The sequence below is a fragment of the Ovis canadensis genome, chromosome 5 (genome assembly GCF_042477335.2).
Source record: "Ovis canadensis isolate MfBH-ARS-UI-01 breed Bighorn chromosome 5, ARS-UI_OviCan_v2, whole genome shotgun sequence".
NCBI classification, from domain to species: Eukaryota; Metazoa; Chordata; class Mammalia; order Artiodactyla; family Bovidae; genus Ovis; species Ovis canadensis.
Genome location: NC_091249.1, coordinates 80,889,115 through 81,033,293, shown reverse-complemented (window position 1 = coordinate 81,033,293; position 144,179 = coordinate 80,889,115). Strand labels below are relative to the sequence as shown.

At 41.6% G+C, this 144,179-nt stretch overlaps 2 protein-coding genes across 9 annotated transcripts; one reads left to right on the top strand and one right to left on the bottom strand.

Moving 5' to 3' along the window:
- Window positions 1-35,566: 35,566 nt before the first annotated feature.
- Window positions 35,567-68,712, top strand: LOC138440454 (T-cell immunoglobulin and mucin domain-containing protein 4-like). Of its 7 annotated transcripts, XR_011257035.1 has the most exons (11): window positions 35,567-35,815; window positions 40,007-40,348; window positions 42,767-43,066; window positions 44,674-44,760; window positions 59,505-59,551; window positions 61,144-61,237; window positions 62,609-62,648; window positions 63,632-63,651; window positions 64,126-64,408; window positions 66,976-67,064; window positions 68,438-68,712. XR_011257035.1 is itself a non-coding variant. In XM_069590001.1 (9 exons), the coding sequence occupies exons 1-9, from the start codon at window positions 35,758-35,760 to the stop codon at window positions 68,446-68,448; spliced, it is 999 nt and encodes a 332-aa protein (XP_069446102.1). In that variant the 5' UTR covers window positions 35,567-35,757; the 3' UTR covers window positions 68,449-68,712. The 7 variants fall into 7 exon arrangements, 4 of the variants coding, with proteins under 4 accessions (XP_069446102.1, XP_069446101.1, XP_069446105.1 ...); XR_011257034.1 differs by lacking the exon at window positions 66,976-67,064; XR_011257036.1 differs by lacking the exon at window positions 66,976-67,064 and having other exon boundaries at window positions 35,585-35,815; window positions 40,163-40,348.
- A 15,006-nt stretch (window positions 68,713-83,718) lies between these two features.
- Window positions 83,719-93,900, bottom strand: LOC138440453 (hepatitis A virus cellular receptor 1-like). Of its 2 annotated transcripts, none has more exons than XM_069589998.1 (4): window positions 93,408-93,900; window positions 89,075-89,132; window positions 86,806-87,138; window positions 83,719-84,000 (listed from the first exon to the last, which is right to left on the bottom strand). In XM_069589998.1, the coding sequence occupies exons 2-4, from the start codon at window positions 89,118-89,120 to the stop codon at window positions 83,981-83,983; spliced, it is 399 nt and encodes a 132-aa protein (XP_069446099.1). In that variant the 5' UTR covers window positions 89,121-89,132; window positions 93,408-93,900; the 3' UTR covers window positions 83,719-83,980. The 2 variants fall into 2 exon arrangements, with proteins under 2 accessions (XP_069446099.1, XP_069446100.1); XM_069589999.1 differs by having other exon boundaries at window positions 89,075-89,270; window positions 93,408-93,793.
- Between the last annotated feature and the right edge of the window lie 50,279 nt (window positions 93,901-144,179).

Sequence of the window (144,179 nt, the reverse complement as noted above, 5' to 3'; positions counted from 1 at the left end):
CTTTTTGAGAGAAGTGTATATAAGTTTCCCAGCATCCAGGTTACACAATGCTTTTTCATGACAGTTAGTGAATAGAATAGAATAGACTGAAATAATGTTCCCTAGAACCTTCTTGCATGTGCTGGAGCTGGGATGAGAGTGGAAGAGTGTCTCAAAATTAGAAACTACCCCTCTTTATGACTGACTGGAGTGTAGGAGTTTGTGTGAATTCCACTGGACTCAGACTAGTAATTTGCAACCTTGATTGCACATCAGAATCACCTGGGAAGCCATGCCCTGATCAAACAAATTAGGATCTCAGCAGGTGGAGCCCAGGTAGCATTAGTCTTTTCAGTCTCCCCAGATGATTTCAATGTGTAGTTGAGGTTGACTGGAAAAGGGAAATGACAGCATATTTTCTTACTGTGTGTGTCAAGCATTCTAGAAAAGCCTGAAAGATACAAACTAAACAGGAGTGCATTAACACTGGTCCTGTCCCGGACAGGCGAGCCATCAAGAGGGGAAAGGGCAGGGCACCTTGCAACAGCAGATGTGTCCTCCATGTGTCTTCATGGCAATGGCGATGCTGGTGCAGCCGTGGAATCAAGAGTCTGGATGCTGCCATGCTTTTGTAAGGCTTCTCAGGAAGCTGGCCCACAGCTGTCTCCTTTGACCATCCCTGGGCCTCCGAAGAACTGAATGTTTTCTTCCACTAGTTGTAAAAACAAGCAAAGAAAGTCCCCTTTGGCCTGTGAGGAAGTGCTCCAAGGTAACCTTCTGTGTTTTGTGCTGTCGACTGCTGAGATGGGGCGTGCTCTGTCTGGCAGTTTCTGCACCTGCTGGAGCCTAAAAATACTTGGGTGATGAATGATTCACATATTTCTCAATAGACTTTATTTTTTAAAGCAGTTTCAAGGTCGCAGCAAAACTGAGCGGGAAGTCCAGGGAGTTCCCATATGTCTGCCTCCCTCTCCTCAAAATACACAGCCTCCCCACCATCTGCATCTATCCCAAGCCTTGTACGTTTGGTACAGTTGATGAACCAATATTGACACATCATTATCAACTGAAGTCCATAGTTTACAATGGGGTTCACTTTGTGAGATGCCTTCTACAGGACAAGTGTATCATTACATGTATCCACCTTTACAATATCATGCAGAATAGTTTTACTGCCCTAAAAATCCTCTAGGCTCCACCCATTCATTTGTTCCTACCACAAATCTGTGATAATTACTAACCTTTTAATTGTCTCTATTGTTTTGTCTTTACAAGATTTTGTGTAGTTGGAATTACAGAGTATAAAGCCTTTTCAGATTGACTTATTTCACTTAACAATATGCATTTCAGTTTCCTTTGTTTCTTTTTGTGGCTTCACAGCACATTTCTTTTTATTGTGAATAATATTTTATAGTTTAAATATACCGCAGTTTGTTCTTTGACCTATTGAAGGATATTTTGGTGGCTTCCAATTTTGGAAAGCGGCTATAAACATTCATTTCTGGTTAATGAGCATGTTTGATGGACTGTATGTAAGTGTTTAGTTTTGTAAGAAATTACAAAAGTGTCTTCCAAAATCACTAAATAGCAAAATAGCATTTTTTATTCCTGTGAACAATGAATGAGAGCTCCTGCTGCTTCACATCCTTGACAGCAATTGGTGGTGGATTATAATGATTCTAATAGGTTTGGCCCCCTGATATGAAGAGCCTACTCATAGGAAAAGACCCTGATGCTGGGATAGACTGAAGGCAGGAAGAGAAGGGAGCAACAGAGGATGAGATGGTTGGATGGCATCACCGACTCACTGAACATGAGTTTGAGCAAGCTCTGGGAGCTGGTGAAGGACAGGGAGGTGTGGCATGCTGCAGTCCACGTGGTCACAAAACGTCGGACATGACTTGGCGACTGCATAATAACAATAGGTGTGCAGTGGTGTCTTGTTGTTTGTGTTTTATTTGTTTGTTTATTAGCTGTCCTGGGTCTTCATTGCTGTGTGCAGGCTTTCCCTACTTGCAGCGAGTGGGGGCTATGCCCTAGCTGCAGTTCATGAACTTCTCATTGTGGTGACTTCTTGTTGCAGAGCATGGCCTCTACAGCACGCAGACTTCAGTAGTTGCAGACATGAGTTTAGTTGCCCCATGGCTTGTGGAATCTTTCTGGACCAAACCTGTGTCAGGGATCAAACCTGTGTCTCGACACTGGCAGATGGATTCTTAACCACTGGAGCCCCAGGGATGTCCTCTCATTGTTTTAATTAGCATTCCCAATAACGCATGATATTAAACATGTTTTTCTATGTTTATTTGCCTTCTTTTTATCTTCTTCAGTGACATGTCTATTTTGATCTTTTGACCATTTTTTAATGAGGTTGTTCATTTCCTTATTGTTGAGTTTTAAGCATTCTTATATATTTTGCATTAGAGAGATAGAGATGTGTGTACTCAGTCATGTTTGATTCTTTGCAACCCCATGGACTATATAGCCTGCTAGGCTTCTCTGTCTATGGAATTTTCCAGGCAATAATAATTGAGTGGGGTGCCATGGCATACTCCAAGGGATCTTCTTGACCCAGAGATTGAAACCAAAGTCTCTTGTATCTTGGAAATTGGCAGGTGGAATCTTTACCACTGGCACTGCCTGGGAAGCCCAATATTTTACATTATAGTCCTTTATCAGATATGTTTTTTGCAAGTGTTTTCTCCTAATCTCTGGCTTGTCTTCTCATTCTCTTGACAGTGTCTTTCACAGAGTAGAAGTCTTTAATTTTAATGAAGTCCAGCTTACCATTTTTTCATTCATGGGTCATGTCTTTGGTGTTGTACCTAAAAAGCCATTGTCATATACAAGATCATCTAGATTTTCTCCTATGTTATAATCTAGGCTTCACATTTGGGAATATGATCCATGTCAGGTGTAGGGTCTGTATCTAGATTCTTTTTTTTTTTTTAATGTAGAGATCCTGTTATTCCAGCACCATTTATTGAAAAAACAGTCATTTGTCCATTGAATTCCCTTTGCTCCTTTGTCAAAGATAATTTGACTTTATTTGTGTTGTTCTCTTTCTTGGCTCTCTATTCTGTCCCAGTGATGTATTTTTCTATACTCTGGCCAGCAGCATACTGTCTTGATTCCTGTAGCTTTATAATAAATCTTGAAGTTGGGTAAGTTCAATCTTCTGACTTTGTTCTTCAATATTGTGATGTCATAATAAAGGGCAGAAATGGTATAGACCTAACAGTAGCAGAGATATTAAGAAGAGATGGCAACAGTACACAGAACTATATGAAAAAGATCTTCATGACCCAGATAATCATGATGGTATGATCACTCATCAGAGACAGACATCCTGGAATGTGAAGTCAAGGGGACCTTAGGAAGCATCACTATGAACAAAGCTAGTGGAAGTGATGGAATTCCAGTTGAGCTATTTCATATCTTAAAAGATGATACTGTGAAAGTGCTACACTCAGTATGCCAGCAAATTTGGAAGGCTCAACAGTGGCCACAGGACTGGAAAAGGTCAGTTTTCATTTCAATCCCAAAGAAAGGCAATGCCAAAGATTTCTCAAACTACCACACAACTGTACTTACTTCACACGCTAACAAAGTAATGCTCAAAATTGTCCAAGCTAGGCTTCAACAGGAGATGAACCATGAACGTACAGATGTTCAGACTGGATTTAGAAAAGCCAGAAGTACCAGAGATCAAATTGCCAGCATCCACTGGATCATGGAAAAAGTAAGAGAGTTTCAGAAAATCATCTATTTCTGTTTTACTGACTCTGTCAAAGCCTTTGACTGTGTAGATCACAACAAACTGTGGAAAATTCTTCAAGAGATGGAAATATCAGAACACCTGACCTGCATCTTGAGAAACCTATATGCAGGTCAGGAGGCAACAGTTAGAACCGGGCATGGAACAACAGACTGGTTCCAAATCAGGAAAGGAGTACATCAAGGCTGTATATTGTCACTCTGCTTATTTAACTTATATGCAGAGTACATCATGAGAAATGCTGGACTGGATAAAGCACAAGGTGGAATCAAGATTGCTGGGAGAAGCAATCCCACTTCTGGGCATACACACCGAGGAAACCAGAATTGAAAGAGACACATGTACCCCAATGTTCATTGCAGCACTGTTTATAATAGCCAGGACATGGAAACAACCTAGATGTCCATCAGCAGATGAATGGATAAGAAAGCTGTGGTACATATACACAATGGAGTATTACTCAGCGGTTAAAAAGAATTCATTTGAATCAGTTCTGATGAGATGGATGAAACTGGAGCCGATTATACAGAGTGACGTAAGCCAGAAAGAAAAACACCAATACAGTATACTAACACATATATATGGAATTTAGGAAGATGGCAATGACGACCCTGTATGCAAGACAGGGAAAGAGACACAGATGTGTATAACGGACTTTTGGACTCAGAGGGAGAGGGAGAGGGTGGGATGATTTGGGAGAATGGCATTCTAACATGTATACTATCATGTAAGAATTGAATTGCCAGTCTATGTCTGACGCAGGATGCAGCATGCTTGGGGCTGGTGCATGGGGATGACCCAGAAAGATGTTATGGGGAGGGAGGTGGGAGGTGGGTTCATGTTTGGGAATGCATGTAAGAATTAAAGATTTTTAAATGTAAAAAATAAAAAACTAAAAATAAAAAAAATAAAAAAGAAAAAAAAAAGAAAAAAAAAAAAAGATTGCTGGGAGAAATATCAGAAACCTCAGATATGCAGATGATACCACTCTTATGGCAGAAAGCAAAGAACTAAAGAGCCTCTTGATGAAAGTGAAAGAGGAGAGTGAAAAACTTGTCTTAAAACTCAACATTCAAAAAAACTAAGATCATGGCATCCAGTCCTATCACTTCATGGCAAATAGATGGGGAAACAGTGGAAACAGTGTCAGACTTTATTTTTGAGGGCTTCAATATCACTGCAGATGGTGACTGCAACTATGAAGTTAAGAGACACTTACTCCTTGGAAGAAAAGTTATGACCAAACTAGACAGCATACTAAAAAGCAGAGACATTACTTTGCCAACAAAGGTCCATCTAGTCAAGACTATGGTTTTTCCAGTAGTCATGTATGGATGTGAGAGATGGACTATAAAGAAAGCTGAGCACTGAAGAATTGATACTTTTGAACTGTGGTGTTGGAGAAGACTCTTGAGAGTCCCTTGGACTGCAAGGAGATCAACCAGTCCATCCTAAAGAAAATCAGTACTAAGTATTCATTGGAAGGACTAATGCTGAAGCTGAAACTCCAATACTTTGGCCACCTGATGTGATGAACTAACTCATTTGAAAAGACCCTGATGCTGGGAAAGATTGAAGGCAGGAGGAGAAGGGGATGACAGAGAATGAGATGGTTGGATGGCATCACTGACTCAATGGACACGCATTTGAGTGAGCTCCAGGAGTTGGTGATGGACAGGGAAGCCTGGAGTGCTGCAGTCCATGGGATCACAAAGAGTCAGACACGACTGAGCAACTGAACTGAACTGATTCTGAGTCTTTTACAGTTCCATATACACTTTGGATTCAGTTTGTTATTATCAATAAAATAACTTTCTGGGATTTTTATTGAAATTACACTGAGTCTAAAGCAAGTTGAGAGGAACTGACATCTTAACAGTATTGGGCTTCCTGATCCATGAACATGGAACAGATCTCTATTTATATAATTCCTTGATTTCTTTTCAGAGTATTGTAGCCTTCCTCATGTTGATCTTATACATATTTTTTTAGGTTTATGCCTAAGTATTTTTGTGTTTGTTAATATAAGTGATGGTGTATTTTTTATTTCAATTCTTAATTTTTCATTGCAGTTATATAGGAAAGCAACAGACTTTGGACATTAATATTGTATCCTATAACCTTGATTTAATTGCTTATTAGTTTCAGGAATTATTTGATCACTTCTTTGGAATTTTCTATATGGGCTATCATATTATATGTGAACAGAGAGAGATTTGTTTTTCTTCTGAATCTGTATACCCTTTATTTTCTCTTTTCGTCTTTCTGCATTAGCGTGAATATCCAGTATGATGTTGAAAAGAAGAGCAGATAACCCTACCTTGTTTCTTATCTTAATGGAAAATCACCTTGTTCAGGTTTTGAACAAAAGCCATGACTATGAGAACTTTAGAAGATATCTTCACATGTGCACAATCCAGTCTCATGTGTATCTCTAGCCTTCTGCTTTTTATTGGAATCATCCCCTCTGCCTGTGAGCATGACCAGTGCTCTTAACAATTTTCCCTTGACCATTTGATGCTTTAACCCCCCTTCCTCTTTCCTTTATATCTGAGCCAACTTTTCTGTTCCAAATGTCCACTTTCCTGCCTCCCATTTACTTTTAAGCTAATGCACATGGCTTCTGGCTCTACTCCTCCAATGAAGCCATCAAGCAAAAGTTCAGTGTAGTGCAATGGTTATTTCTCAGTTCTTACCATTTCTGACCTCTTTGTAGCATTTGACCCCACTGACCAAGCCATGCTTCTCACAAGTCTCTCGTCCCTTCTGCTGTCAAGAAGTGGTGCCATTTATCCTGATTTTCTTCCTACCTTTATGCATTTGTTGTTACTACCTTTGGCTGGATCCCCGTTTCTCTAATTCACAAAATGTTAGAATCCCCAGAACTCAATCCACTGCTTGCTTCTTTCTTGTTATTTTCTCCCTCTTTACTGGAGATCTCTGAATCTCTATTACAGTCATCTCTCTCTCCTGAGCTTTAGGCCCACTTGTGAACTGCTAACTGGGCTTTTCCAGCTCTATTGGGCTTATCTGTGTGTGTCTATTTCTAGGTCTTCTATTTTTTAATTGAGATAATTTAACATATCATTATATTAACTCCAGGTTTATAAGATAATGACTTAATATTTCTATGTATTGCAAAATGGCATACATAGTTAGAAAAGATTTTTTTCTTGTGATGAGAACTTTTAGGATCTACTCTCTTAACAGTTTTCAAATATGCTGTACAATATTATTAACTGTAGCCACCATGCTTTACTTTATATCCCCATAGCTTAATTATTTTGTAACTGGAAGTTTGTGTTGCACCTTTTTCACTTTTACCCATTTCTTCTGTCCCCTAACCCCCATGTCTGGTAACCACCAATCTTCTCTTCACCAGCTTTCCTGTTGTTTAATTTGACATATAAGTGAGATCATACTTTGTCTTTCTCTGTCTGACTTATTTCACTTATCATAATACCTCTAAGTTCTATCCCTATTGTTCTAAATGACAAGATTTATTTATTTTTTATGGTTGAATAGTATTCCGGTGTGTTTCTGTGTGTGTGTGTGTGTGTGGTGTAAATCACATAGATAGATAGATCACTTATTTTTTGGCTGACTTTATTTATCTAATATTTATTTATTTGGTTGTGCCTTGTCTTAGTTGTGGCATATGGAATCTTTGATCTTCATTGCAGCATGAAGGTTCTTTTAGTTGTGGAATGAGAACTCAAAGTTGCTGCATGTGGCATCTAGTTCCTGGACCAGGGATCTAGTTCCTGGACCAGAGATCTCCTCCTGCCTTGGGAGCATGGAATCTTAGCCACTGGATCATATCTTTTTATCCATTCTTCCACAGATAGACTCTTAGGTTGTTCTATACTTTAGCTATTGAAAATAATGCTGCAGTGAACACCAGACTGCATATATCTTTTCAAATTGGTATTTTCATTTTCTTCAAATAATTTCCCAGAGTGGAATTGCTGGATCATATGGTGGTTTTATTATTTTTAATTTTTTTGAGGAACCTTCATAGTGTTTTCCATAGTGGCTACACCAATTTATATTCCCACCAATGGTACTCAAGATTTTCCTTTTCTCCACATGCTCCCCAAGACTTTTTATTTCTTCTCTTCTCCATAATAATGTGTGATGAGATGTCTCACTGTGGTTTTGGTTTGCATTACTCTGATAATCAGTAATGTTAATCCTCTTCGCTCTACTTGTTGGCCATTTGGGTGTTTTTGAAAAAAATGTCTGTCAAGATCCTCTGCCATTTAAAAATGTGTTTTTTTTTTTGCTATTGAGATTTATGCAGCCTTTGTCTATTTTGGATATTAACCCCTTATCAGATATCTGAGGCCTCTGTTTGGTCCCAGTGGTCTGTGTTTCTATCACTGTCAACATTGCACAATCTTGATCACTGTAGCTTTGTAGTTAATCCTGAGATTGGATAGACTGATTCCACCCACTTTGTTCTACTTTTCCAAAATTGTTTCAACTATTCTAGTTGAGCATTACTTTCCTAGCGTGTGAGATGAGTGCAATTGTGCGGTAGTTTGAGCATTCTTTGGCATTGCCTTTCTTTGGGATTGGAATGAAAACTGACCTTTTCCAGTCCTGTGAGCACTGCTGAGTTTTCCAAATTTGCTGGCATATTGAGTGCAGTACTTTCACAGCATCATCTTTCAGGATTTGAAATAGCTCAACTGGAATTCCATCTCCTCCCCTAGCTTTTTTCGTAGTGATGTTTTCTAAGGCCCACTTGACTTCACATTCCAGGATGTCTGGCTCTAGGTGAGTGAGTTATTCTTAGTATTTTCTTACTATCATTTTGGTGGCCGTGGGGTCTATAGTGACATCCCTGGTTTCATTTGCGTTATTGGTAATTTGTCTTTTCTGTTATTTATTTATTTATTTTGGTTAGTCTTACTAGAAGTTTATCAATTTTGTTGACCTTTCAAAAAAACAACTCTTTGTTTCCTTGATTTCCTATATTGTTTTTCTGTTTTAAATTTCATTGATTTCAACTCCTATCTTTATTATTTTCTTCCATCTCTTGGCATGGTTTCTATCTGCTTTCTTTGGGTTTCTTTTCTCAGCTTTTTCTAAAGTTCTTCAGGTTAGATTACTAATCTGAGTATTTTTCCTCTTTTCTAATGTATGCATAAAATTCCTATAAATTTCCATCTCCATGTAGCTTTAGCTGTGTTCCACAAATTCTGATATAATTTTTATTCAGCTCAATATATTTTTAAATATCTTTAATCCATGAATTATTTAGAAATGTGTTGTTTAATTTCTGTGATTTTCCTGTTATTTTTGGCTTAGGGTATTGTCTGTCTTGATATATGTTTTGTGGTAACTTGATGAGAATGTGTATTCTGCTAGTTATGTGTTTTATAAATGTTGATTACATCCTCTTGGATGATAGTGTTGTTGAATTCTGCTATATCCTTAATGATTTTATGTCTAGATATCCTTTCAGTTATTGAGAGGAGATGTTGAAGTTTCCAACTAGAATTATGAAATTTTCTTTTTCTTTTTTTTTCATTCAGTTTTTGCTTCACATATTTTACAGCTGTTATTTGTTACAGTTTTTATGTCTTGCTGGGCTGGTCATCTCATCTTTATATAGTGCCCTTTTTGTGTGTCTGATAATATTCTTTGATCAAAAGTCTACTTATATAATGGTAATATAAGCATTTGTGCTTTCTCTCTTGATTAACATTTAGATTGGTGTTTGCTTGATACATATCTTTATTCATTTGCCAGAGCTGTCATAACAAAATGCCATAGGCTGGGTGGCTTAAAAGATATAAATTTATTTATTTTTTCACAATTCTGGAGTCTAGAAGTCTAGGACAAGACATCACCAGCTTTGTTTTTTCTGAGGTCTCTACTGATTATAGATGGCTGCCAAATCTCACTGCATCTTCACTCCACCTTCCCTTTTGTGTCCTAATTCCTCCTTTTGGGATATCAGCTATATTGGGTGAGGGTCAATCCTAAAGATCTGCTTAACTTAGTTTTCTTCTTTAATGGCCTTATCTACAAATACTGTTACTTTCTGAGATTCTGGGGATTAAAACATCCACATTAACTTGGGTAGTAACACAATGCAGCAAATGACAGTATATTTTTCCTATCCTTTTATTTTCAACCTGCTTATATTTGTATATTTGAAGTATAGACAGCATATAAAAAGAAAATCTTCCTTTTTGGCTGGGCGGGGGCATCTGTCTTGGGTGGTATCATGTGGGATCTTTTCATTTTGGCACATGGACTCTCTAATCATGGCACATGGGCTTAGAGGCGTGGTGCTCAGGCTTAGCTGTTCTTTGGCATGTGGTATCCTAGCTCCCTGACCAGGGATCTAACCCATGTCCCTTGCATTGCAAGGCAGATTCTTAACCCCTAGACCACCAGGGATGTCTCCAAACTGGTCTTGCTTTTTAAATCTATTCTCTTCTCATCTTTCTTTTTAACACTATGTATTTAGGCCATTTTTACTGTTGTTATTGATATGGTGAAGCCTAAATCTCCCATTTTGTATTTGTTTTCCTTCTCTTCTGTTTTTTTCTATTTTCTTTTTTTGCCTTCTTGTGGATTACTTGAACATGGTCTAGGATTGATTTGCCTATAGCATTTTTGAGTGTATCTCTTTGTATAAAGTTTTGCTGGTTTCTGTATGTATTGCATTATGCGTGCATAACTTATGGCAGTCTACTGTTGTCATTATTTTATCAATTTGAGTGAAGTATAGAAACCTGAACTTCCTTAACCTTCTATTTCTAATATGGTTGTCTGAACTATTTCCTTTACATTAACTAAGAATCTCAACAGATAGTGTTATAAATTTGATTCAATAAACTGTAAAACAACAGAATATTCATCAATATCTTTGGTTAACATCTTTCTTCTCTCTGATTTTCCTTCATTTATTAGTTCATTTTTTGCTTAGATAACTTCCTAAGTCATTCTTTTAAAGTAGATCTGCTAACAACAGATTTTCTTTCATTTTAGAGTGTATTTCTTTACCCCTTTGTTCCTGTAAGTATTTTTGCCAGATACCGAATTCATGTTTGACAGTTGTTTTTTTATCACTTCAAAATGTCTCACTGTTTTTGGTTTCCATGGTATGAGATGTGAAATTCACTGTCAATAAAATTTGTGTTTCCCCATCAATAAACATCACATCTCTCTAGCTGCTTTCAAGATCTTTTCTTCATAATTTTAGAAATTTGAGTCGATTTTTCTTGGTGTGGAATTATTTTCACTATTTCCCTCCTTTGAGGCTTTCTCAGTTGCTGGAATCTGCAAGATTATGTTTTCGCCCAGCTGGACCATTGCTTTTATTTTTTTGGCTGCTATGGGTCTTTGTTGCAGACTTTCTCGAGCTGTGGCCCTCAGTCTCTAGGAGGGCACACAGGCCTAGTAATTGCAGCAGACAGGCTTCTCTAGTTGCAGCAAGTGGGCCTAGTTCCCTAGGCACATGGGATACTAGTTCCTGGACTAGGGATAGAACCCTTGCACTGGAAGACAGATTCTTAACTGCTGGACCACCAGGGAAGTCACTGGGTCCTTACTTCAGTCCATTATTTCAGTTCCACTCTTTCTGTCCTATCCTTTTGAAATTCCACAGAAGGGATTGTTGTGATCAGTCAAGTCACTGAGACTCTGTTATTGTTCCATCTATTTTCTCTGTGTTACTTGGACTGGGTAAATTAATCTGTTCTCAAGTTCTCTGCTTCTGTCCTCTATTATCTCCACTCTGATATTGAGTTCATCCGTATGGCTTTTATTTCAGCTATTTTATTTGTCATATTTTTCAATCCCATGGTTGTCATTTGGTTCAATTATGTAATTTCCATTTATTTGTTCTTAATTCTAGACATTTTTAGGGACAGGGATACTTCTTTAAATGATGGCATTTACTTATCTTATTATTCAGTATTTCAGTACACATCTCTAAAATATTAAAAAAAATTTGTGTGCAGTTACCACTATTGCACTTAAAATATTAGTGGTAACACTCTAATATCAGCCTATATTTCTTTAATTATTTCTCCCAAATATCTGTTTATGATTGAGTGGTTCAAATCAGTATTCAAATAAGACCCTCAGATTGCATTTTGTTTAATCTTTTAAGTTTCTTGTCATCGAGAGCAGTGACTCTCCCTTTTTTTTATGCCCCTGATCTGTTGAAAAACTAGATGAGTTGTTCTGTAAAATGTCCTACCTTGTGGGCTCTTCAGATTGTTTCATTCTGTTTAAATTGTAAGTTAGAGCTAAATGCTTGATTAGATCCAATTTCAATATTTTTGTTAAAAGTATTTCAAAAGTGGTGTTATTAAAATATTATATCTAATAACTAAAAATTTGAAGGCATTGACTATCCAGTAAATAAGGCTTATTTGTTATTTAAATAAGTTGTAACATATCCTTACAGTGTGCAACTAATCCTGAAGATAATAAAAATAGGAAGTAAAGGATGACTTAAAATTAAAATTTGAGACGATGAAACATGTTCATAGTGCAGTAAATTTAAAAAGCTGGTCACTAGAGCATAGGTGGTGATTATGGCTGGCAGGATCTGCATCGCAGCACTATCAGCTAGTGGTGGGATCATTAGCTATTTGTCCTGTATTACTTTGTAGGAAATAAAGCAGACAGACATAATGAATCATACATTACTTTATAATTATCCTAATATTAAACCAATGCAAATTATGTTTAAACAGCATCCCCAGAAACAGAATGGTATAAAGAGAGTGTAAACCTTGGCTTCCTGCAGGTTCCTCAGCTCCTGCAGAACAGCTTCTTCAAATGCAGAATGTCTGGCTGGCTTTAGAGTGTTCTAACATTAGGAGCCCAGAAACCTGGGGAAGGAGACAAAAGATGAATGAGAAATGACATGTACACAACACGTAACTGCTCCTTTTAACCCAGAGATTTAGGGAGCCTTCAGCACGCTAATGCCCGCCTCTCCCCACCATGATTGAGACACACTGGGCTGTCACAGCACCCTAGGCACAGTTCAGACTGTGTCACTTGGGCACCCTCCTCATGCCTACGGTAAGGGGCATGCATGGCCAACCAAGACACAGCTGTGAAAGGAGGACCTGACTTCTGGAGCCTTGCCATTTGCCCTCTGGGCTTTTCCTTGTGTGGCAATCCCGCCTTTCCAACTTCTTATTTCCAAAGAGCTTCCGCCTCACCATCCACTCATTGGTTCTTTGTCATTGCTGTTGTTCAGTCACTAAGTTGTGTCCAACTCTTTGCGACCCTATGAACTGCTGCCTGCCAGCCTCCTCTGTCCTCCACTATTTCCCTTTGCTCACATTCATGTCCATTGAGTTGGTGATGACATCCAACCATCTCATCTTCTGTCACCCTCTTCTCCTCCTGCCCTCAATCTTTCCCCACATCAGGGTCTTTTCCAACAAATCAGCTCTTTGCATTAGGTGGTCAAACTATTGGAGCTTCAGTTTCAGCATCAGTTCTTCCAATGAATACTCAGGGTTGATTTCCTTTGGGATTGACTGATTTTATTTCCTTGCCATCTAAGAGATTCCCAAGAGTCTTCTCCAGCACTACAATTTGAAAAGTATCAATTCTTTGATGCTCAGCCTTCTTTATGATCCAACTCTCACATCTATACATGACTACAGCAAAAACCTTGGCTTTGATGGCAGAGTGATATCTCTGCTTTTTTTTTTTAATTTTTATTTTTACTTTATTTTACTTTACAATACTATATTGGTTTTGCCATACATTGACATGAATCTACCACGGGTGTACATGCGTTCCCAAACATGAACCCCCCTCCCACCTCCCTCCCCACAACATCCCTCTGGGTCATCCCCATGCACCAGCCCCAAGCATGCTGTATCCTGCATCGGACATTTTAATATGATCTCTAGGTTTGTCATAGTTTTCCTTCCAAGCAGCAAGTGTCTTTTAATTTCATGGCTGCAGTCACTGTTCACAGTGATTTTGGAGCCCAGGAAAATAAAATCTGCCACCGTTTCCACTTTATCCCTATCTAGTTACCATAAAGTAGTGGGACCAGATGACATGATCTTAGTTTTTTGAATGTTGGTTTTTAAACCAGCTTTTTCACTCTCCTCTTTCACCCTCAACAAAGCTCTCTTTAATTACTATTCACTTTCTGCCATTAGAGTGGTATCATTTGCATATCTGAGGTTGTTGATATTTCTCCTGGCAATCTTGATTCTAGCTGTTTCATCCAGCCCAACATTTCACATAATGTATTCTGCATTGAGGTTAAATAAGCAGGGTGACAATATACAACCTTGAGGTACTCCTTTCCCAATTTGGAACTAGTCATTTGTTCCATGTCTGGTTCTGTTGCTTCTTGATCTGCTGTTTTTCAAGAGACAGGTAAGGTGGTGTGGTACTCTCATCTCTCTAAAGATTTTCCACAGTCTGTTGTGAACCACACAGTCAGAGGCGGCTTTAGTGGAGTCAGTGAAGCAGAAGTAGATGTTTTTCTGGAATTCCCTTGATTTCTCCATGATCCATGGAAAGTTGGCAGTTTGATCTCTGATTCCTCTGCCTCTTCTGCCTCTTTGAAACCCAGCTTGTACATCTGGAAGTCCTCAGTTCATATACTGCTAAAGCCTAGCTTGAAGGATTTTGAACATGACCTTAATAGCATGTGAAAAGACTGCAGCTGTATGGTAGTTTGAACATTCTTTGGCATTGCCTTTCTTTGAGATTGGAATGAAAACTGACCTTTTCTAGTCCTGTGGCCATTACTGAGTTTTCCAAATTTTCTGGCATATTGAGTGCAGACTGCACACTTTAACAGCATCATTTTTTAGTATTTAGCTAAATCCTCAAATAGCTCAGATAGAGTTCCATCATCTCCACTAGCTTTTCTCATAGTGATGCTTCCTAAGGCTCACTTGACTTCACTCTCTGGATGTCTGGCTCTAGGTAAGTGATCACATCATTGTGGTTATCTGGGTCATTAAGACCTTTCTTGCATAGTTTTTCTTTATATTATGGCCACCTCTTTTTAATATCTTCTGCTTCTATTAGGTCCTTACCACTTCTTTCCTTTATTGTGCCCATCTGTGGCTCAGCTGGTAAAGAATCCACCTGCAATGCAGGAGACCTGGGTTAGATCCCTGGGTTGGGAAGATCCCTTGGAGAGGGGAATGGCTACCCACTCCAGTATTCTGGCCTGGGGAATTCCATAGACTGTATAGTCCATGGCGTGGCAAAGAGTTGGACATGACTGAGTGACTTTCACTTCACTGCACTTAGCTTGAAATATTCCCTTGATATCTCCAGTTTACTTGGAGAGATCACCAGTCTTTCTAAAAATATTGTTGTTTCCCTCTAGTTCTTTGCATTGTTCATTTGAAAAGACTGTGCCATGTGGCTACCCTCCCCCATGCCCATGGTAAAGGGCACCCAAGGCCAGTCATGACACAGCTGTGAAAGGAGGACCTGACTTCTGGCACCTTGCCTTCTGCCATTTGAGTCCTTCTCCTTGTGTGGCCATCCCACCTTTCCCATTTCTTGTTTCTGAAGGACTTCCTCCTCAAGATCCCCTCATTGGTTCTAACTGTATATTTATTTGGAGCATTGATTTGAGGTGGAATGCAGAAGTAACCAAGTGTCCAGGCTATAACCAGACAGTAAAGTCTAGCTCTATCACTTGTTGGCATGTGTCTTAAGGCAAGTAATTAATTCTCAGACTCAGTTTCTCCAAAGTATCATCAGAAATGGAAAATGTGGACTTAAAAGCTTTCTAAATATTTAATATGCTAGTTTCCAATGGTAGGATTTGGAGCTGGAACTGATTAATTTTTTTCTCCTCTCCTTTCTCCTCTCTACTCTCCAAGAATTTAACAGAGAACTGTATTAGAGTAATTTAGAAGGTATATGTTTTCTTTAAACTGCTAGGTAAAGTTTAACACAGCTAAAAGAAATCAAAGAATAAATAGCAATTCTTTTTGTCTTTGCTTACACATAATCCCCAATTTATCCGAGGGATAAATTGCTGAATAAATAAATAAATAGTCATTAGCTGAATGAATTCCAAAGCTATTTCTTTGTACTTTGTTTCATTAAAAAAAAAAAAAAGCCTTTAAGAAATATTTCTTACAAGTCTATAGAGCTTTAAATTTTAAAATATATTTTCACATACTTTATTAGATAGTGATTTTTTTAAGTTTGCTGTTTGCTTTATTGTGGTAAAATTTACATACAATAAGATTCACCAATTTTAAGCATTGGTAATATTGGCAAAATGCGTACTATTATGTAAACACCACAAAATGCAGACATGCCCAGCACTCTAGCAAGTTCCCTTGTCCCTCTGTGCAGACAATCCCCACCCCCTCCCCTTACTTCCATCCTCAACTAAGCCACTACTGATCTAATAATCTTCTGTCTCTGCTGTCACACGATTTTGCAATCTGGTTTTTCACCCAGCATAATATTTTTGAGATTCAAGTTGCACATATTGGTAATTTGTTCTCTTTTATTTTATTGCTGATTAGAATTTTAGAATATGTGAACAGTCCAGTTTTTGGCTACTGAGAATAATGGTACAGACATTGATGTATTCATGGACATGTTTGTGGACATGTCTGTGGACATGTTTTCATTTCTGTTGGGTAAATACATAAGAGTGAAATTGCTGAACCTCACAGCAAGTGTATGTTCAACTTATTACTAACTGTTCATGGGAGAATGTTTTGATATCATGAAAACTCTGAACCAGAGGAAAGCAGCTCTTCCAATTTTACAGAAAAGGAAACTGAGGCATAAAAAAAAAAAAAAAACCTGGTGATTTACTCAGACTTTTCCACTCAGAATTGTGACATGCTAAGACTGGGCCATTTGAAAGATATACCCATTTGAATGCAGAGTTCCAAAGAATAGCAAGGAGAGATAAGAAAGCCTTCCTCAGTGATCAATCTAAAGAAATAGAGGAAAGAAATAGAATGGATAAGACTAGAGATCTCTTCAAGAAAATTAGAGATACCAAGGGAACATTTCATGCAAAGATGGGCACAATAAAGGACAGAAATGGTATGGACCTAACAGAAGCAGAAGATATTAAGAAGAGGTGGCAAGAATATACAGAAGAACTATATGAAAAATATCTTCATGACCCAGATAATCACGATGGTGTGATTACTCACCCAGAGCCAGACATCTTGGAATGTGAAGTCAAGAGGGCCTTAGGAAGCATCACTATGAACAAAGTTAGTGGAGGTGATGGAATTCCAGTTGAGCTATTTCAAATCCTAAAAAACAATGCTGTTAAAGTGCTGCACTCAATATGCCAGCAAATTTGGAAAACTCAACAGTGGCCACAGGACTGGAAAAGGTCAGTTTTCATTCCAATCCCAAAGAAAGGTAATGCCAAAGAATGTTTAAACTATGGTACAATTGCACTCATCTCACATGCTAGCAAAGTAATGCTCAACATTTTCCAAACCAGGCTTGAAGAGTACGTGAACCATGAACTTCCAGATGTTCAAGTTGGATTTAGAAAAGCCAGAATAACCAGAGATCAACTTGCCAACATCTGCTGGATCATCAAAAAAGCATGAGAATTCCAGAAAAACATTTATTTCTGCTTTATTGACTATGCCAAAGCCTTTGACTGTGTGGATCACAACAAACTGTGGAAAATTCTTCAAGAGTTGGGAATACCAGACTACCTTACCTGCCTTTTCTGAGAAATCTGTATGCAGGTCAAGAAGCAACAGTTAGAACTGAAGATGGAACAACAGACTGGTTCCAAATCAGGAAAGGAGTACATCGAGGCTGTATATTGTCACCCTGCTTATTTAACTTATATGCAGAGTACATCATGAGAAATGCCAGGCTGGATGAAGCACAAGGTGGAATCAACACTGCCAGGAGGAAATATCAATAACCTCAGATATGCAGATGATACCACTCTTGTGGCAGAAAGTAAAGAAGAACTAAGGAGTCTCTTGATGAAAGTGAAACAGGAGAGTGAAAAAGTTTTCTTAAAACTCAATACTCAGAAAACTAAGATCATAGCATCTGGTCCCATCACTTCATTGCAAACAGATGGGGAAATAGTGACAGACTTTATTTTCTTTGGCTCCAGAATCACTGTAGATGGTGACTGCAGCCATGAAATTAAAAGATGCTATCAACCTAGACAGCATATTAAAAAGAAGAGACATTACTTTGCCAACAAAGGTCCATCTAGTCAAAGCTATGGTTTTTCCAGTAGTCATGTATGGATGTGAGAGTTGGACTATAAAGAAAGCTGAGCACCAAAGAATTGATGCTTTTGAACTGTGATATTGGAGAAGACTCTTGAGAGTGTCTTAGACTGCAAAGAGATCCAAGCAGTCCATCCTAAAGGAAATCAGTTCTGAATATTCATTGGAAGGACCCATGCTGAAGTTGAAGTTCCAATACTTTGACTATCTGATGAGAAGAACTGACTCATTGGAAGAGACCCTGATGCTGGGAAAAATTGAAGGCAGGAGAAGAAGGAGGCGACAGAGGATGAGATGGTTGGATGGCATCACTGACTCAATGGACATGAGTTTGAATAAGCATCAGGAGTTGGTGATGGACAGGGAAGCCTAGCCTGCTGCAGGGTCCATGAGGTCGCAAAGAGTTGTACATGACTGAGCAACTGAACTGAACTGAAGACTGGGCCATGTATTTCTATATTAATTTGTCTTCAGTTGATTGTCTGTTTTCTTTAAAATCTTTTGCTAATGTAAGAATATAAGGTAAATGTTATAGAAAATTTTAAAATATAGATTTATAAAGGAATAAGGACCACAAATCACCTGTTTCCTCTGTTCACAGAAGGGCATTGTTAATATCTTTTATATGACATTGCCTGGGAAATCTCATGGACAGAGGAGCCTGGCAGGATACAGTCTATGGGGTTGCAAAGAGTTGGACATGACTGAGCAACTAATACTTTATATGACTTCAGGCTTGTGTCTGGGTGTGTGTTTTTCTTCTTACAAAATGATTGTGCACAATCATTTGTATCTTTAATGTCATACTTAATCACAAATCATTTTTCTCACTTCTTTCAAGGAAATCTTTTTACCTCAATAAGGGTACACCTGTAACATCCTTTTAAATTGTTGCTGAATCTCTATATAGATGATTCAGCCTAACTCTTCCTATCTATGGCACACGAAACTCACCTCATTTTCAGTTTTGTGATATTATTAGCTACAGTCTTGTATTTGTTTTTAATAATTTATTTGTATCACCACCTTTTTCTAAACCATACTTTTGTGTTTTGAAATGGTCATTGGATTGAAGAGTTGGTGTTCTTCAAAAGTGTAACTTTGGTTTCTTTCCAAGTTACCCTGGGGATGTTGTTAAGGAGTTTAGGTCTGCTATTTCAGATGGAGGAATGGAAAGATGGCGCTTATTTAATTGAAAATATATTTATCTGTTACTCAAGACACTCCAGTGATGGGTTTTGTACTTATCACAAATATTTTTTTTGTTTGAATATGAATAAAAAGTTTTGCCTCACAAAAGAGGAACTTTGAGTAAAAACTTGGCAGCCAAGTTCTGAAAGAACAAGCTTCCTTTAGCAATGCAACTCCAGAAGTTTCACTTCTTCCTCTTCCTCTTCTCTTCCCAAACTAGAAAACTCTTAGAATATAAGGACCCTGTTGAAAAGACCTTCAGTGTTAGAGTGAGGGTAGAGCTGACGACAGGGAAGGAGCCAGTTCAGTAACTAGTCACAATGACAGTGATAAAAATAATCCAGTTCCTCTCCCAAAGCATCCATTCTCAATTGTCTCTGTGAGGTCATATGCACTAAGCTTATTCCCCTTGAGTTCCCACAAGGACTGACTCCTCTCAAAGCCTCTTTGCTAAAAATTCAATAGAACTGGAAAGCCAATGGAAGAGATTAATTTGCACTTGGAATTTTTTTTTTACTCCGACTTTTTCATTTTCTAAAAGGAATATCTTCAGAGACTTGAGGTAGAAGGAAGTTTAGATAACATTTAGTACAGTCTCCTCATTTTATAGATGAGGAAGTAGGTGGAGAATATGTTATTTAGGTTCCATTATGATCTTTGTTTTCTTTTTTGCTCTTAAAAGTATTTTAGTTTTTCAGTTCTTGTATTATATCTCTCTTCTTGAATGTTGTTGCCCTAGTAACTCTGACTCACAATGACTGACTTGGGTGTTTTTTTTTTTAAATTTTAAAATCTTTAATTCTTACAGGCATTCCCAAACATGAATCCCCCTCCAACCTACCTCCCCATAACATCTCTGTGGGTCATCCCCATGCACCAGTTCCAAGCATGCTGTATCCTGAGTCAGACATAGACTGGCGATTCAATTCTTACATGATAGTATACATGTTAGAATGCCACTCTCCCAAATCATCCCACCCTCTCCCTCTCCCTCTGAGTCCAAAAGTCCGTTATACACAGCTGTGTCTTTTTTCCTGTCTTGCATATAGGGTCGTCATTGCCATCTTTCTAAATTCCATATATATGTGTTAGTATACTGTATTGGTGTTTCTCTTTCTGGCTTACTTCACTCTGTATAATCGGCTCCAGTTTCATCCATCTCATCAGAACTGATTCAAATGAATTCTTTTTAATGGCTGAGTAATACTCCATTGTGTATATGTACCACAGCTTTCTTATCCATTCATCTGCTGATGGGCATCTAGGTTGTTTCTATGTCCCGGCTATTATAAACAGTGCTGCGATGAACATTGGGGTACATGTGTCTCTTTCAATTCTGGTTTCCTCGGTGTGTATGCCCAGCAGTGGGATTGCTGGGTCATAAGGTAGTTCTATTTGCAATTTTTTAAGGAATCTCCACACTGTTCTCCATAGTGGCTGTACTAGTTTGCATTCCCACCAACAGTGTAAGAGGGTTCCCTTTTCTCCACACCCTCTCCAGCATTTATTGCTTGCAGATTTTTGGATCGCAGCCATTCTGACTGGTGTGAAGTGGTACCTCATTGTGGTTTTGATTTGCATTTCTCTAATAATGAGTGATGTTGAGCATCTTTTCATGTGTTTGTTAGCCATTTGTATGTCTTCTTTGGAGAAATGTCTATTTAGTTCTTTGGCCCATTTTTTGATTGGGTCGTTTATTTTTCTGGAATTGAGCTGCATAAGTTGCTTGTATATTTTTGAGATTAGTTGTTTGTCAGTTGCTTCATTTGCTATTATTTTCTCCCATTCAGAAGGCTGTCTTTTCACCTTGCTTATATTTTCCTTTGTTGTGCAGAAGCTTTTAATTTTAATTAGATCCCATTTGTTTATTTTTGCTTTTATTTCCAGAATTCTGGGAGGTGGATCATAGAGGATCCTGCTGTGATTTATGTCTGAGAGTGTTTTGCCTATGTTCTCCTCTAGGAGTTTTATAGTTTCTGGTCTTACATTTAGATCTTTAATCCATTTTGAGTTTATTCTTGTGTGTGGTGTTAGAAAGTGATCTAGTTTCATTCTTTTACAAGTGGTTGACCAGTTTTCCCAGCACCACTTGTTAAAGAGATTGTCTTTACTCCATTGTATATTCTTGCCTCCTTTGTCAAAGATAAGGTGTCCATATGTGTGTGGATTTATCTCTGGGCTTTCTATTTTGTTCCATTGATCTATATGTCTGTCTTTGTGCCAGTACCATACTGTCTTGATGACTGTGGCTTTGTAGTAGAGCCTGAAGTCAGGCAAGTTGATTCCTCCAGTTCCATTCTTCTTTCTCAAGATTGCTTTGGCAATTCGAGGTTTTTTGTATTTCCATACAAATCTTGAAATTATTTGTTCTAGTTCTGTGAAAAATATGGCTGGTAGCTTGATAGGGATTGCATTGAATTTGTAAATTGCTTTGGGTAGTATACTCATTTTCACTATATTGATTCTTCCGATCCATGAACATGGTATATTTCTCCATCTATTAGTGTCCTCTTTGATTTCTTTCATCAGTGTTTTATAGTTTTCTATATATAGGTCTTTAGTTTCTTTAGGTAGATATATTCCTAAGTATTTTATTCTTTTCTTTGCAATGGTGAATGGAATTGTTTCCTTAATTTCTTTTTCTACTTTCTCATTATTCGTGTATAGGAATGCAAGGGATTTCTGTGTGTTGATTTTATATCCTGCAACTTTACTATATTCATTGATGAGCTCTAGTAATTTTCTGGTGGAGTCTTTAGGGTTTTCCATGTAGAGGATCATGTCATCTGCAAACAGTGAGAGTTTTACTTCTTCTTTTCCAATTTCGATTCCTTTTATTTCTTTTTCTGTTCTGATTGCTGTGGCCAAAACTTCCAGAACTATGTTGAATAGTAGTGGTGAAAGTGGACATCCTTGTCTTGTTCCTGACTTTAGGGGAAATGCTTTCAATTTTTCACCATTGAGGATAATGTTTTCTGTGGGTTTGTCATATATAGCTTTTATTATGTTGAGGTATGTTCCTTCGGTTTTTCTAATAGAAAAGCATTTTCATTCTCAAGAGATGATGTTCAAACCCATCATACATTTTCATAACATTTTTAAAGAAATGTAATCCATTTTAATTGAATGCAAAATATAAGGTAGCTAAGATGCCAACAGCAATCGCTCTCTCAGCAATAACTGTCAAGAAAATATAAGATAGAAATCATGTTATCTATAAGAAACATACGGTATGTAGTAAGTAACCTAAGCAAGGAGACACAAAACCTTTATGAAGAAAAAGTTTAAAGTATGTTATAGAACAGAGGAAAACCTGATGTACTAAGTTCATAGACTGAATGACAACGTTTGTAAAGATATCATTTCTTTCTTAATCCATCAGACTTAGCATTTGTAAAAATATCAGCTTCCTTAATCAATCAGGTCATGAAAAAAGCTAATTTAATAGAAACATAACAGGATCTTTTTTCCTCCAATATTATTGAGAGATAACATATAATATTATATCTAGATATTTATATATGTATTGTAAAATGATTACCACAGTAAGTTTAGCTAACATTCATCATCTTACACTGTTGCAATTTACCCTTGTGATGAGAACTTTTAAAGGTTTACTCTGTCATAGAAACTTCCACATATATGATATGGTATTGTTAACTTTTGTCACCATGTTGTACACTATATCCTTGGAACTTATTTATCTTATAACTGAAAGTTTTGACCTTCTGACCACTTTTACAGATTTTGCCTACCTTCTGTCATAACAGGATCTTTTAAAGCACTCAACAATTGAATCTAGAATTTTCATAAAATTATAAAATGTAAAATAGAGAACCAAAGGAAGTGGAAGAGTTTAGAGTCACCCTTCTTAATATTAAGCCCTGATGAAAGCTGTTATAATCAATAATGTACAAGAACAACAAGAGTCCCCAGTGCACCAGAGTAAACAGCATAGAACACACACACATTCACAAACTTTATCTGTCTAATATTTTACATAGCATATGTTAGAGATGGCATCACCAATGAGTGAAGAAAGAACAGACTTTTAGCAAAAAGTAGTAAGAAATCTAGCTTCAGTTCACCTAAGTTCAGTCACTCAGTCATGTCCAACTCTTTGCAACCCCATGGACTGCAGCATACCAGGCTTCCCTGCCCATCACCAACTCCTGAAACTTGCTCAAATTCATGTCCATTGAGTCGGTGATGCCATCCAATCGTCTTATCCTCTGTCATCCCCTTCTTCTCCTGCATTCAATCTTTCCCAACATCAGGATCTGCTCCAATATGTCAGTTCTTTTCATCAGGTGGCCAAAGTATTGGAGCTTCAGCTTCAGCATCAGTCCTTCCAATGAATATACAGGGCTGATTTCTTTTAGAATTGACTAAATCTAGCTTACTATATATGAAAAATGGACTTTAATCCCTACCTCATACCATATATATGATGAAATCCAGAGGAATTAAAGACAAATTTCAAAAGTAAAACTATAAACTTAATAGAAAAAAACAGGCAAATATTGTAGTAACTTTGGAAAAGGAACTCTCAAATAAGACCTTCAAAGCAGAAGTCTTGAGGATAAAGTTTGGTGGATTTTAATACATTGTTATTAAGTATTTTGGTTCATTGAAGTAGGCAATGGACAATGCTGGCAGAGGAAGATGATGTAGTAGAAGAAATTACTTGCAAATTTCAGATATGACATTACAAACACACACACTCAGATTGAGAGACAGAAAGGAAACAATTTAAAAAATGGGCAAAGATAAGAGAAGTTAGTTCACTGAAAGGGAAACACAAGCAGAGGCCAGTAGGTGAGGAGACTATTAAACTCAATAGTAGGCAGAGAAATCCAAATGGAACAAATACCTTTGTCAGCTTGGCAAGAATTATGGAGGGATCATATTGTTAACAAGGTAATAGAGAAACAACTTTCATACACAGCTGGTATAAGTGAAACTATGAGTCATTATGGAGAAAGCTTCATCAGTACATGTTGAAATTAAGTGTGTGACTGCTGCTGCTGCTGCTGCTACTGCTGCTGCTGCTGCTGCTGCTACTGCTGTTGCTGCTGCTGCTACTGCTGCTGCTGCTGCTAAGTCGCTTCTGTCGTGTCTGACCCTGTGTGACCCCATAGACAGGAGCCCATGAGTCTATAATTTAACAATTCTTTGTCTGGATACCTACCTCTAAGAAGCTATTTCTCAAGTCCATGTCATGCCATATATGAGTTTGTTTATTGAAATTTTTTTTGTGAGGCAGGGAGTTGGACGTAAACTATGTGTTCGGTCATTAAGAAAATTGATGGCGCTAATATGGAATATACTATAATGATATACAGCAGTTAGAAACAGTGAGAAAAATGGACATATGATAACATAGCTAAGAATATCAGACTGAGTAAACAAAGAAGCTGAATGAGATCTATGGCAAAATATTTTGTGGGTTTAAAACATAATATACAAAGAAATACTATATATCTTTCAAGGATACTTATATATCCAATGACATTTACACAATGCATTAAAGAAAAATTGGGATCCATGTGGAGATAAAAGGGAAGAGCTGACTCATTGGCTAAGACCCTGATGCTGGGAAAGATTGAAGGCAGGAGGAGGAGTGGGCAATGAAGGATGAATGATTGGATAGCATCACTGCCTCAATGGAGATGAGTTTGAGCAAACTCTGGGAGAAGCCTGGTGTGCTACAATCCATGGGATCACAAAGAGTCATACACGACTTAGCTACTGAACAATAACAGACCTGAGATGATATTATGCCTTAAACTGTACTATGAAATCAGTTCTGTGCCTGTGGGAAACATACACACATTTACTCACACAGAGAACATTTATTCATTCAACAACACTTATTGAGCATCTATTTGAAGACAAAAAAAAAATCACCAAATCTCACCACATAAAATTAACCATGTTTAATATTTTGTATACCTGTGCTTTTTTCTCCACCTCCTTCTCCTATTTCTGAATTATTGACTAACAAAAATTATACTATTCTGCTGAAACACATTCTTTCCTATTGAATGATATCATTCCCAATGCTAAAAAACTAGCTTTATTCCCATCCTGGAAAATGACCCATTCTCTTGACCACCATTATCTGCCTTTCTACTTCTGGTATCAATACAACATTTTCAAATAACTTACTTTCACATTCACTTCTCAAGTTAAAACAGTTGCCACTTCTTCCAAACTTCCATGAAAGCTGTTTTTTCAGAAGTTGCCAAATTTTTTAATTTTAATAAAGTGATATTTTCCCTGTTTAAATAAATAAACATAGTTTATATATACCCGGATATGTAACATGATGTCAGGATCTAGGTACTAGGGCTACTGGAAGATTTTAGTACAGTCCTTGTGTTTTCGGAGATCGCACTCTGGTTGAAAAGTAGACGTGGAAATGGATACTTCTATGTGATGTTCTAATTAGAGAAATCAAATGTGACCAGGTGCTACCGGAACTCACCTGGTAACTTTGGATTCAGGAGGACATTTTGGAGCTTCTCTCAGTCTGAGTGTTGAAGGTGAACCCCTTAAATAACATTAAAAAATTCTAGACAAGTAGCTTTCAAACTTAGTTGCACATCTGGCTTAAAAAATATTAATACCTAGGCCCTATGCAAGACCAGTGAAATCACAATGTCTGGGATAGAACCTGGGCATGTATTGGATGTTCCCCTTGAGATTCGAAGGTACAGCCAGATCTGAGAACCACAGATCTAGGTTGATAGACAAACATGGGTGAGGTTAAAGGGTGCAGAATGGTAAGCCATGTGGATAGTAGGTGTCAGAGCCTCCAATCCTGGACTTTATTTCAACCCCTCCTGTTGCTGTTTCCACATGACTGCAGTGTTTTTAGGACACATGACATGTTGCAGTGAAGCAGTTTAGTGGTTTAGAACAATACAATGCTGTCTGTGTTTCTGTTTGCTTTCATGGAGGGTCGTAGTGGAGGGGTTCATGCTTGATGTCATCCTCACCCTGGGACCGAGGCTTGTGGAGCTTCCACTGTTTGGAGCCAGTTCCTCTGTCGGGGAGGGAGAATAGTGAATTGCACACCGGTTCTCATTCTTCTACCTGCATGTGACTCATGACGCTTCTGCCCACAGGCACAGGCCAGATCAAGCCTGGTGGCCGTATCTGACATCATGGGGGTGGGGAAGCTCTTTCACCATGAGCCTAAAGTTAGCTGAAACATTTGTAAAGGCAACTATCACTAAGTTCTCTGATATCAAATTGCACTCAATTGCCACAGGCAACCAGTTACATTCATCTGCCATTCCACAATTTAATATAACCTGGAAGTAGTGATCTCACTACATTTGGGCCAACTAGGATATCCCCAGGGAACTGAATGCTGTACTTTTTCTTTCTTACATCTAATACTTGCACTTTCAATTTTTTAATCCAAGTTATGAACTTGCCAGAGTTGCGTTTCCAAGATTTCAGCACTTCCTGTATTATTCAGATGGAAACCATCTTAAATCTACAGAGGGTGAGTTTAGAGTAACAGTGACTCTTTGAAATAACCAGAATATGTATCCACACAGGCTCCATTTCTCCTTTTCTATTTGTGGATTGCCCCCACCCCCCAACCCACCCCAGCCAAGGACAATTTCCAAGGCCTATTGACTCATGCCTATTTCCTCCCATCTTTATTTCCTTTGCTTGTAAATTGAAACAGTATGTCCTAATTCTTTATGGTTTCAAATAATTTACCCATTAGTAGTTTCATTTAATCCCCAAGTCAAATTTATAGTGAATGGATTATTCTTTTTTTTTTTTTTACAGATGGAAAAATGAGGTTTAGAGAAGTGAGATAAGATCTCAGGAGATTAGTTTCTCTTTTTCATGAGCCAAAACATTCTTTCATTTATTCACTCAGCAAGAAATTATCTATTGGAAGCATTTGGCCAGCTGCAGAGGGCACATATTCAGGGTCTCTTGTCTTAGAGGAGTGCTCTACTAAAGAAAGTGGGTATATTCTGCATAGTGGGGTCTGTCTTCTCGTGGTCATGACTGATCCTGAGGTTCTAACCACAGACCTGCTAGTGAACTATAACCTGAGGTCTGCCATGCGAAATAAGAACTGGAGGGACTGGAGTCCTCTTTCAGGGCTATGGAATTTATAATTGAGAGAATGGGCCACTGAGCTTGGAGAGCTGAGGTGAGGTTCACAGAGAGGGGCTGGAATGTGTGATGTCGACCAGGAGCAAGCTGAGGTTATGAGGAAGATGATGATGAGGAGTGGTTCAGAGAGGAGCAGGAAGAGCAGAGTAGAGCAAGTGATGCCTTGGAGGTTCCTGATGGGGCATTTATTCCTGACCACGAGAGCCCTCATCAGGAATCACCTTTCTCCTGGGACAGAATGAGTGAACCACTGTCCTTGTCCTTAAGTAAGCTCTAACTAGTACACTAGAGAGCAAAAACTATATTGTGAGTTATATTTTTACCATATCCAACCCCCGTTTCTTTGCATACATGGTGTAAAAGGTAATACTTCTGTACAGGTTTATAGTTGGGATTATATGTGAACAGCACAGTACTTGGCACATAGTGGCAGCTGAGTGTTACTTCCTTCCCCTTTCTCTAACAAGCAGGGCTCTATGGAGCCAGAAAAGACCACTTGGAAGAAAGATGTAAGAGGCTTGACCACATGTATCAGGCTTTGGATGGATGGTAAATTAGTGTTCTTTCTCTTGACTTTCATTTCCAAGATTCATGATTCCCCGTGTCTCTGAACTAGCCTCTCCCAATTAACCAATATTCTTTACTTTGTACCAGTCTCTACAAAAGAATGGTTTAAATGACTGGTTGTACCCATCAACTCAGATGCAGGACTGGATCCACACAGGAAGGGATGGTTCCACAAAGGAAAGGCTGTTGAGTAGGCAGTGATAAGACACGCAGTGCAACAGGTCACTGTGTCTTCTGTTCTCCTCAACACTACCTGAATAGCAGCTACTTGAATAATAATTAACATTTGTTAGGTGTTCACTGTTTACCTGGTATTCTGCTAAATGGTTTCCATGGATCATGTTGTTTAATATTCACAGCAATCCAAGATGTAGGTACTATTATCTCCATTTTACAGAGATGTAGTCATGCTAAGGACTTCCCTGTGGCTCAAATGGTTAAGAATCTGCCTGTAAGGAAGGAGATCAGGGTTCGATCTCTGGGTCAGGAAGATCCTCTGGAGAAGGAAATGGCAGCCCACTCTAGTATTCTTGCCTGGAGAATCCCAGGGACAGAGCAGCCTGGTGGGCTACAGTCCATGGGATCGCAAAGAACTGGACACAACTGAGCAACTAGAGCATCCACATTCATCCTTCACAGCTGTGCACAGAGAGGTTAAGTAAGTTGCTTGTAGCCACACAGCTGGTTGTGGTTGAGAAGGAATCCAGGCAGTCTGATTTCCCATTCCACAGGAAATCACAGCAAGTATGGAGGCTAATGCAAGGGTGATAAATGAGAAGAAGCTTGCTGAGGGGGATCCTCATTGTTGACAATCAGCAGAAGCTACCCTTCTCCTCCCACTAAGAGAGTCCATAAAAATAGCTCCCTTTTCAGGCTAAAATCATTTCCTGATTTCAAGAGTCATAGATTGTATAAGTTAGAGGAAATTTAGAGATCTTACAGCTAGTTAGCTCTTGAAAATATTTCCCAGTTATGAATTTTTTTTTAAAGTTTTACTTTCAGGTTCCATGATCATACACAAAAGATAGAAATCAACTATATTTGTTAGAAAAAGAAAGACAGTGAGTTCCTCTTCACTCTCATGACTCCTTCATGTGGCTTTTCAGGTCCTTGGTAATCTGACCCCAGGCTGTGTTTCAGCATCCTAACTGGTGCTTCCACTTCTTTCCTCTGATTCAAGTCCAGCCATAGTGAAATACACCACCCCACCCACCCCGCTCCCAACACAAATCAGTAATACTTGGATCACTCCATGATCTATCTCATTGTTAGTCTACAAAGCCCTGTGGGTTTTGTTGGTTTTTTTTTTTTAATCTTTTTTTTTGAGAGAATGTTTACGTTCTACCTTTTCTTTAAAATATTATAATATGCATATTTAAGTGTTAGTAGCTCAGTCATGTCAACTATTTGAGACCCATGGACTTTAGTCCGCCAAGCCCCTCTGTACATGGGATTCTCCAGGCAAGAATACTAGAGTGGATTGCCATTCCCTTCTCCAAATATACATCTTTAGATAGCTTAAATAATATAATAAACACTTGAATACCTGAAATTCTTTAGTTAGGCTGAAGTGCCTTGCGGCTATCACCACTGATACGCTCCTTCCTCTGCCTGAAATCCTTTTACCCTACCCCAGTCCTCTCCGATGTCCTTTAGGTCTAGGCTTAGAAAGTGTCCTTGACTGTCTTCTTCCACCTAAAACTTGGGCTAGGAATCTTTTTCTTACACTCCCATAGTGTCTGTCCTTTCCCTGTCACATCTTATCACAGTGTCCTCTGTTGTCTGTTAACTTGCTTGTCTCACATGAGGAAGCACTAGCCTCTGAGCTTGTTGAGGACAAGATTGGCTGGGCTAACGTTGCAACCTGACACATAGCGAGAACTCAGTATATAATTTAGAGGTTGACAGTTCTTTACTGTGAAGACCAGATAGTAAACATTCTTGGGTGTGTGGACCATACTGTATCTGTCCCATTTACACAATTCTGCCACTGCAGTGTGAAAGCAGCCAGAGATAATAAGTAAACACATGAGCATGGTTGTGTTGCAATAAGACTTTTTTTTTTTTTTTTGCATGGGCTGGATGTGGTCCACGGGCCATAGTTTGCTGACTCCCACTATAACTGATGAAGAAATGAACACATTAAATGAATGAGCGGGATTACATTTAACCACAGAGGAATTATTAGCTACCACAAGGAACCCTTTATCAGAAAACTTAGACTCTATTTTCTTTCTGTTACTTGAAAGAATTATATCCTCTGTGGCTTCCAAGGCCTTGTCTTAAAATGGCACCTGAAGATACCACCTCTCCTTTAAGATTTGAAACTATCAGGTCCTTAAGGGTAATCTATGTCTTATTTGTCCTTACTCCCAGAGCCCAGAGTCTAGCAGAATTCCCACACGCCTAGAGTAAAATAGGTGACAATCACTAGTTGGGGCAAAGCAGATGATTGGGGAAGCAGATAGTTGGATTAGATAATAGTAGAAACTCCTAAAACTGGGAAAACTTTAGTCCTCCAAATAACTGCTGTGCCGAGGTCCTTCCAGGTTTAGACTTGGGGTCTTTTGGTTCCAAATGATGGAAGGCTCAACACAAACTGGCTGAAGCCCAAAGGGAATTTACTGGCACATTGGTGTGTTTTGTTCCAGAGGGTCAACCCATGTCAGAAATCCACTCTAGGGCTCCACTTGCCTTCTGCTTGATTGGTTCTCTTATCAGACAGGCTTCATCCATTGGTGGCATGATGACTAATGTCGGCTTCATTCTCTTGTGCACACAGTTCAAAGCCAGGTGGAAAACAGGGAAGTTCCTGTTCTCAAAAGCTCCAGCAAATGTGACAAGACTGTGCACCCTTGGCTTTGTTTGGGTTGCCTCTCCATCCTTGAGCCAATCACCACAAATGAAATCAATGCCAGCTGAACTTTGTTGACCAAGAAAGAGGAAGAGCTTATTCTCCAGAGGCAAACTGCATGCACATAAAGTGCATACACTGCGTACCCAGAGAAGGTGGCAACCTCACGAAGCATCTAGAACTGCATGGCACCCCTCCCCCCAAATAGTATGCTTTCATACGGTGATGCAAGCTGCTGCTGCTGCTGCTGCTGCTGCTGCTAAGTCGCTTCAGTCGTATCCAACTCTGTGCGACCCCATAGGTGGCAGCCCAACAGGCTCCGCCGTCCCCGGGTTTCTCCAGGCAAGAACATTGGAGTGGGTTGCCATTTCCTTCTCCAATGCAGGAAAGTGAAAAGTGAAAGTGAAGTCACTCAGTCACATCCAACTCTTAGTGACCCCATGGACTGCAGCCTACCAGGCTCCTCCGTCCATGGGACTTTCCAGGCAAGTGCACTGGAGTGGGGTGCCATTGCCTTCTCCAGTGATACAAGTTAGCTATCCAGAATTAGGATGTTTATAAATTCCCTGAAGTCTGTCCACTGAAGCTATCTTAGGAAGAGAAAACAGTCAAGCTTATTCACAGTTTCTAATGTGGATACTTCTAAATACCTAATTACTACTAACATTTTCACTTGTAAAATAAAGGTACATGTACTTCTTTAAAAATAAACTTAATATATTTTAGACCAGCTTTAGAGTTATAGAAAAATTCTGAAGAGTGTGCAGGGAGTTCCCATAAACCCAATATTTAGTTTCCCCTATTGTTAACATCTTCCGTAAGTGTGGTGTATATTCATGACTGTTACTGAGTGAACACTGATAATTATTATTACCCAAAGTCCAAAGATTTCCTTAGTTTTTATGTAATGGCCTTTCTCTCTTCCAGGATTCCATTCAGGATACCACATTACTTTCAGTCGCTCTGTCTCCACTGGCTCCTCTTAGCTATAAGTTTTTTTAGACTCTCCTTATTTTTGGTGACCTTGGCAGTTTTCAGAAACACTTGTCAGATCCTTTGTAGAACGCCCCTCAGTTTAATTGTGTCTGATGGTTTCCTTGTGTCTAGACTTAGGTTGTGAGTTCTTGGGAGGAGACCACAGAGGTAGATTGTGTCCCATTTACCTCACATTTCTCAAACTGTCAGCATAATTGATCTCTCTTGACATTGACCTTGACCTCGACCTCCTGCCTCAGGCACTGTTTGCCAGGTTTCTCCACTGCAAAGCTGGTCTTTTTCTCTCCCTCTGCATTCTGTATTTTCAGGGAAGAAAATCACTGTGTCCTGCCCACACTCAAGGAGCAGAGTTTTGCTTCACCTCCTTGAGGGGTGAGTATCTACATCAATTATTTGGAATTCTGTGAAGATTTGTCTCTTCTCCCCCACAAATGTATTGATTCATTTATTTACTGTATCAGTATGGACTCACAGGTTTTTATCGTTTACTACTTTGGATTATAATACAGTACTACTTTTGTTGTTCAGATTGTTCCAGCTCTGGTCATTGTGAACTCTTTCAATTGTCTCCTCTGTCCTTTTTTAATAATCTTACTGTAAATTAATGGATTTTTACCTCCTGAGCATTCTCTACTTCCTAGCACTGCAAGAAGCTCCAAGCTGATCTTCAATATTTCCTGCCTCACTCCCAGAATCAGCCATTTTCCCAAGATGCTCTAGTTCCTTTTGTCGGAGAGCAATGTTGAAAACTAAGTTCTGGGTGCTAATTGTGCTCAATATGTACATTTAAGAAAATATATTCTAAATGCCATAGGGTATGCTAACTTATTTAGAAGAATCCAGCATTCTTGCCTGGAGAATCCCAGGGACTGGGGAGCCTGGTGGGCTGCCGTCCATGGGGTCGCACAGAGTTGGACACGACTGAAGTGACTTAGCATAGCATAGTTATTTTAAAAGACTTATTACTAAAAATATAGTCAATTCCATAATTTCCTTTGCACAAAATTTTAACTTCTTGAGATCTTTCTTTTCTTCTTGAAATATTGTTTTTACATCTGTATTACTATTACTATGCTTATGCTGATATTGTTTGGTTAATTTGGACATTAACTATTGACCTCATATAAGGGCAAATAGTGTTGGCCTGTCTTCTACCACCACCCTACTTTCTGTCTGCCCATCTTCCCATGATGCCATATGACAATTTTCTGTCAAATCAGTAGCAAGATTTTCTGTTATTGTGACCGTCATTTACCCCTCTGACTTTTGAAAGCATTCCTGCAGTATTTTCTAGATTATCTATTTAGAAGACCAATGCCTTTCTGATACTAAACATTTTCAATACAATATGTATTTCTTTGTTTTCACCCTGGAGCCTTTTAATATCTTCTCCTTATGTTTAATATTCTCATATTTTATGATAACATATTATTTTTGCGGGGATCTTTTTTAATGGAATTTAATATTTGGTTGGCCCTCCCAATGGAGACTCATGTTTGTTCATTACAAAAATTAAGAAAGCTATTTCTTTAATAATTTCCTGCTCTCTGTTTTCTATTTTAATATTTAGAAACATCCCTAACCATTAGACTTTATAAATAAAGTTATGTTTTCTAGAAGACTTAAGTTTATTTTTCAAACCTTCCAGAAAATTTTGGTGTGAGTACAGTCTTTTTAATTTCTAAGATATCTTTCTTTTCTCTGATGTTTTCTTTTTTATAGTTTCTCTGTCCCTTCTCCTTTTTCCTTGAAAGATACTTGTGATTTTTTTTTGTTTGTTTGTTTGCTTGCTTGTTTTCTTCTGCTCTCTTTGATGTCTGTGTATCCTTTTCATATGGAAGACTTTCCTGAAATGTCTGGAGAAGGCAATGGCACCCCACTCCAGTACTCTTACCTGGAAAATCCCATGGACAGAGGAGCCTGGTAGGCTGCAGTCCATGAGGTCGCTAAGAGTCAGATGTGACTGAGTGACTTCACTTTCACTTTTCACTTTCCTGCATTGGAGAAGGAAATGGCAACCCACTCCAGTGTTCTTGCCTGGAGAGTCCCAGGGACGGGGGAGCCTGGTGGGCTGCTGTCTATGGGGTCACACAGTCAGACATGACTGAAGCAACTTAGCAGCAGCAGCAGCAGCAGCAGCTGGAGATCCTCAGTTGTCTATTCATACCTAAAAGTGACGGCCTAAACACTAATTAGGACAGGTGCATACAGGACTTAAACTCGTGCTCTGATGGATGGCTTTATTGAAGGGAGATTGGGTGATATTGTTGGGACAATGAAAATCTCCGTATCTTTGAGTGTTTTATTTGGACCATTCAGTTTATTCAGATTTTATATCCCCCAGGTACCTGGGAATGAAGTGAGAAAGGATTCCACAGTTTAGTGAGCATTCATGGGAAAGACTTTCTCTGAATCCCTCTATGTTCATCTTTCCTCCCTGTTCTGTCTTCTCTGAGTCCAGTGCCTCACCCAATATTTGTATATTCACTAGTCCTTCAGTGTGAGAAATGTGAAGGTTTAAGGCTCATTTGGTTGGTTACAGTTAAATGAGATTTTTTTTTTAAATTCCAGAACATTTGTGCATCCTGAAATTCCCTCTCCGAGGCTAGATAGGAGCTAGACACTGATATGCTTGGTCTTATGGTGTATTGCCCTAAGGGTCACAGATCAAAGGAGTGTGCAGTGATTAAGATCAGGGGCTTTGGAGTCAGAAAGTCTTGGCTTGAGTTCTGTTTCTACCATAAATTTGCTGTGAATGTCATTTCTTTAGTTCCCTTTAGCTTGTTTCCTCATCTGTTAAATAGGGAAAATAATATCTATTTCTCAGGGTTGTAAGGATTAAATATAATACATCTACATCATTAGCAATAGCATAGCACCTATCATTTAATTAAGCATCCAATAAATAATGATGATGAAATACATCTATTTTAGAAAACACATCTGATAGGTAAGCATTGATTTGATTCCTCATCTAACTGATTCTGTGGTCCTGGGTATATTGTTGAATCCATAGAGTCCAGAAGCGCCATAAGTATCACGAAATTCAAGCGCTGAAATCTGGTTCGTAAATTGTCTTTTGTGCTCTTCCCCATCAAGTGGTTTCACTACAAGCGGTGGAACTGGGCCCAGATGTGGACTTCTTGGTTATCTGAGCCTGTCTGGTATCTATCACCACATGCTTCCTCTACTGAATCTCTTCTTTCCTTGCCCAATAAACTTTAACGGTATTTTGGCTCATGTGATGGTTGATGGCAGCCCTGCTTTTATTTATTTTTTTAATTTAATATTTTTTCTTTAAACTTTTAAATTTATTTTTGGCTGCACTGGGTCTTCATTGCTGCACATGGGCTTTCTTTAGTTGAGGTGGGTAGGGGCCACTCTCTATTGTAGTGTGAAGGTGTCTCACCATGATTTCTTGCATTGCAGAGATCAGGCTCTAGGGTGAGTGGGCTTTGGTAGTTGTGGCACGGGTGGGCTTAGGCGCTCCGTGGCATATGGAATCTTCTTGGACCAGGGATCAAGCCTGTGTCCCCAGTACTGGCAGGCAGAAGCTCAACTGGGCCACTAGGGGAGTTCAACCCTGCTTTTACTTCTCCATTATTAGGGCAAGGAGGCTAAGGTTCTGGGAGAGGGAGAAGCCAGAATGGCAGCAGAGCCAAGTTCCCAAGTTACCCTAGTTTATGAGTCTGCATGTACATAAAATAGGTGCTCATGTACATGTAGGAAACCACCTATATAAGTGGACGACGGAGTACACGCATGTCCACACCATTGCTCCACGTGTCTGCACACATACTAATGGCCAGGAGAAATGTACTCAGCACATTTCATCATACATCCCAGATTGAGAGAGGCCATTCAGGAGAAAGAAAGGGAAGATTATGAGGCAAAAAGAGAAATGAAACCTAAAGGTCCCACCCTGTCAGCATTAACTGGAGTATAAGAAATGGAATTCGGACAGACAGACAGACTCCTGACATCTGCAAACAGCCAAAATGTCCAAAGGGCCTCTGATTCTCTGGCTGGTGATTGAACTTGGGCGGCTTTGTCTGAGTAAGTGTTTTCAGTCCTTCCATCCAGGAGTCCCTGTGATGGATTCCCATGGCTGATCTATAAAACAGAAATCTATTGCATTCCTGCATCCACTCAGCTTCTCTTCTGGGCAGGTCTCTCTCCCTATCTGGGACACAGGGTTTATCCTGAGATTGCTGTGGATGTTTTAGGGTGGGGGTATTTATGTTAATACCAGAAATGGCAATTTGAGAAGAAATATAGATAAGGGATGGGATAACATGGGGAAAAGAAACATCCTTTACAGGCGTTACTAGCACAGTAAACTCTAGGGGAATTTGTTCTGCTAAGAGCTATTATTATAAATCTTATTTTATCTGTATTTTTAGGGTTTTTTATTTGCTTCTTGGCTTATTTTATTTTGCGGGGGGTCAGGTGTCCAGATAAGATTTACATTTTCCACACATCGTCTCCAGCTTTTGGACAATGCAAATGTGCACACTCGGTGTGGATTGGTACAGACACTCACATCCTGAGTTATAGGACGGGATGCTATGGGCTGAGCTGAAGTCACATCTTGGTTACTATCCTTTGACCCTGAAGACTATGGCCCTTTCATGTAAGAAAGGAGAGACCTGGATAAGACCAGTTTTCACAATCTATGACTCTAGGACTAGACAGCATCTAATGTCCCTTACAGTTTAAACAGTTCCTAGTTTCTGCACATGAATCTTTCAGATGTGCTGCATGAGAAAACACCTGTATTTCAAGAAAACAAGGCTTTGTCCTACTGTTCTTTGCTTATTATTTTCCTCTATAACTTCATGCATTCTCAGGTCTTCACCTAAATCAGGCTTTTTCTGACCACCGGTAGCCTCCGAACTGGTTTCAGCGAGTTTGCTATGAGTTCCTGTCCTCTCTGAAGTCTCCCCATTAGAGAACTTATTTCCCTGACCCTACAGTAGTTGTTCATTTAACCACCTCTCTCTCCAGATACATTGTGGGAGTTAATGGAATGAAAGCAGTTCCTGTCACTTTATCATTGTTTTTGCCTGGTCTTATCTTGTCCTGTGGACTTGTCCAGTGTGGAGGGTTTGGTTGATGGTTGCTATGGTCACCTGTCCAGCTACTGGCTGGACCTGAGTGAGTGAGCTTCTCCAACCCTGCTTGAAGAGGACAGTGCCTGGTGGATGATTTCTTTTGTTTTTTCTCTTTGTGCCTTTTCTAAAATGACCCTTTAGAAGACACTGACTACTTGGATTCATTAATGATCAGAGCTGAATCGCGCTTCAGAGATGCCAGATCAAATGCTTCACTCTGTCAATGATGCGACTGAGACCCAGATTGGGGAAACACCTTGGATAAGGCCACAGCTAGAGAAGGAACCCAGCTGGTGCCAGAACCTAGGTTGTACCCACCATTCTGAAAGAGAAATTGATTTAATTTCTTTGCTCCAGGATAATTTTGCAGCTGGAAAGAACAGTCTCTTTCCTATTTCTACATTCTGATATGCTTGGTGATTTGTCTTAATACCTTATTTGTTTCATGTGGCCTTTAATGCTCCACCTCATGTGGACCTGAGAACTATTTTTGAGGCGAGCATGATCTCTCCCCTTTGCTGCATGAAGATAATGAGGTCAGGATTATTGTGGTTTTCCTCCAGAGAACACAAAAGCAGTAACTGGCAGAATGAGGTTTTCATTGTAAGCATAATGGGTGTTTTTCTGCCATGCCTGCTTCCTTTTTTTAATATTAATTTTTAACAAATAAGTAATACAGAAATACCCTTGGTGAAACAATTAAATTGCTATAAAGCTAATATCTCCTTTGACACTACTACCCTCAACCCCAGTCCCTGATCAAGGCAATGCTGACTCAGTGAGTTGGATGTGTGTCCCGTCAGCCACTTTTCTATACATTTACTTTCATATGTCTGTGACTGCAAATCCTGCAAACGGTTTTGTTACTGGTTTTGTATTTTAAATGTCATTTTGAAATTTCCACTTTTTGTGCATTAAGCAGCCTTGGAGTTTTCACACCATTAGTGATAAATCTGTCTCATTCTATAAATCTTGTATGTGTGGCTCAACAGAAGGACTGCACCATAGGTTAGCCGCTACCCACATACACATGTTCACTCCATCGCACACATATGACCTGGCAGTAAACATTTTCAAATTGGCTTCCTCGTGCGTGTGTGCTTTTCTGCAGCAGAAAACACACCACGAAATTTTTAAGGCTTAGTTCCATTTGAGTGTTAACCAAAACTGCAAAATTGCCCCAGAGTGTGGCTATACCAATTCACATCCCATTTCACTCCAGGTTACTCCAGTCATTTGCTTGATCCCTGACTGGGCAATGCTTGATATTATCAGCATTCTACATTTTTGCCAGTCTGATAGGGGAAATTTACTGGCCACTCATATTTCCTTATCTGTCTATGGATTGCCTGTTTTGTCCTTTTCCAGTTTGTTTCTGTCTGGAAAAGGCTCTCCTTAGTGAATATGGGGTGCCTCCTTCTGTACTGTGATAATTGGGAAAATAAACTATTGAATCTCTAGTGGAAATAATTCTGTCACATATTTTTAAAATTAATTTACCAACTAGTTCTGAGAACAAGCTCATATTTTAGAAATGATTGGGTTTTGGTGCACATGTTCTGTGCTGCTATGACAGTTGAGGATGATGACAGTTATTCCCCGCCCCGCCCCCCACCCCCCAGCCCCTGGCTTCATGGGGTGGGGAAGAATGGGCTTCTACCGCATTTACAACGTATGGAATAGCTCCACTCTGGCAAGGTAAAGAGTCGACAGGTTCAGAGAAGGTCCCAGGCAGGCGTGAATTTACAACGGCCTTTCATCCTGAGAGCAAACTTGGGAAAACCCAGCATGCACATCCTTTGGCTTTCTACCTGGGCCACTGGTAGGACTCATGCTCATCTTCTCTCAGATAAGGATAGCTGGAAGTTGCTGACTGCTGTACCAGGGAGGAGCACAGTGTTGCTGGCCATGTCTTACACAATTTAGCCGTCGGGGTTAGCAGAGTTAGTGAATGGAGAGTCTTAAAGGAGGGCACCTTGAAGAAAACAATGAGCAGAGATCAAGGTACCCAAGAAGGAGCAGGATGTCATCCTGACGATCTGGAGCTATGGCCTCCCTGGCTGTCCCTTCAATAGCTTGATTTGATTGAGAACAATCACTGATGCTCAATTAAACCAGAGAGCTTAATATTTGCAGCAGTGGAAAAGTTTCATAGATTCTCACAGATGGAAGTTACCTTAGAAAAGGCACAGAGTGAGTGTTCGGTGACCTTGGTTGTCACTTGACCTTGACTTTGGTTGTACATTACCATGGGCCTCATTCTTGAGATTCTGACTCAGGGTTGGGCAAGATAACAGGTATTTTTAACAAGCTCCACCGGCCATGCTGATGATCAGTCGAAATTGGGAAACACAGATATTGCATTTTTTAAATGGTGATATATTCCATTGCATATAGCTAACATGATCAACCTAATCTTCCAGCATCTTTAAGTCACAGCTGCCATTCTAAAGAATTCCTATGATTCCTCTCCAGTTCTAACTTTAAAAAAATCCACAGACTTCCACCTAATTTCATATTCTCTAACGACAAACAAATGGTCTAGAGCAATTAATTTCTGAGCAAACTCCAGGAGCTAGTGAAGGACAAGAAAGCCTGGCGTGCTGCAGTCCATGGGGTCACAAAGAGTTGAACACACCTTAGTGACCAGACAACAACAGCCTGTCTCCCTGCCATAGTACACTCTGGGGTAGAAGACAGAAGGAGACCCATATGAGACGTTCATATCAGTAGTACACAATTGCTGCCTATTGACATACACTGGGTAGAATGTTACTTACACCTGTTTATATGAGAGTGCAGTTAGATTAAAGGGTCAGAATTTTCCACTGGAGAATTTGTTTTATTGAATGGTACTCAAGGACAGCAAATCTGAAAATTAGAAAATTAATCAGCAAATCTGCAGCAGAGATGGGTTCAGACTCAGGTAGTCAGCTGTTCCCACTTGAGGGATAGCAGAGTGTGAAGTTAGGAGCTTAGTGGCAGCAAAGGACAGGCCAGAATTTGGGCTAAAGAAACATATACAGTACAACCCTCTTCATCTTCCTGGAAGCATCTGCATGCATGATGTCTGTGGAGCATATTTGAGAGATTTCAATACCTCACAAGTTAATTTTCTCATCTTTCCTCACAGCTCCGGCAGCATCACAGATTGTCGTGAGAGCATTTTTGGGTCAGCCAGTGACTTTGCCCTGTACATACCCATCCTGGTCTCCACATAGTAATAGCATGTGCTGGGGCAAAGGCCAGTGTCCCAACTCCAAATGCAATGATGAGCTTCTCTACACAGATGGGACAAAGGTGGTCTCGAGCAAGTCGCCAAAATACCAACTTCGGGGGAGTATCCAGAGAGGGGATGTCTCCTTGACCATCATCAACACCAACGAAAATGACCAGAGTGTGTACTGCTGCCGCATAGAGGTGCCTGGCTGGTTCAATGATGTGAAGAGGAACATCCGCCTGGATCTGAGGAGAGGTGAGCACACAGAGGCTGTGTCTGTGGGTGGAGAAGTTCGTGTTGGGTCATGGAGTCAGAGGGTGGTGGCAGAGAGACTGAAGCTGCTTAAGCAATGAGTGGACAGATTAAACCTGAGACCTGTTTGTGTCTAGAGGAGCCACAGTCTGGAACAATTGCCTGTGGGAGCTGAGGAACCCACAGAAATGAATGAAAGAGTGGAGGGTGAGGAGTAGGGGGTGGGAAAGGAACCAGTGAAATTCAAGGTCAAGATGAAGAGGGCAGCTGCCTCTTGCCTAGGGAACTGAAGAAATTCGGGCCCAGGCCTTTCAGATCTGCCAGTTTTTATGTGAACTGTATTGATTTTTGCATCTTGGCAAAGATTACAAAATTTTTACAAACACTGGGTGAACAAAATAAAATGCTTTGATCGTGCATTAGCTTCATCCATAAACTAACAGTGGGCTACTTCCAGTGAGGGGAAAGGGCAGGAGATTTGGAGACAATCATAAATAACAGTTTCCAGGTGGTCTTTCCTTCTGCTACTATCAGCTGCTTTTGATGAAATCTGCAATATGGTAGAACTCCTAAAGATTTGAGGTGCATGCATGCATGTAGGGTCTATGGTTGAATTATGTAAATAATAATCACCATTCCTGCTAGTCTGGAATGGAGCCACTCAAAGTCAGCTCTGTGCTCAGCCTGCACCAAGGACCAAGGATTCTTGGGCTCTGTTCTTAACTGGACTGGCATCTCAGAAGGCAAGGTCTCCCTGCTGCTGCGGCTGCTAAGTCGCTTCAGTCGTGTCTGACTCTGTGCGACCCCATAGATGGCAGCCCACCAGGCTCCCCCGTCCCTGGGATTCTCTAGGCAAGAACACTGGAGTGGGTTGCCATTTCCTTCTCCAATGCATGAAAGTGGAAAGTGAAAGTGAAGTCGCTCAGTCGTTTCCGACTCTTAGCGACCCCATGGACTGCACCCTACCAGGTTCCTCTGTCCATGGGATTTTCCAGGCAAGAGTACTGGAGTGGGGTGCCATTGCCTTCTCCAAGGTCTCACTAGCCATATGCATAAGAAGCTTCTCAGGTGAGTCTCAGGAGCTCTAAAATTTGAGAAGAACTGATGTGGATGCTTCTAGTTAGAGAACTTTGATAAGCATTAGTGTATTTTTCTCCCAAAGCAGCTTTGTGGGATAGAAGGCATTATTTGGATTTGTTGAAGATAAATGATGCCAATCCAAGTCTTTGCTTTTCAAACCTGATATAACCAGCTATTAATATTATTTTATAAAATACTGGTTGACATCAATACTCTGTGACATCATTGCTCAGCTCACTTGAAACTAACGATATCTTTCTGATCCATTAGAGTTAATGGAAAGTTGGCCTATTTAAGGAAGGGTGGTATGTGTGGAATATCTGTTGCTAATGAACCCAAATTCAGATGTTTAGGGGGTGAGCAGTTTTGGCATGAATCAGTCTTTACACTCTTTGTTTTAGATCTTGATTTTTATTGTGGAAAGAACACCTAGAATAAGGTTTGTTCCCGTCACAGATTTTCAAGTAAACAATTGTTGACTTGGGTACAATGTGTGCAGCAAATTTCTAGAGCTTATGCACCTTGCCTGACTGAAATGTTATGCTTGGGTTTCCTTTTGATACAGTCATTTATGCCACATTTTTGCAACATCTACTAGGTAGATCTACTAGGAACATCTACTAATACCATGATTTGTAGAAGAGAACAACATCAATTCCAGCTTTTCGCTTGTGGAGATTACAGTGTACTAGGAGAAGCAGACATTATATAACAATCAACAAATAAATGTGTCTTTAGGAAATGCTACAAAATCTGTGGTCAAGTATGAGTGTGCAAAAAACATTGTTATTGTAGACTGTGGATGACCTCTTTGCAGAAGTGACCTTTTAGCTGAGACATGAGGTTTAAAGAGGAGTCAGTCTAAGGACGAGAGGGACTAGGAAGCAGTCGGTACAAAGTTCCTCCAGAGGGAAGGTCAGTTATATAGTTTAAGAACTGAAGAAAGGCCCATTGGCAAGGGAACGTGAGAAGAATAGAGTGGAGGCATGGGGTTGAAAAGAAAGATCCAGATCGAGTGGGACCCTGTGGGTGGGCTTAGGGATTGGATCTTCACCAGAAGGGCAAGGAGAACCCAGTTGAAACAAAGTTTTAAGTTGGGGACTGACATAATTTGGTTTGTCACTGTCAAAGATTACTCTAGCTAGGGTTTAAAAAATAGATTGGAAAGGCCACACGTGGAGTTTAAAATCCCAATTTTCATAGGCATTTTGATGGTCCAGGCTCATGGACCAGATGAGGCTGTAGAAACACAGACAAGGGGATGGATGCCAGCAATACCTGTGGCGTTTCCCTCTTTCTCTGTCTCTACTTGGTACCAGCAATATTATATATTGGTTACAGCCCCCACAACTACACGCTTGACAACCACCCGCCGCCCAACCACCACCACCACCACCACCACCATGACAACCACCACCACCACCACCACCGCCGCCATGACAACAGCCACAACCGTGCTTCCAACAACAGTCGTGACCACCTCTGACCTCACGTCCACACCACCACTTCAGATGGGAACTACAGCTGCTCTCACAGCCACGGCCTCCATGTGCCCTCTGACAACACTGAGCTTGCTTCCTGAGGAAGACACAGCACTGCTGACCCTTGAGCCTTCCACCGAGGGGCCCATCCTCACGGCAGGTACCTGGCTCACCTGGCCATTCTTTCCCTTCTGCTGCTCAGGTGTACCTTGGATCCCTTGGCAGAGGGTTCTCCTATTGAATGGGGCAGCTCAGCAACTTGCTCTAGAGTCTGTGGGTGTGTGTCTGTGTGTGTGTGAGTTTGTCAGGGCTGGGCACCACAGACTGGGCAGTTGAAACAACAAAAGTTTACTTCTCACAGTTCTGGAGGCTAGAAGTCTGAGACTAAGGGGTCAGCAGGGTTGGTTTCTTCTGAGCCTTTCTCCTTGATGGCTGTCTTCTCGCTTTTTACTCATGTCCTCTTTCTCCTTTGTGTGTCTGTGTCCTGATCTCCTCTTTATGTGAGAACATTGGTCATATTTGAGTAGGGCTGTCCATATAGTATCACTTTTACTTGTTTAAAGACTCTATCTCCAAATACAGTCATGTTCTGAGTTACTGGAGATTAGAGCTTTAAATATGAATTTACAAGCAGGGGTGGGAGTGGGGTGGAGGTCAGAATTCACCCATAACTCTGTGTGTGCACATGTGTGGGGGAGGGGTGTAGTTTCATTAAATTGTTCCTTTTCATTGTTTTATGGTTTCCTTTTTTGTTCCTATTTTTTTTCCTTTGTGTTTTAGAAAAATCATCATTTTTAGTTCTCAACTTGACCTCCTAGGAGTACAAATACTTAGTAAAGAACCAGGAAATGTCACCCTGGGTCAGACACCAGTTCCATCCTGCCAGGGCTCAACTGTCTACTTAGGCATTAGAGGAAAGACCTCCAGATGCCTTAAAATATCCCTTGATGGTGAACTTCCTTCCTTCCTTCCTTTCTCTCTTCCGTCCAGTCCTCCCCTGTTTCTCCCTCTCTCTTCCTCCCTCCCACCCTCCCTCCTGAATCCTTCTTGATCCTACACCTTGGAACTCTCACTGAGTTACTAGCTCCATTAATTATGGGCCCTTGTCAAAGCTCTCACCATGTTTCAAACTCTAATTCTGAGGTAAAGATATTAGAAAACAATCATGAGATATCTCGAAGCTTAGGCATTTCAACTGCCTCAATAAGGCCTGGATTAATTTAAACAACTTTACAGTAATGAATTGGCTAATTCCATTACACTGTGAGTACTGACCTAAGGTCCATGAACCCTAAGCAAATGTGTATGTTTTATTCCTTTAGTCTTTAAAATAATCATCTTCAAATACAACATTTACAGTTCTCTTGGATTCTAAAAATTACTTAAAATACTTGAAAAAAAAAAACTCTAAATATATATGTGTTAGTCGCCCAGTCACGTTTGACTCTTTGCAACCCCATAGACTGTAGTCCACCAGGCTTCTCTGTCTATGGAATTGTCCAGGCAAGAATACTGGAGTGGGTAGCTGATATATCCCTTCTCTAGGGGATATTTCTGATCCAGGTCTCCTGCATTGTAGGCAGATTCTTTGCCATCTGAGCCAGCAGGAAAGCCTCAAAATATACATAGGGATCGGGGGCCATTTTTATAGCTGTCTTTGTACTTGCCTAAAATAAACATAGAAAACTACAAAGACAACTGTAAAAATTGCTTGGCACAAGCACCAACTTTCAGCTGCCTTTTATCAAACTTTTTTTTCTCTTCCAGAACCAGAGCCTGCCCTGCTCCCCGGGACCTCTCAGAGAAGCATTGAGGCGACTTCTCACCACAGCGGTGCCTTATTCACATCCAAGGGTACGTGGGTGTGGTTCTCACTTCTTCTTCCCTTGTGCCTTAGGTTGAGGGGAAACACTGAACAGAGTGTCACAGAGTCCAATGACTAGAGACGACTGTTGGGTCCTGTGTGGTGAAGCCCTCCTGGGACACACTGGTGTCAAGACTGCATTTGTGGCTTGTTCCTCCCTGCAGATTTTAGAGAGTAAGGGATACCATTGACCTTGATCCATTGGTTCAGTTCTCCATGGTAGATCATCTCTAGAATACTTGCCTGTCCACTCTAGGCTGGGTGGAGCTCTGCTGCTACTGCTAAGTTACTTCAGTCTTGTCCGCCTCTGTGCGACCCCACAGACGGCAGCCCACCAGGCTCCCCCGTCCCTGGGATTCTCCAGGCAAGAACACTGGAGCGGGTTGCCATTTCCTTCTCCAATGCATGGAAGTGAAAAGTGAAACTGAAGTCGCTCAGTCGTGTCCGACCCTCAGCAACCCCATGGACTGCAGCCCACCAGGCTCCTCCATCCATGGGATTTTCCAGGCAAGAGTACTGGAGTGGGGTGCCATTGCCTTCTCCGGGAGCTCTGCTATCTCACCCTATTTCCAAACACACTGATCTTCCTTGAAGCCCCAGAGGGTTTACTCACTTGACCCCTGGCTCTGTATAGTGAAAGAAGTGTTCATTTGTCCTTTCTTCCTCCTGCCTGACTTCTTTAGGTATTTATTAATAGTAGGGCCCAGGGACAGAAAAAGGGCTCCTCAGATGTCTCAGTGGTAAAGAATCCACCTGCCAAGCAGGAGATGGGGGTTTGATTTCTGGGTCAAGAAGATTCCGCTGGAGAAGGAAATGGCAACCCACTTCAATATTCTTGTCTGGAAATCCCACAGACAGAGAGGCCTGGTGGGCTATAGTCCATGAGGTCACGAAGAGTCAGACACAGTTTAGAGACTAATAGTCACAGCAACAGCAGCAAGGGCAGAGAATACCCTAAAATTAATTCACAGCCTTGGAGGCTAGAAGGGACTGCTTGGGCTTGATTATCAGTGGCACTGCTTTTTTCTGGGGGTCTCTGGCCTTTGTTGTGTAACGTCATGCATATAAAAATGTAGATGAGTGTCTGGCTAGCTAGTAAGCATGCAAAAGGTGGCTGTTATCTTAGTAGGTAAGAGGAGGATTCTTTATCACTGATTCACTTTTTCTTAGCCGTAAGGCAGTCCATGGGGTTGCACAGAGTCGGACATGACTGAAGCGACTTAGCAGCAGCAGCAACAGCAAGGTGAATCATTATGCTCAGGAACAGCATGAAGTCTAAGCAATAAAATCATTTCAAATTTCAAGCACCCAAATATGCATGAGGACTTCTCTGTGAACCCAGGAAAACTGGGGAAAAAAGCACATCCTCCTCTAGTAATTGTCACATTTTCCTTTCTTTGAGATTTTTACGGTAGCTATTTCTTGGTCCCAGGGTTGGATGGTGGGGGAGTGAGGATGAAGGACTTTTAGGAGCATTTGTCCTCTTACTGTATCTCTCTGTTTAATAAACCACCTCAAGCTTCACAGTCCAGAGCAAGCTGGCCTTTCCAGCAAATCAAAGGCTTCTCAGAGCGAAAAGTGGTTGGAGATGAGATTTTATATCTTTATCTTGGTATTCCACTTGGATACATAGAAATATGTAGCATGATACTTGGTAAGGGCCTTTCAAATCTGTCATTCATTAAACATGGCTTACCAGGTTACTTTTCTGCCTAAACATATCAAAATGATGAAGTCTTGATGTCTGTCCTTAAAGGAGTGGGAGAGACAAGCTTATGTGGAGCGAACCACCATCCAGTGGGTTTTGTTTTGGGGCAGAAGTATAAAGAGGTGCCCTGGGGACCCAAAGAAGGGAGAGAAGGATTCTAACTGGGAAAAGAAGGCCAGGATGATTTCCCTCAAAGGTCCTTGAATTGGTTCTTCATGGATGAGAACATTTCATTGAGCAGAGTGAATAGGCAGGGAGAACGGCCTGAGCAGAGATAGGGGGACTTATAGGAACATGGAATCTCTGATTATTTAAGAGTCTAGTTTAATCTGATGGAGACTGGAAGCTAGGAGTAGCCTAGGTTCTTAAAGGACTGATTAATGGGCTGAAGAATTCAGATTTTATTCCAGGGTCCCAAGGAACCATTCATGTGTTTGGAGTAGAGAATGGCATTTTCAGCTCTGTTTTGGGAAAGCTTGCTCTGTAAAAAGTTTTAGATGTACAGGAGGGGAGTAAATCCGGAGGCAGAGAGTCTCCCCAGGAGGTTCCTGCTGTTATTCAGACAGGAAGGAGTGTCTCGACTAGAATGACAGCAGCAGTAACAGTAGAGAAGAGACAGTCAGAGCCATTAGGACTTGGAATTGAGAGGACTTGGTGGCTGGAGTAAGAAGGAAGGATGACTGAGTCTCTGCACTTGGGATTGTAGCTGATGTGATGGGTTCACTGGTAAAAGAACCCCAGGAGGAAGAGTGAAAATTATTTCGGTGATCTTGAGTTTGAAGTGTCCCTGGGAGATGTCTAACAGGAAGTTGGAAATGTGGGGCTGGGCAGCCTATAGATGCCTTGGTGGGGATTGGTGTCTGATGGCTGGCACCTCCCTCTGGTCAAATATCACCACTGTGATGACACAGTGTAAGTGCTGAATAGGGACTTGCCACTATACCAAAGCTTTCATACATCTCATCTCATAGGGGAGAGTTCAGGATTGTCGATATCATTTTGGAAGTCATTGATAACAAATGACAGTTACTGAGTGCTTTTAGGAAAAGGCTGGGCTTGATGCCGTCAGTGATCTCATAGTCAGGCATTGCCCAGATATGTGAGGAAGACTGTACTGTTACATTCGTTATAAAGGAGAAGAAATTGAGGTGTGGAGAGCTTAAGACACTTGCCAGAGTTTGAGCCCCAGGTCTCCTGGCTGTTGAAACTCAGCTCTTAAACCCTTCATCTATTGTCTCATCAGCAGAGGGGATAACTGAAGATCCTTTGGCATTGTCTGAATGCCCTACAGGAATGGAAGGATGAAGGCAGATGCCCCACCTCCTTACAGGAACAAGTGCCTTGAGAGAGGATATAGTGAAGGCAGCTGAGGATGCAGAGAGAGCCAGCAAAGGTAGAAAGGGGTCCAGGAGACAAAGGCTATGGAGTGTGTAGGTAAATGGGAAGGGATTCTAAATGCTGGTTAGTAGCATGAGGTGTTTAGACAGTGACCTTGAACTATGGCTGGAAGACCATTAAGGAAACAGGGTAAGCTGTGGGTGGACACCCTAAAGTCCAATGCTGAGCAACTGTCAGAGAAGAAATGTCAGATGTTCTTTCAAGGAGTTGGAGGGTGAATATTTAGAGAGGAGGCAGGGTGAGGGAGAAGGCTTGTCCTGGTATAGGAGAAAGGAGGCAATCAAAAATGGGAGAGGCTAGGTTTGCATCTTGATGTGGAGATAGGAGACAAGGGAGTAAGGTTGGTATAAATGAAAGGGGAAGCCCAATCAGATCTCACGTCGACCTCCCAGGGAGGTAGAAGAAGACTGGGGAATCTTGAACTGTGGGCTCGTCCAGCCCATCTATACCAGGCCAGGCCATGGGCTGGAACCACAGGGAACTTATTCAAAATATAGATGGCCCTACTCTGTCCAAGACTTGCAGAGCAGACTAAGTCAGAAAGAGAAAAACAAATATTGTATACTAACACATACACATGGAATCTAGAAAAATAGTACTGATGAACCTATTTGCAGGGAAGGAATAGAGACATAGACGTAGAGATTGGACTTGCAGACACAATGGGGTCTGAGAGGGAGGGATGAATCGAGGAAGTAGCATTGACATATATATACTGCCATGTGTAAAATATGTAACTAGTGGGAAGCTGCTGCAGAGCACAGGGAGCCCAGCCTGGTGCTCTGTGACGACCTAGAAGAGGGTGATGGGAAGTGGGGGAGGCTCAGAAGGGAGGAGACACACACACACACACACACACACACACACACACACACATATATATATATATATATATAATGTGACCGGCTCACACTGTTGTAAGGCAAAACCCAACACAATGCTGTAAAGCAATTATGCTCCCGTTAAAGACAAAGCAAGCCAGAACAACAAAAGATTGGCAGAGTGAGGACCTCTAAGGGTCCAGGGGTAGGTCCAAGGACCTGAAGCCCAGCCCTGGCCCAGAGAGCATATAGGAACTGCTGGTGTGGTAGACTCTTTATCCTGCACAGAAGGAAACGGGCACAGAGACACAAAAAGGATCAAACAGAAGACGAAGTAGGTTATACGTAGGGACTCTCTTCTGGCTCCTGAATCAGAGCTGTCCCGCCATCACTCCACTATTTCCTTGAAGCCAGAATTGAGCCCTGTCAGAACTTGACACTCTCTGGGCCCTCAGTTTATCAAGGGCATAAAGGACTTGTGGGAACTGGCAGCACGTTCGGCAGAAGGAAGAAACGAAGACAGGGGATGAAGCGAAGCTCATTTTCACTCACAAATGCCAGTGTCAAGAGGGAAGAAATTGGATGCAGCTGATTTCAAAGGCAACATCTTTTGCAAGGCGTTAGCCGATTTGTTTTATCTCTCAGGCCCAATGCTGTTCATGTGCTAGAATCAGTTGGGAGGCCAGCAGTCTGGGGATAAAGGAAAAAGGACAAAAACTGGATTCTCAGGATGCTTCTCTCAATAGTGTTACATTCTACCAACCATACAAATGGTTTTTTCTTTCATTAATAAACTTGGAATTGAATCACACAATTCTAGCACGTAACAGTTCACCTTCAGAAAGGTCAACCAAATAAGATGAAAGAAAGTTGCCAAGCTTTAGGAGAGGCATGTCTGTGGTAAGGCAATCAGAGAGTGAAAATGAAATAACATACCAGCCACTGGAACTAGAACTTGAAGCTGGCTCTAAGAGGGTCCTCACCCATGGTTAGCCAGGTGAGCTGGGTGATCACTGCAGACCACAGTGTCCCTCGGACACCAAGTCAGGCACTGGAGACATCCCTGGTTTCACAGGAGGGTGGGATCAGTGGATAAACCGCAGCGAGCTCTGTGAAGAGGTGAGGAATCCTTTCTCCCACTGTGAACAAGTCAATGAACAAAGGTACCGATGTCCCTTGGTGAGAACCTCCCCACACTTGTGGAATCTTAACTCCAGTGATACCCAGAAGCAGAAGAGGAGAATGGAAGTGGAATTTGTAATCAGACACCATTGTTCTACCTTCAGTAGCACTGGGCACTGGCTTTGCACCTTTGGGCAAAATACGAGACCTCTCTGGGCTTCAGTTTCCTTCTCTTTCAATAATTCTGCCCAAGTTTACTTACCTCACAGATTCATCTTGAAGTCCAAATATGAAAATAAATGTGAAAGTGCTTTGTGCATTTTCAACTACTTCCCTTACTGTATCAGCAGCAGCAGCAATATCAATAATAATAATCTTTGGAATCTCTTTCCAGAAACTGCACCCATCTAGACAGCAGAGGGCTAGGGTTCCATTCCAACTGGACCACTTCCCACTGCGCCATAAAACAGCGTGGTCAGTCACCCTCCAGCACTGATCTTTTCAGAGCAAGTGTGTGTGAGCTCTTGCTATATATTCCGAAGGCCACAGAACCCAGAGCGCAAGAGCTTGGGCTCTGCAGGTGGAAAATCCTGGCTCTGAAGTTTGCTTCCTGCCTTCCCAGATCTGTCAGTTGAGCCAGTCGCCTGGCATCTCGAGGCCACAGGACTCCCTGTGAGACGAGGACAGTCGTGGTGCCTAGCACAGAACACTCTGAGATCAACCCTGGAAAACATACTGTGCTGGGCGTGAACTGGGCACTTGGTACCTGGCATCCACTTATTACTGTTGTTGCTAACAACCCAGAGGGCTCTCTGTGAAATGTGCACCTTGCCCACTCCCGCAGTGAACATTTATTGATCAGCTGGTGGGGGCAGAGCAGGGGCAGGCATTGCCCTATAGAGAGGAGGCCAGGGATGACATCTTGTCTGTTTCACTGAGACGTGCAGATAGCAGCACGTGAGGGCAGTAGCCTGAGGTGGTGACTCTGGGCTCTCCAAAGGATGAGGGTGTTTGTGTTGCTGGGGCATCCTTGGAGGCAGTGGAAGTTTGAGGCACAGTTTGAAACTGGGTGACTCTTAAATAATGATGTTCTAGAATCTCTGGTATCCTTCTGTTACCTCACCTGTGTGAAATGCGAAGTCATCATTTCTCCCCTTTATGAGCCACTTTGGGCACTGATACTTAATTTGCTCTCTGTTTCTTTTCAAAATTAAGTAGATCCTACCCAATTTTGCCCTTGGAGGTAAGGAACGCCAGATTCACATAGGTGATGCTCTGTTGATTGATTGAAGTTCATAGTACTCTTGTTGATCATTCAGAGGTCTCCCAAATTTAAAGAGAGCGTGTGCATTCAGTAAATGACTCTTTCTATTTTCAAAACGTGTTTTGAAATTCCGGATCTGTCTTAGTGCTGCCGAGTGAGGTCAGAAAATGTGGGTTCTGGTCACTCACTTTCATTATTACTCATCATTGTGAATCCTTGAGCGTGTGAAACTGTCTCTCTAGATTTAAATTTTTCTCTTGATTAAAACAAGGGAACCAGAGGAGATCATTTTTAATGTCTTTCAAATCTAAAATATTCAGACTTTGGGATCCTTTTGCTGTCCTTTGGATTTTTAAGGCCATACCACAACTAATCCACAAGAGGGCAGCATAAGCCAGCTGCTACCTATGAAAGGTAAGAAACGTCTCTGAAGCCTTGAAGTTGTCACTTTTAAAACTGCTGCTGCTGCTGCTGCTAAGTCGCTTCAGTCGTGTCTGACTCTGTGCGACCCCATAGACGGCAGCCCACCAGGCTCCCCGGTCCCTGGGATTCTCCAGGCAAGAACACTGGAGTGGGTTGCCATTTCCTTCTCCAATGCATGAAAGTGAAGTCGCTCAGTCGTATCCGACTCTTGGCGACCCCATGGACTGACTCTTGGCGACCCCATGGACTGCAGCCTACCAGGCTCCTCTGTCCATGGGATTTTCCAGGCAAGAGTACTGGAGTGGGGTGCCGTTGCCTTCTCTTTTAAAATTCTAGGGGTGTGTTAAGATTGTATCATGGAACTGACTTATTTCAGAGTTAAATTTGTTTTAAAAGTAGAGACAGATGAGTCCCAGTGTCTGTGAATTCAGTAATGAGTCTGCATATGCACATGCACTGAGAAGATAGTGCCAGGTAATTTCTGGTGTGAAATTCAATGGTTAGAGTGTTCATGTTTTCAAATATGATTTTAATATGCCCTTATTTTTTTCTATCAGAGTGGTTACCTTCATGACTTTTTGAGTCATTCAGAGTTGGGTTCAGATTTCCTGTGTTAACTCAGGTGGAGTGGTTTAAATGTTTGGCCTCAGTTTATACATCTGTGAAATGGGTTTTATAAGCATCAAAATGAAATAAGTTACATGAAGTGCTCATCCCTATGCTAGGCCTGCTAAGGTGCTCAGTAACTGATTCTGAGAGGAAGGTTTTAGGAATTTTGAATCACCTTTCTGCTAAAAGACTAGAAATAGGGGCAATTTTCAGAATGGATTCTTAAAAAATTTTCTAGCCTAAAAATTCAGCGCCATTTCAGAACTGCACAAAGCACATGATTTTATTTGAGTAAGAGAGTGGGGTCTAGTCTACCCCCTCAGACATAAAACCACCTTGTAAAGAACTCTCTCATCATCTTAGGGTCTGAAAGCTTTCAAAATTGTACTCAAAACTCATGGCATCCCCTGCTTCCACATTGTTTCTGCACTGGTAGATTCACTTACCAGTAGTCAGCAAACTTTTCTGTGAATGGCCAGCTAGTACATCTTCAGGCCTTACGAGCCTCCCTGCTGTTCTCTGCCGTAGCTACTTAGCCCTGCCTTAGCACCGCAGGAGCAGCTGGAGACAACACATTTGCAAACGATGCCTCCAGGCTTCCACAGCACCGCATCAATGGACAATGAAATATAAATTGCCTGCAGTTTCCATGTGTTATGAGTTCTTCTTTTGATTTTTTCCCCCAACCATTAAAAAATATGAAAAGTACTCTTGACTCTGAGGCTTCGCAGAAACAGGTGGCAGGGGGATCTGGCCCTTTGGCCGTCCCTTGCAGGGTTTGATCTAGACTGTCCAGGCAGTGGATGCGCTTCTTAGAAAGGGCAGCTGTGAGTTTATTTCCATAGGTTCATTTTCCAGAGTGTGCACAGAGCATCACCCGCTACCTACTAGATGAGAAGTCCTCTGAAGGGAAAGGCTGTTTTCATGCCATACTGTTAAAGTTTAAACTTTATTTTTCATGTTACAAAATAAATACATGCTCTCGTAAAAGAAAAAGTTAAAACTATAAAACGGAAGTTTCTTGTTTTTCAAATATTTCCCCCAATCCTCGCCCTAATGATTGAGATCAAGGGATAATTACTGTAACAGTTTGTGCTATGTCTTCTCAGATCATTTTTTTCCCCCTTAACAACATAGTATAATAGCAATTTAAAAAAATTTTTTTTTCAAATTGTTTTCATAGTCATTCTCTCTATATTCTTTTAAATTGTGCTTTAAAGTTCATTCAACATTTTTTTTTTTCAATAAGTCTTTACTGGCCAGGCTACTACATATCATACTTAGATTAGATTGATCTATATAAAATGGCTGTGTTTAAGCCATTTTTTAAAAAAACTTTTTATTTTGAAATAATTTTGGACTCCCACAAACTTGCGGAAAACAGTACAGAGCGATCTATACATTCCTACAGCTTCCCCTAGTGGTAAGATCTTACATTACAGTGAGTTATCAAAAAGAAACTTACATTGTTGCAATACGATTAACTTGACTACAAATTCTACTTGGATTTCACCAGTTTTTATATGCACCCATTATTATAAAAAACATATTTGACCTGTAAAAGCAACTGATATGTATATCCTATTTCATCTTTATATTCCTCGTACTCAGATCTTGAGAGGTACCTTTTTTCTAATAGCACCACAAACCCCTTCTTTGGCTGCAGGTGAATGGTTTCTAACAGCTATCTTCAAAGTTTCACTTAGAATGTCACTGTGGTCTGGCTTCAAATAAATGACACACACCCCCAACAGTTTTCCCTTAACTAAGGCATTATGCAGAGTTTCTAGTAATTAACACAAGATACACAAACTATTTTGAACTTCCCTGGTAGCTCAGTAGTGAAGAATCCATCTGCCAATGCAGGACACAAGAGTTCGATCCCTGGGTTGGGAAGATCCCCTGGAGAATGAAATGGTAACCCACTCCAGTGTTCTTGCCTGGGAAATTCCATGGACAGAGGAGACTGGCAGGCTACAGTCTATGGGGTCACAAAGAGTCAGACACAACTGAGCAACTAAACAACACGGAACATTTTATAAAGATTTCACATTTGAGAAAATTTAGAAATCATTTAAAGTATTAATTTTAAAAATTGAATTGCCCACAATATTTCCACCCACAGTCAGATGTAGTTAGCCTTTTGGATTTCTTTTTAGGTTTCTTTGGGGAACAAGAGGTATATATGTGTTTGTATATATATTTTGAAGTATTTACGTATTCATTCCCTATGCTAAGTATAGCTTTATATCCTTGAAAGAATTAGTATGTAATGATAATTTTCTCAGGTCATTCAAATACTTTGTAAAAAGTTATCCAGATATATAAAGGTTAAATGGGACATAGCAAAATTAGTTGGTGAAATAGCAGCATTTTCAGATGAATAAACTGTGGCTTAGAGAGAGAAAATATCTTGCCCAAGGTCACAGAGCCAGGAAGTCTGGGGGAAATATTTAGCAGTGGTAAAGCGTTAGGGAGGCTGATTGGCAGTCTCACTGTGCTCTGAGGTCTAGGGTTGGTTTTTTAACAGAAATTCCATTTTATCAGAGTACCCATGCATACCCAGAACTCAAGAGCCTAAAATTAAACCAGCGAACCATACTAACTTACAGTGAGAATCTAGCTGCCAAGGGGTCCCACTGTTGGTACTTTTTTGTGTAAATACATTCTCACCTTGCAGGAAAATCAGATATTAATCAGAAGCATCAGTGAGTACCTTTACCTGGGAAAAGCATGGTTAATTTTTAAGATTCTTTTGTTGTTGTTATTACAGTTTTACTAATTTAAGACAGATACTACACATGTGTGGCCAAAGTACAAAGCATACAAAGAACTTGTAAATAAAAAGTAACTTTGCTCTCACCCCTTGTGCAGACCCACTGTTGTCTAGGAAGATCTTAGAGGGCAGGGTCTCTGTCTTAGTTTTCTGTTGCTATTATAAGAATTTACCAGAATGGTAGTTCCATGGACAGAGGAGGCTGGTGGGCCAAGTCCATGGGGTGGCAAAGAGCTGGACACGACTGAGTGTCTGAGCGTGAGTGGCTTAAAACAGCACAGATATTTTTTTTTACAGCTCTGGAGGTCAGAACCTAAAATCGAAATGTCGATTGGGCTACTTGGCTTCTGAATTCTCTAGGGGAGAATTGAATTCCATATCTTTTCCAGCTTTTAGATGACACTTGCTTTCTTGGGCTTTGGACCCATTCCTCCATCTATAAGTCAACAACATAACACCTCCAAATCTTTCTCTCTGACCTTTTTTCCCATCATCACGTAACACAACTTTGGCATTTTGACCTTCCTCTTATAAGGATACTTGTGATTGCGCTGGGGCCACTGGCTAACCCAGGATAATCTTCCCGTCTCAAGGTCCTTCACTTACTCGTATTGCAAAGTCTCTTTTGCCGTGTACATATCACAAATTTCAAAGATTAGAACATGATAACTGTGGGTGTCGTTACTCCACCTACCATAGTCTCCAAGCAACTCATTGTTTCCCTCTTGACCAGAATAACAATGTATTATAAGCTGTAAAACATTTATTGACAGTTTATTCAACCACACCTCCACCTAGCATGTACATGCTGAAATATATCCCTCCCGGATGAATGTTGCAAGGATTCAATTTAATTAAATATGAAGAGGAGCTCTCATTTTCCCCACTCCCAGTGGATGGCTTTGCACAGCCCAGGTGAGCACCGAGCCCTCTCTGGAGACCGCTGTTCTGGACCGTCCCTTTTCTAGATTGAATGCAAATCATTACACTGAACATTCCTTCTTGCCTCAGTGCAACACGCAGTTTACATGGTACAGCTGTGCTTGAACTCCACTGTAATAAGGCTGTTAAGAGCATAGATGTTGGTGTCCATCTGACAGGTTCAAATTCCAGCCCCACCACCTTCGACCTGTCTGACCTTGGTGACATTGCTCAACCCTTGGAAGCTCAGTTTTTTCACTGGCAATGTGTGACAACGTCTTCCCTGCAGGGTTGTTCCTGATGATCAAATTTTCAGTGGAAAGCTAGTAATAATATGACATTAGATTCATGCTCTTTTGAGCTTAAATGCCAGGCCTTTCAATTCCATTTAGTCTTCTCACGTGTGCTCAGCGCCCATTTCCTGATTCCTTCTTAGGCTCTCTCATCCTTTGTATGTCAGTTCCCTTTCATTCCTGCATCAGGTTCCCAGGGCTACGGTAATAGTATCACAAACCAAGTGGCTTAAAACAACAGAAATGTATCCACTCGCAGTCCTGGAGGCCAGCAGTCTGAAATCCAGGTGTCAGCAGAGCCCTGTCCTCTCTGAACTCAGGCTCTAGAGGAGCGTATTTCCTCGCCTCTTCCAGCTTGGGGTGCTGTAGGGAGTCCTTGATTTATGGCAGCGTCACTCCCGTCTCTGCTTCCGTAGTCAGGTGACCTCCTCTGCCTGTGTCTCCCTGTGTCCTTTTCTCTTCTAGAAAGATACCAGCCATTGGTGTCTTTGAGGGCCGCTCCTCAATCTAGGATGGCTTCATCTGAAAATCCTTAACTAATTACATCTGTAAAGACCCTATTTCTAGATAAGCTTGCAAGATGGTTGTTGAGGCAGTCAGGTCTGCCCACTGTGTTCACAGTGCCATGTTATCTCTGCTCTTTGCTCTCAATGAACTCACTCTCTTCTGAAATGCCCCAGATCTGAAAATGTGGGCACTGCAAGTGCAGTGGGCCAACCTGACCATTTTCATGGGTTAATCGCCGATTTTTATAGTCTCAAGACAAAGAAAATTCCTGCTGGAAGGTTGGAGTTAGGGGATCGGTTGGGGCACTAAAGGGTGTTTACTGGAGTGTGCATCTTTGCCTAACTGCAAGTCAGGAAGCTTGTTAGTGATGATTGGGGGTGCTTTTGGCAACGGTTACAAAGGGGCTCAGTCAGTTTCAGAGGCCACCTGGGTTCTGGGCTCTGCTTCTATGGCCTTGGTGCAACGCCTTGTACCTGTGGCCTGGGGCAGGACTCAACAAGATTTTGGGAGGTGTGGGGACAATATTCCAGCTACTACAGTTGCCCCCTGACAGAACTGCTTTTCTGGCAAGTTCTGGGAGGCCCCTGCCTTCACCTGAATGTGCTTGTGGAAGAATTCAGGGCCTTGAGAGTGTAAAGCCAGCATAACACAGAAGACGAGAAACAGTGGTCTGCACCTGACTCCCACCCCTGCCGTTAGCATCGCTGCTGCTCACGAGCAGGAAAAGCCAACCATCGATGTGCGTTTCTTGTTGCTTTTCGGTGTGTAACGCTGCAGTCCTATCAGGGCTTCCATTCGGGTTTCTGGCATTTTCAGAAGAAAGGGGGGGAAGAAAAGGAGAAAGAGAAGAGAAAGTACTGTTTGGTATCACTCAGCAGTGTTTGTTTCCCTTTAGAAGACTCCAATTTAAAAGACAGATTAGCCCCGACAAAACTGACCCAGGCTGGCTTTTCTCTTTGATGGTTTCAGTTTTGGGTTTACCCATCACAAATGATTGTAACACAACAGGATTTTGTCAGACCAAGGTAGGAATCTTGAATATTTACCTGAAATTTCCAGCTCTAGGGAATAATAGCTAGGAGAAAAACATTCTAACTAAGTCGTAGGATATGAAAACCTGCTGAATCCCCTCTAAGTTATCTGCTCTTGGTCATTCTACAAGTCACTTTCCCTTGAAACATGCTCACTTGTATCAAATTATAAACCTTGCAAAATCTGTCACATTTCTCCTTTTGCCTTGAGTGTGAGGAAGCTTGGGGGAAACAGTGATCAATTTCAAGAACCATTAGCCTGGGTATTTGTTACATTCGGGCCTCCTCTATGTGTGGCTCTGTGCTCTGCTTCTGTGGGAAGTTTTTCTTGCACAGATGACTTTGCATCCCTGCTGGACATTCTCCCCTGCCCTGAGACACTGCTCTCACTCCCTGCTCTCTGCCTGCTTCCTATTCCTTCTCCTCCACCTCCTCTGACTTCCTCTTCTGAACACGCAGCCCTTGGGTTTCTTGTGTACTCTGAGGTTTTCATCTGCTCCCTGGATCCTGATGATTCCCAAAGCAGTACCTCCAAGCTCCAACCTCTTCCCCAGTTTGATTCAGATTCAAATCCTTATCCGTCAGCTGCTTATTATGCAAACAGTGTTTGCACTGTTCCTGGGGTACCTTCCATCAGTGACTCTAAATTTGAGCTCCTCGCCTTTCTCCCCCTGCCTTGCACATCTGCTCTCCCCAGTCTGCTGACACTGGGTCAGGCAATGGCCCAGTGTCACGAGGAGGAGTAAGCTTCAAGTCATCTGAGACTCATTTCAGTTCTGAGACTAACTTAGCTTTGAGTTATCTGAGACTTATCTCTTCCAGGAGATAGTGAAGGACAGGGAAGCCTGGGGTGCTGCAGTCCATGGGGTCACAAAGAGCTGGACACGACTTAGCTACTGAACAACAACAACCCTTCTCTAATGTGCTGTAAATTTCATGAGGGTGGGGTCATGCCATATTCATCTCTGCATTCTTATAATACCCAGAACCATGCTTAGCACTTGGTAGATTCTGTTTTCCTGGCTGAACTCATCTATGTTATAAATAAATGATTCCACGTCTCAGCTTAAATTTCACATTCTCAAGAATGCGGCCCCCGAGAACAGGCCAGCCATCCTTATGATATATCCCTCTGATGTCTCATACTATTTCTGCCCAGAGTTTTGCAGAATTACTTTTCCAGCTATTCACAGTCTTTGTTTAAATTTGGTTGTTTGTACTAAGTTATAAGGGACTTACTAAAGAGCCTTTACTGGTGGCTCAAAGGTAAAGAATCCACCTGCCAATGCAGGACACGAGGGTTCGATCCCTGGGTCAGGAAGATCCCTTGGGGAAGGAAATGGCAACCCACTCCAGTATACTTGACTGGAATTCCCATGAGCAGAGGAGCCTGGCGGGCTGCAGTCCATAGGATCGCAAAAGAGTCAGACGAGACTTAGCAACTAAACAACAACTAAGTTGTAAATTCCATCGAGAAGGTCGATAGTGCGGCTAGAATAGTGCATGGCCTATTATAAACGCTTATAAAAATTTGTTAACCGACAGACCGAAAAATTTTCTTTCAGGATAAAAGTCCTGAATTTACTACTGGTGGTTAAAGAAAAATTAGATTCAATCGCCTGGTGACTAATTGCCTAATGACTCACTCTACCCATCTATAAAATGGAGATGCTCCTGGGAAATAATATTAGACAGCAGATGAGCTTTAGATAGAAACATATCAAAACAAAAATGGGTAAATAAATTATGCAAAAACGGAAAACCGGGATTAAAAGATTAAGCACATCAACTAAAATGTTTCAGGATGTAGCATTTTATTCTCCCATAGGAAATATAAGCATTGTTTTCTCTTTCTCCTCAGCACCTGAGACATCATTTCTTGTGCAAAATGAAGTCGAACCAGAACAGGTAAAAATTTGTGTGAAGTATTTTGAAGCATATGACTTAGAGTTTTAAAATCCACAATGAACGTTTGCAGAAATGGATTGGGGGAGCATATCTATCCGAGGGCAAAATGCATTACAACTGTTATGAAATAGTGGAGGATTTGTAGACATTCTTGGCAGAAATGACACTGATACCATCACTTCTATATGTATAGATGCTTTGACAAGAAAAAAAGAAATATATATTTATATGTATGTATATATATATATATGCACATATATATATATAAACATTGAAACTATTATTCGGTCCCTCTGGTGGCCCAGGATTAAGGACATCCTATAGCATCAACACCTGTCACCAGCATTCCTCTCATTTTCTGAGCTGATCCGTCACTCATTTTTGTTATTACAAAAGTGATTCAAACTGCTTCATGGGAATCCTTCAGGCAATATAAACAGCCTATAAAGGAAAAGCGAAGGTCTCATCCCTTCTTCCTTCTTCTCTTTCTCTCTCCTCAAAGAGAGCTGATTGTGCTGCATTTCTGTCTTTTAAGAGACGGAACTGGAAGTTGAAGGGATGCAGCCTGGCCTGGCCAATGGGACCTGGTGTGGCCCCCAGGGAACCGGATGCTGCCCATAGAGCGATGCTTCTCAGACTATTTGGTGTCAGGACCCCTTTATATTCCTAAAAATTAGAACTGAGAAATTAAAAACAATATGAATTCATCAAAAGGGATAATAAATATGTTAACGCAAATAATATTTTATGAAAAAGAAGTACATTTTCCCAGGACTTCCCTGGTGGTAGAGGCATTAAGACACTGTACTTCCAATGCAGAGGGCATATGTTTGATCCTCGGTTGGGGAACTAAGATCCCACATGCTATGTGATGTGGCCAAGAAAACAAAAACAAATAACCTAGTTTTTCCTGAATGAAAAAATTATTAGTGAGGAAAGTGGCATTGTTTTACATTTTACAAGTCTTATTAATGTCTGGCTCAGTAAGGGATAGAGGATCTCATGTCCACTTTCATATTACATCATCAGAGCCTCGACACCTTCACATCACAGATCATACGGTCGCAACCTCTGGGAAACTGCAATGCGGCTCTCATGAAATACAGTACAAGTAGCAAATAATGTGTCCTGAAAATCATTTCGATCTCACAGAGGGATCCCCTGGCTATACTTTGAGAATCACTGCTGCAGAAAATTTGAAATCGAGTTCCACTTTCTCTTTTACCTGGTTTCTTCTAGAAGTCTAAGTCAGCCAGGAAGAAGAACTGAAGCGGGTAGGTTGAACTGAAAGGATTTAGGCGATGGCCGGCCAGGTGATTTGACAGTGGAGAGCACAGCTCACAGCAATCTGCCTGATGCTTAAGAGTTAGGAAAATTAGGGAGCTCTGGGTAAAACATTTCAGATTCTCCAAGATTTCTTTTTTTTTTTTTTAGTTTAACTTGTAAGGCTGGCTTTGTTCTTGAGATGCATTGGGCAAAATGTGATGGACTGCAGGGAGAGGGTGATACCGCTGGCAGGTTGCTGGCGATGGCAAACAGGGAGGGTGATGTTGGGAAGTGAGTATCCAAGGGGCTTCCCTGTGTCTCACCAGATAAGAATGACCAGCAACTACGAGCTGCTCATGATCATTGCTCCCTCCTTGGGATTCGTGCTGTTGGCATTGCTTCTGGCATTTTTTCTTCGAGGTAAGGAGGGCAGGTCAAGGTGGGGGGAGGCCTTTCAGAGCTTTGGAAACTCCAGGAGGATCTGAGAGTGGATGAATTTTGCTTCCTGCCCCTGTCTGCTCTCCCCCACCCCATTCCTTAGAGTCCCACTTCTATCATTGCCCTCATCTATTAAGGAGGATAACAGGTAAACTCATTCTCCCTGAGATGCCAAAGGCTTAGAGCATCATCTCCTGATAGTGTTTATGTTTTGAGAAAGCAAAACAACGTAAAATAAGAGCACCTTTGTTTATTGGACACTTACTCTGTGTGTGTTCTGATGCTGTATTTTTGACATCTCCTAATTCATTTCATCCTCCTGACTCCCTTAAATGGGAAGTACTGTCTTATCACTGTCTTATCACTGTCTTGGGGTGGAGGACTCTTCTGGTTGGGAATGCCTCCAGGAAGAGAGCCATGAGTCATCCTAGTCTTCTTATTTGTTTGCTTAAAGTAAAACTTCCTAACCTAAGATCCAGAGAGAGAACTCCAGGGAACCAGTAAACTCCTTGAAATGTTCACATCTGTATTTTTCAAGGGGTAGGGTCCATGATTGTCATTAGATTCTCCAGCTAGTCCACAACCTTGTATCTGAACTTCCCCATCTTAAAAAAAAAAAAAGTTTTAATGCAATGCATAAGGAAGTCATGAACCAGGGTTTATTGTTTTCATGCAAAGTACAGGCACATAAAATGATCCTGTAAAAATGGGGGAAATTTTTTCTCTATAGTCGTTAATAGAAGCTGGTAGTAAGTGAGGATCTCTGACTAGCAATAATCATCTCAGCCTGTTTGGGCAACAAGAGTGAAACTTATGTGTCTCTACACCTATCCCTTGTGAACACTGCAAAAGGAAATTTGGAGCTTAGTGGACATTTGCCATTAACCATAATACAAAGTCATGTTACCATTTGGGAAATTCTGGGTGTATGTCCTAAGGAAGTGTTTTAAAACCCAACTGAGTAACTGAATTTAAGTAACTTAAGAATAAGTCAGCTTAGGGAATTCCCTAATGATCCGGTGGTTAAGACTCTGCGCTTCCAATTCAGAGTGCATAGGTTCAAACCCTGGTCAGGGAACTAAGATCCCATAAGCCATGCTGCATGGCCAAAAATAAGGAACTTAAAACCGTTGTCTATAATATTGGAACAATCTTGTAATTGGTGGGCAGTAATGAGGGGCCAAAAGAAGCAATCATCTGATCAAGGAAAGGAGTGGCTTTCTGTGCCAATCCAGTTCCTAAGTTTCCACCTTTGGACCACCTCTGCTCTTCATAAGGCTGCTCTGTGCTTCCTCAGCATTTTGTTCACATAAGCACAGCTACTCTGCTTCTAACATGGCCTTGTCTTTTCAGGGAAATTCGTGAAAGCCAATTGTTTCCAGAAACACACCAGGTAATTCATCTTGCATGACTGATTGCTGTAATGATTGTGCAAGCTGTTGCAAGTGATCAGATACTATTCAGTGGTTTAATGCCTTGGGCTTGCATTCTGATTAAATATAGAGTTGGAGAGATATGGCCTTAGAGGTAAAAAAAAGCTGTGGGGATTCAGCTTACATTAACCTTTGTCTTAGATAACACTGTAGTATTTGTCGAATATGCAAATATATTAGCAGCTTGCATTAACAGAAGTATGACACAAAAGAAGGAAAACGATATGCCATTTTACCCATTATTTGCTCAACTCTGGGTGACTCACTTCAAAAGGTCATTGTTAAACTGGAGTTCATTGAAGGAGCATTGGCAGCATGGAAAATGAAAAAAAAAAAACAACATAAACTGTTTCATTCCTGGGATTTAATTCCTCTACCAAATTAGGCCATGGGACCAGTTTTTGTTTTGTCTTCTTAAAAAAACAGTTTGAAGAGTCTCTGGAAAGTGATTTTGATATCTGTCCTGTTACATAGCTTTTTTGGAAAAGAAATGAAAGGATTTTGTATACACTGTGATTAAGAACTTGTTTTCACTTAATAATTGCATCATTACTACAATAGTTATAAATAAGTAAATATCAATAAGTATGGAAATTGAGGGTTAGCAAGGTAATTTTTGAAAGTCATACTTGGAGATCCTCCTGGTAAACAAGTACATTTAGATAATGTTTTTATGTCTTGCTAACAGAGTCGGACACAGCTGAAGTGACTTAGCAGCAGCAGCAGCAGCAGCAACACAGCTTTAAATCTCCTTATTATAGTAGATAGGCAAAAAGCCTTTTATCTCCTGTGGCCTCAGTTTTCCCATCTGTGAAATAAGAGGCTTGGACTGGATGGACTCTGAGCCATTTTAACTCCTTGGTTAGTCATTTATTAATTTAGCAGCATCCCTCAGTTGCTGGTCTTGGTGTTCTCATCAGCAGGCTGTCTTCTCTCTTTACAGGCTAGACAATGCTGGAGAAGGTAAAGATGTCCTCGGTGGAACAGAAGATGAAGATGGTCTTTTCACACTGTAATGTGCCCCTTTTTCTTAGGACTTGCAATGTGGTATGACACGTGAATCATCAAAATAAGTCTTAGAATTTTTTTTGAATCCATCTATTGCATTGGTGTCACTGATGCGTCTTGCTTGAGTTTCACAAGTGAAAGTTATTTTAGAGACCACGCTTTCTCTGTCTCGTGGTTTTATCTCTGTAGTGTTGCTGCTGTAGTAGTGACACTGTAGACTTGTGGTGTCAAAAGTCCACAATACACTTGAATGCCTTCGGTGACGGTGAACTCACTATCGTACCTAAGGAAGTCCATTCAATCTCAGGGCACTTCTGAAGCTTAAAAACATTTAAAACAAAGTCTGTGGAATCACACCATCATTTTGACTTACCTCTAAAAGGCCCAGATTTTCTATTGTTTTCCATTCACAATTATGTATCTTTAAAGCTCAGAGGTTAAAGCGTCTGCCTGCATCTGCCTGCAATGTGGGAGACCTGGGTTCGATTCCTGGGTCAGGAAGATCCCTGGAGAAGGAAATGGCAGCCCACTCCACTATTCTTGCCTGGAGAATCCCATGGAGAGAGGAGCCTGGTGGGCTGCAGTCCACTGGGTCACGAAGAGTCGGATGCGACTGAGCGACTTCGCTCACTCAAGATGACCACAGTGTCACACCTTTATTCTTGCTTGGGGAATTTAATTTTGGAAACAGGCAAGAGTTCATCACAGTAAGGTAAGGTGAATAACGTGGATGTTCGAACATGGATGATGTGACTGAAGCAGTCCAGATCAGTTTCTCTAAGTATATAGTCCATGGGAACTGGCTCCTCAGTAAGAACAGGCTTATTTAAACACTTTCAGAGCCGGTAGCATGAGGAACCATGGAGAGAGGTTAAAACAAGCAGTCATTGACTGAAAGAAAGAATGTGCACCTCAGTGAGAGGCCTCTGGCTGGGAAGAAATGTGGAAAGTCAGCTGGGGCTGAAACAAATTTGCTGGAAATACTTCCTGGTATGTTTGGCGCAGTAGCTACTCATGAAACAGGTGCACAGTCTTTCCAGGTAGCCATGCTTTATATTTTGATTCTCTTGACATTACTTTAAGAGAGGGAAAAAAATACCAGTTTTATGACCCATCCACAACAGCCTCTAGGTTCCTCCATTGTTAGTTCACACAAATAGAGCAGCTAATAGAAGCACCCCCTCTCCCCCGAGCACGTGGAGAACCACCTGCCCAGGGCAGCAAGCTTCCGCCTCACTCACCTGGTGCCAGGATGAGTGGCAGGGTCGGACCAAGTGAAGGAAATAACTGGTGGCACACGGGTTGCTTCTTTATTTGGCTTGGCTTTCCGCTCTATGTGAACTCAAACTACTGGAAATGACCAGCAGGCTCAATTCAGATTTAGAACCTGGGGCTGGGTGGGTGGGGGGCTATGGATCTAGAATCAGGTACAGGGCTTCAGTGTCCCCATCTGGAAAATGGGATGTACAAACGCTCAGGTTTCAATATTTTGTGGGTTAGTGAGATAGCCCACCCTAACTTAGCTCATGCTCCCTACCCACCTTCCCAAACCACCACCAATACCACCACCGACTTGGGTCTGCCTAGAAAAGATGACAGCAAATACGATGCTCCCTAAACCTAATATCTCAGCTCAGTGAGTATATTTGTGTTTTGCCAGGAGCCATCTACTATCTTTTCCCAAGTATGTTTCTGACCCTTGATCAGATTCAGAAACATTTAAATGAGTAATCACAGTATTTTACAAATGAGAATGTCCTCCAGGAGCCTCCAGATAGTAGCTTTCAACCCTAGCTGAACACTGCAATTATCTGGGGAATTTTTATGTTGATTCCTGAGTTCCACCCTTTAGGAGGTCTCTTGGTAATTGATCCGGGGTGTGTGACCTAGGCATCTGATTTTATTATTTATTTATTTTTAATGCTCTGAGTGGTTGGTGAGAACCACTGCTCTCACTCTGTGGTTCTGAAACTGGGCACTTCAGACCAGCAACCCGAGCATCTCCTGGAACCTGTTAATCATACCCATTCTCCTCCCCACCTCACACCTACTGACTCAGAAACCTCAGAGAGGAGCCCAGAGATCTGTGTTTTAATTTGTTCTAAGTTAAGATGTGCCCTAGAATTTGAGAACTATGGCAGCATATAATTTCTAACAGGAAGGTGGAGATTTTAAGAAAAGACTCTTCTGTAACCAGGGTCCAGTGATGACTGGCATGGCAACAGGGTGGGGTGGGGTGGCGGTGGGTGTTAGTTTCCAGCAGCCAATGGCCAAGGTCCCAGTGGAGTCATTATCAGTCCTCAGTCAAGCTAGCATTACTTTCTGCTGGATTCTCAGGGTAGCTTTTAACTACACTCACCAACTTCGCTCATTTCCCTCCCCAGTTTGTCCTCCATGCTGTGGCAGAGGAATCTTCCAAATGCAGAAGTGAGAGTCCTGTCTCCTATTTTCCACTCAAGGGGACTCAGAGGAAACAGCCTTGGGCTCTGCCCCAGGCTGCAGTGGGGATCTCAGAGGCCAGGCAGCTGATAGGGAGGAATGAAGACGTGGGAGTGAAGTGGCCTAAACTGACATGGAATGTTGTGTGTCCACTTACAGGCACTCACGCCACACTTAGTAAATAACATCCTCGAACCGGATGGCCACGAACTGGAACAAGGCAGCCAGTGGGAGATTCAAAGGTCTAGGGGGTGGAGGGTGGGAGTCACAGGATAAAGAATGAATACATCCAGAATTCTTACCCTGAGACTCCGTGATCAGAGCAGGCGGTTGGGGTACTGGTTCCTCTTTCCCTCTCTGTGCCATCAGGATGAATTGGTAACATCTACAAACAACCCCATAATATCTACTGTGTGGATGGCCCAGAGGAGAGAATCGCGTCCCTCAAGAAGCTTAAAATTTTAAATGAGACAAAACCCACATAGGAACCATGCATCATGTTTGCGTTTCCACAGGGAAAGACTTTAGCGGAGGCAGAGCTCTGACAGCTGTTTTTACACGGTAGGCCCACAGTCAGGCCTTGAGGGTTTAGAGCAGCCTAATTCTGCCACCTGGACCTTTCTAGGCTAAGTGAAAGAGATAACATCTCATCCTTAGAAGCATTTGCTGTGTTCCAGGGTCTCTACCACATTGAAACATATACATTACCGTGTGCAAAACAGATAACTAGCGGGAAGTTGCTGTATAACACAGGAAGATAAACCCTTACTCTGTGTCAACCTTGACAATCAAGAAGGGACATATGTATACTTATAGCTGATTCATCTTGTTCTATGGCAGAAACCAACACAACATTGTAAAGCAATTATCCTCCAATTAAAAAAATGAAGGCAAGATCACTGGATCCTCACAGCCGCCCAGTGAAACAGGTATATTATTCTTGAGAAAACAGTAAAACAGAAAGAGCTGAAAGAATTTGCTCATAGTCCTACCCCTGTGACAGAGCTGGTCTGGAACCAGGCCTGAAGGACTCCATGCTCTAACCACTACCCCGTCCTTCACCATGACAGCCCTTGTAAGATTTCACACATTTAAAACTGAGGCACTGACCAGAGTCGGTCTGAATTAGATTTTAGTTGACTCAGATCCAGGGCAACCTGAGAGTTATGATGGTTCTCCAGTGCCAACCACTTTATAGCTCAGTCTTCCCCAGTCTCCATATTATTTACTCAGAGTCTATTTGCATTTGCGGAGGAAGCTGCTAGTGGAGAAGCTGGCAGGAACCTTAATGAAGCCAGGTGGGACCCATTGAAATGGGAATGTGTTGAACTAAGTTATGAAGAAATGAAGCCAGCTGTCAGCAGGCTTAATGAAAGGTTAACAGGAATCCTGCAACAGGTGGCTGGGGAGACTCTGTCTCTCTGAAGAAAACAAAAAGTTGAGAAGTGGGTTCCCTGCCTGGAGGCAAGAGCAGAAGGAGGAAGCCACTTGTAACCGAAAGGCTGGGTCTGAGATAGAGTTTCATTTAGATTTGTAAACATGTTAGTCTCAAGGAAAACAAAAAAAGAAATAAAGAACTGTAAGTTCTCGGCTCTCTGAGCATCAAAGGCCAGCAAAGGGAAGTGTTCCTGAATATGAGGAAACTAACGCTGCTGTGCAGTGTCCTGGGGCGCCTTGGAGATGGCTGCTCCCAAAACAGAAGGGGGGTTCGCTATCTAATTGTGCTGTTAAAGCGCACTTCTGCAGTGGTAGCTTTATTCATGTTGCATAAATCATCGGGGAATGGGGAGGCAGGAAAAACCCTTCACATCCTTTGATTCAACTCCCATTTCTTAGTTGCTGAACCTGAGGCCCAGAGAGGAGGAACGGGTTACCAACTGGGCTATACAGAAAGCCAGTGCTAGAACAGAGGGCTAAACCACAAACCCTAGATTTATCTGTACATACTGCGTGCTGTGCTCACTCATGTCTGACTCTTGCAACCTCATGAACTGTAGCCCATCAGGCTCTTCTGTACGTGGGATTCTCCAGACAAGAATACTGGAGTGGGTTGCTACTCCCAATCTCCAAGGGATCCTCCTGACCCAGAAATCAAACTGTGTCTCCTGCATTAGCAGGCAGATTCTTTACCACTGGAGAGCCCCAGGTGATAGGATAAGAGTATCTATGGCCATATGATAATCTCAGAATTTTCTAATTCCACTTGGATTTGCTTGATTCTTTACTCTTTTGAAGTCACATTCTTTAAGATCTTATTGGGCCTGCAACTCACATTTCTTTCCCTTATGCTTGTCTTTCCCAGCACACACTTGACCCTGTTGGACTCCCTCCTGTTCCCAGAAAGAAGGAATCGGACACTGCAGTGCAAAGCTTGACTGCTGCTTTCTTAGAGCTGCCACATTAACTCGAGTGACCAATTTGTCCCAGTTTTAAGACTGAAAATTCTGGCACGCAAGAACCTTACCTCGGTGTCTGACAAACTGGGATGGTTGGTCAGCCCAGGTACATAACTAAATTGGAGATCAAAAGCAACACTCCTTCGAGTTCTTTAATATAGTGTCCCTGCACTTGGCTTTACTTCAGGCATTATTTTTTTTTTTCTGTGACTTTGCAATTGGACCCAAGGGGAATTTAATTTCGGAATGGTGGCTCAGACTGTAAAGAATATGCCTGCAAGGGAGGAGGTACTGTGTCGGGAAGATCCCCTGGAGGAGGGAATGGCTCCCCATTCCAGTGTTCTTGCCTGGAGAATTCCATGGACAGAGGAGCCTGGCAGGCTATAATCCATGGTGTCTCAAAGAGTTGGACATGACTGAGTGACTAACACTTTCACTTCCAGCATTAGAATAGACTACTAAATCTATATTCTAGACCTTTGTTCTGCAAAATGTGGGCCTCAGACAGGTGTTGTCATCACCTGGAAGCTTGTTAGGAATGCAGAATATCAGTGGCACCCCAGACCTTCAGAATCTGCATTTAAACAAGACCTCTGTGGGATTCATATGCACATTAAAGATCAAGAAGTACTTGTCTAAAGCACTGATCTTCAAATGTGTCTGTACAGTGGAACCTTGTGGGGAACTTAAAAAAATCCTGAAGCTGGATTCCCCTCTGCTCTCCTGGTTTAATTGCCATGTGGGAGACCTGGGCTTCAGGAGTTTTGAAAGCATCTCAGGTAATTCTACTATACAGCCATGTTTGCAAAGCACTGGTCTACAGGGAGGGCAGCTTTGCACCAGAAAGCAATGTTGCTAATTAATCAGGATAACTCTTGGCCTAAGTTACAAGTTTATGTGGGTCTAGTACCCCCATGTGAGTTTGCTCCAAGAAAAGATCAATAAAATTTCTCAAGAAGATCTGCAGCGACAAGATAATGACCTCAATGTCCTAATTACTGTGGACAAGGCCCATTAAAGTAATTAAAAACCAAGATATGATATTTGGCCTGTGGAAAGTGATAATGAGAAAACAGCAAAGATAAACAGAGAAGGAATGTCTAGAATGGCAAGGTGATGCTGTAAGTCTGTTAAGAGATATCAGGGGGATAATGAGAAGGCAGTAAGATGTCAAGGGAAACATGGAGAACGGGTTCAGTAGAAAACTTTGTGTAGAAGAAGCAACTTGGTCAAAGGCAACCCTGTGCCCTTTGGCACCAAATTGTAATAGGAGTCCCTGTGTATGTGTGAATTTGGTGACAGGAGTACAACCACCGAGCACACACCTTTGTAGAAGGCCACTGCTAGTTACAGGGAATGGACATCTTAGCAGTGACATCAGGTCACAAGAAACAGTTAATGGTTTTAGTGCTTTTCTAAGTATATGAAGATGCAAGAATCCAAGTTCATAAAAATTTGCCCCTGAAAATATCTAATTATCAGAAGGCCTGTTCTGCCCTTTTCACCAGAGAAGAGTGCCTCATTCCTGATCTCTACCCTGAGCTTCTTTGGATATGTTAAAGATCAGCAGCTGGAGGGGCAGTTACTCAATCCTTTTTGAGCCAGATGGGGAGTGGCATTCTTTAGTTGACAATGAGATGTCAGAGTCTTTGTGACTTTCCTTGACTCTTCCCTCTTGATCCCAAGATGGCTGCCACAGCTCTAAAATATCCTTCCACAAAAGCATCCCAAGCAGGAAGGAAGAGGTAGATGGGAAATGGGACTTTCCCCCTGATATGATACTTACCTTTTATCAATATGGGAACTATTTCCTAGAATCAACCAGAGAACTTCCCCATGTATTTCACTGCCCATACATTTCACTGGGTCACAGACCCATTCTTTACCAAGGGGGACTGAAAGCTGTCTGGGACCAATTTACACCAATTATTACAGGCTGTGCACACTGCCATTCAGGCAAAACTTAGGATCAGTCTGCATGGAAAAACTGGGAATAGTTGTTCGGTAACACTGAAGAAGCTGAAGTTGAACGGTTCTATGAACACCTACAAGAACTTTTAGAACTAACACCCCCAAAAAGATGTCCTTTTCTTTATATGGGACTGGAATGCAAAAATAGGAAGTCAAGAAACACCTGGAGTAACAGGCAAATTTCGCCTTGGAGTACCGAATGAAGCAGGGCAAAGGCTAATACAGTTTTGCTGAGAGAACTCACTGGTCATAGCAAACACCCTCTTCCAACAACACAAGAGAAGACTCTACACATGGACATATCAGATGGTCAGCACCAAAATCAGATTGATTATATTCTTTGCAGCCAAAGATGGAGAAGCTCTATACAGTCAGCAAAAATAAGACTGGGAGCTGACTGTGGCTCAGATCATGAACTCCTTAATGCCAAATTCAGACTTAAATTAAAGAAAGTAGGGAAAACCACTAGACCTTTCAGGTATGACCTAAATCAAATCCCTTACAATTATACAGTGGAAGTAAGAAATAGATTTAAGGGACTATTCTGATAGACAGAATGCCTGATGAACTATGGTCGGAGGTTCGTGACATTGTATAGGAGATAGGGATCAAGACCATCCCCATGGGAGACAAATGCAGAAAATCAACATGACTGTCTGAGGAGGCCTTAAAAATAGCTGTGAAAAGAAGAGAAGCGAAAAGCAAAAGAGAAAAGGAGAGATATTCCCGTTTGAATGCAGAGTTCCAAAGAATAGCAAGGAGAGATGAGAAAGCCTTCCTCAGTGATCAGTGCAAGGAAATACAGGAAAACAACAGAATGGGAAAGACTAGAGATCTCTTCAAGAAAATTAAAGATACCAAGGGCACATTTCATGCAAAGATGGACACAATAAAGGACAGAAATGGTATGGACCTAACAGAAGCAGAAGGTATTAAGAAGAGGTGGCGAGAATACACGGAAGAACTGTATAAAAAAGATCTTCCAAATAAAATAATCACGATGGTTTGATCACTCACCTAGAGCCAGACATCCTGGAATGTGAAGTCAAGTGGGCCTTAGAAAGCATCACTATAAACAATGCTAGTGGAGGTAATGGAATTCCAGTTGAGCTATTTCAAATCCTGAAAGATGATGCTGTGAAAGTGCTGCACTCAATATGCCAGCAAATTTGGAAAACTCAGCAGTGGCCACAGGACTGGAAAATGTCAGTTTTTATTCCAATCCTAAAGAAAGGCAATGCAAAAGAATGCTCAAACTCAATGCACAATTGCTCTCATCTCACATGCTAGTAAAATAATGCTCAAATTTCTCCAAGCCAGGCTTCAGCAATACATGAACCGTGAACTTCCAGATGTTCAAGCTGGTTTTAGAAAAGGCAGAGGAACCAGAGATCAAATTACCAACATCCGCTGGATCATGGAAAAAGCAAGAGAGTTCCAGAAAACTATCTATTTCTGCTTTATTGACTATGCCAAAGCCTTTGACTGTGTGGATCACAATAAACTGTGGAAAATTCTGAGAGAGATGGGAATACCAGACCACCTGATCTGCCTCTTGAGAAACATATGCAGGTCAGGAAGCAACAGTTAGAACTGGACATGGAACAATAGACTGGTTCCAAATAGGAAAAGGAGTATGTCAAGGCTGTACATTGTCACCCTGCTTATTTAACTTCTATGCAGAGTACATCATGAGAAACGCTGGACTGGAAGAAACACAAGCTGGAATCAAGATTGCCGGGAGAAATATCAATAACCTCAGATATGCAGATGGCACCACCCTTATGGTAAAAAGTGAAGAGGAACTAAAAAGCCTCTTGATGAAAGTGAAAGAGGAGAGTGAAAAATTTGGCTTAAAGCTCAACATAAGAAAACTAAGATCATGACATCTGGTCCCATCACTTCATGGGAAATAGATGGGGAAATAGTGGAAACAGTGTCAGACTTTATTTTTTGGGCTCCAAAATCACTGCAGATGGTGACTGCAGCCATGAAAATTAAAAGACGCTTACTCCTTGGAAGAAAAGTTATGACCAACCTAGATAGCATATTGAAAAGCAGAGACATTACTTTGCCAACAAAGGCCCATCTAGTCAAGGCTATGGTTTTTCCAGTAGTCATGTATGGATGTGAGAGTTGGACTGTGAAGAAAGCTGAGTGCTGAAGAATTGATGCTTTTGAACTGTGGTGTTGGAGAAGACTCTTGAGAGTCCCTTGGGCTGCAAGGAGATCCAACCAGTCCATCCTAAAGGAGATCAGTCTAGGGGTTCACTGGAAGGACTGATGCTGAAGCTGAAACTCCAATACATTGGCCACCTCTTGCCAAGAGTTGACTGATTGGAAAAGACCCTGACATTGGGAGGGATTGAGGGAGAAGGGGATGACAGAGGATGAGATGGCTGAATGGCATCACCGACTCAATGAATATGAGTTTGGGTAAACTCCGGGAGTTGGTGATGGACAGGGAGGCCTGGCGTGCTGCGATTCATGGGGTTGCAAAGAGTCGGACAAAACTGAGTGACTGAACTGAACTGAAACATTCTTGATTTCAAGCATATTCGTTCATCTAACAAAAGTGTGCTGGATGACTCCTGTGTGCCGAGGGTCCTATTGGGTGCTGGGGTCTAAGAATGAACTAGAGAGACCTGTTCCTCATTCCCATATCCTTATAGTCTCTAAAGCCATTTCTGTCTTTATTAGGCTAAGCACAAAATATAGAAACTTGAATCACTTCTAATGTACCTGAGAGGTAAAAAGAAGGAAGAGAGAAAAAAGAATGAGAGTTTGGAATTCTTCCTGCGCACTTCCTTGCAGCTGTGACTTTGATGCCAGTGTCTGGAGTCAATAGAGAGGTCTATTGTTTATGGCCACCCATCTATCTGTCTGGCATGGATGGGTAGAAAGAAGCAATGGCTATTGAGATATGTCCTCTGCTTTAGGTCAGGTCCCCTCCACCCACTAATGCCCTGTGGCACCTGCTGCAGCAGGAGCACAACAAGAGAGATGCGGGAGGTGACTAACCAGCCAAGAGGTTGGGGGGCAGGTTAAGGGGCTCATGGCCTGGTAACCACCTAACTCAGAAAGGGACCACATGACAGTCACATTCAACAGGCCAGATAGCACCAGGAACAGCTGGATAAGAACTTTCACACTTCTCTAAAAGGAGGAACAATCCTGCAGAAAGAGTAACTGAGAATGATGCTGGGAACTTGCTGCATGACTTGTGTTAACCAGGTAAAATGTTTCAGGGGATGAGGCCCGAACTGTTCGCATATACAGATATGCACCTGGAAGTAGGCTTGTTTCTAAGAATATCACCTGTGAAAAATTACTGCATCACTTAGTAAATACTGATGAGCACTCTTCTACATTGGGCACAGGCTTAGTTCCTGAGGACACAACACTCAGCAGGACAGAGAAGTCTGTATGGAGCTTTTGTTCCAACAGGATAGGCCAGCAATGAAGAAGTCACCCAAATGAGGGGCATTGTCTTTGAAGGCTGTACTTGGTGCCGCAAAGGAGATGCACTGAAAGAAGGTGGGGAGCCCCCTTTGAGGACAGGTGTGCAGGAAGGTGTGGCAGAGAGAAACAGGGCGCCTCCCGCGCCTGGCCTCCCCTTACACGGTGCTCAGGATGCTTGCTCCCCACCAGCGGTCCTCAGAATACCCCGGTGGCATCGTGGTGCGTGTGTGAGCTGAGAACTGAAGGATGACAAGGAACGGCCTGTGAAGATCTGGGAGAGGCTCTCTCAGCTGCGGCAACAGTTAATGACAAGGCCCTGAGGCTGGGAAAATGGGCGACGCTCAGGCATCAGCATCGAGGCCAGCATGGTGGCAGCACAGGAGCAAACTGTGCGGACAATGGTGGGGGCGTGGGAGGCGGGAGGAGAGCTGGCATCCGCTGCACTGATGCAGGCGACGGATGCAGGACCCATCCACTGGACAGGCCCTGCGCAAGCCGTGCTAGGAGGTCCGAGAGGCAGGGGGAAGAGTTTTGACTTCATCTCCTGGCTTGAAGACATTCACAAACTGTGAATATACCGTGACTCATGGCTAATGCCATAAATTAAGCCTGTTCTCCAGTAGTGCTTGTCCCTAATAGGACTCTGAGCTTCCCAGGTGTTCAAGTGGTAAAGAATACACCTGCCAATGCAGGAGACGCAGGAAGGAGATGCAGATTCAATCCCTGGGTCAGGAAGATTTCCTGGAAGAGGAAATGGTTGCCCACTCTGGTATTCTTGCCTGGGAGATCCCATGGATAGAGGAGCCTGGCAGGCTACAGTCCACAGGGTCACAGAGAGTTGGACAGGACTGACCATGTGCCCACACATACAATATGACTACACTAAGGGCTTTCCTTGTGGCTCAGCTGGTAAAGAATCTGCCTGCAATGCGGGAGACCTGGGTTCTATCCCTACATTGGGCAGATCCCCTGGAGAAGGGAAAGGCTATCCACCCACTCCAGTATGCTGGCCTGGAGAATTCCATGGACAGTTGATGCAGTCACAAAGAGTTAGACATGACTGAGCAACTTTCACAGTCACACACTAAAGATGTAGAAATGGATACACCAGAAATTTTTGGTCCTTACATGAAAACATCTACAAACAGAAGCAGACAGCTTCTTCTGCTTTATTGATTATGCCAAAGCCTTTGACTGTGTAGATCACGACAAACTATGGAAAATTCTTCCAGAGATGGGAATACCAGACCACCTTACCTGCCTCCTGAGAAATCTGTATGCAGGTCAAGAAGCAACAGTTAGAACTGGACATGGAGCTACAGACTGGTTCCAAATTGGGAAAGGAATATGTCAAGGCTGTATATTGTTATCCTGCTTATTTAACTCATATGCAGAGTACATGATATGAAATGCTGGGCTGGATGAAGCACAAGCTGCAATCAAGATTGCTGGGAAAAATATCAATAACCTCAGATATGCAGATGATACCACTCTAATGACAAAAACTGAAGAGGAACTAAAGAGTGTCTTGATGAAAGTGAAAGAGGAGATTGAAAAACCGACTTATAACTGAACAATCAAAAAACTAAGATTAGGGCATCTGGTCCCATCACTTCAAGGCAAATAGATGGGGAAAAAGTGGAAACAGTGGCAGGTTTTATTTTCTTGGGCTCCAAAATCATGGCAGATGGTGACTGCAGCCTTGAAATTAAAAGATGCTTGCTCCTTGGAAGAACAGCTATGACAAACCTAGATAGTGTATAAAAAAGCAGAGACAACACTTTACTGACAAAGGTTCATGTGATCAAAGCTATCATTTTTCCAGTAGTCTTGTATGGATGTGAGAGTGGGACCATAAAGAAAGCTGAGCTCTGAAGAATTGTTTTTTTAATATGTAGTGCTGGAGATCAAACCAGTCAGTCCTAAAGGAAATCAACCCTGAATATTCACTGAAAGGTCCAGTACTGACCCTGAAGATCCAATACTTTGGCCACCTGATGCGAAGAACTGTCTCACTGGAAAAGACTGTGACTCTTCTAAAGACTGAGGGCAGTAGGAGAAGGGGCACCAGAGGATGAGACGGTTGGATGGGATCATCGATTCAACGCACAGGAGTTTGGAAGGTAGTGAAGGACAGGGAAGCCTGGAGCGCTGCAGTCCATGGGGTTGCAAAGAGACATGACTTGGCGACTGAACAACAGCAATACAACGTAGTGTATGTTACATTAGTATATTTTATATGTTACAAAATTGCCACTGCTATTTACATAAGGCTAGTTACCATTTGTCAACATACAAAATTTTGGCAATACTATTGACTCTATTTCCTATGCTCTACTTTACACCTCCCCAGAATTATTTATTTTGTAACATAAAGTCTGTGCTTTTTATTCACCCTTACCAATTTCACTCATCCTCCCCCAAAGTGAAGTCGCTCAGTCGTGTCTGACTCTTTGTGATCCCATGGACAGTAGCCTACCAAGCTCCGCGGTCCATGGGATTTTCCAGGCAAGAATACTAGAGTGGGCTGCTATTTCCTTCTCCAGGGGATCTTCCCAACCCAGGGATCGAACTTGGGTCTCCTGCATTGCAGACAGACGATTTACCGTCTCAGCCACTAAGGAAGCCCAAAACATCCTCCCCCAACTTCCCCACTAACAACCACTAATTTTTTGCTGTGTCTATGGGTCTGTTCTGTTTGATCATTTGTTTTGTTTGAGCCTATATATAAGTTAAATCATATGATATTGTCTTTTATGTCTGACTTATTTCACTTGGCAGAGTATCCTCTAGGTCCATAAATATTATCACAAATAAGATTTAATTCTTTTTTATAGCTGAATAATATTTCATTGTATATATACCATGTATTCTTTTTTTATTTTATTTATTTTTTTTTTAGTTTTTTATTTTTTAAATTTAAAAATCTTTAATTCTTACATGCGTTCACAAACATGAACCCCCCTCCCACCTCCCTCCCCATAACATCTCTCTGGGTCATCCCCATGCACCAGCCCCAATATATATACCATGTATTCTTTATCCATTCATCTATAGATGGGTACTTAAGTTACCTTCATATCCTGAGTACTGTAAATAATTCTGCAGTCAATGTAGGGGTGCATATATCTTTTTGATTTCATATTCTATTTTCTTTGGAAAAATACCCAGAAGTAGAATTGTCAGATTATTTGGACCTTCTGTTTTTCTAAGACCCTCCATATGTTTTCCACAATGGTTATGCCGATTTACATATCTACCAACAGTGCACAAGGGAACCTTCTCTCCACATCCTTGCCAACACCTGCTATTTTTCGTCTTTTTCATAACAGCCATTCTGACACGTATGAGGTGATAGTTCATTGTGGTTTTAATTTGCATTTCCCTGATGATTAGTGACTAGTGGCCCCAGGACTAGAAAAGGTAAATTTTTATTCCAATCCCAAAGAAGGGCAATGCCATTGATTTTTCAAACTACCCCAAAATTGCACTCATCTCACATACTAGTAAAGTAATGCTCAAAATTCTCCAAGCCAGTCTTCAACAGTATGTGAACGATGAACTTCCAGATGTTCAAGCTGCATTTAGAAAAGGGAGGGGAACCAGAGATCAACTTTTCAACATCTGTTGGATCATAGAAAAAACAAGAAAACTCCAGAAAATCATCTACTTCTGCTTTATTGATTATGCCAAAGCCTTTGACTGTATGGATCGCAACAAACTGAAAAATTCTTCAAGAGATGGGAATACCAGACCACCTTACCTGCCTCCTGAGAAATCAGTATGCAGGTCAAGAAGCAACAGTTAGAACTTGACCTGGAACAACAGACTGGTTCCAAATTGGGAAAGGAATATGTCAAGGCTGTATACTGTCACCCTGTTTATTTAACTTATATGCAGAGTAAATGATGTGAAATGCTGGGCTGGTTGAAGCGCAAGCTAGAATCATCATTGCTGGGAGAAATATCAATAAGCTCAGATATGCAGATGACAACACCCTTATGGCAGAAAGTGAAGAAGAACCAAAGAACCTCTTGATGAAAGTGAAAGAGAAGAGTGAAACAGTTGGCTTAAAACTCAACATTCAAAAAACTAAGATCATGGCAACCAGTTCCATCACTTCATGGCAAATAGGGAAACAACGGAAACAGTGACAGGCTTTATTTTCTTGGGCTCCAAAATCATGACTGCAGCCATGAAATTAAAAGACACTTGCTCCTTGGAAGAAAAGCTATGACCCACCTAGCTGCTGCTGCTAAGTCGCTTCAGTCGTGTCTGAATCTGTGTGACCCCATAGATGGCAGCCCATCAGGCTCCCCCGTCCCTGGGATTCTCCAGGCAAGAGTACTGGAGTGGGTGCCATTGCCTTCTCCAGACCCAACTAGACAGCATATGAAACAGCTGAGACATCACTCTGCCAACAAAGGTCCATCTAGTCAAAGCTATGGTTCTCCTAGTAGTCACATATGGACGTGAGAATTGAACTATAAAGAAAGCTGAGTGCCAAAGAATTGATGCTTTCGCACTGTGGTGTTGGAAAAGACTCTTGAGAGTTCCTTGGACTGCAAGGAGATCAAACCAGTCAATCTTCAAAGAAATCATTCTGAATATTCACTGGAAGGACTGATGCTGAAGCTGAAACTCCAATACTTTGGCCACCTAATGCGAAGAACTGACTCATTGGGAAAGACCCTGATGCTGGGAAAGATTAAGGGCAGGAGGAGGAGATGACAGAGTATGAGATGGTTGGATGGCATCACCGACACAATGGACATGAGTTTGAGTAAACTCTGGGAGTCGGTGAGGGACAGGGAAGCCTCGCGTGCTGCAGTCCATGGGGTTGCCAAGAGTCAGACACGACTGATCTACTGAACAACAACAACAACAAAATGAATCAATTTTCCTGGGTATTCATTTTAGAGTCTATCCCTTTCTAGATATAAGTACTCTATCTAGATAAAAATAGGCTCTTTCTTTCAAAGCCTGTTTCTTCCTTCATATGACTCTCTCTTTTACATCATGAATAGTTTGCACACAGCCAATCGCGCTGTCCAATGGCTGGGCTGTGTGCTCATTCTCACCGCCTCCCGGTGAGAACACCAGATCAGGAGTTAAGTGAGCTGGAATTGGGAGTCCTCTGCTACCAGCTGCGAGGTCAGGAGTAGGTACTGCCCAATCTGGACTCCCCCTTCCTGCTATGTCCAATGAAGCTGTCTCGAATCCACTGTCTCTAAAGCCTGTGCCATCTCTCTAAGCCTGGGAACAGCTTTCTCATCTTCTCTGCACTTGGTCTATGAAAGGGGCACATCCTTGGGGTTGGAGAGACCCCTGCCTACTTTCCCTCCTGTGTGTCTTGCTCCAGAACATTCAAAACAGAAAATTATGCCGCACTGAGAAATTGGCACTCATAGAACTTTCCAAACCTCTCCCAGATCAAGTGAAGTTAACTCTGGATATTTAAACTTTCCAGCCTATACCAAATCCCTCCAGCTATGCGGACAACTTCTCCGTGAAATAAAAAAGCTGCTGCTGCTGCTGCTAAGTCGCTTCAGTCCTGTCCAACTCTGTGCGACCCCATCAACGGCAGCCCAATAGTCACAAAAGATAAGTCACAAAAGATAATCCTAAGCATCTCCCGAAGGACCTTCCCTCATCCTGATAGAGCCAAACAATTAGCCCAGGCTGGCAAATGATCAGCAAAAACTCCAAGGAAGAAGAGACAGCATTCAAGTGTCAGCTCAGAGATTTTAGCCTGTTGCTCTGCAAGTTCCATGTCTTAGCCCACAACTTTGTTTTTCTTTAAGTTTGAGCCAACTAATATATAAATGAGAACATTTTACATAAAAATTCAGATATAATATTTCTCTCAGAAAAATCTGAAGATCTGCCTGTGCTCAGTCTCCACCGCCTTGCTGACATATAATACCACCGCTTCTTTACCCTTTTCCCACTGTTTCCCCACATGTCACCAAGGGAGACCGTGCTTCATCATGCTTGTACAGCCTTTCTGTTGTTGTTTTAAAGCAGAAGAAAATTTGTGTCAACACTGGTAAAGCCAGATATACATCAAATGGACTGATCAAGAAAAATGGAAAATGGTGTTTTTCTAAGAGGAAGAAGAGCATTGCTTCTTGTGTAAGCAAATGTGAACCCACATGAGTCTTTTATCTGCCTTCCCCTGTGGACATTTAAGTTTGAGAGAATTTGGGAAGCCTCGGGTATGGGCTTCCCTGGTGGCTCAGAATCCCCCCGAAATGCAGGACACCCAGGTTCAATCCCTGCATTGGGAAGAGTCCCTGGAGAAGGGAATGGCTATTCACTTCTATATTCTTGCCTAGAGAATTCTATGGACAGAGGAGCCTGGTGGGCTACACTCCATGGGGTCACAAAGAATCAGACGTGATAGAAGTGACTTCGCATATAGAATATGAAAAGACAATACTGACACCTAGTGGTCCATTAACCAGCTCCCACTCAGTGCCCTAAATTCCTGAGGAGGGCTGTCCACTCAGACTCAGATAGAACTGTCTTCAGGTTCTAGAAACACAGGAAAGAAAAGACCACCAGTAGCTAATGACAATAAAGCAAACAAATAAAAATAGCATGTACTGTTTTGTTTTCTAAACATTTCTGATGGGGATCTGGCTAAATCTTGGTTTGGCTCAATTATCCAATAATGTATTTCTCTTACAAAACAGAGAAAATTATGCTTTTGAAAATGCAAGACTTCTTCCCCAAGAGGTAAAAGCTCAAAAACCCTGAAATCTTCCATAATTATTTATTTTATTTATTAATTAGCCCTCTAGGCACTGAAAAGTAAATAATAAATACCCAAGATTATGCATGCTTTTGAACTGCGGTGTTGGAGAAGACTCTGGAGGGTCCCTTGGACTGCAAGGAGATACAACCAGCCCATTCTGAAGGAGATCAGCCCTGGGATTTCTTCAGAAGGAATGATGATAAAGCTGAAACTCCAGTACTTTGGCCACCTCATGCGAAGAGTTAACTCATTGGAAGAAACTCTGATGCTGGGAGGGACTGGGGGCAGGAGGAGAAGGGGACGACAGAGGATGAGATGGCTGGATGGCATAACTGACTCGATGGACATGGACGTGAGTCTGGGTGAACTCTGGGAGTTGGTGATGGACGGGGAGGCCTGGCGTGCTGCGATTCATGGGGTTGCAAAGAGTCGGACACGACTGAGCGACTGAACTGAACTGAACTGAACTGAAGATTATGCATGTGTGCCGGTCGCTCAATTGTGTCAGATTCTATGTGACCCTGTGGATTGTAGCCTGACAGGCTCCTCTGCCCAAGGGATTTTCCATGCCAAGAATATTGGAGTATTCCACGGACAGAGGAGCCTGGCAGACTATTGTCCATGAGGTCACAAAAGAGTCAGACATAATTTAGTGACTAAATAACAACAGCCTGTTTTTATATCCTAAAGACAGAAAATCTCTGGAGTAGTGCTATGGTTTAAACTGTGTTCCCCAAAGAGATATATTAAAGTCCTAACTGTTTAGTACCTGTGAATGTGAATTTATTTGTAAATAGTCTTTGTGGATATAGTCAAGTTAAAATGAGATCACACAGTAGGTGGAATCTAATCTGCCTTTTATACAAGAAAACAGGGACACTAGGAAGAGAACCTGTGTGAAGACAGAGGACACCTATGGAAGGACAGCCTAGGGAGCATGGAAGCAGGGATTTGAGTACTGCATCCACAGACCAGGGAACCCCAGGGACTGCCAACCTTCCCAGGAAGCCTGGAGAGGAGAAAGGAAAGGAGGCGCGCTCACGGAGAATCGACACCACCAAGTCCCTCTTTTCAGCTAGTAGCCTCCAGAACTGTGGGAGAATAAATTTTCACTGTTGCAAACCACTCAGTTTGTGGTACTTTCTTACTGTTAGATGTTCCAGAAAACTAACACAAGTAACAACGCGTACAAATGGAACAAAAGAATAAATCACTTAACTAGGTACTAATAAGAATTGTTTAATGAAATAAAATAAACTGGAAAAGTACAGATGGGCAGGATATACCATATTCCAGAAAGCCTGAAAGAGCTGATGGACACCAGCGACTGCCATGGTTAAAGAATTAAACTTCAAGAAGCAAAAAAAAAATATGTTTCAAACCTGGAGGCAGAAAAAACTCAGAGGCTCGATAATTTCTGACCCTTTTTCTTGAACAATAAAATGAAAAATTGTTTCTGATGAAATGATGAAATCAAGCCAATCAAGGCAGAAATCAAAATAGATCTCAGCTATGCAGAAGAAGCTCAGATAAAACAACGTGGGGTGAGTACTGAACCAATTTAAATATAGTACTAATAAAATTAACACTGGGAATTAGGGTTGGGAAATATAAATCTTCATAGAAATTTTATAAATCTTAGTGAAATATTTTAAATATTATAAATTGTATTGAAAAGCAACTAATTATGTTTTGAGAGAAGGACTCGAGTCAATGAATACTGGATATAATTCAAATATGAGATTAAAAAATAATGAATCTAAACTGTTTAATGTTTCACCTCATTTTCTTTTTTTTTTTTACATTCAACAATTTTTAACAAATAATGATCAAGTTTTAGACATTGCGTTTGACACTAGGAAGCCTTTATGACTAAGACACAGTCCCTGACTTTCAAGGTTTATATTTTGACAAAAATAATAAATCTGATGTTTGAACTTTATTAGATTTTTATATTGGCATCCTCATGGTTATCAGGGCTTGCCAGGTGACTCAGTGGTAAAGAATACACCTGCTAGTGCAGGAGACTTGGGAGATGCAGGTTCAGTTCCTGGGTCAGAAAAATCCCTTGGAGTAAGAAATGGCAAGCCACTCCAGTATTCTTGCCTGGAAAACTCCATGGGCAAGAGGAGCCTGCTGGGCTACAGTCCATGGGGTCACAAAGAGTCAGACATGACTGAGCACGCATGCACATCATAGGTAACTCACACCCAAGTATTAAACAGACATTGGTCAAGGGGCTTTAGACATGTCTTATGGATTCTGTGCAACAGAGCTACAAGAAAGGTACATTATTATCCTCATTATACACTCTAAGAAATATTTACCTAAAGGTCATTAACTTCAAGCTCACCTCTACTTCTTTCTGTCAAGTTCTCCTAAAATTCAATTTAATAGTTTTTTGTGTGTGCAAGAATAAAACAGGAGGAGGAAAAGAAGAAGGAAGGGAACAGAAAAACTGGAATCCAACTTCAGCCCAAATATTTATTAGCTGTGTGAGATGCTTAATTTTATGAATCAACTCGAATGAGGATGCCCAGATAGATGGTAAAATATTATTTCCATACATATCTGTGAGGGTATCTCTGGAAGTGATTAAAATTTGAATCCGTAGAGTGAAGAAGGCCTCCCTCACCAATTCAAGCGAGCATCATCCAACCCATGATCCCAACCAGTGCAGGTGAGTGTTATCCTATCCACCCAATAGAACAAAAAAGCAGAGTCAGGGCACATTTTACTCTCTTTGCTTGAACTGAGACATCCATTTTTTCCCTTCTATTAGATATCTGACTCCTGGCTCTCAGGTTTTTGGACTCAAATTATGATGTATTGCCCTCCCCACCCCTAATTTTCAGAAGTTTAGATTTGGAATAAATTATATCACTGGGTGTTCTGGTTCTCCTGCTTGAAAGGCAGATTATGGGACTTCTCAGCTTCCAATTCCTAAGAAAGGGAATGCCAAAGAATGTTCAAATAACTGTACAATTGCACTCATTTCACATGATAACAAGATTTTACTGAAATCCTTCAAGCTAGGCTTTAGCAGTACGTGAATAGAGAACTTCCAGATGTACAGGCTGGATTCAGAAAGGCAGAGGAACCAGAGATAAAACTGCCAACATATGCTAGATCATAGAAAAAGCAAGATAATTCAAAAAAACATGTACTTCTACTTCATCGACCATGTGAAACCCTTTAACTGTGGATCACAACAAACTGTGGAATATTCTTGAAGAGATGGGAATAGCAGACTACATTACTCGTCTCCTGAGAAACCTGTATGCAGGACAAGAAGCAACAGTTAGAACTGGACATGAAACGACGGACTGGTTCAAAATTCAGTTAAGTTCAGTTCAGTCACTCAGTCATGTCTGACTCTTTGCAACCCCATGGACTGCAGCATACCAGGCCTCCCTGTCCATCACCAACTCCAAGAGTTTACTCAAACTCATGTTCATTGAGTTGGTGATGCCATCCAACCATCTCATCCTCTGTCATCCCCTTCTCCTGTCCCCAATCCCTCCCAGCATCAGTCTTTTCCAATGAGTCAGCTCTTCGCATGAGGTGGCCAAAGTGTTGGAGTTTCAGCTTCAACATCAGTCCTTCCAAAGAACGTTCAGGACTGATTTCCTTTAAGATGGACTGGTTGGATCTCCTGGCACTCCAAGGGACTCTTAAGAGTCTTCTCCAACATGGCAGTTCAAAAGCATCAATTCTTTGGTGCTCAGTTTTCTTTATAGTCCAACTATCACATCCATACATGACTACTGGAAAAACCATAGCCTTGACTAGATGGACCTTTGTTGGCAAAGTAATGTCTCTGCTTTTTAACATGCTGTCTAAGTTGGTCATAACTTTCCTTCCAAGGAGCAAGTGTATTTTAATTTCAGGGCTGCAGTCACTATCTGCAGTGATTTTAGAGCCCAAGAAAATAGTCTGTCACTGTTTCCATTTTTTCTCCATCTATTTGCCATGAAGTTATGGGAGCAGTTGCCATGATCTAGTTTTCTGAATGTTGAGCTTTAAGCCAACTTTTTCACTCTCCTCTTTCATTTTCATCAAGAGACTCTTTAGTTCTTCACTTTCTGCCTTAAGGGTGGTGTCATCTGCATATTTGAGGTTATTGATATTTCTCCCAGCGATCTTGATTCCAGCTTTGCTTCATCCAGCCCAGTGTTTCTCATGATACCTCTGCATGTAAGTTAAATAAGCACGGTGACAATATACAGCCTTGTTGTACTCTTTTTCCTATTTGGAACCAGTCGGTTGTTCCATGCTCAGTTCAAACTCTTGCTTCCTGACCTGCATACAGATTTCTTAAGAGGCAGGTCTGGTGGTCTGATATTTCCATCTCTTGAAAAATTTCCACAGTTTATTGTGATCCACACAGTCAAAGGCTTTGGCATAGTCAATAAAGTAGAAATAGATGTTTTTCTGGAACTCTCTTGCTTTTAGGATAATCCAGCAAATGTTGACAATTTGATCTCTAGTTCCTCTGCCCTTTCTAAAACCACCTTGAACATCTGGAGGTTCATGGTTCATGTATTGTTTAAGCCTGGCTTGGAGAATTTTGAACATTACTTTACTAGCATGTGAGATGAGTGCAGTTGTGTGGTAGTTTGAGCATTCTTTGGTATTGCCTTTCTTAGAGATTGGAATGAAAACTGACCTGTTCAAAATTGGGAAAGGAGTAGGTCAAGGCTGTATATTGTCATCCTGCTTCATCAACTTACATGCAAAGTACATCATACGAGATGCTGGGCTGGATGACTCACAAGCTGGAATCAAGATTGCCTGGAGAAATATCAGCAACCACAGATATGCAGATGATACCAGTTTAATGGCAGAAAGTGAAGAGGAACTAAAGAGCCTCTTGATGAAAGTGAAAAAGGAGAGTGAAAAAGCTGGCTTAAAACTCAACATTCAGAAAACTAAGATGACTATGCAGTGAACAGATGGGGGAAAAGTGGAAATGGTGTCAGATTTCATATTTTGGGGCTCCAAATTCAATGTGAATGGTGACTTCAACCATGAAATTAAGACACTTGCTCCTTGGAAGAAAAGCTATGACCAACCTAGACAGCATATTAAAAAGAAGAGACCCCAATTGGCCACCAAAGATCCGTATAGTTAAAGCTATGCTTTTTCCCCTAGTCTTGTATGGATGATAGAGGTGGACCATAAAGAAAGCTGAGTGCTGAAAAATTGATACTTTTGAACTGTGGTGTTGGAGAAGACTCCTGATAGTCCCTTGGAGTGCCAGGAGATCCAACCAGTCCATCCTAAAGGAAATCAACCCTAAATATTCATTGGAAGGACTAATGCTGGTCTGAAACTCCAATACTTTGGCCACCTGATGCGAAAAACTAACTCATTTGAAAAGACGCTGATGCTGGGAAAGATTGAGGGCAGGAGGAGAAGGAGACGACAGAGGATGAGACGGTTTGATGGCATCACCGACTCAATGGATGTGAGTTTGAGTAAACTCCTGGAGTTGGTGATGGACAGGGAGGCCTAGCGTGCTGCAGTCCATGGGGTGGCAAAGAGTCAGACACGACTGAGCAACTGAACTGAACTGAACAATGTATACACAACAAGACTGTGTTGACTGTTGTCAAAGTATCTATTTTATATATGTGAAATTCTCTGTAAGTCTTAAAATGTTAAGAAAGAACATTTAAAAATTCTTTTAAGATATGATCTTGAGAAAAGGGTAGTTTTCAAACGGAATAAATTTAGCTCTATGGAAATGTTCAGTATACCTCAGTGTGGAACAGTGAATTTCATTAAGTGACTAGAACTCCTGAAGCACTGCTTTAGGAGATTCTGACTGGAAAGGTCCTCTAGCCTATGATCCTGAATCAAAATTAGTCTTAATATTTCACTCCATTGTAGAAAAATACAAGTATTATTGTATTGTAGAATAATATAAGTTATTCTACTGCAGAGTTATTAGAAAACAAAACTTATAAGAACATCCTATTTCCCTATTAAAGGAAGAGGAAGTTAATACCAAACAGAAAACTCTTATCTCTGGGAACCTACAGGAATTGATCAAAGGAAGTAGGAACACAAACTCACCTGTCCTTATACTCAACTCTTGCATGATTTTTATATCATTGAACCACCCTCTTTTCTCAATACGGCAGCAATACAAGCCACTATCAGATGGGTCAGCATCCTCTATGGTCAAGGACAAATCCCTTTCACCAATATATCCTTTTAGTTGATAACGTCTGTCCTTCTGAAAAATAACGTTGTATCCATCAGTCTGGATAATGTCTGTTCCGCAGCTCAGCCAAGAACATTTTCCTCGGCCCCAGCATGCGGATGTGATTTCTCCAGTATATGAGCAGGGTAGCCTGACAGACTGACCGGCTATTGCAGTCACTTGACTGTAAGAGGTTACACCATCTGTAAATAAAGAGAAACCAAAGCATGAGAACATGAGGTCTCAATATTTTAATTTTAATAATTTTAATTTTTTAATATAGCTTATTTGGTTTGAAATTATGTGACTGTATCTTGAGTTTTTAGAATTTAGTATGAGCAAATTTCCATGTTAACATGTTCTTCAGCAGCATCACTATTTATTAGATATGATTGAAGATAAAAGATCATATGAACATTTTTCTCGATTGATGAAATGACCCAATAGGACAGATTTTCTATGGAAAATATCAGGACAAAGATCAGATATATGTTCAGCCTTTTTGGTGAATATGATCAAACTTTTCTCCAAAAGATTTGATTGAGACAAATGGCATCTAGTAATGCATGAATATGTGGATATTCAGCCTGTATTTGACAGGTATCTGTTTATTAAACATGTAAAACATACTGGTGGCTCTTCCTTTCTCCTAGATTCAATCACTGTCTTAACTGAAATCTGGTTTTAAAACTCTATTGCATTCAAAGTTTTGATTTTCAATTTTTATTTGAATTTTCCAATGGCCATTGAACATAGTCATTTCATAATACCCTCTCTTATTTAAATTTTAAAAAAAAGGTCTAATATTTTATTAAACATCATTGGCTGGAAAGCAGAAGTCTTGTAAACTCTTTAGAAGTCAGTTCTTAGGAAAATGGGTTTATAATACTTTTAGGAGAAATTAGTTTTATGGGCTTTAGCGTCATTTCAAAAAATTTAAGCAGGGATCCTTTCTTGAGCTCTGTGCAATGAATCACAGTCCACTTATCCAGGTGAAACCAAAAAATTGGAGAATATTCAGTAAAATACTAAGTTTGCCTCTTAGAAACAAACAGGCAGGAAGACTCACCTGTGGCAGTGGCTTAAACACTGTGCATTGGCAAAAAGTTCCTAAAAGAACTATGAGACTTAACAGCTAATCACAGTCAGGACTTCCCTGGTGGCTCAGACAGTAAAAAGCGTCTGCCTACAATGTAGGAGACCTGGGTTTGATCCCTGGGTCAGAAAGATCTCCTGGAGAAGGAGATGGCAACCCACTCCAGCACTCTTGCCTGGAAAATCCCATGGACGCATGGAGTAGCCTGGTAGACTACAGTCCATTGGGTCACAAAGAGTCCAACAGGACTGAGCAACTTCACTTTCACTTTTCATAGTTAGGACTGGGCTGTGAGTCTGGGAAATGCTTTGGGAATAAGACACTCATTGTTACATAGTATAAAAGTATTTTCTTCACTGGAATTCTGATATTTAATTTTGCTTAATATCATTTTGTATCACAAAGCTAATACATATTAATTTTAAAAATTTGTTATAGAAGTATAATTTAAAATTGTACTTTTGCTCATATTCTACCTGTAAAGATTGTTTTTAAATTTTAGGGTATATGTATCACTCATTTTCTCTCCTCTCTCATAGAATGTTTTGAATGAAAATATATTATCTATTAAAAAAAAATTTCCCATACAGCACAGATGGGGAATCTCAGTTTCCCAATGAGGGATGGAACCCACACCCACTACATTGGAAGTATGGAGTCTTAAGCCACTGGAAAAGAGGGAGGGTAACTCTCCTTCCCATCCATCCCCATTTCTTCTTCCGGTTCCTTTCCATGCCGTGATAACAATGGTTGCTGTTTGCTACATACACATGAGAAGTTCATGCATACACATGAACAACACAGGTGGCAGCATATGCGTATGCACTGAATCATGCCTTGTTCATCTTGCTATAGATTTTATAATTCTTGGTGTTTAAGCAATTTCTTTGGCTTAAGGTTTAGGCTTTGTTCTTCGCTCACTAGTTGACCCCGTTATTTTCAAACAATGTCCTAGAAATCTACCTTGCTTGACCATACCTACATACTCAACTACATTCCCCCATCCTCAGGGCTTCCAAAGCACAGCCCACCTGTTCGCCTACCTGTCAGGAGGAGTAGGAGGCCCAGGATGGCTACCCAAGGGTGCATGATGCTCTTGGCCTGAAAGAAAGTGAAGGTTGACTGGTTTGTACGCTTCCAGGCAGATGGTATCAGATTGGACACCACTAGGTGGCTTTTCAGGGGTTCCAAATAGCTCAGGTTCCTTATGCCTCAGCACAGAAAAAATTGAGCCAGAGCCTGAGGAGTGATGGATGAGACGTGATCCATTAAAACAGGATGCTTGTAAGACTTACAAGGAGACAGGTGAGCATTGTGCTGCCTCAAGTGCTTAGTGGGTTACATTTGTATAATCAAAGGAAGAAGAAGAGGGGAGAAGACCACCTTCTTTCTCACTGTTAGTCTTCTTGGATGGGAGGATGTTTGATCCTGCATGGTGCATCCGGCCCTGTCATGGCACTGTGGAAAAATTAGTCCAGGTCTCAGGACAATGAGGGTTGTTCAGTTTGAAATGTCACGTATCCAACTCTGGTAAATGTTTTAATCTTACAAATATCAGTTTCTTCTCCTTTATAATGAATGTAATAATAGAATCTACCCCAAACATCCGGACAAGGGCTCACAATAAGATAATGCTCTGAAAGCATCAAACCCAGCCCTTTCCTATACTAAGCACTCAGTAACTATTGTTTAGTATCAATGACTCCAAGAATAATATCGATAGTCTGGAACGCTCCCCTATGAGATGATACATATGAAAGCTCTGGAAGTCCCTATTCAGCACTTACACTGTATCATCACAGTAATAATTATTTAATCAGAGGGAGGTGCCAGTCATCAGACACTGTTGAGACCGGCTCGACAAGCAGGGTTTCCAAAAGCGCAATACAGCGAGAGAATGAGAAACAAGACACAAGAATTCAGAGAAAAGCGAGGATCAGGGGACCAACACCGCTCCAAGGTGAAGGTGCAGAAACTGAATCCAAGCCAGCTTTATTATACTTTCAGCCGTGAATGAAAGAATATGCAGGGAGCTAAACAATAACTCATGTGGCCTTTGGGGCCAAAGAACAAAATGATCATTAACCATTGAGTAATTAGGAAACAGTAATCAACAAATCAGTAACTACGACTAACATTCTTATCTATAGATTTTCTACCAGATCCGTAAAACATGTGTTTCTGAGACACCAGTTGAGAAACAGGCTGAGGTCAGTTTTCTGACCCCAGGATCGTATCTTATTTTCAAGATTATGAACTGTTCCCTCTGGACTTGTTCCAAGAGTCTCATGCCTTATAGCATCCAGTTTATCAATGATTATAAATTTCTTTTGTGGCCCTAGTGGGGGCCTGCTTTTCTTTTATTCTTCCTGTCTCCTACATCTCCCCCTTTTTGATTTTGCACATGATGAGAAATGGTGAGAAATGTTAGTTGCTGTTGTTGGCTTCGTTGTCTCTTGATCGTTCTTCTCCAGACTATACAGAAACATAAACATATAATTAATAGCACTCCCATAACCAGAGCAATTCCATATCCAAATGTATTGATCTGTTTTAAGGGATTAAAAGAAAAAAGATTATTAGCAACAGTATCAATAAAATCTGATCCAGAAATTACATCAAGATGTTTATTAAAAGCTTTTAATATATCGTGTTGTAGATATTGAATATCTACAGAAATATTACTTTGGTTCAATAGGTGTTGTTTAACTTTAACCCATTTGAATTGAGTCTTATTATATTTGAAAGCCGTTACACAAAAGGAAGTATAGTTCCAATCACATCTTAGTCTCACCTGTTTTTGTAAATTGACTAGTTGATCTCCTAATAAAATAACAGATGTTTGAAGGTCGGCCACTTGGGAGGCCAACTTTCCATCAATTTTTTGTTGAGTGGTCCAAAGGAAATCGGCATCTTTATGCCATTCTTATACAAGATGAACTGTTTGTACAGATTTATGAAGAGCCATTCCGGCTACGGCTCCCGTAGTGGTAATAGCTATAATGCCTAAGATGGCAGCAATTAGCAATCCCAGAAAATGTTTAACACATTTAAGATTTTTCAGTTTTTCTTCAATAACATATAATGTAGGGCTTTCTTGCCAAGGTCATTGTAAATCATATGCCAATTCTGGTTTTAAGAATGCAAATACCCTGCCAACTTTCATTAAAAGGAATGGTATTATTTATACATTCATAAAATGAACAGTTAGGACGTGTTATTAATCCCAAATTGGGATCATATTTTGCTGGTCTGATCATAAAAACAAAAGGAATTCTTACATAAGTCTGAATAGTGTAAAATTAAAGGTAGTTTTCGGTCATTTAAAATATATTCAGTATATTGTTCCCTCCAAGCAATTAGTTCTTTAGTGCCATGGGTATTTTCCATTTCATCATGAATAGGATGATGATCTGCAGGAGGCACGGGAGAGCTAATCCTGCCCCATGCCATGTGAGAGATTGACTGCCATAAGTACTGACTATCTTATCTCTATATACCCATGGAGAAGACACTTTAGATTCTACAAGTTTAGGGGTTCCTCGGGGTCCCCAGTCAATAATGGAGCATTCTGCAACATTTAATAATAAGTGACTTTCTGATCCTTTACATAATTTCCATCTTAACCAGTTTTCAATACCACCGCTAATTTCAGTAACACAATCAGAAAGGTCAGGTGGATTCATCATGCTGGAAGTTTCTTCTTTTTCTAAAAAAAGTAAGAGCAGTTAACAGAAAGAGGGAAGTCTTATCATCATGTGATTCTTTGACAACTGACAGCCACTTCTGATATCCTGTTTTAAGACACATACTTCCAAAACCAACACAAACAGGAGTGGCATCAGAGCCAATAATGTAATTTATCAACTGACCATCTTGTTCCTTTGCAGTCTTTTTTTAATGTGTCCCAATTTTTTCATGTTGGTGACATCTCATATCTGTCTTTTTATTAGCTTTAGATAATACTTGAGCCAGAAGTTGCATTTTATATGGTTCTGACCCAATGTCTTGGCAAACTTTAAGATATTCTTCTAAAGGGGCACCCTGTGCTTTGAGAGGCTGAATCACCTTTTTACATTCTGAGTTAGCATTCTCATATGCAAGAACTTGCATCAGCAAATCTCTCAAACCAGGTTGTGCAACTGTTTTATTTAAATTTTGACATAACCTGGCAATAAAATCTACATAAGGTTCCCCATTTGATAGTTTAATTTGAGTAAATGAAATCGAGGCTTGTCCAGCTGGATTTATTCTCTCCCAGGCTTTTAAACTTATCATTCTCACTTGAGTGAGTAACTGCTCATCAAATTGTAACTGAGCTTGAATGCCAAAATGTGCCCCACTACCCATTAATTGATCAAGTGTTATATCAACTGGCGGGTTGGCTGTTGCATTTCTGCAAGCTTGTGATTTGCTTCGTCTTGCCACCAGGTGCTAAATTGTAAAAATTCTGAGGTGGATAGGCAAGTTCTGGCTATCATTTCCCAATCATAAGGAATTAACTGTTCAGCTTGTGAAAGTCCCTGAATTAGTCCCATAGTATAAGGAGAATTAGTTCCATATTAGATGCGTGCCTGTTTTATCTCCTTTATAGTTTTAAATGATATGGCATTATAATCATTCATAATGCATTCCTCCTTGTGGGAATTGAGGATCTGATGGGATTTGGGTTACAGCCACAGGGAGAATTAAAGCGTCTTCATCCCCCTGCAATTGTGCCATACGAACTCCCTTTTGTAAAGGTGTCATTTTATTAGGCACAGTTATCCGTGGTTTAAAAGCAAATCCATCATCCCAAGGGGTTTCAGGATTGAAAGGAGGGGGCTCGACAAAAGGTGCATTTGGTCGAGCAAGAAAGATCTGTTCTTGACTTTTATCAGTCTTTTGGCTCTTATTTTTCATTTCTATTGATTGTTTCTCTTCCTCATCACCTCTGTTTTCATATAAATTCATTTCCTCCATTGTTCCTGTATTTGTTCTACAGAATCCCCTGAATCTGTGGTTTCAGATTGCAGCAGTCCTACAGCTGTGCTAATAAGATTCCCTATTGACCGTACAGACAGAATCTTTTCGTCGCGTTGGTAGGCACTGCGCAGGCAACGCATAACTTCGTCCCATTCCTCATGCCTCAAAGTCCCTTTATCTGGATCTGCTGCTGCTGCCAAGTTGCTTCAGTCGTGTCCGACTCTGTGCGACCCCATAGATGGCAGTAGCAATATTTTTCAATGGCAAAAAACAATTCTTTAAAAGAGGAGTGAGATATCTCGACCCCCGAACTTTTAAACGAAGTTTTTAACACTTGCATATAATCACAATGCTTAGAAGGATTTTGCCCCATCATTACCCTGATTGACAAATCCGCAGGGGGGTACTTACCAAGTACTTTCCTCTTCCGCCTAGCTGGCCAAATTTCCCTGCGTTCTACGCCGCTAGGAGATAGCTTCGCAGGCTGGATTGACTTTCGGGTCCCTGTTTCGGCGCCTCTTGTCTAGACAGGCTTGACAAGCCGGGTTTCTGAAAGCGCGATACGGCGAGAGAATGAGAAAGAAGGCAAGAATTTAGAGAAAAGCGAGGATCAGGGGACCAACACCGCTCCAAAGTGAAGGTGCAGAAACTGAATCCAAGCCAGCTTTATTATATTTTCAGCCGTGAATGAAAGAATATGCAGGGAGCTAAACAATAACTCATGTGGCCTTTGGGGCCAAAGAATAAAATGACCATTAGCCATTGAGTACTTAGGAAACAGTAATCAATAACAAATTAGTAACTAAGACTAACATTCTTATCTATAAACTTTCTACCAGATCCGTAAAACATGTGATTCTGAGACACCAGTTGAGAAACAGGCTGAGGTCAGTTTTCTGACCCCAGGATCATATCTTGTTCTCAAGATTATGAACTGTTCCCACTGGACTTGTTCCAAGAGTCTCATGCCTTATAGCATCCAGTTTATCAATGATTATAAATTTCTTTTGTGGCCGTAGTAGGGGGGAGGGGGCTGCTTTTCTTTTATTCTTCCTGTCTCCTACAAGACACCAATCCCCACGGAGGCATCTGTAGGTCCACCCAGCCCCACATTTCCAACTTCCTGTTAGACATTGTCCAGGGGCACTTCAAACTCAAGATCACCCAAATAATTTTCCTTCTTCCTTCTGGGGTTCCTTTACTAGTGAACCCATCATATCACCTACAGTCCCAAGTGCAGAGAATCAGTCGTCCTTCCTTCTTGCTCCAGTCACCAGCTCCTCTCAGTTCCAGGTCCTAAATGGCTCTGACTCTGTCCCTTCTCTGCTGTCACTGCTGCCATCATCCTAGCTGACACACTCCTCTCCTGTCCGAATGACAGCAGGGCCTGGGTTTTCTCCTCTCCAATACAGCTTCCACAGTCTTGCCAGCACAATATTTCCAAAACCAGAGCTCAAAGTGCCATTCCCTTCTCCAAACACATGAACAGTTTCCTAGGACCCAGGGTTCAAATCTAAATTCCTCAGTCCATCAATCAAGCCTTTAAGAACCTAGGCTACTCCTAGCTTCCTGTCTCCATTAGATTAAACTAGACTCAAACAATCACAGAGATTCCATGCTCCTATAAGTCCCCCATCTCTGCTCAGACTGTTATCCCTGCCTGTTCACTCTGCTCAATGTAATGCTCTCATCCATGACAAGCCAATTCAAGGATCTTTGAGAGAAATCATCCTGGCCCTCCTTTCCCAGTTAGACTCCTTCTCTCCTTCCTTTGGGTCCCCAGGGCACTTCTTCACACGTCTACCCCCAAACAAAGCCCACTGAGTGGTTATTTGCTCCACCCAAGCCTGTGTATCCCACACTTTTATGGACAGAGGTCAAGATTTCCTCATTTTAATATGTTGCGTTCCCTGCATAGAGAAGCAACCAGGTAGGCCATGCTTAATGAATCATAGATTCAAAAGGCCTTTACCAAGTATCATGCTACATATTTCTATGTATCCAAATGAAGTCCCAAAAAAAAGATATACAATCTCATCTCCAACCACTTTTCCCTCTAAGAATCCCTTGATTTGCTGGAAATGCCAGCTTGCTCAGACCGTGGAGTTTTGGCTGGTTTTGTAAAACAGAGAGATACAGTAAGAGAACAAATGCTCCTAACAGTTCCTCACGCCCACTTTTCCACCATCCAACCCTGAGACCAAGAAAAGCCTATTGTAAGAACCTCAAGGAAAGAGAAATGTGCCTATGATCAGAGCAGTGTTCACTTTATTTCCGTGTTCACTTTATTTGCAGTTTTCCTGGGTTGACAGCCAAGTCCTCATGCATGTTTGGGGTCATTAAAAACTGCTTGGACTTCATATTGTTGATGAGCATTGTGATCCAGTTCAGGGCTGAGAAGAAGTGAATCCTGATACTTGAGGAGCAAATAGGAAAACCTGCCCTCAGGGAGCTCTCCTGAGAGATAGTTGCTGCCAGTCGTGGGACAAACAGTAACTGTGCATGAGATTAGAAAAACTGGCCTCTGGTCTCAGCAATCTCCCTAACTCACTGCAAGCCCTTTCTCACCTCATTGGCCTTTTCTGGGCCTCAATTTAATATCAGTTCTCTACTGAAAACATCACCCTCAGGGGTCTCTGGGCCCAAATTTAAAGCATCTGAAACCAAGGAACGAGTCTCAGCTCTCCCTCTGCTTTGCTGTGTGGTCTTGGGAAAGTCACACCATGTCTCTGAGCTCCATTTCTAGGCAGCCACAGAGTGGAGGTAAGGATTTGCCTACCTAGGTAGGGTTTCTTCAGATGGTGTCTGCAGACCAAACACATTCAGAGTAGAGGAGGGCCCTGCAGCAGGAGATCCATACTTGGAGATGTCTTATAAAATACGAAATACAAGTCAGGAAGCCTTTGCATGGCATACTTGACCACAGCTCTTTAAAAACACACACACACACACACACACACACACAATTTCTGAGCCTAAATCATAGAATGGGGCCTCTCTATTGAGTGATGTGAGCAGGAAAAAAGCAACTGAGAGGCCTCCGAAGATTAAAGATGTCCAACCTAGAGAGAAACATAGCTGAGAGTTCTGTAGAGCCATGTAAAAAGGAGTCAATGGAGCTTTCAGAATCTCAGATTTATTCTAATAGTGAGATTTTTTTTTTAATTTTTGTCTCTTCTCCAAGTTTGTAATTTTGCCACTCATCAGCTGTTCCCCTGGTGTGATGAACAGTGAAAAAACAAATCATAAAACCAAAAAATGTCTCTGTACTTGGAAGGAAACAAGTCAGCTGGGAGCTGGAAGATGTGACCTCTGCTCCCCAGCCAGTGTGGCCTGAGAATGAAGGTATGTGAGTAGGAAGATCAACAGAGATGCAGTGAGGAACCGGGATGGGAGTCCTGCCTGAGGGCTCTCATTCACCACCAGGAATTATGGACCAGGCACTGTCCTCATGCATGTCCTAAGTCACAGCCCTGTGAAACCTTTACTATCATCTCCATGGTACATTTTGAGGAAAGAGATTGAGAAAAGCTTAGACACGAACTTGAGATTTTAAAAGAAAAAATAAGGCATACAGTGGTGGAGCTGAGACTTACTCTTCCCAGCAGAGGTCTTTTAACCTCCACCTAGTGCTACCAGAAGACTGGGAGGGAAAAGGACTAGAAAAAAAGAATTTGGGATGTTACTGAGGTAGTAAAAGTGAGGCTGAGGCATAAACACAAGGAATTTAATCTCAGGGCCCTGGATTTTGCTTAGGAAATCACAGTCGTGTGAGTCTCCTCACGCTGACTTCAGGCTCCTGAGTCAGGAGAGATGTTGAGTCTGAAGGAAACAATTTGGGACCATTTTGCACATCCTGTGGCCAAATGAGAAAAGAAATTAACCCCCAGGCTCAATGGAATGATCTGAGTTCCCATCTAACTGAGGTGTAACAGTTCATATTCCCCTAACAGACTTCATTTACCTGGGTCTAGGAAACCTATGAGAATGTTAATTGTGTTGTTGGTATTGCTGTTTGTTTGTGTTTGAATTAGGTTCTTAATCATTTGGGGCTTTGCAGAATTCTTGGAGAATCTAATAAGAGTTCTAGACTTTTATACTTACACAATTATATATGTGTGTGTGTGTGTGTGTGTGTTTATGTTTAAAGTGGCCTGTAACCATCCACTTGCCACCCAAAAACTAAATGAAGAAACTAGGAAGGAATTGGGAATATTTAGCCAAGGTAAGAAAAGTCCCACGGAGGCATGCAGGTTCTCTGAGTAGGTTGAAAGCATTTTTATGCAAATGAAGAAGTTTTACTCAATATATGTATCTCCAGCAGGTAGATGGGGCAGGGGCACTGTGGCATGATGTCAGAATGGCACCAGAATCGAGCAGACATGAGTTAAATCAAGGCCTATCATCTATCAGACAAGTTGTATAACCCTCATGGATTCTAAAATGTAAGTGATAATCATATCTATTTCATAATATTTTGTGAAAAGTCAAATGAGCTAATAAACATAAAATGTATAATGTTGAAACAAAGACAGACTTCAGTGTGTGTTAGCTTCTCTAGTAAACTCTTTGATCCTCCATATCTTTACTTGTAAAGTGGGAATAATATTCGCACCTGGCTAGAAGTTCATTGTGAGATATACATAAGAGAATACATGTTAAAACCCTTATACAACAGCTAACACCTACCTAAATCCTCAGTATGGATTATAAATGTTTCATTGCAAATAACATAGGGGACAAGGAAGGTCAATGACAAAAATATGATGTTTTATTTCAGACTGGAAGATAAGGCAAAATAGAATAATATCTAAAAGAATGGAAGTTCATGGTTCACATATTGCTGAAGCCTGGCTTGGAGAATTTTTAGCATTACTTTACTAGCATGTGAGATGAGTGCAATTGTGCGGTAGTTTGAGCATTCTTTGGCATTGCCTTTCTTTGGAATTGGAATGAAAACTGACCTTTTCCAGTCCCGTGGCCACTGCTGAGTTTTCCAAATTTGCTGGTATGTTGAGTGCAGCACTTTCACAGTATCATCTTTCAGGATTTGAAATAGCTCAACTGGAATTCCATCACCTCCACTAGCGCTGTTCGTAGTGTTGCTTCCTAAGGCCCACTTGACTTCACATTCCAGGATGTCTGGCTCTAGGTGAGTGATCACACCATAGTGGTTACCTGGGTCATGAAGATCTTTTTTGTACAGTTCTGTGTATTCTTGCTACCTCTTAATATCTTCTGCTTCTGTTAGGTCCATACCATTTCTGTCCTTTATTGTGCACATCTTTGCATGAAATGTTCCCTTGGTATCTCTAATTTTCTTAAAGAGATCTCTAGTCTTTCCCATTCTGTTGTTTTCCTCTATTTCTTTGCACTGATCACTGAGGAAGGCTTTCTTATCTCTCCTTGCTATTCTTCGGAACTCTGCATTCAGATGCTTATATCTTTCGTTTTCCCCTTTGCTTTTCACTTCTCTTCTTTTCACAGCTATTTGTAAGGCCTCCCCAGACAGCCATTTTGCTTTTTTGCATTTCTTTTCCATGGGGATGGTCTTGAACCCTGTCTCCTGTACAATGTCACGAACCTCCATTCATAGTTCATCAGGCACTCTATCTATCAGATCTAGTCCCTTAAATCTATTTCTCACTTCCACTGTATAATCATAAGGGGTTTGATTTAGGTCATACCTGAATGATCTAGTGGTTTTCCCTATTTCTTCAATTTAAGTCTGAATTTGGCAATAAGGAGTTCATGATCTGAGCCATAGTCAGCTCCCAGTCTTGTTTTTGCTGACTGTATAGAGCTTCTCCATCTTTGGCTGCAAAGAATATAATCAATCTGATTTTGGTGTTGACCATCTGGTGATGTTCATGTGGAGAGTCTTCTCTTGTGTTGTTGGAAGAGGGTGTTTGCTATGACCAGTGCATTCTCTTGGCAAAACGCTATTAGCCTTTGCCCTGCTTAATTCCAGATTCCAAGGCCAAATTTGCCTGTTACCCCAGGTGTTTCTTGACTTCCTACTTTTGCATTCCAGATATTCAAGCTGGTTTTAGAAAAGGCAGAAGAACAGAGATCAAATTGCCAACATCCCCTGGATCATCGAGAAAGCAAGAGAGTTCCAGAAAAACATCTATTTCTGCTTTATTGACTATGCCAAAGCCTTTGTCTGTGTGGATGACAATAAACTGTGGAAAATTCTGAAAGAGATGGGAATACCAGACCACCTAACCTGCCTCTTGAGAAATCTGTATGCAGGCCAGGAAGCAACAGTTAGAACTGGACATGGAACAACAGAATGGTTCCAAATAGGAAAAGGAATATGTCAAGGCTGTATATTGTCACCTTGCTTATTTAACTTATATGCAGAGTACATCATGAGAAACGCTGAACTGGAAGAAGCGCAAGCTGGAATCAAGATTGCCAGGAGAAATCTCAGTAACTTCAGATACACAGATGACACCACTCTTATGGCAGAAAGTGAAGTGAAGAGGAACTAAAGAGCTTTTTTGTGAAGGTGAAAGAGGAGAGCGAAAATGTTGGCTTAAAGCTCAACATTCAGAAAACGAAGATCATGGCATCTGGTCCCATCACTTCATGGGAAGTAGATGAGGAAACAGTGGAAAAAGTGTCAGACTTTATTTTGGGGGGGCTCCAAAATCTCTGCAGATGGTGACTGCAGCCATGAAATTAAAAGATGCTTACTCCTTGAAAGGAAAGTTATGGCCAACCTAGATAGCATATTCAAAAGCAGAGACATTACTTTACCAACAAAGGTCCGTTTAGTCAAGGCTATGGTTTTTCCATGGTCATGTATGGATGTGAGAGTTGGACTGTGAAGAAAGCTGAGTGCTGAAGAATTGATGCTTTTGAACTGTGGTGTTACAAAAGACTCTTGAGAGTCCCTTGGACTGCAAGGAGATCCAACAAGTCCATTCTGAAGGAGATCAGCCCTGGGATTTCATTGGAAGGAATGATGATAAAGCTGAAACTCCAGTACTTTGGCCATCTCATGCAAAGGGTTGACTCACTGGAAAAGACTCTGATGCTGGGAGGGATTGGGGGCAGGAGGAGAAGGGGACGACCGAGGATGAGATGGCTGGATGGCATCACTGACTCGATGGACATGAGTTTGTGTAAACTCCAGGAGTTGGTGATGGACAGGGAGGCCTGGCGTGCTGCAATTCATGAGGTCGCAAAGAATCAGACACGACTGAGAAACTGAAGTGAACTGAACTGAACTGAAACAGTCTTGATTTCAAGCACATTCATTCATGTTACAAAAGTGTGCTAGATGACTCCTATGTGCCAAGGGTCCTATTGGGTCCTGGGGTCTAAGAATGAACTAGAGAGACCTGTTCCTCATTCCCAGACACTTATAGTCTCTAAAGCCATTTATTAGGCTAAACGCAAAATATAGAGACTTGAATCACTTCTAATGTACCTGAGAGGCAAAAAGAAGGAAGAGAGATAAAAGAATGAAGGTTTGGAATTCTGCCTGCACACTTCCTTGCAGCTGTGATTTTGATGCCAGTGTCTGGAGTCAATGGAGGAAGGAGGAAACATTCCACCCTAGGAGTTGAAGACAAATTATAGCAACAGTTCTTAGCTACAGTGAAAGTTGATAATTCAGTAGTGAGTGATTAGCTTTGTAAAAGTGCAGTGATAGAGTAATGGCAGGGACCACTTCTGTATTTCTATGCTCTCATGCTTTCCTAAGCATTTTAAAACACATAGCAGTTTGTGTCAGAGGAAGGGCAGCACTCCGTTTTATAGAGGAGATAAATGGAAGCACGGAGAGGCCCAGTGACACCCTGTTTCCCTTGATGGTGAATGAGATAGAACTAGAATCAAGCATCCTGACTCCTCAACCCAGGGGCTCAATAGCATCTTCATGGGGTGCCTGCCATATGCACCCAGCTTTGCACTTGGACATACTAACAGGGCCAGCAGTCAGGCGAACACAATTTGAGCTCTTCTGTGTGCCAGGCACTGCCCTGAGCACTGTGCGTGCATTATTTTATTTCATCAAAACAATCACTCTGTGAGGGAGCTGCTAGTCTTATCCCTGTTTGAGAGATGAGGAAATGGAAGCTCAGATACAGAGTAATTCCTCTGTAGTCGAGCTGGCACTCAAGCTATGGAACAGCTCCAAAGCCAAAGGCTCCATCCTGTACTCTGGCCCATCCTGGCACACAAAGTGCCGCGTGACCTCCCAGGGATTATGCTAGTATGTGAGGTGGGAAGGACTAGTCAGCTGGGAGTTGTCGGTCTCCCCCTAATAACCTCAGTAAAATCAGGTGTTCTCCCTGCATATGTTTGTCTGAATATGACCAACCTAGAAATGGGGGAGGGGGATGATCCCATGATGTAAAGGACGTGATGCCAGAAGGTCTTGGGCCTGGGTCTCACAGTCTTGAAGAGGCTGGCTTAGATTTACAGCAAATGTGACTATGTTTTCAGGCACAGAGACTGAGTGATCAGAATTGAACCTTTAAGGTATACTACAAATATACTACAAATATGGCCTCCTTTCTCCCTTTTAAGATATATTCTGAGAGAGAACAAGAAAAAGAAAGACAGAGTCCTGGAGAGCCTGCAGAGAATCCAGTCTTCCTCCCTGGCCTTGCCTCACCCTGCCTCTTATCTCTGCTCTCCACCGGGTTATCTCTTCCTTCTGCTCGGTTCTCTTTCCCAACCCAGCCCCCCTTTCCCTCTGAGATGCCTTGAGTGTCTTATCTTCCTTCAGCAGCTCCATCAACAAAGTTCTATCATTTTTTCCCCTCGTGATTCAGGATGCCTCGGCATCATTTTAATCTATTCCTCTGAGCTTTGCTTTTCGATCTCTTCCCAAACTTAATCTCAGACCCTTCTTCACTGAAATGGAAAAAAAAAATTAAAAAAGGCCGAACGAGATTACATATCCTGACAATCCCTTCTGGCTGGGGAGTCAAGATGATTAGAGAAGACAGTCCAGTCTTGCTTACCCATAATGCCCTGGGCTTGCCATGGTGAAAAAGGTTTTTTCCATTAACCAATGACTCAGCATCAACTAATGCTAAAACCTCCTCTTCTATCCCCTACATTTTTAAAACAACTGTTGAAACACTTTGTAAACTGTGGTATATGGAAAGAGCATAGGTCTTGGAGTCAAACTGGCCCAGAACCTGAAGCTGCTCCAGCCTGGCCAGGAGGCCCAGGATATGCTGCTTTGCTTCTGTTAGTCTCAGCTTCATCATCTATAAATTGGGCCTGATCATGGGACTCTCCTCATAAGTAAGCATTAAATGTAGCAATGCCAGGAAGGCATGGCACAGGGCGAGAGCTCTATGACTAGTAGGTGCTTCTGTCATAGCTCCCTCTCCAGCCCCACAAGCTCAGAGTCTGTGTTTATTAAAACTTGCTGGCAGGACCTGCAAGCTCCCAGTGTGGATCAATCCTGTGGGCTAGTGTTGAACCTGGGGACTGGTGGTCTATCTCAGAAGCTGAGTGGATGATCTGTAGTTATCACAATTTAGAGAGCCTAATCACAAATTAGGAGCCTAATTTTACTTTACACGTCTGAAGCAAAGCGAAGTAAAGTTCGCTCAGTTGTGTCCGACTCTTTGCGACCCCATGGACTATACAGTCCATGGAATTCTCCAGGCCAGGATACTGGAATGGGTAGCCTTTCCCTTCTCCAGGAGGTCTTCCCAACCCAGGGATCGAACCCAGGTCTCCCACATTGCAGGCGGATTCTTTACCAGCTGAGCCACAAGGGAAGCCCAAGAATACTGGAGTGGGTAGCCTTTCCCTTCTCCAGCGGATCTTTCTGACCCTGGAATCAAACCGAGGTCTCCTGCATTGCGGGTGGATTTTTTACCAACTGAGCCATAAGGGAGGAGAAGGAAATGGCAACCCACTCTGGTACTCTTGAGCACTTCGGACTGAGGAGCCTGGTGGGCTGCAGTCCACGGGGTCGCTAGGGGTCGGACACGACTGAGCAACTTCACTTTCACTTTTCACTTTCATGCATTGGAGAGGGAAATGGTAACCCACTCCAGTGTTCTTGCCTGGAGAATCCCAGGGACGGGGGGGCCTGGTGGGCTGCTGTCTATGGGGTTGCACAGGGTTGGACACAACTGAAGTGACTTAGCAGCAGCAGCAAGCTATCAAGGAAGCCCATAAGAAGCATCTGGAAAAATGCTAAAATGCATATTGTTTATGGTTCAGTCACTAAGTGGTATCCAACTGGTTGTGTCTGATCCCACAGACTGCAGCATACCAGGCTTCCTGAATTTTCTCAAACTCATGTTCATTGAGTTGATGACGTTATCCAAACATCTCATCCTGTGTTGCCCCCTTCTCCTCGTGCCCTCCATCCTTCCCGGCATCAGGGTCTTTTCCAATGAGTCGGCTCTTCACGTCAAGTGGCCAGTGTTGGAATTTAAGCGTCAGTCCTTCCAATAAATATTCAGGGTTGATTTCCTTGAGGATTGACTGGTTTGATTTCCTTGCAGTCTAAGGGACTCCCAAGAGTCTTCTCTAGCCCCACAATTTGAAAGCGTCAATTATTCAGCACTGAACTTTCTTTATGATCCAGCTCTCACATCCATACATGACTACTGGAAAAATCATAGCTTTGACTAGATGAACCTTTGTCAGCGGTTACCTCTCTGTTTTTTAATAAGCTGCCTGGAGATGCTGATTCAGTGAGTCTGGAATTGTGTCCTGTTACTTGTGTTTTTTATAACTTCTCTCGGTAGAGCTCTGAAGCAGGGTGCAAGAGACCCTCGAGGAAGGCTCAGAGGCCCACATTCACATAGTGCTCCTATTACCCTTCCCAACTCCTGACCTCTCTGCCTGGACAGCCTCTTCTGAACCCTGACCTTGCTTTATCTTTATCTTTGTGCCTGGTGCTGGGCTCTGATTTTGCTCTTCTGTAGTCTATTATGGTCGGCCCCAGGGCGTTGTCCTCTTGTCTGTGGTTCCTTCTCTCAGCTATTACTTTTGATTCACAGCTAATTTTCTTGAGCACCTCTGAGTTTTGGCTCTTGACTTAATTCTGTTTTCATCCTAAATTCTCCCAAGGTAATGCTGGCCCTTCTGTGACTTCAGTACATCTGTTGATGGTTGTCATTTGCTGTCCTTTCCTGCCTCTCATTTGTGTCTTTGGTACCTAACAGCCATCTCTTTGGATTTCCAGTATGATGGAGAAGTTTGGACTATGGTAAGAGCACCATTTTGAACTTGAATCATAATTTTAAAAGACCAAGAATGTGGAATGTAGACAGTGCATTGAATGTTTATGTTGCTGTATGCTGAGTTATTTTCTATTTGAATTTTAAATCCATCTTATATATCTTGGTTCATTATGGGAGTTTTCCACCCCTACCAAGTGGTGAAGACTATAAGAAAATTGCTCTAGTTTCTATCTGGATTCTTTCTTTAAAAAAAATTTGTCATTATAAATATATATATATATATATATATACATATATATACACACAAATATGTAACATAAAATTTGCTATTTTATCCATTTTAATGTATAACTCAGTAGTATGATTCCATTCACAGTGTTGTACAATAATATGTACATTATATATTTCCAAAACTTTTTAATCATCCCAAGCAGAAACATGGTAACTGTTAGGCAACAACTCCCCATTCCCCCTTCCCTCAGCCCCTGGCAACCACCATTCTACCTTCTGTCTCTCTGAATTTGCCTATTGTAGATTTTTCATATAAGTGCAATCATATAATATTTGTCCTTTTATGTATGTCCTATTCCATATAGTGTAATGTTTGTAAGTTTCGTCTATGTTGTAGCATGTATCAGAACATCATTCCTTTTTATGGATAACTCATATTCCATTGTATGTATACACCATGTTTTGTTTATCCATTCATCTGCTGATGGACACTTGGGTTGTTTTTCCTGTTTGGATATCGTGAATAATGCTGCAATGAGCACTGGTGTGCAAGTATCTGTTAAAGTCCCCGCTTAATATTTTTTGGGGTGTATGTCTAAGATGAATTGCTGGGAAATATGGTAATTCTACATTTAGCTTTTTGAGGAACGACCATGCCATTTTCCTCAGTGGGTGCACCATTTTATATTCCCACCATCAGCGTACAAGGGTTCTAGTTGTCCTACTTTCTCACAAACACTCTTTATTTCCTTAAAAACAAACAAGCTTAGCCATTCTAGGTGGTATAAAGTGGTATCTCCTGGTTCTGATTTGCATTTCACTAATGGCTAATGACGTTGAGCCCATTTTCATATGTTTATTGGTCATCTGTGTATTTTCTTTGGGGAAGCATATGTTTAAGCTCTTTTCCTATTTTAAAATTGGATTTGTCCTTTTGTTATTGAGTTGTAGGCATTCTTTATATATTCTGGATATTCATTTCTTATCAGACACATGATTTGAAAGTGTTATCTCCCATTCCGTAAGTTGTCTTTTCACTTTCTTGATAATGTCCTTTGCACAGAAGTTTTTAATGTTGATGAAGTTCACTTTGTCCATCTGTTTATTTTGTTGGTGGTTATCTTAGCGTCCTCTTTAAGAATCCATATCCAAACCCAAGGTAATGAAAATATACCCCTGTGTTTTCCTGTGAGAGTGTTTGGCTTAGTCTTCTGTTGTTGAAATAGAGTTTATTTACAATATTATGGCAGTTTCAGGTGTACAGTAAAGTGGCTTAGTTACATGTATACATATTCCACTACTTGAAGTCTTTTAAGCTCTTTTCTTGTTGTCCTTTGTCTCTGTAGGTTCTTGCTCTTCTTGTCTTAATTTCTTATATGCCTGGCTATCTTGATTGTATGAGCCCCAGTATAATGTGATCTTCTCCAAAAAGAACTGGTTGAATTTGCTTTTTCTAGGCTTTTTGTCACCAGTCTAGGGTTACCATAATTCATCTTCAAAGCTTGAAAGTGAAAGTCGCTCAGTCGTGTCTGACTCTTTGTGACCCCATGGACTATACAATCCATGGAATTCTCTAGGTCAGAATACTGGAGTGGGTAGCCTTTCCATTCTCCAGGGGATCTTCCCAACCCAGGGATCGAACCCAGGTCTCCTGCATTGTGGGCAGATTCTTTACCAGCTGAGCCACAAGGGAAGCTTGAAGTTTCATGAATTACTTAGATGACTTGGTGACAGTTGCAAGCCTGTTTGACCACAGGTTCATCCTTATTCTGAGGGTATAGCCGATTTTGTCCTAGTTTATGCTAGATAGTGGTTTATCAAAATCCCTAACTTTGGTGAATTCTAGACCTTGACACTTTCTCTCTGACTTAATCAGGCAGCCCAAACAAAACTGCAGGTATCCCTTCCAGATCAGAAGATGCTTCCACAGCAAAAGAAGCTTCAAGTTGCACTATTGTGTCTCCGGTTTGGCATATTCTTTAGTTCGCTCTTTGATATTTTAAAGAATATTCTTAAATGTTTTGTTCAGGTTTTTTTGTGTCCTCAATTGGATGGTTGGTGTAAATCACCTAATTGATATTACTTAATCAACTGTCCTTGAAATTGTTTATTTTCCCCAGTAGTCCTGCCAATGTTATTAATAAAACCAGTTTCTTTGAAATAAAGGTAAACAGAACAAAATGTTGTGTTTAGTTTCACAATAAGATTATAAAATCTGCTTAATAACATACCTTGATTTATTCTCAATCTAAAAAGTCTATTTCCTGGTATGTTATACATTTAATGTGGAGGACAGCAGACCAAAGGGGATTCAATGTCTATCTACAAAAGAGTTGGAGAACTGCCAGTGAGAAGAGAAAATTGTCTTGTTCTATGTGATTCCAGAAGGCTAAGGACTGGGAATGGAAATTCCAAAACTCAATTTACATCTAATTACAGGATTTCTTTCCTAGGACAAGTTAGAGTAATGGTCAGTGGTGACTATTGTGTAGAATAGGATTTTGGTCACTAAGCATTCATTTGTTCTCCTTTTCTGTTTGGACTGATTCCTTCAATACCTCTCTTCTTCCCTTTCATTATCGTTCCGTTGCAGCTGACTCATCCCCCTGCCAACTGTGGCATGTGAACTGAGCCTGGGATATCAGAGCACTGCACAGACCTACCCCCCTTCTCACAATAATGAATGAACCAGGGATGGGCACCAGCCCAAATTAGGCCAATTAGAGCCAAAAACAATTCTGGGTTTCTTTGAATTATCGAGGTGTAGATCTTTACCTACTGGCTCTGAAGGACAAAAACAGAGGGCTGCAGCTGCCATTGTGCCACCACAAGGGGAGTCCACTTGAGAAGAAGAGGAGAGCTTAAAGTAAATATGGGAATAAAGATTAAACCCTGGTGACATTGATGGAGTCTTGATTATGCCAAGACTGAAAGTATGAAGTTAGATTATTCATGTTCTGAGATATGATGCAATAAATCCCCATTTTGCTTAAGCTAGCTTGAGTTGAGTTTTCTGCCACTTGAAATAGAAAGAGCTTTATCAAAAATGGGTAGTAAAGCCTCCACTCACAGCATTTACGCAGAAGAGGATGACCAGCCTTCAGAGTAAGCTGGAAGGGGTGCCCAGGTCGTGTGAAATGTTGGCTTTGAGGACTCTTGGCTTTCAGTCCTTGCCTTCTCCAAAACTCTCCATTACTTGCTTTTGTTCTACTCAGTAGGCTGGTAGTTTCAAAGAGACTCCCAGAGGACTGTATTAGCATCTCTCAGGGCTGAGTAATATAGAAGTTAATATGTACCCAGGCCTGGGATACATATTTAATGGAGAAATCCATAGTGTTTAATCCTGAAATGAATGATTTATAGAGAGTTGGGTTATTCACTTTGCTCTTAATTTACTTGTCTTGTTTAGCCAAAGTAAGGCTTCCTAACAGGATTTTCGTCATAGCCTTGGCTGAGTAATGAGTTTCTTTGCCAAGATGAATTATTGATTAAACCTTTGTATCATCTGCCTGGCAAATTAAGGACACTGTTTCATTTTAAAGATGTCCATATTCAGACATACATGCACAAAAGAAGTTTTGAGTATTGTCATTTACTTCTCCATCATTTAATCATCAAAAGAGAATTTATGGAAACTGGATCTGGTATATCACGGTGTTGTGTTATTTTTAACCTCAACAAGTAATAGTCCCCATCTGTGGATATAAATGCTTCCTCTCCTTTTATTGTTATAATTATATACATTTTAGGTCCAGATGTTTAAAAATAGGAAAATTTCTTTTCAAATCAATAGAATGCCAGGTACTTAATAATGATGACACTTTAATGATGTATTTAATTTTTTAAATGTTTTATCTCAATTTCCTCAATGTTTAATAGTTAATTAACACTTAGCATGTACCAAGCATGGTGCTGGGAACATTACATGGGTTATGTTATTTAATTTCCATGCCTTCCTACAAACTAGCTACTATTATTATCCCCATCTTAAAGTTAAAGAAATGGAAGAACTGAGAGCTGGGGGGGTAGCTAGCTTACCCAAAACCATGCAGGCTCACATAGAGCTAGGATGTAAACCCAGATGTTCTGACCCTGGGACCCACGCTTTTAACCAATATCCTAAACAAATTCCACAAATCCCATGGTTATTAAAATTTTATGGCCATCTTCCCATTTTATGGCCCCATGGGAATCTCACATACTATCAGTAATCTTTGTGGAGTTATGTCCTTATTATCTCTATTTGTCAGAGGAGGAAAGTAAGACACACAGAGACAAAATGACAAGTATTCACATTGCTTTCCATCTGACTATAATTCCTTTCATTATCAAGCAAAATCAAAATGTTAGCTCTAGATTAGATAGGACTTTCACTTAGGCAAGAAATCATTATTTTGAGTCCCTTCACAATACTTCATGCAGTTATAATAGAAACAAAATTTAAACAATAAGTGCAGATATAAAACAAAATGAAAGCATTTCATTTTCTCTAAATCAAACTAAACCTGTAACCTGGGAGGCTGTAGGGAAAGTACATTTCAGTCATTTCTGGAGGCTCCATTCCTTTCCCTCAGTCACATCCAAGTTTTGGAGACATGAGTTATTGCTGGAATGTGAGATATTTCTTTATTTTCAATCCATCCTAGACTGCACTGAAATCCCCATTACCAAGTCTGAGTGGGGAAAGTGGAATCTCTTGAAGACAAATGTCTCAGTTCCCTTTGTGTCAAGCTTAGTCCAAGAATATTTGTTTACCCAGGTGAGATCTTCAAGGACTGGAGTCCAACTCCCCCGGTCCCCTAAGGCAGGCACTCCACTCTCCAAAAACAAACCATGTCTATTGTATCTAACACAGCAAAGGTCTCCACAACTTTGTGGATTATTTCCATCTCCTGCCCATACTTGGGGCATCTCGTCTTTTTTTTTCCCTCTTGCTTTAACCCTTCTATTGCATTGGCACTGCTCTATCTCTGCTTTTTCGCATGTGTGCCTGGTATGTCACTTCAGTAGTGTCCAAATCTTTGTGACCCCATGGACTGTAGCCTGCCAGGCTCCTCTCTCCATGAGATTCTCCAGGCAAGAACACTGAAGCAGGTTGCCACGCCCTCTTCCAGGGGATCTTCCTGGCCCAAGGATCGAACCCTCATCTCTTATGTCTCCTGCATTGGCAGGCAGGTTCTTTACTACTAGTGCCACCTGAGAAGCTCTCTGCTCTTCTTGCCACCCTACAAGTTTGCCAAGTACAAGATCCTGGAAAAGAGAAGTTAAGAACATTCAACTTCTCTTAACTTTGCAATGCAAACTTCCCCAGAAGCATGGGAGCACAGAAGTCCCATTACCTGGTCTGGGTGTCATGGTGAGACAAACAGAAAGAAAAAAACAAGAACTATATCTCAATAAACATCCTGCCATATGATGTGATCCTTTCACTTCCTTCTCAAAGAAGGGAACCAGCAAAACAGCCCTAATTAAGTCCTGCCCTATTCCACTTCCAGACAATTGATTTCAAGTCCAGGTGCTATGCTTTGAAAGGGTTGTGAGCCTACTAAAGAAATGCTAAACAACATCTTAAGAGGTACTGGGAATGCTTAATTAGGGAACACAAGCTGAAAGTCTACGCTAGAGAAAAGGGGTGCTGAGGGGCTTTATAAGGAAGAGACAGTCCTGGTAGGTAGAAGACCAGAAAGTTGCTCTGTGGTCCATAACCTTAGGGAAACTTCTAGAGAGCACGTGGAATGGTGTGGCTGCTATTGGTTTTACTAATAATGGTGATATTCAGAGCCTGAAGGACAATATGTCAGAATGTTATAAAAGCGATATTTAAATATAATATTTTTGACTTCTCTGGTGGCTCAGTGGTAAAGAATTCATCTGCCAGTGCCCAAGACTCGGGTTCAATCACTGGGTCAGGAAGATCCCCAGAAGGAAATGGCAACCCACTCCAATATGTCTTGCCTGGAAAAGAACAGAGAAGCCTGGTGGGCTACAGTCCCTGGGGTTGCATAAGAGTTGAACATGACTTAGCAACTAAACAACAACAAAAATATAACTTCGGGTACTTGATCTTTAAGGATCAAGTTTAAGGAGACATTTTACCCCAGGATTCTGTGTTAACAATAATCAGCTGTGTTGATAGCCACTGTGGCTTGTGTTTATCCCTACATGGCAAATACCAAAACAGCTAAATTATTTCATCTTCACAGATTCTGTGTGTGTACGTGTGTGTGTTATCCTTCTTTCTGGGAAGGGACCAGGTGAATTGAGGAAAGCTCAGACTTTAAAAAATCTGTGTCTTTAAAGTTAGTAAGAGAACTCGCTGAAACTGAGTCCAAGAAATGCAGACCAGTAGGCCCCAAGTAAACGTAGAGTCTTGTGACAGCGTGATGAGTGGGTGGTCTAACACAGCCAGGGAATTCAGAAAGGGCTAAAGAGGCTTTTCCCACAGGGGCCCTGTGCAATCCAGGGATTAATAAAGGGGGGAGATGGGTGGGCATTTTTATCTGTGATCTAGAGACCTCTTAGTGGAGATTATTTTTCTCAGTGAGAGAACTATAGACCATCACTGCCTAGGCGAAGGCTGAGAAGACTGTCTAGTTCTGAAGTCTTCATGTTACTGATGAGGAATCTGTGATCAGAAAGGACAGAGGACTTGCTGACAGCAGACCAAACTCTAGATTCAGCTTTCATGGCAGGTTTCCCCACCTTTCTTCCCTGGATGCACGGTGAGCTGGGGATGCTATGCTTCTCTGCAGGAGTATCTTCCCAAAGTCAGGATTTGAGAAAATAGTAAGTTTTGAACATTTTGTAAGGTGAGGCTGAAAAAGGGAGGGCCTCCCCCTCTTTTCTGCTTCTTTGAATTCAATGCAGCCAGCATGTCCCATTCGTGCTGCTCACCCTTGGTGCGCCTCACATTGTGTGTGCCTATGCATTGCCTGAGGATCTTGTTAAAATGCAGATTCTGTAGGTCAGGGGCTGGCCCATAATTCTGCATTTGTGACATGCCCACAGGAGCATCTATAGCTTTTCCAGGTGGTGGGGGGCTGCCACTGAGCCCAGACTCAGCCCTCTGTCCCTCCCAGCCTCCTAATGACCTGCATCTGGTGGACTCACCTAAGGAGAAGGGTCAAGGGGGCACGGATCTCACGTGAACTCATTAGGGGAGGGTGAGGTGGGGCAGCTATTTTCAGCCAGTCTGCTTCTCTTTCTGCAGAGAGAGCTGCCCAGGTCAGAGTCTGGTAATAAATCTCCTGTTGGATGTTCAGAAGAGGCTCCAGGTAAGTTAATTTGGCAGCAGCTACTGTCGCCATTGGTTCCTACTGCATTAAATTCTCCAGTCTCTCAGATGTGTGACTTGACAATGTTTGTTGTGTGGAATTAAGGCAAATTCACAGATCGAGGCTTTGGGGGCATCCTTACTATGCTGTACAATCAAACTGAGTGTGCCAGACCTTCAGACTATTAATGCTTGCCTTTCCCCTCTCTGACCACCCTTCACCCCACCAAGAAAACCTATTTGAAGCCCGCAGAAGTTCGTTCTGAGAATTTCATTATCATTGTGCCATTCATAATTCACTGCTTAACCTCTGTGGATGGCAGCAAGTGCGGTTTTGAACAGTCCCACTGGAATAAAATCACAGGGTTAATAATCTCTGCTCTTTGTGAGTAATTGGAAAAATGGTATCCTGGAAACAAGCCATTAGCAGAAAACTATTTTTTAACCAATTTCCATAGAATATAAGGAGTCAAACAGTGACTAGAATAATTTCATTGTAAGTTTTGTTTCCCCTGACGCATTCACACCTGGGGCAAATCTACGGGCACTGCATTTCTGAGACTGACCACTTAAAATTTAAAAACAGCATTCAACCAGAGCTGTTTGATAAAACTACAACCACCTACAGCCCCTTTCCTAGCTGGAAGAGTGCAACACCCAACACTATGTATTTTTCTTCTTTGTCGCACTGAGTGTAGTGGTGCTTCCATCCCAGCAGGCATAGCTGAGCTTCATTGATCTTTCTTTTAAGTGTTGAATGGTGCTGAACTGCATGGAGAGTCCGTAACTGAATAGCCATCACAAACTGGGTGGGCTTTTTGGATGTTCCCCAGTATTTTGAGGAGTCCTTAGGAATATATGTGCTCAGTTGTGTCCGATTCTTTGTGGCCCCATGGACTATAGCCTGCCAGGCTCCTCTGTCCGTGGAATTTTCCAGGCAAGAATACTGGAACGTGTTGCCATGTCCTACTCCTGGGGATTTCCCTGACCCAGGGCTGGAACCCACATCTCTTGTGTCTCCCACATTAGCAGGCAGGTTCTGTTACCGCTGGGCCACCTGAATGGTGCTGAACTGTATGGAGTCCAGAATTGAATATCACAAATTGGTGGACTTTTTGGGTGGTTCCCAGTATCTTGAACTTGCAGTTTCAGGGAACAGAGTGGGAGACATGGAAGGAAGCTCATGGTTCCCTGAAGCTAGATGAAATAACAGTCTGGGTGAAAGCTGGTCAGACGCAAACTTTTGGGAGTCATCTAAAAGTTCTCACTGAGAGAAGACGTTTCTCCCAAAGCGGGAGCCATGAAGATAGAGGGGAACTAAGAAGGCTGTTGTGGAGGCAGAGGGATGAACCAGCAGGGTTGAGGTTCTGGGAGATGGGCTGAGCAGAGTACAGTGCTCTCTCGGGGCTGGGGGAGAGCTGCTGTGGCATCAGGGGCAGCATTCATGCGCTGTTAAAGCCTTCACCTAGGGAGAGGGGCCCTAGGGTATCAGGTTAACCTAGCAAGTGGCTGGCACTGTCGCTGAGCAACCCAGGGAGAAGGCGAAAGTGTTTGCTAAGGGAGGGAGGCTGAGAACCATTTCCAATCCTGGCTTACTGAGCAGGGATGCTCCTAAGAGCCAGCTGTGGTTTTTGTTCTGCTTTTGCAGCAGGTTGCATACAGCTTAGTTGTGTGTATGAATCTGCTGTTTCAATACCTCACGTATAGTTAAAGTGGTCTGAAGTCTGGTGGGAACCTGGTGAATTTCAGCTGTTACTTGGGTCCTGAATTTCCAATAGCCAGTTACCTATGTTAGCCCTCGTGTTCTACTGTTGCGAGAAACTGTGTCCAAATGTCATTCCTGATTGCATGTTCCAAGCAGAGTGTCTTATGCCTGACCTCTCCTTCTGGGGCTTCCTCATATCCATCATCTCACACCCCTGCTGGTTCATCTGCTTCAGGCCCTCATTACACACCGTCTATCAGTAGCCTCCTGACTGGCTTCTCTGCCTATGGTGTTTTCCCCCTCCATTGGTTCATTAAAGACCAAAGCTTACAGAGAACTGTTTAAACTACCACTTCAATCAAGGTCCTTACTTTCTTCAAAACTTTTGATGGCTCACTTTGCCCATCACCATGCCTGACTGGACATTTAATGGCTTCTGTGGGCTATCTGTCCACCCCCACCTCCCTAAGCAGATGTCTTTAAAAAAAAAAAAACACCTTTTTGTATTGGGTTATAGCTGATTAGCACAGTTGTGATAGTTTCAGGTGAACTACCTCTTATCATTTCCCCCAGTGCCTGTTACTTTACTTAACCCTAATGGTGAGAATAAAGTCTAAAATCCAGGTCCCTATCCCTGCCTTTCTGGTTTATCTCGTTGCTCTTCATCCTACAGGACAATTTCAAAAACAAACTACACATCTTTAATAAATCAGAAATATGAGTATTGGCATTTTCTGGGTTAATTACCTTTCCTATGTCATTAAAATTTTCTTCTTCCCTCAGCCCACTCTCAAATCGCAAATACCTCATCTGGATTTTGTTCATAAAAAAACCTTCCAAATATTCCCTTCTGCTCTCTTAGCGCTTGCCAAGATGACTAAGAAAATGTTACTAGAACAACATTCTGAACCTCACTGATCACTGAATAAGATTCCAGGTGGAGGAAACTTGAGACGATTAAGCTTAAAGCGACCTGACCACCTTCAAAGTTCCTTTTCAGATCAGATATGTAAGCTGAAGAACTGATGCTTTTGAACTGTGGTGTTGGAGAAAACTCTTGAGAGTCCCTTGGACTGCAAGAAGATCCAACCAGTCCATCCTAAAGGAGATCAGTCCTGAGTGTTCTTTGGAAGGACTGATACAGAAGCTGAAACTCCAATACTTTGGCCACCTGATGCGAAGAGCTGACTCATTGGAAAAGACCCCAATGCTGGGAAAGATTGAAGGTGGGAGGAGAAGGGGACTACAGAGGATGAGATGGTTGGATGGCATCACCAACTCAATGGAGATGAGTTTGGGTAAATTTTGGGATTTGGTGATGGACAGGGAGGCCTGGCATGCTGCAGTCCATGGGGTCGCAAAGAGTCGGACACAACTGAGCGACTGAACTGAACTAAACTGATGTCAGATGTTTATATTTTATTGCAATGTAGCTCCCTTTTGGGGCTTTCCTGGTGGCTCAATGGTAAAGAATCTACCTGCCAACGCAGAAGACGCAGGTTCGATACCTGGATTGGGAAGGTCACTTGAAGGAGGGCATGGCAACTCACTCCAGTATTCTTGCCTGGGAAATCTCATAGAGGTGCCTGGTGGGCTACATACAGTCCATGGGGTCTCAAAAAGTTGGGCATGACTTAATGACTAAACAATAAGCTCCTTTTCTAAATAAAGAAAAGTCATCTTTAAGGCACAGTGCATGGGAGCCATAGGAAATCCTGAATCCCTGTAGCTATCACATACTTCTATGGAAAAGAGAAAGAAGAGAAAGAATTTTTGAGCTAACAGGTTAAAACAAGAACATAAAACAGGCTTGCATTCATGACTCTTCCACATTAAAACTAAATTGATGAAAAGAAAAACCCACAAAAAACAAGCAGGTGCTCACATACATGACATCCATCCAAGAAACACCCTTTTTTTCATGGACTTTTAAAAAATTTGTTGCACTTCTGTCAAAGCAAACCAGAGCAGACAGCAGTTAAAATGCTAGAATCATATTTACTGAGGAACTATTGCAGCACGTAAACAGAGACATCAGTGTAGTTGTGTTCAATTCTAAATTGGGTTAGGGTTTAGAATTAAGGGGCTGAAAGGGAGTCAGTGGGTGGGAGGTTACTAACAGCCAAGATCAGGGGCTGAGAGGGATTTCTGGCTAAATCCATTTAATAAGATTTTTGCTGAAGGCAGGCCAGAGTGATGCATTATCACGTGGTAGATGGAAGGGGATGAGGAGTTTGATCAGAAAACAGTTATCCTCAGAGGATGGGAGGTGGTTCTAAGACAGTTAGCTAGAGTCTCGCTCTTGAGAACCAGGTGCACGGATGAGGCTGAGCTGAGAAGGGCTTAGAGGAGCTTGAGTACCGTTAAGAAGAGAGTCTGTCAGTTTCTTGCCTTTTTGTCCGCAATGTTTGTGATGACTGTTTTTCCAAAATGGCTTCCTACTTTGCCCTGGATAAGAATGTGAAGAATGGCCCTACTGGTATGTATATATGTATGTGCGTGCTAAGTCCCTTTAGTCGTGTCCAACTCCGTGTGATGCTATGCACTGTAGCCCGCCAGGCTCTGTTCATGGGATTCTCCAGGCAAGAATACTAGAGTGGGTTGCCATGCCATCCTCCAGGGGATCTTCCTGACCCAGGGATCGGAGCTGTATCTCCTTTGACTCCAGCATTGCAGGCAGATTCTTGAACTCCTGAGCCACTAGGGAAACCCCATATATGTGTACACACACACATATTTTGGTGTCCCAAGGCCTTGTCCAGGCCTCGTAACACAATAATGTTGGTCTCAAGAGAATACAAAAAGGATTTTTTTTTTTCTTGCTTGAGGATTTTGGTTATTTTCAATTGGAGGAATTTGAGATCTTCCTTTATTAGTCAAAGAATATTGAAGCTAAACTGAATTTGATTCACTTAAGCCTTCAAAACTCTTCTCTCCACCTTCTGGCAAACTTTTCAAAATAAGATCATTTACTCCTTTACCAACTGCAGTTTGCAGCAAGACAACACCCCTCTCCCTATTTTCTGAGGACTACCTCTTGAGGATGGATGCCAGGCCTTGGGGAGGAGAAGAGTGAAATAGTGCTGTAGATTGAGAGGCGACTATGTTTAAGCAAACCAAATAGATGCCAATAGCATATTTACAATTATCTCATCATGAGCGCACTTCATCCCCAGAGGTAAAATAATTGAGTTGAAGATCCACCTTATTGATTTTTGTCTGATGCAGTTATTTTGATTTGTGTCCAAGTTGTTGTTATTGTTTTTTCACCACCAGAAAGTTCTACTTTGCCAATATACTTCACAAGAAAGTACTGAAATCAAGTTTGGGGTGTGGAAAAAGGAGTAATGCATTTTTTTTTTATGGTATAACTTTACTGTAGAACAGTAGATGTATAACTCAATCACTTCCAGGCATTTCTCTTTGGAGGGTGGGTTGGGGGGGCGGGGGTTATGTTTTCCCATGGGGATAACTGGTATTTATATGCAAAGTAATTTTAAATAGTTATGACTAGCTTTAAGGCATGCCAGATAACTGCATTTTTTCTAAGATCTATTTTTTTTTCCTTTCTGTCTTGAATTTATTTTTTTTTAACTCTCTCTAACAGTAAATTTTTCTATGCCTTTTCCTTGTTTGCCTCAAATATTTGTTGAGGAATAGATTTGGATAAACACATGGGCAGCTCTCAGCTTTACAAAAGGAGAGGAGATGGAAAGGATAGCCTTGTGCTTGGCAGCCTTTTTCCAGGACTGCAGCTAGTTTCTCTGGTTCTTCTGGAAGATGACTGTCAAAAATAAGAAAGGAGAGACTTCCCTCGTGGTCCCATGACTAGAATGCTATGCTTCCACTGCAGAGGGCATGGGTTCAATCCTAGGTCGGGGAACTAAGATCCCATAAGCTGAGTGGCATGGCCCAGAAAAGGAAAAAAATAGAAAAGGGATTTTCATAGCTCAAAATTGACCCTCCTTTGGTTTTGGAGGAGGAGAAGGACAAAATCTTAAAGTGTCATATGGTATTAAGAAACATTTTAAAAAATTGTACTCCTGGGCAGCAAAACCATAATTGATATTTTAGAGAAATTAAATGATTGTTTTCTAATGAACCCCTAATAATACTACTAAAAAAATGAAAAAGAGGGACTCCTTGGCAGTTCAGTGGTTTGGACTCAGCACTTTTCATTGCCGAGGGCACGGGTTCAATCCCTGGTCAGGAAACTAAGATCCCACAAGCTATAGAGTCCACAAAAGAAAAAGAAAACTCTGCCATTACAAGCTTATTTGAGGGGTGTGTGTAACATATATATATATATATATATATTTTTTTTTTTTCATTTTCCCTTGATGGTTATTAGCTATAATTGGCATTCCCCTTGCAGTCGTACGTACTACTGTAAGTGCCTTCAGCCAGAAAGTATCTATACTCGGGACCTTAGCTTTGTTCTTTTCACATTGTGTTAAAATTTTGAGTCAAATTGGTTTGTGTGTGTGTAAAATTCTTGTGGAAGAATAAAATACTCTGGATGGTAAGAGAGTATTGCTATTAAAATGCAACTCCAGACCTGTTGTTCTACCAAAACTCTGAAAAAGTGACTGGGCATCGCTCCATCATTGATCACATGGGCTTGTTCACAGCACATCTCAGAGAGACCAAATGAATTAAAAGAGGCTCATGAATTGCTTTGAAAATACCACAAGAACACGGAGTCTTGAAGGCTCTGTCCTTTTTCACCTTTGTACAATATTGATGGATCAGGTGTGCATGAGGGTGAGGAGGAGTCCAAGACACATGACATGAGGCAGGTTTTTCCTTCCTGTTGCCAGGGACTCTGTTGTAGTAGAAAGTGAAAGTGAAGTCGCTCAGTCATGTCCGACTCTTTGCGGCCCCATGGACTGCAGCCCACCAGGCTCCGCCATCCCTGGGATTCTCCAGGCAAGAACACTGGAGTGGGTTGCCATTTCACTCTCCAATGCATGAAAATGAAAAGTGAAAGTGAGGTCGCTCAGTCGTGTCCGACTCTTCACGTCCCCATGGACTGTAGCCTACCAGGGTTTTCCATCCATAGTAGAAGAGTGAGATGCAAATCAGTTCAGTTCAGTCGCTCAGTCGTGTCCGACTCTTTGCGACCCCATGAATCGCAGCACGCCAGGCCTCCCTGTCCATCACCAACTCCCAGATTTCACTCAGACTCATGTCCATCGAGTCCGTGATGCCATCCAGCCATCTCATCCTGGGTCATCCCCTTCTCCTCCTGCTCCCAATCCCTCCCAGCATCAGAGTCTTCTCCAATGAGTCAACCCTTTGCATGAGGTGGCCAAAGTACTGGAGTTTCAGCTTTAGCATCATTCCTTCCAAAGAAATCCCAGGGCTGATCTCCTTCAGAATGGACTGGTTGGATCTCCTTGCAGTCCAAGGGACTCTCGAGAGTCTTCTCTAACACCACAGTTCAAAAGCATCAATTCTTTGGCACTCAGCCTTCTTCACAGTCCAACTCTCACATCCATACATGACCACCGGAGAAACCATAGCCTTGACTAGACGGACCTTAGTTGGCAAAGTAAATGTCTCTGCTTTTGAATATACTATCTAGGTTGGTCATAACTTTTCTTCCAAGGAGTAAGCATCTTTTAATTTCATGGCTGCAGTCACCATCTGCAGTGATTTTGGAGCCCCCAAAAATAAAGTCTGACACTGTTTCCCCATCTATTTTCCATGAAGTGATGGGACTGGATGCCATAATCTTCGTTTTCTGAATGTTGAGCTTTAAGCCAACTTTTTCGCTCTCATCTTTCAATTTCATCAACCCACTCTTTAATGAAGCATACTTCTTTTCCTTTCTGTTTCCTCTTCTCAAATCTAGTAATGGGGTGGGATTTGGGGAGCTATAAACAGGCAAGGGATGAGAAGATTTCACTGTAATATATTATTATTGCTAGGGCCTCCCAGGTGGCCCTAAGAATCTGCCTGCAGTGCAGGAGACCTGGGTTTGATCCCTGGGTCATGAAGATCCCCTGGAGAAGGGAATGGTAACTCACTCCTATACTCTTGCCTGGAGAATTCTATGGACAGAGGAGCCTGGTGGGCTACAGTCCCTGGGGTTGTGAAGAGTTGAACATGACTGAGCAATTAACACACACACAGACACACACAGACACACACACCCTCCCCTCTAGGTATTGTGGACCACTTGCGGGTTATACAGTAAGAGCAACTCATGGGAAGACATAAATGTTAACCAAACAGTGCTCCTAATGTCAGAAATGGTAGGATTTTATGGACAAAGTAGCTCTTCCTGAATTGCTGAATATCTTTAGTCTCTGCCTTCTGGGTGTGCTCCCACCAGCTCATCTCTCTGCTCTCGAGAGCACAGAGCAAGAACTAGAATCCTGCTTTTGGATTCTTTTTTTTTTTTTAACTTTTAATTTTTACTTTATTTTACTTTATAATACTGTATTGGTTTTGCCATACATTGACATGAATCCACCACGGGTATACATGTGATCCCAAACATGAACCCCCCTCCCTCCCCACAACAACCCTCCGGGTCATCTCCGTGCACCAGCCCCAAGCATGCTGTATCCTGCATCGGACATAGACTGGTGATTCGATTCTTACATGATAGTATACATGTTTCAATGCCATTCTCCCAAATCATCCCACCCTCTCCCTCTCCCTCTGAGTCCAAAAGTCTGCTATACACATCTGTGTCTTTTTTGCTGTCTTGCATACAGGGTCATCCAATACAGTATACTAACACATATATATGGAATTTAGAAAGATGGCAATGATGACCCTGCTTTTGGATTCTGATAGGTTACTCCTTGTCTACTAACCAGTACAAGTATGATGAGCTTATGGTAATGAAAACCTGATGAGGATGAAAAAACTTGCTGGACTACGTTGTAAGAATGTATCAAGTGCAATCAAAGTATAATTGGGGGTTAATGGTTGGTATTGGCATTAATAGTAATAACTTGGTTCTAAGTTGTCAACAGCTTCAGCAAATTGAAACCCACTGCTATTAGAGATGGGTTAAGTAGTATAACAATAACTAGGATTGGATGGTCAAAACATGCGGCTTCAAAATCATTCCTTCGGCTTGTGTGACCTTGGAAATCCTGTCACTTTCCCATGTCTGGGCCTCAGTGAACCCGTTTGTTAAATGGACTTGAAAAGTGCTTGTTCCAGTCCCCCTCAGGTTGTTGGAAAGGCACAGATGTATTTTTTTGACTGTCACAATGGTAGGGGATTATATGGCTGGCATTTAGCTAAGTAGGCAGGCAAACATCTTGCGATGCAGGGGACTTGAGTGCACAGAGTCTCATTTAAAATGCTAACAGCACCCCAGCTGAGAAACACTGTAATGGGCTAATCTGTGTTGTATTCAGAATAGTTCATGAATAACAGCTCATGAGAGATGGGGCTAAGGGTTGGAAACAAGAAACCATTGCCAGAGAACTTCTTGATCTGATTTGATTTTTTAAAATAAGTTACTTTTATAGGAAATAAGAAAACAACAGTTTCAGCCAGCTTTAAAATTCCTCATGGGTTATACTGGCCTCTAAGTCATTTGTAAATCCCCTTTTTGTACTTCCTTGTTTTGTTTCTCAAGAAGCACTTGGAATGTTTCATGAGACACACATAACCACGATAAAAACAAAGTGCTCTCATTTCCCCTAGCTTGTCCCCGGCTGTGTGGAGACTGCCCCAGCCAGAGCAGAGTGAGGAGTCCAATGTAAATAGCAGACCTGCCTCTGCATGTGGCTAGGAGATTAAATTTTTCAGAACAAAATCAAATAATGTTCTATGAAAACAGTCACCTTGGTTCCAAAATGATGGGCTAAAAACGCTCATTTTCCCAGGAACTGGACAAACCTAGGGTCAGGAATCAGAGAATGGAGAGCAATGTTCCAAAAGGCCCATTTCCTCATTTAAAGTAGGGCATTTTAGGGTATGAAGGACTTACTTGAAATCACATGGCAAGTTACTGTGCCAAGCCAGCCCCCGAATGAGCAGAAGATAGAGCATCTTTTGTACTATACCTTCTCTAGGTTTCTTCTTAGCAAAGTCTGATCATAGGTGAATCCCTAACAGCCAAGATCAAGGCGTAAGGGGCCTAGGTGCCCACCAACCAGCCAGCATCTAGTGTCCCAGCAATCTGAAGTTCCCTGGTACAAGACTGGGGCTTGCAGAGACACCAGACAGCCCTGCCTTGGTTATCTTTTGGCAGGCATCCTTGCCTATTTCATGAAGATTGCTGTGGTAAGTGGCAGAAACACAATCAACTTAAATAATTCGGATTCATTGGCTTGTGTAGTTAGTAAGGATGAGACGTATTGTGAGATGCAGGGCTCAGGGAAGCCCATGGAGATCCACACCTCTCTCAATTTACTTCTCCACTGTCTCTCGCCTCACTGAAGGTGGGCTGTGTGTGTCTGCAAAGAGCACATTGGTCAGGAATGTTGGCTGTCCTGGACTTAGAGTTTTCTAGTACCGTGGCAGCCAAGTCAAGAGATAACAATTCTTATGAATTTCAGCAGATAGGCTTGAGGGAGAGATTCTGTTAGGGCTGTATTCTGACCTGAACCAACTGCCATAGCCTTGGATCTAGAGCTCTCTCACTGGGCGAGAGGCTTAATTGGCACCTCAGAGCTTAGGGGCCAGGCAGGGCTATTTCATGGTTTCATCACCATGGAGAAAAAAGTATTGGTTATCCAAGTCTGTGAATATTCACAGATTGATCAAAGCTAAAGGATTGAACATAGGATATACTTAGGACTAGAGTTTAAAAAGAGAGTAAGGTGTGAATAAAGGAAAGCTCGGTGGAGGGGGTAGGACTTGAGCTGAAGTTGAAGGTTTGGGAAGGAACAGCTGAGGCTTTGCAAGAGCAGATTTTGTCATTAGTGAGGGGATGGATCTGATGCTGCTGAATATTATCAAAGAAGACACTTCGTCTTGTATATCATGTATATTTCTAGGCTCCTGTGTTTCTCCTAAGCACACAGTAGATGCTCAGCCATTCTTGTGGTTGAATGCTGATTCAGGTCAGTTCAGTTCAGTCGCTCAGTCGTGTCCGACTCTTTGCGACCCCATGAATCGCAGCACGCCGGGCCTCCCTGTCCGCCACCTGTTAGGAGCAAACTGAAGCCAGGACAGACTCTTAAGGGGCAGGCTAGGCCTGAGGAAAGCTGAGGCTCTGGGAACTCCACAGGCAGTGTAGCTAGACCAATCAGAAAAATCCCCGTAGCCCCCTACCCGCGCCAGACCCAAGCCAATCCAGATAGGGATGCGAGGTATAAAAGTCCCGCATGCGCATACGGTTTAACCAATCAGCTATGCTGTTACAGAAACAAAGAACCGTCCGTATAAAAGCATATGTGATTCAGAGCTCGGGGCCCTTGTTGGATTCCACTGTGCTGGATGAAACCTGGGCCCTGGCTTGGGCTAGTAATAAACCCCTTTATGCTTTTGCATTGCTGTGGATGTCTTATTCTCTCAGTTTTGGGGACTCAGACTCTAGGCATAATACCACCAACTCTCAGAGTTCACTCAGACTCACGTCCATCGAGTCCGTGATGCCATCCAGCCATCTCATCCTCATTCGTCCCCTTCTCCTCCTGCCCCCAATCCCTCCCAGCATCAGAGTCTTTTCCAATGAGTCAGCTCTTTGCATGAGGTGGCCAAAGTACTGGAGTTTCAGCTTTAGCATCATTCCTTCCAAAGAAATCCCAGGGCTGATCTCCTTCAGAATGGACTGGTTGGATCTCCTTGCAGTCCAAGGGACTCTCAAGAGTCTGCACCAACACCACAGTTCAAAAGCATCAATTCTTTGGCACTCAGCCTTCTTCACAGTCCAACTCTCACATCCATACATGACCACAGGAAAAACCACAGCCTTCACTAGACGGACCTTAGTCATCAAAATAATGTCTCTGCTTTTGAATATACTATCTAGGTTGGTCATAACTTTTCTTCTAAGGAGTAAGTGTCTTAATTTCATGGCTGCAGTCACCATCTGCAGTGATTTTGGAGTCCCAAAAAATAAAGTCTGGCACTGTTTCCACTGTTTCCCCATCTATTTCCCATGAAGTGGTGGGACCAGATGCCATGATCCTCGATTTCTGAATGTTGAGCTTTAAGCCAACTTTTTCACTCTCCTCTTTCACTTTCATCAAGAGGCTTTTTATTTCCTCTTCACTTTCTGCTGTAAGGGTGGTGTCATCTGCATATCTGAGGTTATTGATATTTCTCCCGGCAATCTTGATTCCAGCTTGTGTTTCCTCCCGTCCAGCGTTTCTCATGATGTACTCTGCATATAAGCTAAATAAGCAGGGTGAAAATATACAGCCTTGATGCACTCCTTTTCCTCTATATATTATTGTGGCTACTGCCACAGACTTCTATGCAGGCACTGATTAATTTTTCCTATAAATTGCCAGACATTTATAGCAAACATTTTCAAGTGAGTATCTGAGTATTTCTCAAATGAGTAAGTGAGCATTTCTGTGAACCCCTGGACTCTGCCATTATAGTGTAACACCAGCCAGAGACAGCAGTAAACAAATGATCACGTGGCGTTGTAATAAAACTTCATTCACAAAATCGGGTGGTGCACTGGACTTTGTCTGCCATTAGTGATTCTGCCTCTTACTCATCTCTCTGCTTCCCCTCTTACCAACTCCAAGCCACTCAGCTACCAGCAAGCTCTTTTCTAGGCAAGAATACTGGAGTGGGTTGCCATTTCCTTCTCCAGGGGATCTTCCCAACCCAGAGATGGAACCCAGGTCTCATGCATTGCAGGCAGACGCTTTATCCTCTGAGCCACCAGGGAAGCTGAGAACATGTTACTCCCTTGCAACTAAGGTATGTAGTGGCTGCCATATTTGTTTTAGATAAAAGGCCGACTCTTTCCCATGTGTCTAAAGCCTGGCCTGGCCCCTGACTGTTGAACCTCATCTCAGGTCCTTTTCCTCCCCATTGATGTATATATCAGCCAATCTTGCCTTGCTCTGCCCTTAGGACTCACACAGCCCTGTCCTGCATCAGGTCGTCTATGTGTCCAGTGACCTCACCTGGATTGTTCCTTTTGCTTCAGCTAGATAGGACTTCCCCGTAGAAGCCATTTGTGATCACCCTGTCTAAACTGGGTGAAGCCCCCTTGCCGTTATCTTCTATCTGAATGCTATTGGCTTTTTCTCAGAACATTTATCCCATGTGTAATTATTTACTCCTTAGTTTGTTTACTTCTTGTCCCTTCCTTCCATTAGATTGTGAGCCGAAGGAAGGTAGAGACTGTATCTCTTCCATTCACCTTTACGTCCTTAAGGCCTAGAAATGTACTAGGTATACAGTGGAACTCTCTAAGAGTCTTTGAGTGATTGATTGATGAGAAGACAGGAGTTTTGTTCCTTATCTCAGTCTCACTCAACTTCTGATTAAAAATAGAGCAGTTTATATCACAAAAATCAGGCTGCCTAGAGCTTCTAGTTCTCATGCCAGCTGGTCTTCTTTCTCAGCAATTTGGGTTTATTTTCAAAATTATGATATCGCAAATGCAAAGAAAAATCTAGAGCTGTGTGCCTACCACCCAGCTGCTACTATAACCATGTTTGTTTTAGATTTTTCTATCTTATAAACATTTTAAGTTAATTTTTCAAACTTAGACATTTATAACTCAAGTATAAAATTTTTTAGAGCAATTATTTTTTTTCCTTGGACTTTGTGTCCTGGAGTAGAAATTGTTTTTGAGCAAATCCTAGTAAAGACCAGGTCTTTTTTAGCACACAATTCTTAAGCCAGTACATATTCTCTTCATTCTAAGCATAGCCGTTTTCTATCTTCTGCCTGCTTTTCCGTGAGAATATGAAGCCTGATCATAACAAGGCACAGTTACCTCATTTGGGGGAGTGTTCAGTTTTGTAAGGAAGAAGCTGGTTGCCAAAAACCTAAGGTAAGGAAACAGACTGAAATTGGGCATAAAATTTAACTGAGTCTTCTTACAGGCAAGGAAGAAAAAAACCAAGGCTGTCTCCAGAAGTCAAACTGTTTTCCTTCTTTAGCATAAAAGAACAACCTTCATTTGTCCAGTTCTCGTGTTTATTCAGCATTTTTGCCATATCCACTGACAGCCCCCTTGCTCCTTATCGCCCCTTCCCCCGTTTTCTTGTTTTGAGGCTGCCCTTCATGATGGTTGTCTGGATAAAGCCCTCAGAACGGCCCCTGCTCCTTTATTAGTCCTGGGGTGAGCAATAGAAAAAAGGTGATGTCTGCAGGAGGGTTACTGTGAAATGCCCCCAGTACCTGCAAGAGGTGATTTTCAGACATTAAATCCTGAAAACTCACAAAGCCTGGCTGAGCCACAAGAGGTCAATATTTAATATTTTCCTCATTTTAGCAGATGGCAGGGTGAACCACAGAGCAGCTATGACTCTGACACTCAGGAGCTGCCATCAGAGATTTTGATAAGCTTCAACCTGTCAATCTTAAGGTTGCTGCCTGTGGAGGCACCTTAGATAAACCCTCTCTTGTGTGCATGGAGAAAACTCTTTCACCACAGGAAAATCTGACAGAGAGCCCCAGTATAACGCAGTGGAGAAGACTTGAGCTTAACTCCCACTGCAGCAAAGTACTAGCTGTGTGACCCTGAGCAAGTTACTTAACCTCTCTGTGCTTCATTCAATTTCCTCGCCTGTATGTTAATACTATAATAGGAATGTTAATAGCATCACCTCTTTTGAGTTGCTATGAGAACTGCTTGTGAAATGCTTAGCACAGTGGCTAGCATATTGTGGTCGTGGTGGAGGTATAGTCGCTAAATTGTATTCGACTCTTGTGAACCCATGGACTGTAGTCTGCCAGGCTCCTCTGTCCATGGGGATCCTCCAGGCAAGAATACTGGAGTGGGTTGCCATTTCCTTAGCTTCTCCATAGCATTGTACAGAGAAGGCAATGGCACCCCACTCCAGTACTTTTGCCTGGAAAATCTCATGGACGGAGGAGCCTGGTAGGCTGCAGTCCATGGGATCACTAGAGTTGGACACAACTGAGCAACTTCACTTTCACTTTTCACTTTCATGCATTGGAGAAGGAAATGGCAACCCACTCCAGTGTTCTTGCCTGGAGAATCCCAGGGATGGGGAAGCCTGGTAGACTGCGGTCTATGGGGTCACATAGAGTTGGACATGACTGAAACGACTTAGCAGCAGCAGCATATTGTAGTCTTGATCGTTAGCTGTAACTTGACGCCTGTGGCTGCTCTGCCTGCTGTTCTCCCCTGCTGCTCACTAGTTCCTTGCCTGGGATATTTGCACAGGATGCCTAGGATTTTTCAGAGCACCTTGTGAACACACTGGTTTTCCCCTGGGGTTTTTGGATTTCTTGGTTGGTTGAGGCTTGTCGTTCCACTATGAAGTTCCCGTTCACGCACTCCTTCTGTCATGTACAGCCTGGAGTGCATCCTTTCCTTCCAGACTGGGACGGGGGCAGACTAGCTGACTTTTCTGGCTTGTCCACTGTTGTTTAGTTCCTAAAAAGGAAGGTGCACTAGCTTCTTGTCTTCCAGAAGACACACCCTTTGCGTCTCCGAGGTTTGCTAGAAGGTGAGGATCCTCACCTGGCTCCCGTCAGCTTGCAGACCTAGTACCAGCAGAGAACTTCACTTCTTGAAATGTGATGCCAGCACATCACGTATAGCATCAGATGCCAGAGATTTTCTCACAAGTGTCCTTGGAGGCTTTAAAAAAAAAAGCTTGTTCACCACCTCACCTTCTTTTTTTTTCCTCTTCAACTCTTTATGCAGGTCCCATACTCTTTGCTGCATATCCCCTGGCAAGCTGACAGCATCATCTAACTTCTTGCTTCTCTCTCCTGGCTTACTGTCTGTTTGTGACAGTCTGGCTTCAATCTCAGGCCACCCTGCAGGGGCCCATCCATCACGCCTGCACCGCAGGCTGGTGATTCTCCCCAGAACTGGGCTGTTCAGTTTCCATCTGACTGGCCAGGTTCATCTTTTCTCCTCAAAGATTTCTCCCGTCACATGGCTGCTCTTCTCTTAATCATCTAACCCTAAGTCACCGGGGTTGTTGATGCCCCTGATGTGCCCATTAATTAAGGAAGCCAAGATGTCCCAATATTTATGAAAGTTGTTTTGCACAGATAAGCACAATGGAGATGCCAGATTGAGATAATAAAAAAAAATATATATATATATGGACCTTTGACTTGGTTCCTGAAACAGAGTGCCTATATTCCTTGGAATTTCTTGTGTACAGTCGGGGAGGGGTGGATTTTGTTTTAATGAGGTGAGTCTTGGTGGGCTCCTGGGTGGGCTTCTGGTCACCAGAAAGACCAAGCCGCTTTTAGCCCCACCCCTGATTCTCCAGAGAGGGAAGAGGGGTTGGAAATGGAGTAAATACTTGACCATGCTTGCGGGAGGAAGCCTCCACAAGAATCCCAGTAGATGGGATTTGGGGAGCCTCTGCGTTGGTGAACACATCTGCATGCCAGGAGGCCTGGTGGTATACCCCAGCTTCACAGGGACTGAAGCTCCTGTTTTTGGGACCCTTCTGGACCTTGCCCAGTGTATCTCCTCGTCTGGCTGTTCATCTATATCTTGATCCTATCCTTTATTATGTAATAACCTAGGGAACTTCGGTATTTCCATGACTTTTTTTAGCTTTTCTAGCAAATGATGAAAATTAAGGCAGGGAATCGTGGGAACCTCTGATTTGTAGCCAAGCTGGACAGAGTTTGTGAGTAACTTAAGGATCTACTGCTTGAGATTGAGGTCTAAAGTCGGGGGTAGTCTCCTGGGATTGAGCCCTGGCCTTGTGGACTCTGTGTTAACTCCAGTTAGCTTTAAAATGGAATCCAGTTGTAGGACACCCAACTGGAATCACAGAGAATCGCTTGATGTGTGGAAAACACATCACACACATCTGGTGTCAGAAGTGTGATGGTAGTGTGAGCATAAATGAGAAACTCAGGAATATCTTCTTTACACAGAGGCTTTCTATATTTCTTGGGAAATTTGACGGATTGAGTTGACTATATAAAAAATTATTTTTTATTATTTAATCCTATGTATCAGGTTTATGCCCTATTGTTTGTATTTAACTTTTAATTTTTTGAACTTGATTTTTTATTGAAGTATAGTTGATTAACAATGTTTCCTTGTAAAATGACTCGATTACACACATAAATATTCTTTTTTTATTTTTATACATTCCATTTTTATCTTCTTTTCCATATCTTCACAGGATATTGAATATAGTTTCCTGTGCTGTACATTAGGACCCTGTTGTTTATCCATTCTAAATGTAGCAGTTTGCATCTGCCAACCCCAAACTCCTGCTCCATCCTCTTCCAACACGCCTATGCCCCAACCTTGGCAACCACAAGCCTGTTACCTGTCTGAGCCCGTTTCTGTTTTGTAGATGTTTATTTGTGCCTTATTTCGTATTCCACATATAAGTGATATCAAATGGTATTTGTCATTCTCTGATTTATTTCACTTAGTATAGTAATCTCTAGTTGCATCCAAGTTGCTGTAAATGGCATTACTTCGTTCTTTTTTATGGCTGAGTAGTATTCTATTGTATATATGTACTGCATCTTTGTTCATTTATTTCTTGATGGACATTTAGGTAATTTCTATGTCTTGGTTTTTGTGAATAGCACTGTTATGAATATAGGGATGCATGTGGACAGGTGTTTTCCATCTTTTGAAGCAGTCTACCACCCTGCTTCAGCATACTGTCTGGTGATTGAATCTTAAGAATTCTGAAATCTATCATAATTTTCTTACATAGTTTTTGAGGAAAATACCTTACAGTAGGGAGATATTTGCCAACTGTCTGTGAATCTATATCTCCAGTGATAATTCTTTCCATCCCTGTGTGCAACAAGGGCAGGGCTGATTGAAGAAAAAGTTATTTGTTCAAAGATCAGGGTATGGCCCCAGTTCTACTACTTACTCAACGTGTGCTTCCATATAATTCACTTTCCTTCTCTAGACTTAGTTTTTATCATTCATAGAGTGAGAATTACTGAGACTTAAAGGTGGCTAATGAGGTTTAAACGTGATGAGATACTTAGCATAATATCTGACATTTAGTAGGAACTCAACAAATGTGAGTTTTTAAACTGGTCCCATGTCTATTCAAAGAGAAGACTGAATATGATGACCTTTAAGTAAGACATCTGCATTTCATTGGGTGATGGATTGATTTATCTTTTGATTTTGAGATAAAAAGGTAAAAATGTTTAAAGAATAACATCAAAGTTTTTTCTCACCAATCAGAATTAACATTACTGCCTAGATGGCATCCCAACATCATTTCTACCTAGAATGATTTGCCTAAAACAATCATGCTGACCTCAATTCCCTTGCCAATATTTTATTTAGGAATGAGTATATTTGGTTTGGGAATTGAGTGAGTAATGCAATACTAGCCTTGAAGGCATAAGGGAAAATTTGTTTGTGGACTTTCATTTATTTACTTTTAAAATTTAATTTTTTTTTAGACACCATAAATATTTTGTATTGGGGTACAGCTGATTAACAATGTTGTGATAGTTTCAGGTGAACAGTGAAGAGACTCAGCCATACAAATACATGTATCCATTCTCCCTCGAACCCCCCCTCTCATCCAGGTTGTCACATAACATTGAGCAGAGTTCCATGTGCTGTACAAAAGGTTTTTGTTTTTTTTTTATTATCCAATTTAAATATAGCTGTGTGTACATGACCTTCCCAAAGTCTTTAACTCTCCCTTCTCTTGTTTGGGGACTTTTAGAAAGGCTTTGTAATTTATGGGAAAGAAACATAAGAAATTTACCCTTTATGTCTGCATCATTACTGTTTTTGATGTGATGCCTGGAATGCTGGCAGCTATACTGTGGCTATGAAGAGTGTCAGCCCGAGGGGAAAAGCTACCACACTTAGGATGGCAGAACAGAGGGATAGAACAAATTTGGTTTCTTGATCTTGCTGTCAAACCACAAAGTTAAACCTGAAAACAACCCTACTTTTGAATTTCTACTGAAATTCAAATAAATCAAAGACTTTATTCAGATTCATCAATTTTTCCACTGGTGTCTTTTTTTCTATTCCCATGTCCAATCCATGATACCACATTGCATTTAGGCCCTTCTCCTTTCTCTCCTCTCCCTTCTCTCCACATTTTTAAGAGAATGTCTCTCAGTTTGCATTTGCCTAATGGTTCCCTGTAACTGCGTTTGAGTTAAACATTCTGGGCCAGGACACCCAATGAGTGATTATGAGTGAGATTACCCCATCTGGTATCACCTGATGTCCATCCGTGTTTCCTTTGTTGTGGTCATTTTGATCACTCAGTGAAGGTGCTATCTGATTTCTCCACTGTACTATTCGATGTTTCCCCCTTATAGTTAATAATAAAGCCTGTACAATTATCCTGCTCCTCATGGAAATTTCCCTATAGATTTAATATTTATGGATCTAATCTTTATTAACATGGTTGCAAACTTAACTTTCTAGCTGCAGCATGCCCTGCATTTTCACTGTTCAGCCCTTAGCATTGTAGTATAATTATTCTACTTTATTTCCCTATCTATATTTTATAGAAATGAACTCATAAATTCTTATATTTTCTCTCGGTGCTTTATAATTCATTACTGTCCTTAATTATGTTGGTGCCAAAAGCTGCCTTCTGTGCCCCTGTGACATGCTCTCATCACTTTTTGCATACTTCCTTACTTTCTGGTCTATTCCAGGTTTATCTCGTCCCAAACTAGCATAAATCTTGGAATCAGAATCAACCGTGGTTTCTTTCGGTGGAGAAGAATCTTAGAGACCAGTCTCTAAGTGTTAGGTGTGCCTGTGGGCAGTCTTTTCTTCTTTCAGTTAGCACAATGAACTGTAAGTTTTTTGTCTTGCTCTTCCAACTAGAATTTATGATTTACTATAGAAAATATTTGTCCTTGGAGTACAAAATGAAGTAGGGCAAAGACTAACAGAGTTTTGCCAAGAGAACGCACTGGTCATAGCAAACACCCTCTTCCAACAACACAAGAGAAGACTCTACACCTGGACATCACCAGACGGTCAATACCAAAATCAGACTGATTATATTCTTTGCAGCCAAAGATGGAGAAGCTCTATACAGTCAGCAAAAACAAGACCGGGAGCTGACTGTGGCTCAGATCATGAACTCCTTATTGCCAAATTCAGACTTAAATTGAAACCACTAGACCATTCAGGTATGACCTAAATCAAATCTTTTAAAATTATACAGGGGAAGTGAAAAATGGATTCAAGGGATTAGATCTGATAGAGTGCCTAAAGAACTATGGATGGAGGTTTATGACATTGTACATGAGGCAGTGATCAAGACCATCCCCAAGAAAAAGAAATGCAAAAAGGCAAAATGGTTGTCTGATGAGGCTTTACAAAGAGCTAAGAAGAGAAGTGAAAAGCAAAGGAGAAGAGGAAATATATACCCATTTGTATGCAGAATTCCAAAGAATAGCAAGGAGAGATAAGAAAGCCTTCCTCAGTAGTCAGTGCAAAGAAATAGAGGCAAATAAAAGAATGGGAAAGACTAGAGATCTCTTCAAGAAAATTAGAGATACCAAGGGAACATTTTATGCAAAGATGTGCACAATAAAGGACAGAAATGGTATGGACCTAACAGAAGCAGAAGATATTAAGAGGTAGCAAGAATACACAGAACTGTACAAAAAAGATCTTCATGACCCAGGTAACCACTATGGTGTGATCACTCACCTAGAGCCAGACATCCTGGAATGTGAAGTCAAGTGGGCCTTAGGAAGCATCACTACAAACAAAGCTAGTGGAGGTGATGGAATTTCAGTTGAGCTATTTTGAATCCTGAAAGATGATGTTGTGAAAGTGCTGCACTCAATATGCCAGCAAATTTGGAAAGCTCAGCAGTGGCCACAGGACTGGAAAAGGTCAGTTTTCATTCCAACCCCAAAGGCAATGTCAAAGAATGCTCAAACTACCACACAATTGCACTCATCTCACACGCTAGCAAAATAATGCTTAAAATTCTCCAAACCAGGCTTCATCAGTACATGAACCATAAAATTCCAGATGTTCAAGCTAGATTTAGAAAAGGCAGAGGAACCAGAAATCAAATTGCCAACATCCGTTGGATCATCGAAAAAGCAAGAAAGATCCAGAAAAACATCTATTTCTGCTTTATTGACTATGCTAAAGCCTTTGACTGTGTGGATCACAAAAAACTGTGGACAATTCTGAAAGAGATCAGAATACCAAACCACCTCACCTGCCTCTTGAGAAATCTGTATGCAGGTCAGGAAGCAACAGTTAGAGCTGGACATAGGACAACAGACTGGTTCCAAACTGAGAAAGGAATACGTCAAGGCTGTATATTGTCACCCTGCTTATTTAACTTATATGCAGAGTACATCATGCAAAATGCCAGGCTGGATGAAGCACAAGCTGGAATTAAGATTGCCAGGAGAAATATCAATAACCTCAGATGCGCAGATGACACCACCCTTATGGCAGAAAGCAAAGAAGAACTAAAGAGCCTGTTGGTGAAAGTGAAAATGGAGAGTGAAAAAGTTGGCTTAAAACTCAACATTCAGAAGAGTAAGATCATGGCATCTGATCCCCTCACTTCATGGCAAATAGATGGGGAAACAATGGAAACAGTGAGAGACTTTATTTTGGGGGCCCCCAAATCACTGCAGATGGTGACTGCAGTCATGAAATTAAAAGACGCTTGCTCCTTGGAAGAAAAGCTATGACCAACCTAGACAGCATATTAAAAAGCAGAGACATTACTTAGCCAACAAAGGTCCGTCTAGTCAAAGCTATGGTTTTTCCAGTCGTCATGTATGGATGTGAGTTGGACTATAAGGAAAGCTGAGCACTGAAGAATTGATGCTTTTGAACTGCGGTGTTGGAGAAGACTCATAAGAGTCTCAAATCAATCAATTCTAAAGGAAATCAATTCTGAATATTCATTGGAAGGGCTGATGCTGAAGCTGAAACTCCAATACTTTGGCCACCTGCTGTGAAGGACTGACTCCTTGGAAAAGACCCTGATGCTGGGAAGGACTGAAGGCAGGAGGAGAAGGGGACGACAGAGGATGAGGTGGATGGATGGCATCACTGACTCAGTGGACGTGAGTTTGAGTGAACTCCAGGAGTTGGTGGGATAGGGAAGCCTGGCGTGCTGCAGTCCATAGGGTTGCAAAGAGTCCAACACATCTGATGACAGAACCAAACTGAATAGAACAGAAACAGTGATGGACAATATTACACTTGGTACTGAAAAGACTCAGACAATTGCTGACTTTTAAAGCAATTGTCTCCGTCTTTTCAGAACTAAGTGTAGTATTTGTTAGATGTTTCAGATGTATTTCCTTAATCAGATTAAGGAATTCCTATACCTATTTTACTGATTGAGTTTATCAAAATTGTTTATTTTTATCAGAATTTTTATAATTTTTTAAATTTTATTTTTATTTGTGTAAAATAAGACTATCTTTTTTCTTCTATTACTGTCAAAAAATTATCTGATTCATATAGTTAATTAGCTGCTACATCCCCTTGCTAATGTTTTATCTAGGATTTTTGAATCTTTTTTTTCCCCCGTTTTACCCTAAATTCCCATTTTAGGAATTTTCATGTCTGTTTTTCTGTGCTTCATTCTGAGTAATTTCTTCATATACATCTTCCAAACTACATATTTTCTAATTAGCAATGTTTAGACTCTATTTGTCATACCTATTGAAACTAATGCATAGTAAGTATGTACCATTATATATATAATACATTTCATATATAATAAAATATTTTTATTTCTAAGTTATAAGTTATTTGGTCCATTTTTTAAACCACCAGTTCATTTTTGATAGTCTTCTGATTCCATCTCTTATTTTTAAAACCATAAAGTGTCATTTTGAATTCTCACCTTGATTCTATTATTTCAAGTCCTTGAGAAAAGAGTTCAAATCTGTCACTGTTTCTGTCTGCCACCTCTCCTTCACGGTGCTTCCTTTCCTCATGTGTGTGGTAATTTTTGGTTGTGAAAATTGATGAGGTTGACTTTAAGTTGAAGATGGTTTCTTCCAGAGAGAACTTGTGATTATTTGCTTATAATGAGAAACAAGTAGTGCTGCCAGTGCTGGGGACACTTTAGCTCATTCCAGAGTCTCTGGTTTACTTTGTGAAATTTAGATTGGGCCTCCACCCTCAACTTGCTATTGACTGAAGAATCGCAACCCTGGCTGCGTAAAGCCCCTCACTCTCTGTGTAGCTATACCATTCTTATGTGCTTACTGCTCATGGTTCTGATTAAGTTCAGTTTTGGCAGGGGGAAGCGGTGGAGTCGGAACACACATGTGTTGCTTCCTCCTTGTGAAGTACTTTTGCTTCCTCTGAGTCCAACAGTGAAATGGAAAGTGCTGTGTGTGGGATCTAGTTGCTTTGAGAGGATAAGAATCTACCCATAATACTGATGAAAACAGATTGTTATTCTTGATTATGTTTTGGTGACTTAAAAAAAAAACCTACTTTTTCATCTAAGATGACAATATGCAGTGATGAAAAAGGCAGGGCTAGAATAATTTTAATTATCATTTCCATCTGGAATGGGGAAGAATGAGAGGTACGCAGTAGTCCCTGGTGTGGAGTGATTTCGAAAGGCTCACATTTGGGGGACCTCCTGGCTTGTTATTGGAGGACGTTTCTTCAGAGGGTTCCACTCTGCTCCCTTGGGAGTATTTCCATTGTAAATTGATCTCCCCTCTCTGCTTTTGGGGAGAGTGTATCACAAGTATTGTGGCTATAGGGATGTTTATACTTTTCTTGGGAGCTAACTCAGCTCCTTTTTTAAGTGATGGTTGGCAGCCCAACTGTTATTTTCAAGTCTTAAACAGTCACTTACTTGTAGTTCAGGCTCTTGACAATACAATACTCTTAAGAATTTAGTAGTCATGTTAGCCATTGGATTCCACTTGGTCCATGTGCCAGTAGCCACTCTCATCTTTTAGTAAGTTCTTAATCAGGACATGATCAAGCATCTGGACAGAGAGATTAAGAGGCTGGGCTCTGGAGCCAGAGTAATTCATGCCAGGATCTGTCTCTGCCATTTATGACCTCTGTCGTCCTGGAGAAATGATTTAACTTCTTGATATTTTAATTTCTGCATCTGTAAGATGGGAATAAGAACAATAGCACCTTCTTTTTTGTGGCTCGTTGTAAGGATTTCCTGAGAAAAATGCCTGCAAAAGAGCTGGTGCAGGATAAGTATTGAGTTAAATGACAGATGTCACTGTCAGTGATTATACAATCACAGCAGAAAAGGAGTTCTTCAACCGCCATCTCCTAACAGAGCTGCAAGCCTTTGTTCATGCCCTGTGTCTGGCCTGTAGGCACTTTGCCTATCAAAATTCTGTTTATTTCTCCAGGCTCAGATGAGTTACCACTGTTGCTATTCAGTTTCCCCTCTCCTGTCAGTCAGATTTCATATTTTCCTCAGTGTTTCCACAGCAGTTGTTTGCATTTCTGTTCATCACTTATTTAACTCTTACTTTTTATTAGGATGGGTTGCTGCTGCTACTGCCAAGTTGCTTCAGTCGTGTCCAACTCTGTGCGACCCCATAGAGAGCAGCCCGCCAGGCTCCACCGTCCGTGGGATTCTCCAGGCAAGAACACGGGAGTGGGTTGCCATTTCCTTCTCCGATGCATCTGCATATTTTAACCACAAGAGGGCAGACCTGTCCTTATGTCATTATTTCCTGACTGACTGACACTTGTGCAAGTAAGCTGCTGCTAAGTCGCTTCAGTCATGTCCGACTCTGTGTGACCCCATAGATGGCAGCCCACCAGGCTCCCCCGTCCCTGGGATTCTCCAGGCAAGAACACTTCTCCTAATACTTGGGAGACAGGCTTTGAACCTGGGACCCTTTGCTGCAGTACTGCAATACTTGCACTTGGACACACTTGTCCTCAAGCAACAAAATACAAAGAGACTGTTTGGGACTAAAAGTAACCAAGTGCATACATGGTTAGGACAAATTCTGGCAAAAGATACAGAGACTGAAAAACCAACTGGCACTTTTGAAGAGCCAGGAGCAAAAGCAGGGTACTCTGCATGCTCCCTGCATACAATACCACCTGAGAGGTGGGCCAACCGCCTAAGCCACCCCTCTGACTCCACCTGTGGACACACCCTTACCTTCACCCCATATAAGGAACAAACTCGCCCCAGCCTCAGGGAGTGAGCAAGCAAGCAAGGAAACCTAATGTTTATTCTTCTTCCCCTCTGCTATAGCAGAGTCCCCCAGTAAAGTCTTGCCTGAATTTGTCTGACCTCCAGTCAATTTCTATTGATTGGAAAAGGCAAAAAGCCCTGGTGGGTAACACTTGCATTGAATTGAATTTATAGGAGAGATGTCACAAAAGGACCAGCGATGTGTCCCTTGGGACCATGTTCAACTATTTGTTTCAGAAACCTGTCCTAACTGCTGAACAAATGCAGGGTTTATTTTTCTCATACAGAAAATCTTGAGGTGGAGCTAGTGTGGCTGTTGAAGGATGCTTTCGGGAACACAGGCTCCTCCTTTATTCCTGGCCCACTCTCCTTAGTAAGTGGCTCCCAGCCTCATGGTTACAAAAGTGCAGAGTCATCTCCAGGCATCATATCACCAGCCAAGGAACAGTAAGAGCAAAGGACAAAAAATAAAACGGCCCCAGCATCCAGTCACTTTGAAGGAGGCCTACAGGCAGCCCCACCAGTGACTTACACATCAGGGGGGACTGCGTCGTGTGACTTCCTTTAGCTGCAAGGGAGGATGGGGGATTGAGTATTTAACTAGGTAATACTTTAAGCAAACAATATCAGCGTTCTGGTAACAAGGGATACAGGAAATGAGTATTGGCTAGGCAACAAGTGGAAGTATTGTTCACATTGTTTTGTTGTTGATGAAAACAATAGAAGCTGTCTTGGACAGCCTGGGAAGAAAGGACTCTGAGCAGGCTTGCAGAAATGGAAGAGGATTATCAAAGTCTGGGGAGGGTAGATGCCTGGTTAGCTCTAGTAACTCCAGTGGCAGGAATTTGTGGACTTTGTCTCTAGAGTATTGCCATTCAGCTGACTTAGTAATAAACCAGGCTCCCAGCCACTTTTCTCCAAACTTCAGATTCCTGGGATAGAGGATTTGGCCCCTAGTTTTAACTTGTTCTCTTTGCTTCATCTGTATGGCAGGATCACAGGGCACAGAGATGGTCTTTGGGCTCGGCCTAACCCACAGTGTTAGAACTTGCTCCCAAAGAAAAGTGAATTCTTGAGGGCTGGGCAATTACAATGTTTGGTTCGGTGTAGAAAAACTTAACCCAAGGGCTAGAATGCAATTTTGCCAGGTTATAAGGGCTGCAAATTTTAGAATTCATCCAAGGATTTTCATTCTTTCCCAGTGAGTTGGCAGTGTATTAGAACAATGTTTATATTTCTGGCGATAGATGAATAGGTTTATTTGACATAAACTGTCAAGCTGGGGATTTATTTAATTATTAAACTGGCTAGAATTTAGTTGAAACTGGTAGAGAAAACACCAGGTCTGTAGATGGCCAGAAGGTAAGAATTCCAGCCTGATGGGCTTTGTACCTAAAACTCAGTTAGTGACTAAAGACTCTTAGGTTGAAAAATTCTGGTATTTTTCCAGATTATCCCTGGGAAAGGGAGACAGAGATAAGCATTCTTCTATCACCATGCTAGCTTTTTCCCTTCAAGGAATTAAACATGAAAATGCCTTTCTATTGTAAAAGTTCTATTATTTCCTTCATTATGGATCTGTTCATTTTTACACTGGGTAGTTTGGGAAGTAGAAGATAGGAAAGGGCGTGCCATTTGTATTCTTGCTGTTTTGGTTATTTTTCTTCATCAAATGACATTTGTGTTTGTTCAGTCGCTTTGCCACCCCATGGACTGCAGCACGGCCGGCTTCATTGTCCTTCACTGTTTCCCAGAGTTTGCTCAAAACTGATGTCTATTGAATCAATGATGCCATCCAACCATCTCATCCTCTGTCATTCCCTTCTCCTCCCGCCTTCAAACTTTCCTAGCAGCAGGGTCTTTTCTAATGAGTCGGCTCTTCACATCAGGTACCCAAATTATTGGAGCTTCAGCATCAGTCTGCTTGTTTTCCTTTAGATTGACTGGTTTGATCGTCTTGCTGTCCAAGGGACTCTCTCTCCAGCGCTAAGCATTAAGCACTTAGCCTTCTTTATAGTCCAACTCTCACATCCACACATGACTACTGGAAAAACCATAGCTTTGGCTAGACGGACAATTGTCACGAAATCGATGTCTCTGATTTTAATACACTGTCTCAGTTTGTCATAGCTTTACTTCCAAGGAGCAAGCATTTTTAGTTTCATGGCTGTAGGCACCATCCACAGTGATTTTGGTGCCCAAGAAAATAAAATCTGTCACTGTTTCCATTGTTCCCCCATCTATTTGCCAGGAAATGAAAGGACCTGATACCATGATTTTAGTTTTTCGAATGTTGAGTTTTAAGTCAGCTTTTTCACTCTCCTCTTTCATCTTCATCAAGAAGCTCTTTAGTTCCTCTTCACTTCCTGCCATAATGGTGGTATCATCAGCATATCTCTAGTTACTGGTATTTCTCCTGGCAATTTTGATTCCAGGTTGTGCTTCATCCAGCCCATAATTTCACATGACGTACTCTGCATATAAGTTAAATAAACAGGGTGACAATATACAGCCTCGATATACTCCTTTCCCTATTTCGAACCAGTCTGTTGTTCCATGACCAGAGTTAACTGCTTCTTCTTGACCTGCATACAGGTTTCTCAGAAGGTGGGTAAGGTGGTCTGGTATTTCCATCTCTTGAAAAATTTTCTACAGTTTGTTGTGATCCACACAGTCAAAGGCTTTAGTGTAATCAATGAAGCAGAAGTATATATATATTTTTGGAATTCCCTTGCATTTTCTATGATCCAGCATATGTTGGCATTTGATCTCTGGTTCCTCTGCCTTTTCTAAATCCAGCATGTAAATCTGGAAGTTCTCAGTTCACGTACTAGTGAAGCCTAACTTGAAGGATGTTCAGCATAATCTTGCTAGCATGTGAAATGAGTACAAATGTATGGTAGTTTGAACATTCTTTGGCCTTGCCCTTCTTTGGGACTGGCATGAAAACTGAGCTTTTCCAGTCCTGTGGCAACTGCTGAGTTTTCCAAATTTGCTGGCATATTGAGTACAGTACTTTCACAGCATCATCATTTAAGATTTAAATTAGCTCAACTGGAATTCCATCACCTCCACTAGCTTTGTTCATAGTAATGCTTCCTAAGGCCCATTTGACTATACACTCTAGGATGTCTGGCTTGAGGTGAGTGATCGCACGATCATGGTTGTCTGGGTCATTAAGACCTTTTTTGTATTGTTGTTCTGTGTATTATTGCCATCTCTTCTTATCTTCTGCTCCTCTTGGGTCCATACCATTTCTGTCCTTTCTTGTGCCCACAGTTGCATGAGATGCTCCCTTCATTTTCTTGAAAAGATCCCTAGTCTTTCCTATTCTATTGTTTTCCTCTTTTTCTTTGTACTGTTTACTTAAGAAGACTTTCTTGTCTCTCCTTGCTATTTCTCTAGAACTTTGCTTTCAGATAGGAATATTTTTCCTTTTCTCCTTTGCCTTTCACTTCTCTTCTTTTCTCAGCTGTAAGGCCTCCTCAGACAACCATTTTCCCTTCTTGCATTTCTTTTTCTTGTGGATGATTTTGATCACGACCTCCTGCACAATATTATGAACTGCCATAGTTCTTCTGGCACTCTATCAGATCTAATCTCTTGAATCTATTTGTCACTTCCACTGTATAATCATAAGGGATTTGATTTAGGTCATACCTGAATGGCCTAGTGGTTTTCCCTACTTTCTTCAACTGAAGTCTGAATTTTGCAATAAGTAGTTCATGATCTGAGCCACAGTCAGCTCCCGGTCTTATTTTTGTTGACTGAATAAGAGCTTCTCCATCTTCAGCTACAAAGAATATAATCACTGTGATTTCAGTATTGACCATCTGGTGATGTCCATGTGTAGAGTCATCTCTTACGTGGTTGGAAGAAGATGTTTGCTATGACCAGTGTGTTTGCTTGGCAAAATTCTGTTAGTCTTTTCCCTGCGTCATTCTGTACTCCAAGGCCAAATTTGCCTGTTACTCCGGGTATCTCTTGACATCCTACTTTTGCATTCAGCCTCTATAATGAAAAGAACATCTTTTTTTGGTGTTAGTTCTAGGCGGTCTTGTACGTCTTCATAGAACCATTCAACTTCAGCTTCTTTGGCATTACTGGTTGGAGCATAGACTTGGATTACTGTGATACTGAATGATTTACTCTGGAAATGAATGGAGTTCATTCTGTCATTTTTGAGATTGCATCCAAGAACTGCATTTCAGACTCTCTTGTTGACTGTGAGGGCTACTCCATTTCTTCTAAGGAATTCTTGCCCACAGTAGTAAATATAGTGGTCATCTGAATTAAATTACCCATTCCTGTCCATTTTAGTTAACTGATTCCTAAAACATCGATGTCCAGTCTTGCCATCTCCTGTTTGACCACCTCCAATTTACCTTGATTTATGGACCTAACATTCCAGGTTCCTACGCAATATTGTTCTTTACAGTACTGGACTTCACTTTTCTCTGCCAGACACATCTGCCACTGGGCTTTGTTTCCATTTTGGCTCAACCTCTTTCTTCCTTCTGAAGCTGTTTCTTCACTCTTCTCCAGTCGCATATTGGACACCTATTTACCTGAGGGTTCATTTTCAGTGTCATATCTTTTTACCTTTTCATACTGTTCATGGGGTTCTCAATTCAAGAACGCTGACATGGTTTTCCAATCCCTTCTTCAGTGAATCACATTTTGTCAGAACTCTCCACCATGACCCTTCAGTCTGGGTGCCCACAGGGCATGGCTCATAGTTTCAAGGAGTTAGACAAGGCTGTGATATATGTGATCATTTTGGTTAGTTTTCTGTGACTGTAGGTTTCATTCCGTCTGCCGTCTAATGGCTGAGGATAAGAGTCTGTGCAAGCTTCCTGACGGGATGAGCTGGCTGTGAGGACAACTGGATCTTGCTCTAATGGGCAAGGCTATGCTCAGTAAATCTTTAATCCAATTTCTTCTGAGGGGTGAGGCTGTGTTCCCTCCCTGTATTTTGGTCTGAGGCCAAACTGTGGTAGGGTAATGGCAGCCTCCTCCAAAAGAACTTATGCCAGCTGTGCCTCCGAGGATTGCTGCAGTCAATGTCCCTGACCCACAGCAGGCCGCTGTCAACCCACGCCTCCACTGGAGACTTCCACTCACTCACAGGCAAGTCTTGGCTCAGTCTCTTGTGGGATCACTGCTTCTCTCTCCTGTGTCCTGGTGTGCACAAGGCTTTGTTTGTGCCCCCCCAGAATCTCTGCCCAGTCTTGTGGCAATTCTGTAATCAAATTGCACTGACCTTCAAAGTCAGATTCTCTGGGGATTCTCAGTTCCTTTGCCAGATCCCCAGGTTGGGAAGTCTGTTGTGGGGCCTAGAATTTTCACAACAGTGGGAGGTCTTCTTTGGTATCATTGATTTCCAGTTTGTGTATCACTCACCTAGTGGCTCTAAGATGGGGCTCGTGTCTACCTCCTCTGAGAAGACTTAAGCCACACACTGCACCTCCCAGGACTGCTGCTGCCAGAGCCCCTGTCCCTGTGGCAGGCCACTGCTGACCCACACCTCCTCAGGAGAGCCTCAAACACTCAGAGGCAGGTCTGGCTGGGTCTCCTGGGGTCACTGCGCCTTTCCCAGGGTCCTGGTGCACGCAAGGTTTTGTTTGTGCCCTCCAAGCGCCTCTGGTGGGGATGAGGTTTGACATTAAATGCGATCGTGCCCCTCCTCCCATCTTGTTGCGACTTTTCCTTTGCCCTTGGATGTGGGGTATCTTTCTTTGGTGGGTTCCAACATTTTCCTGTCCATGGTTGTTCAGCAGCTAGTTGCAGTTTTGGTGTTCTCGCAGGAGAAGATGAGTGCACATCCTTCCACTCTGCCATCTTTGTTGTGCCCCCTGGAATCATGATAAGCAGCAGGAGCTTTAAAGTTGGACAAATCTGGATTTGAGTCCTTGCCTCTCTACTCACTGGCCATATGATCATGGGCTAATAAAGCCAATCAACTTCGGCCACACTGAATATGATAGGTGTTTTCCAGCATTAGTACTTGCTAGTATATTTTTCTTGTGTGTGGTCTGTACGTATAATAGCTGATGACTTTGTCCTGCTTTTATGACTTAACCACTATGTCTTGGAAGTCTTCTCTTACCTATTCGCATAAATTGACTTCATCTTTTAAATTGTTGCACAGTATTATAATATATGATGATGCTGTCCTTTATTGAATGCATTACTTGTCAATGAATGTTTAAGTGCTTCCAAATTTTATAATAAATATTATAGATCATACTGTGGCCTTAGCTATTCCTTTTAACACATGTATGAGAATTTATCTATTGGGATAAATTGTTTGAAGTATAATTGCTAAGTCAAAAGACATATGGATTTTAGATTGTTATGGATGTAGTCAAATTGTCCTCCAAGAAGACTGTACCAGTTTACTCTTGCACCAATAATACCAAAGGAAAGCCTGTTTCTTATACCCTTAATGATACTACATTTTCAAACTTGTCAGTATTTGTTAATATGATAAGTGATATTTCATAATTTTAAATAAAATTTCTTTGATTTTGAATGCGCATCTGTGCATATGCTTATCCATTTGCAGTTTTTTTCTGCCAACTGCCTAACCATATTATTTCCTCTTTTGGGTACATGAAAGAGAGTTTGTTCTTCTGACATTGATTTGTCAGAATGTTTTTGTGAAGGGAAAAGTTTGACTTTTCTCTCATCTTGCATTTGCCTAGCACTTTTGTTTTTACTGTTTATGATTTTGAATTTTAATGTAATCATAACTCAATCTTTTTGGCTTTGGGGTTATATATCTTGCTTTAGCTTTCCCTACTCCAATATAACTTTTTAAAAGTGCAATGTTTTCTTTGGCTTTCACAGTTTTACTTTTTATTTTAAACCTTTTAATCCACTGGAACCCATTTTGGCATAAATAGTGATGATACAGCTCTATTTTTACCTCTGTGTCTGGCCAGCTGTCCCACCACCATTTATTCAACAATCCACATTTTCTCACTGCTTTTCAATTCTATTTACATGTAAGAATGTGTGCGTGTGTGTGCGTGTGCGTGTGTGCGTGTGTGTATATATAGGATGATGGGGTTCCTTGGATGTTTTTTTTGTTCCATTGATCTCTCTGTTTGCCTACAAAAAGCAGTTTGAAAGTTACTTGACTAAACTTGACTAATCTTAAGTTTATACCTTAAGTTGTATTGACAGCCTGAGTTTAATAAAAGACATTAAGACTGCTGTATTTTATTATATTTTTGTGAGCCTATGTATCAAATCTGTAAGCAATGAAGTTATGTGATGGTTTCTCATGTTGACCTGGCAGATGAAACAGAGTTGGGTGAAAATGAGGGGGAAAGTACATTTTTTGTTCAAAGAGCCATTGTTCTCTATAATGAATTACCTTGGAGCTTTGAAAAATGATGGGGCACATAGATAGCAAAGGAATTTATGAAAATTGGTGAGTATTAAGGAGTCAGGACCATTGTTCATCATTCAGTATATGTTTTGTTTACACAGATTGAGGCCTGTTTTCACTCTGTAACATTACCTGCTTTCCTT

Excerpts from the sequence above, each read along its gene's own strand:
- LOC138440453 (XM_069589998.1), bottom strand. The coding sequence starts at position 89,120 with ATGCACCCTTGGGTAGCCATCCTGGGCCTCCTACTCCTCCTGACAG. Across the intron at positions 87,139-89,074 it reads CCTCCTACTCCTCCTGACAG|ATGGTGTAACCTCTTACAGT; the intron begins GTAGGCGAACAG and ends CTTTATTTACAG. Across the intron at positions 84,001-86,805 it reads AGAGTTGAGTATAAGGACAG|GTTTCTCAGGAGACGAGTAA; the intron begins GTGAGTTTGTGT and ends TCCTGCATACAG.
- LOC138440454 (XM_069590000.1), top strand. The coding sequence starts at position 35,758 with ATGTCCAAAGGGCCTCTGATTCTCTGGCTGGTGATTGAACTTGGGCGG. Across the intron at positions 35,816-40,006 it reads ACTTGGGCGGCTTTGTCTGA|CTCCGGCAGCATCACAGATT; the intron begins GTAAGTGTTTTC and ends CTTTCCTCACAG. Across the intron at positions 59,552-61,143 it reads ATGAAGTCGAACCAGAACAG|ATAAGAATGACCAGCAACTA; the intron begins GTAAAAATTTGT and ends GTGTCTCACCAG.